The 122492-nt window shown below is 41.1% G+C and overlaps 2 protein-coding genes across 2 annotated transcripts; both read right to left on the bottom strand.

The window, feature by feature from the left end:
• Positions 1-17463: 17463 nt before the first annotated feature.
• kiaa1109 (KIAA1109 ortholog) lies at positions 17464-99417 on the bottom strand. The gene is made up of 90 exons (XM_062397240.1): positions 99307-99417; positions 96568-96703; positions 95052-95168; positions 94092-94170; positions 93931-93995; positions 93089-93263; positions 92549-92630; positions 92194-92387; positions 90567-90646; positions 90228-90378; positions 89757-89913; positions 89175-89253; positions 87765-87856; positions 87490-87607; positions 86508-86663; positions 85112-85209; positions 84664-84848; positions 82789-82895; positions 82422-82651; positions 80726-80944; positions 80228-80365; positions 79402-79578; positions 78884-79012; positions 77943-78062; positions 77488-77813; positions 76273-76523; positions 75765-76005; positions 75069-75560; positions 73321-73594; positions 73054-73191; positions 72857-72927; positions 72539-72712; positions 71476-71596; positions 71144-71293; positions 70281-70408; positions 69730-69938; positions 69385-69585; positions 69056-69267; positions 67799-67950; positions 67069-67219; positions 65797-65949; positions 65309-65549; positions 64952-65100; positions 64029-64260; positions 63227-63388; positions 61304-61479; positions 60376-60551; positions 59633-60224; positions 56523-56721; positions 55132-55395; positions 54724-54817; positions 52785-52991; positions 51747-51982; positions 50437-50681; positions 50248-50353; positions 49524-49621; positions 48496-48684; positions 48186-48354; positions 47086-47297; positions 46274-46357; positions 44597-44795; positions 44220-44279; positions 43829-44055; positions 42886-43062; positions 42211-42338; positions 41951-42074; positions 41698-41810; positions 41156-41246; positions 40267-40332; positions 37935-38203; positions 37546-37761; positions 37071-37251; positions 36799-36988; positions 36279-36440; positions 36049-36188; positions 34866-35061; positions 34150-34350; positions 33580-33756; positions 32018-32155; positions 30924-31166; positions 30613-30766; positions 27474-27631; positions 25882-26071; positions 25120-25337; positions 24501-24752; positions 24089-24292; positions 23251-23445; positions 22321-22455; positions 20453-20630; positions 17464-18626 (listed from the first exon to the last, which is right to left on the bottom strand). Exons 2-90 carry the CDS (start codon positions 96671-96673, stop codon positions 18410-18412), a joined length of 15528 nt encoding a protein of 5175 aa, XP_062253224.1. The 5' UTR covers positions 96674-96703; positions 99307-99417; the 3' UTR covers positions 17464-18409.
• Positions 99418-102063: 2646 nt separating this feature from the next.
• On the bottom strand, positions 102064-114466 carry c9orf72 (C9orf72-SMCR8 complex subunit). The gene is made up of 10 exons (XM_062397239.1): positions 114308-114466; positions 112964-113461; positions 111588-111683; positions 110965-111029; positions 110321-110393; positions 109225-109341; positions 108095-108330; positions 107925-107982; positions 107186-107295; positions 102064-103353 (listed from the first exon to the last, which is right to left on the bottom strand). The coding sequence occupies exons 2-10, from the start codon at positions 113408-113410 to the stop codon at positions 103167-103169; spliced, it is 1389 nt and encodes a 462-aa protein (XP_062253223.1). The 5' UTR covers positions 113411-113461; positions 114308-114466; the 3' UTR covers positions 102064-103166.
• Positions 114467-122492: the final 8026 nt, after the last annotated feature.

Raw genomic sequence — 122492 nt, 5'->3', positions numbered from 1 at the left:
TGACAGTGACAGGAGTCTGCCACTGAATACGCTCCTCTGTCCTATGAGAGTTCTGGGAAGTGGGTGGTGCTCATTGTCCAAGATAGTCCGCAACCTACTCAGTGGAATTCTCACTTGTGTATAGTTAAGTTAATAATACGTCCAATGTTAATAGAATGGGAATAAGGATCTTGCAGTCAGAAGGGGTGGAGCAGCGTGGCTTAACAGGCATGCAGTCGGCAGACATGTCTTCTTCTTTGTCCTCAGATAACCTACAGGGTTTTCATGTCCATAATGAGAAATGAGCACAATCAGATAACCTACAGAGACAGAGTGTCCCTCTGTCACTAAAATCAAATTCTAAGTTTGCCTGACTAACTCATACAGCTGGTGTATTCCAGAAATGAGAATACATTATGCATTATCATGTGTTTTTTGTTACGGATCATTAGTGCACAGCTCTCAGTTTATTATTTTAGCAGTGGAGCACAAATGCGTCCTGGGCCACATGTGAAGGACCTCCTACTCAGCTGACATCCATTGACTTTCACTATGGACTGAACCCATTTAAACTCTTATCTGTGCCTGCTGATAATATCGCCAAAATCAACACTGACCACGACGTCAAGACAGATGCTTTTCTGTAAGTGGTGAAATCTTTTTTCCACTAGAGCTGCACAAGATTCATTCAGCGCCTCCTGACTCCTCTCTCTCTTATGCCGACACACACACAGACAGTAACATTGGACAAATCTTTGGAGTCAGAGTGTGTCAAAACAACATAATAAGGTATTAACTAACACAAATGAAATACGTGTTAATTTGCATTTAGAGCAGAGAAGTGACATCTAATCAAAAGTGGTCCCCGGAGACACATTCAGGACATTTTAATATCAGGTGTGTATGGGGTCTCTGTGACTCCTATATCTCATCCTTTGCACAAAATGGCTTCACAATTGTGTTAAGAGCTCAGGAAAGTGCAGTGTTAAATTTGATGGGATTTAGACATGTGATGTATTCAATATTAATAAAACAGGCAGTCAGCGCCCGGTAGCAGCAGTTTGTTGATCCAAACAACAACACGTTCACAACAATATTAGTGTTCATGACGAGGCAATGAAAACCGATTCTGTAGTTCGGGTTCCGTGTTCTGAGTTAAGTGTTGTGCAATAGTGCTTAAAAAGTGATACCATCGAATGGTGTGCCTTTAGGCACTCAATAAATTTGGTAATCAAAATACATTTTTAAACATAATATTTAAAATATTAATATTAAATTCTAACTTTAATTGGTTAAAGTTCTCGCGGGGCACCACCCTTCAAAGAAGGGAAAAGATAGCCAATTTATTGATTAAGATCCGTCTCATTTAGATCTAGTTCAATTAGAAATCTCAATATGTACTATTAAAGATTATATAATGAACAGTGAAGGTTATGGAATTCTTAACAGTGTAACGTTTGGCAAAGTTCACTTATGCAACATTAATGACAGAACATTTGTGAAAGAAAAAATTATTATGAACATAATAAAGTATAAAAACACAAATTACTAAACAAACATACTAACTAACAAGGATCTTAATGTAAGTGTGTGTATGCAAATTAGGGGCTCTCAAAATGTTGGTTGACCAGGAGAGTAAAGGCCGGTGCATGCTCCTGCAACTGCGTATGTAGATTTTCACGCCGCTGTGGTGCAGGACTCATTGTCATTCATGCTTCCCCAGCCGTTGCGTGTGTTCACCGCCAGAACACTAGGTGGAGTAACGTGTTTTGTCGAAGACGACTTCTTTCTTCTTCGTCGACTGTTTATTTCCATCGCCACTGCGGCTCCTCATAGCCTTTTTCTGGCGGACAAATCCGCCAGTCAGTGACGGGTTATACAAGTGGTCATACTTTCGGATCTCTTCTGCCAACCGGTCTTCTATTTGGTCCATATTCGTTCTTCTAAATCTTCCATTGTTTCTGCCGCTATTATGGGGCATGAAACCGGAAATGCGACTCCGAAAGGATGTAGTCAGCAGACAAATCACAGACTTGCGGGCTGGCGGAGGCTTGCGGAGCTTTGTCTATAGTTGGGCGACGCACGTAAGCACATAAGAAGGGATACATAAGCACGTAAGGGGCCCGGAAGGGCTCTTGCGCTTAGGGGCCTGTGAAAACGCAGAAGCATGCACCGGCCTTAACACCTTCCTGTGGGCTTTTAAGATGCCCCCTAAGATAGCAGCCCCCCCTCCTTCCTCTGAAGTGGGGAAGGAGATAAGTAAGGTGAAAACTATGTGTGTCTGTGTGGATGTTAAATCAGAGAATGCAAGAGTCAGAGAGACCTAACTACAAAAGGAAGCCTGTGAAGGGCCTATCTAACATTAGCTTTCATTTAACTTGTTGCCACAATATCACACCACATATCAAACTTATAAACACACACAGAATCAAATAAACAGTCTTGCTTAGCATGTATAATTATTAAGCCCAGATTGTTACCAGTCCGAGGGAAAAAGGAAAGAAGTTGCTGTTCAGTTTGTAGTTCTGTGACGTCTCCGGTGGGTCGAATGGTCTTTGGCTAACGTTACAGTGGAGCTCTGTGCTCAGATGCTGGTTCGAAGTCCTTACCTGCAGGACAATGAGTCGCTGCTAGGAAGTTGTAGAGCTAGAAGGGCGAGGAGATTTCCTTGAGAAGATGAGTTGGAGAGCTGCACCTCTGACCTCCGGTTGTTGGTGGGAGGAGAACATGTGCTGGAGCAGTCAGGTTTCTCCCTCTCGCCGATGCAGGAGGAGAAGCCGGCAGCCTCACTCCTTGAAGAGTTGTGGGAAGAGCTGGAGCAGCCTTCCGCCCTCACAGGAATTGGAGAAAGAGAGATCATTAGGGGGGAGCCTCGGCTTATATTGGCCCGGTGGCCCCCAGGTCATGAGACCTGAGTGACCAATTGGAGTTGACTTTTGTGGCTTTTCACACCTATGTGTGAAGTCCACCAGAAGAGATGGAACCTGTTGCCCCCTGGGAGCCTGAGTTCCTCGACTGTCTCAGAACAATGAAACCTGTGGCATCTTGGGGGATTGAGTTCGCTCCTGCACATGCTTTCTCAAGAACATGTGGCCGAACTTTGGTTTCACGAAAACCATGGCCCAACATAAGCTTAACAAACTTTGAATAAACTGGTGAAAGCTCAGCAGTGGCATTGCTTCAGGGCTCTATGGACTGAGTCCAGCAGCCAGTCTTTACTTGCCAATTACTGCAGGTCAATTTCACAGTTTCAGAGAGAAAGCTGCAGACAGTCTTACCCCAGGCCAAGAAACAGCTTATTCCAAACAGGCTGGTTTAAAATGACCACTGCACTACTGTATATAACTTTACCTTTATATTATTTTTTGCTCAGCATTAAAGATTTGTGTGTATCTGGGTGAGCTACATTGATGGCCCTCTACAAAGCACTGTATCATGGCACACAACTACGATCAGAGGAATAGAAAAGGAGTGATTATTAGGAAAGCCTCTTAAGAATCAGAATCAGAAAGTATTTACACTTCAATGACTGAAGACCACTCATGACGTCATATTTTTTCGTTGCAAAAGGTTGTGAGATTATGTTTTAGCACTGGTTATGGATTTCAGCTGAATTTATTCTCCAACTTTTTGTAGGCTACTTCAAACAGAGACGGCCTTGTGGAATTTAGTATGCAGCCTTGAATTTTAGCTAAGCCAATATTCTTTTACAGGCAGAGCAGAGCTGTAGAAAAAAAAAAACGCTTTAATGTATGAAAGAGTTTGAAAGTCTGAGCAAAAAAAAATAAAAAATTTTCATGCCATACTCATGGAATCCATAAATAGAGCAGCTACCTTTATAGTTATTCTCTATAATGGGAAAGTAAACTGCAGCATTAATTCTCACAAGCAACAAGGCCTTTTCAACCGTCTGAGGCGAGGCTACTTTATGAAATACTAGCAGTAGTGACACCACTGCTGTATACGGCCACCAAGAACAACTGCTATGTTAACACGCTCAGTTTCTGTATCAACAGAACCACAAAGCTCCACAAATCACTGAGACAAAGTGGACCAGCAAAGCCCTGACAGCTGAAAATTCAAAGTCAAACGTTTTCTCTAAGTCTTCACAACCTGGTCCCCTTGCAGAAAAACAGCCCCAAAGCATGATGTTTCCACCCCCATGCTTCACAGTAGGTATGGTGTTCTTTGGATGTAACTCGGCATTCTTTCTCCTCTAAACATGACGGGTTGAGTTTTTACCAAAGAGTTATATTTTGGTTTTATCTGACATTCTCCCAATCCTGTTCTGGATCATCCAAATGCTCTCTAGCAAACTTCAGACGGACCTGGACAAGTACTGGCTTAAGCAGGGGGACACGTCTGGCACTTAAGGATTTAAGTCCCTGGCGGCGTAGAGTGTTACTGATGGTAGCCTGTTACTTTGGTCCGGGCTCTCTGCAGGTCATTCACTAGGTCCCCCTGTGTGGTGCTGGGATTTTTGTGATCATTTTGACCCCTGCGGGTGAGATCTTGCGTGGAGCCCCAGATCACCCCAGATCGAGGGAGATCAGTGGTCTTGTATGTCTTCCATTTTCTAATAATTGCTCCCACAGTTGATTTCTTCACACCAAGCTGCTTACCTATTGCAGAATCAGTCTTCCCAGCCTGGTGCAGGTCTACAGTTTTGTTTCTGGTGTCCTTTGACAGCTCTTTGGTCTCGGCCATAGTGGAGTTTGGAGTGTGACTGTTTGAGGTTGTGGACAGGTATCTTTTATACTGATAACCAGTTCAAGCAGGTGCCACTAATACAGGTAACGAGTGGAGGACAGAGGAGCCTCTTAGAGAAGAAGTTACAGGTCTGTGAGAGCCAGAAATCTTGCTTGTTTGTAGGTGACCAAATACTTATTTTACCGAGGAATTTAACAATTAATTCATTAAAAATCCTACAATTTCCTGGATTCTTTCGCCCCGTTCTGTGTCTCATAGTTGAAGTGTACCTATGATGAAAATTACAGGCTACTCTCATCTTTTTAAGTGGGAGAACTTGCACAATTGGTGGATTTTTTTGCCCCACTGTAACTGCCCAGTAGCTACATACTCAGAATAGCAATGTATGCTTCTTCACATCCTCCCACTATCCGTAGACAAAGCTAAATATCCTGGATATGAACGCTGCCATTTTGCGATAATGACATAATTTGGAGCCAGAATCCGAGCAATATCAATCCTGATGTGGAGCTGGGGTAGTGAGGTCCCGCCGAAACTCCCCCTTGACCAATCCCGGGTCAGTTGCAACTGTCTATCATGACATTTCACTCTGTTTTCAAATTCATGCATATATTTTTTACTTTTTAGTTTGGTCCATGTCTCATCTGCTTACATGTAGGGGGCACGGTTTGTGTCTTATGCTACAGCCAGCCACCAGGGGGCAATGAAGACCCTTTGGCTTCACTTTTGGAATCCGTCATGTTGTGCAGTCCATGGCGACATTACGAACTGTATTGTAACAGGCAAGCTAGTTTACTTTCACTTAACCAAATTCACCCACAGTGACAGATGTTTTACACTTTGCATTTGAACAAATTAAACAATACAGATTAACATGTAGTGAAACTAAAGTGATCTGTAAAAGTGAAATGGATAATATTATATGAATTTAGGAGCAGTTACAGCTTATAACCTTTTAGTTTGAAATAATTTTTTTATTTTAAACCAAGCCATCATGATGGAAAATAGCATCTGGTCTCAATGTGTATGAAAGAAAAACATCAGTATGTCCGGCCATCTATCAGTTATTTAGTCGTGCAGGCCCCCCCCGCTCAGCTGCAAGCGTGTTGCTCTATATCTTTCTCTTGCATCTTTAACGTCTGTGGGGCTTTGAAAACCTTGAGCCAAAGCTTCAAAGTGACGGTCTTTCTACGATATAATCTGAATATTTTTCACTTTTATGAGGTTGTGTTGCACGTGTAATACTTCTTTTCTAGCCCAAAACCTGGTGTTAAAAATGATACTCCACAGAAAATATTTAGAACTACAGATCATTATCTTATTCATGAATCATGGCTGTTGGGAACGTTCTGCTGGATTTTGCCATACTGACCTTTATTTGACACTGCGATTGCAGCTAATGAGGCACAGGTTCCTTGGTATAGTTTTTATTTTTCCAGTCAATTCTGGAACTGGTGTTTGTGAGGAGCAGGAGCCAAATTTAAACCTTTAAACTTTTAATCTTCTCCTCCCGAGGAAGCAGGTGCGGAGAACTTGTGATTTTGATGAGTAATGCATTTCTGAAACCTTTCTGTTTGGGTTCTGAACAATACCCAGAATTGGGGGCTGCCCCGGTGTATTAATGTAAGTGAATCTAGGTGAAGCTCCTGTTTTAATCCTTCCGTTTCTTTGCACAGCCTTTGTGTGGCTGAATTCTTTGCTTGGCATTAAGGAAGCTGCTCTAAATTGGTTCAGCTTCTTTCTTTCTTGTACTCTACAACCTTTTTTGTTCAGATTGGAAACTCATCAGACAGTAATCCTCTGCAGACAGTGATATGGGCAGGGTTCCTAAAAGTTCGGTCTGAGGTCTTATACTTGCTTAAATTCTATAAGTCTCCCTCTCAATTTCGCGTATTTTGTTGTCATATTAAGTCAGATCTGAAGGTGGACGCCAGGCATGTGCACAGACATTTTGGGGGGCAGGTGCTCAAAATTATTTATGAAATAAAAAATAATAATCAGAATAAATAAATAATGGCTCCCCTGGACCAGGTAGGGTTACTGATTCTCCCTCATGTGTTTTACTAGTTGATGGCCTGATCCAAGATAAAAGAGAGCTGCTACCCTGAGCTGCTTGCTGGAGTTCCCTGTGCTTCTGTTTTTGGAGTCTCTCTTTTCTTGGCATTATGCTGTAAGATTTGTAAATGAGATGTTGTGCATAATAATCAAGAGTGACTCAAATATCTATATAAAGCTGACAACACAGTACACAAAATGTTTGACTGTTTTCTGACAGAGTTGAAGCATAAGCAGCATTACACTAATAATATACCACAATATACCTCACCAGAATGTCATGTAGCTCAACTTACGACCTACCTTTCATTTCAATAATTAAGATTTTAAATCGTGGGCTTGTGAGCGCAACGGAGCATTTCGGGGCGATATTCTCACAAGAACTCAAATAAATGCCCCGTCAGATATCAAAACACATTTGGGGGGAATTGATGACAGAGAGAGTAATTTTTATTCTTAAACATTGATGACTGAAGAAAAAATTGGGCTCCAGCAGAAGGGGCACTTTTTTCATCCGGGGGACAAAAGGGTGTTTGAGCACCACTAGGGGTCTATCTGTGCACGTGCCTGGTGGACACACAGTCCACTTACCCAGATTTCTTCTTTCTTTGAGAAATACAAACCTGCTGTGAAATGCTCTAAGTGCATCATCTTGCTCTACCAAGCCCTGTTTTTTAGAGGCACAAGGGGATTGGGTGCATCGGTAAATGATCATTTCAGTCCAGTTTCACAAGAGTGCACTGGAGAGGTGCTTAAAAGGTAAACGCTTAAAAGTGCGATGTAAGTTGCTCACATTGACACTGACCTGGGGAGGCAGCAAAAATACTATAATAATTGTTACTTCAACGTCATGACTAACAGCTGAGACTCGCAGTTTGGTGAGTGTGCTTATCAGCGAGCCTTGAAATCGTGGCTCCTCAACACGATCACTGCTGCACAGGCTCTAGCTCCAAATGACGTCACAAGCACCAGTATGAGGGAGATTTTGGTACATGTGAAGATTTGGCGACACAGCGTCCATCTTTATACAAAGCCTAGCTAGTCATCGTGGAGTGGAGTGGAGCCACTGTGTTGATCCCTATGATACGTATGTTCACCAACCCTGATTCAGTCGTAGCTGTCAATAGTGACGTTTTCATAAAAAAATGTGGCATATGCTTTGACTATATGCCATTTATTAGAATTTAGGAAAAGCAAAAAACTAAAAGAAAAAAGAAAAGCTTAATTAAGTGAAGATTATGTAAAACCAGTGTTCAGTTAATATATTATTTTGGTATTCTGTATTTTTTTGTGAGGAAACAGCCCTAAGAGACACCCAATGAAAGAATTAAAACGATTCTGTGTTACGGACTGAAAACTTAAAATCCTTTACTCAGCTTCGATGCATCTCAAGTAAATGCGCTTAGTCTTTGTAGGGAAGCATTTAAATTAAAAATCAACTGAATGTTTCACTGTTCAGGGACAACTGGAACTCCCTATCTTCATCATCTGGCAGCTGACAGGGCTTTATCTGACGTTAACAGCAGAAATCATCTCTCTGTTTGCCTTTTAGTTTCATTATTGATAGGTGTTTGTCAGCACAGATGGATTTAATGGCCTGCCGCTGAGCTAAAACGCAATCTTGAAGTCATGTTGCTCTCAATTTAGATCTGCCTTGGGATCCTTGTCTTGTGCAATACCCCCTCTCTGTCCTTACATTTCTCCCTTCAACCTAAACTGTTGAGTTACACACACACACACACACACACACACACACACACACACACACACACACACACACACACACACACACACACACACACACACACACACACACACACACACACACACACACACACACACACACACACACACACACACACACACACACACACACACACACACACACACACACACACACACACAACACACACACACACACACACACACACACACACACACACACACACACACACAAACTGTATTAGCAAATATCTCTTGTTACTTACCTCACTGGCACTGATATGCTGGCACAACCCTGAGCAGCAACTTTTCAAAAGTTTTAAATTTAGACGAAAGTGTACAAGATTTTCCGTACCCTGCCACATAATGTTTGAATTCATTCCAAAAGAAGCTCTCTATGGATTTTATATAATGAATGACTTCCGTGTTTTGCCCCCTTTTCCCTGTGTTATGTTTTCTATATCTTTTGTCAAGACGTTTGTTTTACCCTGTTTTTCTAAGTGCTGTCTCAATAAAGCTGTGTCCTACAAATAATGTATTACCTCTGGGATACAAAGCCGTGTTGTTCCAGTAAAGTTGAATGAACATCAGGCCAAGGAAATGTTTTCAAAAAGTCTAATAAAATGTGTCTGTCATTGTTTTGGGACTGAATGAACTGGAATGTGAGGCAGAGAACACAGAGCCTGAAAAAGGGCTGAACTCCATCACATCTTGGCCTGATTGTGAACCGGATCGGGAGCAGTGGCGGAGCAGGGGTTTGACAGAGAGCAGGTCAGGCAAGCAGTTTTCCAAGAGGTAAATCCAAAGGCAGGGAGACCAAGACCTGGCTGTATGTGGCAGATTATCGTTGAGGGTGAACCGGGAGCACAGGTAAAGCAGAATTTGGTCGGAGCAGTAAACATCTGTAAACAGGCAAGTTTGCTGTTATTTCTTCACATTACGAACAAGACTTTACAAACCTTTGCGTAATCCTGTGTACGGACAAAAAGAGAAACAGCACTGAAAGAATGCACATAGTCAAGCACATCCCCCAAGGCCCCTTAAATTCAATCAAGCTGCACCAGAATACACACTGTTTGGATAACAGTTTGAATGTTTTTCTCCTAAGATCTCTACATTATTTTTTAAAGAAGTTCCCAACAATTTGGAAAACAGGTTATAGTTTACCATGTTTAGATAAATCTTAATATAATCTGCTGGGTTCTTCCTCGGCCAATGCAACATCCTTCCACCAAGTTTCTCTGAAACCTGTTCAGTAGTTCTTACGTCATCCTACTAACAGACAGACAAAAAAGGACAGGGACACGTCATAGGACCCATTATGGACAAGTGGACATAAACATCAGTTCCTAGCAAACATACTGTAGCTGTGGTAATAAATTGTTCCTCTACTCTGAGAGTCTTCTCAGGATAGTTTCTGTGCCAGGCGGTATGGCACAAAACCACATTGCTACACATGACCTTTAAATCCCCAATTAAAAGTAAACTAAAAAGGTCAAAACTAAAGGTCAAAATGACCTAATTTTTTTTCTTAGTTGGTTTTTAAGTCAGCCAGTAGCTGCTATTCCTATATTTTTACAGTTTAGATAAATTCTTTTTATCTGTGCATGGAGACATATACACTTTTGTTTAATCATGGGAGCCTGTATGGTATTGGGGACAAACGGACGGGGACAAGACCTGGATTTTAGCTCTGTGGGATTATTCCAGCTGTGTGTGGGGATGAATAGAAAAATGGGACCTGAGACAGCAGAGTCTCAGGTCCCAGATACACACCTTGGCGCTTAAGTGAGCCGATTAAAGTTTTATGATCAACTGGCGAGTGCTGCGGTGAGGTCTAAAACAATTAAGTTAAGGAGTCATCTCCATGTTGCATTCTTTTATTCTTTGTTTTGGTAGGCAGGGACAGTCTGTGAGCTCTCAGGTGGTTGGAAAATCATAGAAGAATTTTCTCACAACTCTTTCTAAATGCCTGTGAGCTCATGTGGACATGATGGCTGTACTTAGGGCCATTATTTAAGTTCTCAGCTAGATCGTGAATCAAACAAACACTGTGTTCATGTACATTTGATATTGATCCTGATTCCTGGCCGAGAACTGCTTGACTGGAAGCTGGAGCTGATATGGAAGCAGCCAAAAGAGTGAACATCGCTATCTTAATGCAAATAGTTGTGGGATAAAACAACTCCTGTCCTTGTTTACATGCATCTGAATTACGTCAGGGTCGGTGAACAAGCTGTGAGATAGCAGACGTATCTGAAGTTCACATGATGCCTGGAGAAAAGTTTATCTGTAACACTGGTCTGGATGAATTAATCAAGAAAACAAGAGGAAAAAAGGCTTGAGGAGGTTATAACAACAGCTAATGTGTGAAGATGTGAACTTCATGTTTTCACTTCAGTACTGCTTGATTAATGATACACAGAAAATAACAGAACTGACCCTGCATATCACATTTCTCAATATGGCTATGGCAGACCACATTGTGCAGGGTGTGTGTATCTGTTTACACAGTCACATTATGAGGACTTGACATCCTTATGGGGGAGAAAAAAAAGTCCCGTCGTGTAAATCATTTACTATTAAGGTGAAAACCTTTTTTGGAGGTTAGTTTAAGTAGTTATTATGGTTAAGGTTAGAGTAAGTCTCCAGGCAATCAATGTAAGGTCCTCTGAAGTCACGAAGGCACGAATATGTGTGTGTGTGTGTGTGTGCACATGTGTGCGTGTCTGTGTGCGTGTCTGTGTGGTTTGTTTGTGTGAGCCAACACACATTTAATCTCTCGCTGCCAGAGATAAGACTGACCATTGCCAACGGAGAGAGCGGTCAGTGGTGTGGCGCTGTCTGGTCTGGAAGACATGGAATTTTGTCAAAGGCCTGACTGGTTTGAAACAGGTTGTTTCAATCCCGAGTGTGGGCATGTGCAGAATGATGGGACTCTGTTTAACAGAAACTCAATTAGATTTGGTTTGGCATCAATCTCTTCTGTTGTCAGCTGTTTCACAGTGTTATATCGACTGTTGGATAACTAGCTTCACAGACAGTGCTTTGGTTCTGGACAGGTACCGTACAGTATCCAACACCAGACATTCAGTAGAGTCCCCTCAAGAAACAACATCTTAATTTGCTAAACATGGATTTTCTTTTGGATCTGTGCCAAATTCCACACACTCATCAAAATGAGTCCCATCGTCAAGAGCCATGAAGTAATCTGTGAAAAAGTCAAGGAAGAAAAGCCCCATCTAGCAATGTTAAGGAAAGTGAAAAGAAATATGGAGGGGGGGGGGGGGTGAAGCCTGAGTGAGAGCTCTAGCTCGAGCACACTACAAACCCCCTCACACCCCCCCACACCTCAGCCTTTAGCCATTAGATGATACATACATATTACACTGTCAATCACACGGTGTCCATGCCCGAATGCACACAGTGCTTTTGGACTCGAAATAGGACCGTAATTCATAAAGTGAACATCATTTTGAATTGAAGAAGACTTTAAATTAGTGATCTCAATTAGAAATTCGATATCAGGTCTTTTTTCTCATAAAAACTCGCGCAGCACACTCAAGCTGTGCTGCTCATGTCATGTGACACACATCATGTGACCTACAACAATCTCCACAATCATCTATAATATATACGCACCTTATTAGGCGGTCTATTTAAGCAGAGAAAACTTCCGATTACTCCCTTTGCTCGCCTCCACTGCTGCGTAAGTGTTGCTACCAGTTGCTTCAGCCCCTCCACCACCCCAGCATCCAACTGTAGGCTCGGACTGGGGGGGTTATAAATATTTGCTCATCATCACTCCTATCACATCTATGTAATCATATTTGGGGGGGTGATTAAGTCGGAGCCTAGACTCTAAAAAACACTAAACCTGTTCTACTGTTGCAATAAACGTTTGAACGTGCGTTGTCTGACTGAACTACATTAGCATTTATTTTGAGTCCTCAGGGAAGAATCTGCATCTTTAGCTGCTTGTTAACGTTGTTCGACTGTCTGTTCCTGCAGGGCATGAAGAGTACAGTTGCCTCATCAGTTTGTCATTAAATCAGCTCCTGGCTATTGATGAGAGGTTAGAGACTCAACTAAAATAGAAAATTCCATGATGACACATTGTTCTAAAAAAAAAAAAAAAAAACTAAATAAAAGGTTACCAGAAACACAAATCAAGAAAAAAAAAATGTGTGTGACAGTGAAACTTTGCTTAGTCGTCCCACAGGGAGATGACCTTCTACCTTGGCATTAGTACTGAAGCACCATACTCTAGGACAGGGGTTTTCAACAGGGGGTCCGCGGCCCCCTGGTGGTCCGCGACAGCATTGCAGGGGGGCGAAATTCGGTTATATTTCAACACATTTCCAGATTACTCTTGAATATCGTGAAAAATATCTAAAACAAGAAAAATATGTCTAAAATAATATAAAGGTGATGAGGGGAACCTTGAAACCGGCTTGGGACTAGAAACTGCCAGTAGTTTACCCCTGTGCATGTGTGTTAAGGTTAGATGTAGAAGAGCAGTTGAGCTAGGTAGAACAACTCTCAGGAGGGTCTTTGAGATGTAGTTTGTATGATGGGAATTTTTATTTTACCAAAAACAAGGCCCATAAGGGCAGAAATAATAATGAAAATAATAAATAAAACAAAAGAGCGAAAAACAAATACTTTGTAATAAGAAAAAATAATTTGCCATAATAGCCAAAACAATTAATTGAAATAACAGTCAACTTTATCACGTTCGCTGGTTGAGAAACAATTTCTTAGGAGAGCTCTAACACTTTGTGACATATTCAGCATTACTTTGTCATCTTCCCTCTTCAGTTGTAGCCCCAGTTTATGTTGATTGTTATTGATCACCGTTACTTTAATGTTCTCTCAACATGTCAGCTACATGTCTGTACATTTAAGTCATGAATGTTATATATTGATGTACATATGGTTCTGAGATGCAGTACAACTACTTACTACACAGACATATCTAGATTTGCTTGAGGTTTTTAAATAAAACCAACATGGAAAACCTAATGTTAAAACTTCCTTCTATCCACATGCATGCACACACACACACACACACACACACACACACACACACACACACACACACACACACACACACACACACACACACACACACACACACACACACACACACACACACACACACACACACACACACACACACACACACACACACACACACACACACACACACACACACACGTAGGCACACGCGCGCTTAGGCACATCAGTGGGCTGCGCATTACTTTGTAGTCAGAATGGTGGTCCCTGGGACAAAACCAGTTGACCCCTGCTCTACGATAAATAAGAGAGCTGCGGCAGATGTTCAGGAGCTTTAAAAAACGTGGCTGTCAGGGAGGTCTCCTCCAAGTGAGAACAGCCTCTCGTCTATTCTGTGTGGTGGCGATTCACGGCTCGGCCAGCGGATCACTAACCAAGTGTTTGAGACCCAGCCACATTCAGACCATGACACTAGGCAGCAGCTTCTCGTTTCAAAACTCCAGCCATATTGTTACACTCCATTATTAAATCGAGGTAAAGCTGATGAAGTGGAACAAGCAATTAGAAACTCAATCAAAAAGTGGCTCAGATCTCAGCCTGCTCATTTTGTATTAAGACAGTTTAGTTGCTGTACGTCATAATGGCACTCTGTGGGGTTTAATTGTATGCAGATCGGTAGTTATCCCACACGGGCACATTGGTTCTGCAGGGCAAGATGTGGGAGACGGCTCTGGAGAGCGTTCAAACACTAATAGAGGTGTGTGTCTCTGCTCTATCCATCATTAGGCCAATGAGGACATTCAGAACAGGCTGATCATTAAAAAAACAAGATGAGAAAAGATTGCTCCTGAAAAGAAAAAGAAATTAAAAACTTGAAATCATCTGGTTGTTACGATAATAGTTTTTATAGAAACACAATCACAATTTTTTTTTTTTATGTCTAGATTAAATAAAGTAAAGTAGGTAAAGTCATTAATCATGATACTGATTACAATGAGTGATTTAAACTATTGTATTTCTTCAATATGTATTTTTCTGCATGTAGTACTATCCCTTCCGTATTATGCTTTTATCTCAGTCCAGTTTCAGCTGTAATCCTATGTTCAAATTCTAACAGAGAAACTGGTCCAAACTGAAAAGCTTTACTAATTTGAATAAACAACTTTAGATCGTGTCATATTCCTACTCAAGGCTTTGCTTACAACAAAGATGATAGAAAGGTTCAATAAGAAAAGTGACACCAGCTCCAAATCTATACAGAAATAATTTAAAGTTTGTTACAACTTGTCAATTTAACTAATTCTGAGGTCAGACTTAATGGTTCATGTATTTATGCTAAGCCTATATCTCCTATAACCATAACTTATTATTTAATGTACTGAACATTAGAGGGGTATTGATTCTGTCATGTAACTTTAAAAAATGAATTGTTTTTTTAAATACTTCCCAATTTCTTCAAAAATGTATCTTTAACCTCATTACATTTACGTTTCTGTTCAAAATCCATATTACTGATTAATTAAGCTGGAAATGGTTCTCTTTAAAGATACATACACAGTTAGCAAATGTTTTTAACCACTGACAACACAAAAAACAATTCTGGAAAGAGATATGTATTTTTTCTAAAACTGCAAAAATTAGCTATAGATATGATTCTGCTAACGCTACATAGTCAACACTAACATTAACAGCTGTTTAACCACCAAACTAGCAGAGGCTTTATGAGTCACATTCATATCTTAGTATTGGAAAACAAGTTACGGATGTTAGCATGCTAACACCTAGCCCCGAATCGGTGAGTGGGTCGTTGTAGTGATGGACAGAGAAGTGGCTGCTCCGCTTGTCTTGTAAAAGAACCGATGGCCGGAGATGTTAGCCGGCGAATCTCAGCATCTGCTCCAGGAAGGATCCCACGTTTGGCGGCAGAATGTTTTTGTTTTTTTACATAAAAGCCCTTTAAAAGCCCTGTATGTTTTAAACCTACACATTCTGCAGATACAGTATTCACACATATATTTCAGCAGGATCTTTAGACGGTTTGAACATCTCACACATTGCAACTATGTTTTCCCAATGTTTAACAATCTGAGCCCAGAACTAATGATACTTCATGCTGTCTGTTAGTTTTCCTCAACTGGACAGAACATTCTTCCCTGTGCCCATGTCCCACGACAGGAAACTGTCCAGTTTGATTCCAGGCCAGCACGACAGGCAATTCAACACATTCAACATGACCGTCACCAGTTTGGATGTGTTCCCTCCTGTTTCCTTTTTGTAATTCAGCAGCAGGACGGTAAAGAACTGTCTCATTAGGCAGGGGTTCAGTTTGTGGGACCTTTGACTCAATCTACTGGTCACTCGCTTCGCTCTCGTGTTAAAGTGTGTTTACTGTGACAGAACGAAAATACCACACAGAGATATAAAAAAATAAAATAGAACATCAAAGGCACTTGTGTGCAGCAGGCGGAATACAAATGTCCGGCCCAGGCGAGCGAGAGCAGAGAGCGTGGCGCGCTCTCACACTGAGCGGTCTGGATTTCCTCAGGTGACACGTCGGTAATCTCAAAGCAGACCTCACAGAGGGAACCCGCAGTTCATTTCCTCTCCACTGGGCCACTGCGCTCCCCCTTCACCCGCCAACGCACCATCAAAAATGCAGACCCGTGGCGCGGAACCAAAAGTTGAGCATGGCTCGTGGTACGGGGGGATATCACAGAGGCAGAGATTAGCGGCGGTGGTGAGGCGGGGGTCTTACAGTGAGAGTTCTGTATTAACTAAACTCGGCAGTGTGTGCAGGCAGTGTACACCAATGCATTTACCTAAAAGCCCAGATCCCAAAAGAATTCTGCCAGAGGGAAAAAAAAGATATTACTGTCGTTGCCATTACAGCTTTGATTCTAACAATATGAAGCATATAGAAAAGAAAAAAAAACTATTCTCACTGTTCCGTTTGAAATTCTTCACACCTAGCACACAAAGTAATGGATTTCACGGATTAGATAATGAGCAGCACAAGCCCCCATGGCTCTTAGATGACAGATAGTGTTACTGCATTTGGTTGGATGTCTCAGAACAGGGGATTTACAGAACAAACGGTCCAATGGTCTGTTTCTGTTCCCGAGTAATGATATTAAATCCTGATAAGATCATTTCAGTATTTCATCCATCACACATTTGTGTTAATCAATGGATCTGGTGGAATTTAAGATGCACGGAGAAAGAATTAATCTACTTCCTGTTAGCAGAGGCTTTTGGTACGAACAGACTGAGCGAAGGAATCAAACAAAGCAAATATCTCAGACAGTTTAAAAAAGATGCACCAAGACATCTTTTATGAGAGGTACAGTAAACAAGAGGAGGAATGGAAAACATGTTCCTGATGTACCAGCTTCACGAGAATAGGATAGAAGGACATCTCGACATGGAGGCAATAAAATAGCTTAAATCAAGGAAACTTCATTTAATTTAAGCCGATCAGTAAAGATTTAAAATTGCATTTCGAAAGTGTCACAAGAAATCATAAAAAGAACCGTCGGAATCGAGCAGAGGCCGGGACATCAGGATTTTTAGGAACTGGTTAGAGTCTGGCTCCCAACCCCACGATACGACCTATTACACGTCTTACAAACTCCATGCATCCAGTTGGTAACATCAACTTCCTGTGCCAGCGGAAGCCAAGATAACCCTGACGACGTCACAGTGACATCATTAGTTTTCCTTTTTCACAAAGGTCAAAAAAAATTACTGTGAAGATGACTTTAAAGTTTGGTCGAAGGTCGAAAACATGTGTGGAGCAGCAGACCAACACCAACCCTTATTTAGCGGTGAATGTAACCGTGACCAGTGACCAGGACAATGGTCCCAGTGGACACTGAAAGCAGAAAATAAGGTCAACCCTTTAGAGTGGACCTTAAACAGAAGTTTTACATCACTTTAAAAATGGAAGTTACATCCAACTGAACATCTCAGAATCATCGATTAAAATTGAATGGCAATATTTTAATTAAGTTAGGAAATCAACACATTTAAGAAATTCATTTATATACACTGGTTCTACTGTATGGATTTTAAAAAAAGAGACAAAAATATGCTTGACACACCAAGCAACATGTTATAGACTTTGCAATTCACAGACCCATAAATAAAATAATCATTGTTCAAATCATAATAACAAGTTCATGATATTAGCACTATCTCAAACCTCCCCGTATTCATTTGTTCACCTCAAAAAAAAAAAAAAAAGATTTAGTGACATCTAGTGGTGAAGCAACTAAATCCCCCTCCCCTTCCTAGCGTTCAGGTGAACTGATGGAGCCAGAGTTTGTTTTGTCTCTTCTAGGCTACCGTAGAAACATAGGAGACTCTGTAGATATAAAGTGTTCGCTCTGAGGTAATAAAAACACAGATGAAAATATAATTATGAAAATTAGATAAAATTTCTGCTGATAGATCCCCCTAAATCCAACACACTGGAACTTAACTGTGGCAAAACTAAAAATACATAAAGCTTATCTACCATGTGTTCCATGGGAAACAAAGAAAAGGCAATGGTTTAAGAAATCATTTCTCATGAAATATCGGTAAGCCTTAAGATAAACTTTCAAGCGATTTCAGTAAGGTCATTTACAACAGGGAAAAGAGGCAGGGTTTCACCATTAAAGCAGTCAAATAAAACTAACATTTGCTACTTTGTTCAAAATATACAGAGAATAACCGCTGAAAAGTGCTTCAGTTGGAGCTGCTAGTGGCACGCACCACAGTAAACAACAATGCAGAATTTTACAGGGTTTAGCAGGTAGAACGGGCATGTTTGTTTGTTTGTTGTACAGTAGTCACCACTGCCGTACAGTAATCCAGTGTTTGTTACCTGTAGAGAATGTTCAGTTTGCACAGCTTTCGTAACGGTGGTTCCACTGAGCCTTCCTCAGTGCTCCTCTTTGTCGCGGCCTTTCTTCTCCTTCTCGTCCTGCAGAGCCGTGCCCAGCTTCTTGATGAGCACCGACAGCACCTTGTCCAGCGGGTCCATCACGCCCCTCTGCAGCCACTTGGGAATTGTAGTCCTGGCGTGGTGGAAGCCAAGTTTCTGCAGGATGTAGTCCACACCCACCGGGTCAATCTTACGTCCCGTCCAGGAGATGAGCCTGGAGAGTGAGAGAGAGAGAGACACACAGAGGAGATGTGCAGTTTGGTCAGGACCAAATGTTTACAGGCAGCAGATGTTAATAATCACAGGATCAATTCAACAGAGATTGGTCTTTCAAACTATTTGGCCATATGTTCTCACTCACAGTAGCTAAGCACATACACTCAAGTGCATCAGGAGAGTATTAAAGTTATTTTTACTCAAGATCTTCTGTTCTCTGTGACTTTTTACTCTACCCCACTACATTGTTTCATTTTTGTTGATAACATACAAAACAATGACTTATAAAATATAGCGCTTCAACTAATCGGTATTAAAATCTTGATAAATCTCAATCAGTTGTATCATAAGATGTAGGTTACACAGTCCTGCTACTTGATTAGGGGTGCTCTGATTGAGACGGCTCACATGTCATTTTTTCTTCATAAAACACTTTTGTATTCCAGCTTAGGAAGATATTTAAGGACTACTTTTTAGTTTTTTGTCTCAGAGCTGATGGTTGGAATAGATAACTAGTAATCAGTAGCAAGGCATCCTAGGCCACATTGAATGATCATATACACATAATGTAAGTACACGTGAAACACGTTGACTGATCACCATTTGCTTCACTGTGATGCAAATTACGTGTTTGTCCTCCTGTTGAAGCAGCCGATGATTGTTTGCGTTCCATAATATCACCAGAATCGTGCACTTTTGAGAGTTTCTGAGAGAAGAGAAACTTTATAAACTTTGTGAGACGCTGCCTACAACTTATTCGTAATTATTTGAGCCTTCTTGTAAATTTGGCAAACGTAATAAATTAACTTATTTCCTTCTTTCTATCAGGTATGATCTGTCTGATCGGTTTGTATAACTTCCTCTACTCTGGACCAGTGTGTGTGTGTGACTCCCGGGTGAGAGCCAGTCACAGCCCGACACTCCTCTCTCTGGTATTAATGCCTTTCTTTGTCATCTCTCTGTGATGTGAAACAGGGAAAACACCCGTGATCTTGATGTTTTGGAGAGAAAATACAAATACAGTATTTTTTAAATGTGATATTGCTGCTATTACATGTTCTACATAACAAATATATATATATGCATAGCCAAATGTATATATATCTTTATATATTGATTGGATAGAGATAGATAGACATAGATAGTAAATATTGTTTATTTCAATGCACTGCTTTTTCGCTTCTTAGCCCAATTGGTAACGTTTACAACACACAGAACCAGTTTCTATTGTACAATACAATTCGGAGCACCCGCCTCTATTATTGAAGTATTTTAGACATTTCTTTGGACAATTCTTTGACGCATTTGTTCAATTGTTTGTCGTCCTCGTCCATGGCTGTACGTCTATTTCTATGTAAATACACTAGAAGTGAATTTAACTGATTCAAATTCTTATGTGGCCAATAAAGCTGATACCGAGAGGAAATAATTGTATGAATAATTCCTACACCTCTTTTCATAACAGACCCAACAAATGTAACAAAATCAGCCCGAAATAGAGTTTGACTTTGTCCTTTACATGCCTCGGTTTTCCTCCAAATAGAAATGACAAGATATCAAGTCACTCTAAAAGGGACAGTGTAAATTCCAGATTGCTCGTCTTACTTTCCTTCTCTCTAAACCCACTGCCAATTTACAATGACAGCCTTGTTTATCCGGATCTGCATGTTTGCTCTATGCATCATTATAAAAATCTGACGTGAGTGTCTTCTCCTGTTGGTTTGGAACGAGTGCCCGGCCTGATTTTGATATCGTCATAATAAAGGGCGCGGGCCTGCTGAGAAAACACCAAACATTTCTGCTGTGCGGTGAAGTGACGCTGACCTGAGAGTCGGCTCCAGGTGCCAAGTGTTGCACATGAACTCCCTCCAGTCCACGGTGGTGTAGTTAATGCTGTCGTCCTTGTCCGTGTCCTTGTCTCCGGAGCTTGAGCTCTCGTCGTGCAGGGCTGTTGGGCTCTTCTGCCCCGGCCGAGCCGCAAACATCCGGGGGGCAAAAAGCGCTGAGAACACAAACGATAAGACTGTCTCATCAAACCCTCCACTAGAGTGGAGCCCTGCCCCGGGTTGGTACCCACCATGAGAAGCATTGTGGGATGGGAAAAACATTTAATAAATGTAGCAGTTGAGAGCTGGAAAAATGATGAATTGCAGCTCATCTAAAGCTAAAGCAGCTCATATGAAACCTAGTCAGATACATTTTATTGTAAAAGCCTATGACATCACCTTTGACCACTTTACTTCCACGCAAGCTAGAACATTAAAACAGATCATTAGGAGGGAAATAGCCAGGGGTGAACTCAGTGACTTTGCCACAACGTATTAGCTTCTGATAGCAGCGAGCTGAGGAAACATGTTGACTGATGCATGTGCTGCGACATGTCACAGAAGCTTTTCCAAGAACACACCTCATCCAGGTGACAGGTCGTACGTCTACAGTTCCGAGTGGATCTGGATTTCTACTTGGAGATAATAGTGGGTATTGGGTCGGGCCCAGTGCAGGACTCTGGTCTCACATTTTTCTCTAACAAGACAAATATATTCTTCAACCACATGCAGAGGTAAATCACAATGGGTATTCATTATTATCCCTGAAAGTACAACCCTGATAGTTTGGACTCGAGGTCTTTGCACACCATTGTCCAATGTAAAAAAAGAAATACCTCACGTTGTGTCAACCAAATTCATGCTCAGACTCTTGTCCATCCAAAAAGCTGTTCAGGATCAATAGGATCAGAGAAACGGTTCTTGTCATGTGGCCCTAAGTGCTGGTAGCGTAGCAAACTGCACAACTGACTTCCTGAACTAGATTTGGAAGCGATCATGCAAATTTCCCAGCTCCTTGATCAAAAGATGAAACCCAAAATACTTGTTCCTGACTAATCTCAGGATTTGATGAACCCAATGTTTTTTATGAAAGGTCCACAAAATGCCTGCTCAAGTCAATTTTATCTTCAACTGAATCTTTTTTTTTTTAATTACATAATGGAGTCAGTGTGCAAGGTTTCTGTGTGTCATTTTTTTTATTTCACTGATCAGAAATAAATCCAACAGGAACTTTTTCAGCATTTGCCTCTTTTCTCGGTCTGCTCACACCATCAACAGCACAAAGTGGTGGCTCTATTTTAATTGTCATGAAGAATGCATGGACGCTGGCATTAGGAGTGGTAAATTGTTCCTCTGTGACAAGATGAAAGCCATTAAAATGCTGCGCACGTCGGACTCCTTGACCTCCCCACTGTGTGTGAAAATAACATTCAGCTGCCTACTTTTCATGCTGCTCTATAATGTGTCCGGGTGCGCACAAGCAACTCTGCAGGTCCAGAAGACAGACAAATGTGCTGCATTTATTTAGTTATTATTCTAGTTATTTATTATCTTCTTTGGATCGTTCAATGAGTCATGTTCTTTTTATTTTAATATGTTAATGTATTTTTGGGGCTTTTTACCCCCTTTTTTGATGGATAGGATGGAGTAAACTTGTGAAGGAGAGACGGCGAGAGAGTGGGTGATGACATGCATACATGGTCACGTTTCGGAATCAACCCCGGGCCTCTGCCCCCCCCCCCCCATGAGTCATGTTCTTAACGAGCAGGACAATTTCACTGCCACACCTGTGTTCGGTGACCCATGACTTTGTGTGCACAGTCAGAAGCAACTGGGTGAAAGGAGGATTTCGGTAAAGACACGAACCTTTCTCCTTCTCCTTCAGGTAGGCTGAGACCAGGTCGTGCAGGAACATGATGAGCTCGGCGTCCATGGTGACGCAGATGTGGTCGGTGAATTCTGTAACAACGCTGCACTCCACCTTGGGTTTGCTGTCGGAGTCTGGATAGAAAAAAATGTATCAGGACCATAACTAGTCATTGCTTCTTTAATCAACAAAATTTGCTTTGTATATGTGTCTTTTAAATCTGATTTATACAAGTATTAATCAAATGAAAATCGAACATAAACTTTGTGTTTAAGGTTGTTCGTTAAATTTAAAGAGTTTCTATTTCAAAGTCAACGTCGAGGCTTCATTACCAACTGGCTGAACATGCCCGGGGCTGTTGTTTAAGAATCAGACATGATGTGAATATAAGCAGTTTATATGACAATTTACACATTAGGTAAACCAGATACAATTGATAATTTTACTTTTAAGAAAAAGGACAAACTGTCTTTGTACAAATACAACAACTTTTTGTGTGAAAGTGGGGTAAGCGATTTTAATCTAATATAATATTAGGCAAATTCTGCTTATATCTCCTCACAGTCTGGTAGCTAAATGTTCTGTGGGTGTGCTGAAGAAAAATCTGGTTTAAATACACATCTCTGGTTCTGTATCTGGGAAACAAAGAAAGCTGGACGACCCGAACCACGGTTCTAGCCAATCAGCAGCAATGATCTCAGTGCTGGGAAGGCATGAACAGTAAATGCTGACGGTAAGCAAATCCTTTTTCTTGAAACATTTTCTATCAAAACATACAGCGTGAACATCTCTGAGGCAGAGACCAGCAGGGGTTGCTTCCACACGGTGCTGCAGGCCACAGTCACCATGCACCAGTCCATAGATGGTGTATTTTGTCTTCAGATAAGTTGAGATCAGTGGTTCATCGTAGCAATGTCCTGTTACTGTACCTGATAGAGAAGGCTCCTCTGGGTCCTGGACATGGATGGACTTGAAGTCCAGCTGCATTCTGGGCAGAGCAAATATCGTCTCTGTCTCGTGGTTGTAGCTGGAGGAGCTGCGGAAGCTGCTCAGCAGACTGGAGCTTTTGGCAGCTACTCCGCTCTCTTGGTTGTTGGCTTCCACGTTCCTGAGCAGGTTCAGCTCTGAAGCGGGAGATAAGTGAAAAGACTTTAGAGTTTAAGGCCATGTTCACACTCCTCTGCTTCGCTAAATACTATCTGCACCTATTTTACATTTGAGATAACAGGCGGCTGCGAGGCAGACAGAGGCGCTCTTCTGAAAAGAAAAGTTTTTTGTCAGAGCTGTCTGAAGAGGAGAAAATTCTGAGAGACTAAAACCAACCTTTTACACCAAGCTGTCAGTTTATTAGGTACGTCTCACAAACTAATGCAATCAAATACAACAGCCCTGCACTTTTCATATGAAATAGTGAAAGTAGAGAAACACATGCAAGTTTAATAATTACTCAGCAATCAGTGCCCAAAGAAAAAATATATCTAAGTCTCACGACAGCTGAGCTTTTTTCATTATCCATTCCTCCACTTTTTAAAATGTTAGTGAGGAAACTTATTTTCTTTTTACTTTGTTTTGACAGTCTAGACATTGCACCTACTCTGGCGCAACTTTCTGATGCTAACCCCTAAAATGATCCCATTGACTCCAGGCGGCGAAGTTATTTCATATTTGGGAGTATTGAAATACATATTGTGTATTCATGTGTGTAACGACATTAGGATGGAATATAGAGACATTGACATATATGTAAAGTTAATTAATAATTGTTACCTTCGTTCCTCATGGCAGTAACATAGTTGAACCATTCTTTGACTGTAGCGACACCATGTGGAGGGTTTTCATGCCGCCGTCGGGTTATTTTGGTTATGGTGGCCATCGGGCTCTCGAGTGCACCACATGGTTTTGTGACCATGGTGTTGTGACCAAGATGGAAATCCAGTGTTTGAACGATGTACGTAGAAACATCTATGGAGCCTGGACAAATCAAAAACAAATGTTAGATATTAAGAACAGATTAAAAAATAAACGTATAAGTTCATATCTACACTACTAATTCCAACAGGAACTAATAAGGATTTTCTCCATCTTGTTTATTCAGTGGCTATTTCTTCAAAGGATTATCTAGTCTGATTAATACCGCTAGGACGATGTTAAGTCCCTGAAATGAACATTGCCTCCTCACCGTCCTCCCAGATCTTCTGAGCCTCAGTCCAGAAGGCGATGTTGGGCTCTTCCAGGTGGAACAGAGCCCAAGACTTGGAGCGGAAGTTGGGCCCGTGGAAGCAGGCCAGGGTCATGTGATTGCCGTGGAGGCTCATTGAACCTCCAAGCTGCACTGCGTCCTCGGGCAGGGGCATCTGGAAGAGGGAGATGTGGCAGCCCGCGATTACCTTCAGCACCCCGGGCCAGTGGCGGTGATGGGCTGCGTCCATGTCTGTATGACAAAAACAATAAGGAGATGCGAAATGAGAAGACAAATAATCTCTCTGAGTGGAATAATAAGGTGTCTTGCTGAAACTAACAAAATCAGATTTGATATATTATAGAGTTTTTATCCTCATATAACCTACTATCTTTTTTGAATCTCTGCTGCTTTGTTTTTAATTATCGCAGAAGCATGTTTGATTACTTTGTTTAACAACTGAAAAAGTGGTATACAAATTAAGCTTATTAGAATTTCAAATCATTTTGCTTCCTACAACCAGCAGGACTGCCTCAGACACATGCTGCGCATATCTTATTATGCCAGAGTCTGCATTAAATATTTCACACAGCAGTATAGAAGAAGAATGCAGGCTTACAGAGCTCAGCAGCTCCTTTCTCTAGGTTGATGACGGGGGTTTTGGGGGGCAGGTAGGGCCCAGGGCCCCAGGTGGAAAGGGCGCGTTTGCTGGTGTCGAACTGCTGAGTGAAAAACTCCTGCAGCTTCATGCCGATCTTGATGAGGTCCGGTGTGGTGGAGCGTGAAATGATCACCTGGAAAATGTCCCACTGCAAGTCTCCGTGGACAAAGATCTCACTGGAAGGAACAGAGGAGAGAATATGGGGAGGGAAACAGATGACTGCGATTAAAACGGTAGGAAACGCAGGGAGGAAAATAAAGCAGCTAGAACTATTATGCAAAATATTAAACAAAACTGCATCATGAATGACTTTTTGCTCCAAACATAATGTGTTCGAAACATTGATGTTATGGTTTCTATTCCCACTCCTTTGTCATGTAATTCTGCCCATATGCAGACATGAGGAGATAATGTATCATCTTTCTGACGGTAATAATTTAACTTGACTAAATGAGGAAATACACAGTTTAAATAAATAGGACTAAACATTGTCTCATGTGAAATGGCCCTTTATGAACATCCAGAACAGAAGAACACTCAGCACATCTATTTCTTGATCAAACAAACCTGCCCACTGTTAATTGCAACGTTTCGGTGCTCGACCTTCATCAAACAAAGCTGCTCCTTTATTAGAATCCTCCAAACACTTCACTAAGGCACTAATACAGTAAAGACAAGTGTCGCTGTGCTGCCGAAGCCTCAACTGACATCATTTCATACCTTTTCTCTGATAGGCTGGTGTCAACAGAGCACAGGTTGACCTTCCACTCGTCCTGCAGCTGCAGGTCAGCGTTACTGAACACTCCCATCAGGATGCTGGAGCCCATATAGTCCACCCGAGCCTCCGTGGAGCCCATGGTGATCTGGATCTTATGGCTGGGCTGCTGGTTTGGGTGTTCAGAGATGTGGGCTAGAAAACAAGACGGTCAGTTTTTAGCACTGTGGCACCAAGTAGCTGCTTGAACAGTGAAATGAAAATCAACGTGATGAAGAAAGTATTGAGACAAAAGGTAATAGGATTTTATTTAAAATCTATGTTTAGGATCAGAGCGTTCAACGGATTGCAAACTATTAAAACCTGTCAGTTCTGTTAGACATTTTTTTTTTGTAGCCAATTCTTGAAGTATGCTTATTGTTGTATTGATGTTTGGTAAATTACGTTAATGTCGCTGATGCTATGTCAGTTGCGCAGCTAAGGCCACAGACGGTATTCACTATAGCAACATGTAGTCTGTAGTTGTGTCTCAAATTCAAGGAGGCTGCATTTGAAAACGCTTCAGAGACGTATCGTTTTTTCAAAATGGTAATGGTGCTGGCAAGAGACCACAAAGATGTCCAATGCTTGGGTATCAAGCCTTAAATCAACAGTTCAAGCTACACATGTTAAATAGGGGCATTAAATACTTTCTAGTCATGTCCAAGTTCACAAGCTTGTGTTTGAATTAGTCTTGCAGTGCAATCTGTCTTTTGTAGGTGTTTTTTTAAATAGGTCTTTAATCAAGTTTTGAAACAAAATCTCGTCTTTTTGCTGACTTCAGATTCCCTCAAGGGACTATTTTGTTGTATTGCTGCCACTACACAGATTTATTGTCACAGACAGAAATAATGTCACATTTAAATGACATTAAATGTCTGCAGAATGTTGTTACGATACTAAATTGAAATGCAAACAACATTAACAAAGAAAACACTCAAATTACTCCCTGAATTCCACTTCTTTTCTGTGTATTATAAACTGGAGGTTGCATCCTAAAATCAGTAGGAAAAAATTCTTCACACTCACTTCTTTCTCTCAAAAAGAGGAGCCAAATTTAAATGCGACAGTTGTTGTAAAATGAAGTCGTTTTGCTTCCTTTATTTTAATTTAATAAACCTAACTGTGCAGCTATGGTTTACTTGTCTAACTCATGGGCAAAAATTGAAATATTTCAGAGTGCTGTTTGCTACATAAAACTAACTTGAATGAAGGAGCATTATCTGATGCAAAGCTGCAGAAAGAGAAATATGTTAAAATAAAGGTTCATATCCACATGTCGGAATAAATATCTTTAAATATATTTGATTTACAACTGTGTGCGACTTATAAAAATGCATTATAATAGATTACTTAAAAACTGCATGCAAAAGTGAGAGTAAAATGTGGAAGTGTTTCTACCCCTTTATTTTATTACTGTTCTGCTCCAAGTGCAATGTCAGAGCTCTGCACTAAACTCTGGCTCAACCTACAGTTCATGCTTCTGGGAGACATAGAGTCACTAACGAGTTGAAGAAAAACAGCAGATTTCTGAAAAGTCAATGCTTTGTTTACTCACAGACCATCTCCAGGGTGTTCACGTCTATGTTGCCACCCACCACCCCGCCCTTGGAGTCGAGCTTGGAGCGGCCAAGGCCCACAGACATGCTGATCTCTCGGTCTCTGTTACTGCCGACAGACAGACGGCCCTGACTCTTCAGCCCGCTGGTGGTCCAGCTGCGGGAGCAAACACAACAGTGAGCACATCCTGAAACGCTGCTGAATAATGCAGAGGGGATCTTTATGAAACATGAATGACTTGCCCGGGAATAAACACATAACTGAAAAGGAAAAGAGCTCGACCTCAAGTGCTGGCTCTGACTGACAAATCATTAGGTCATTATATGAATGTCTGTATGCCATTATCTCATTATCTCAATTGTGTCAATTCAAGGTGTGTCAAGTTAGCCTGGATGCCAGACGAATTTAGCCCCGCCCACAACATTTTTGGTCGGGCAGTTCGGTCTGGAGTCGCTCCGTTGGGAAAAAATTATGCCCGACCGGGCCAATCAGATTGTCAGGGCGGGCTTTATACGATGATGGACAGGTGATCAACGGTAACGTCATCAACCACGTCATCAAAGTGCCCTTGGGTTGAATTCGTTTTCAACAAACATGCCTGCTGCTGGAGAGCTGAGATGTGTAGATGCTGCCATTGAGTCTGTTTTAGAAGACATCGACAGCGCATTCATTTTGAAAGAGGAACACAGAACGTGGAGGCGACGCCAGGGCACCGCGCTAATCCCTATCGCCCCGGCGCTTGGCTGTTCACAACGGACACTGAAGCGACGCTGAACCGCCGGGCAGCGCTAATAATATCACCCGTTGATCCAGTAGATCGCTGCACGGCTTTGTGCCGGTCACACCGGAGGCTGAAGCACCGCGCTGCGCCAAGGCTGCCTCGCGGTGCTTCAGCCTCCGGTGTGACCGGCACAAAGTTTTAACATTGGAGCGGATGGGAGCCAGCTGTTATTTAAGGCTTGGCGCTGCATACTACGTTGCTCTGATTGGTTGTAGGTCTATCCAATTGAGCGAAGAGGAATTTTACTTCCTGGTCAGTTGAAACACGCCCCATAATCACAGCCCAAAGGAGCGGGATCAGACTCACATTCTGACTAGAATTGTGAGTCTGACAACGTCAGGCTAGTGTCAAGTAGGATTACAATATTAATTAGTGGTACACCTTTGTGGTTCGATACAAGTATTTCTTTAATTAAAAATATTTGTTCATCTTGTAGGGAAATTTGATGGTGGTTTGTGTGTGTTGTGTGTGGTCCAGGCAGCATTCATGCTTCTGCGACTGCGTCTGCGTCTTTTCACGCCGCTGTGGCGCAAGACTCGTTTTCTTTCATGCTTCCCCAACCGTTGCGCGTCTTACAAAGCAATTCCGCGCCAGAACACTAGGCGGAGTAATGCTTTTTGTCGAAGACGACCTTAGAGACGCCTTCTTTCTTCTTCGTCGGTTGTTTATTTACATAGCCACTGCGGCTCCTCGTAGCCTTTTTCTGGCGGACAAATCCGCCAGTCAGTGACAGGTTATACAAGTGATCATACTATCGGATATCTTCTGCCAAGTGCTCTTCTATTTGGTCCATATTCGTTCTTCTAAATCTTCCGTGATTTCTGCCGGTATTATGGGGCATGAAACCGGAAATGCTCCAGAAGGGATGTAGTGCAGACCAATCACAGCCTTGCGGGCTGAGTGAGCTTGCGGAGCTTTGCCGTAAATTTTAGAAAAGGGGGTCGACACGTAAGGAGGGATACATAAGCACGTAAGGGACCCGGAAGGGCTCTTGCCCTTACGGGCCCGTGAAAACGCAGAAGCATGTTTCAGGCTTAAATCATTATGGTTACTTAACAAAATGATTCATTAAAGTTTATGGGGTAAAGACATGTTTTGAGGTTAAGTTTAAATTAAAGTTAGTTTAAGGTTAATGTAAGGTTTAAGTTAAGGTTAATCTTAGGTTTAGGTTTAGGTAAGGTTAGGTAAGATGAGTATCCTCACTAAGATAGAAGTAAAAGGCAGTGTGTGTGTTTGAGTGTATAAGTTATGAACTGAGCGAAAGAGGCTCAGAATATCACATGAGGGACGGATGTGTCTTGGTCAGTAAAAGTAAAAAATGCAGCAAAAAGGGATTCCAGGTTATTTTTTACAGCTTTCCTGAGTGACTTGGATCCCTCCTCGACTAGTTTGCCACAATTTTTACTTCCACATTTAAGTTTGAGGCCAATTTGAAGCAACAGCCACAGGACTTAGCTATACAAGACCTGAGGGTGGAAATAATACGGATGCCGGTTTATGTATAAATATTTATCAATTGTTGCATCCTCTCTCTGTGTTCGCACAGAAGGTACTGCATGAGGGCTATATCTTATTTTCACAGTTTCTCTTCCTCGGAAATATTAAATTATATAAATATTATAACTTAATTAAATAAACTAAAATATTTGGAAAATTGAGCAACAAAGCATTAATTCAATCATTTAATAAGAATACAAGAATAATATTTTTTGTTTTCATTTACATGATGAAAAAAAAAAACGGCAATAGTTTGACCTCGTGGAAAATAGGTACTTTCAATGACAATATAAAAAGGAACTCATTTTGCTGGAACCACAGTTCTTGGGAAAAAAAGGTATTTTCTCAAGGGTGGAAATTTACTGACCCGTCTCAACCGGATTGGTATTGCAGCATTTTTTTTAACAGCCACCATTTTTTCTATTTTACTTCATTGCTTCGATATAATGAGGCCACAGAAAAAAAACTTACAACAGGTGGGCGGAAGTCAAAGTCCTGATAATCTGATTCTCGTTCATGTTTACTGTTGTGGTATCTTCATTGTTATACTGTCTATTGCATTACCGCCACCTGGTGGACTTCTTGTTGTAGTCGGTGTTTGTTCATAAGTCAGAAGCATAATTTGTCTTCCCTGGTGGAAACGCAGGCAATCAATGTTCTGCAGGAACTTTTTAGTCCCTGGAAGAAGGTTCCTGGGACTAATGTTCAAGTTGCAGCTTTAGATGAAAAGACTGATGCCACTTATGTCTAAATAAAACTACAGCTGTTTTGAGTCTCTATGCAAAGCCAAGCTAACCATCTCCTCAAGCTAATAGAGGAAAAATAATCCACATGACATAGTTCTGAAACTGCTACTTACGTGTTGTTTCCCATTACGTTGCTCATATTCATTTGGACGGTGAGCTGCTTCAGGTTGATGGCGAACACCACCAATGTCTCCCACGGCGCCCCCTGCTGACCCGCAGCTTTACCATTTTTACTGGCGGAGGGAGTGGATGTCTTTGTGACTGACTCTGTAGGAAAATTAATAATTAATAATTTCTATTGGTTGGGGACTTTGCTCATAAACATCTGAGATGTGCTTCTGCATTAAGATTCACTAACTTTATAGTATAATCCATTTCTACATCTCATTCTGTATGCAGGAAACACAGGAATGTCGGTAATCACCTCTCCGAGGAGCAGAAGAATCAGACACACTCCTGGTGCGAGCGGGTGCAGGGGACTTGAGGTGACCCAGGCCGCCTGGGGACATGTTGCTTCCAGTGGAGTGCTCTGAAAAGACGTTGGGAGACTGGGGAATGTGTGTCCCGGTGCTGCCGTCCCATGTCCTCCAGTAAGCTTTCCGGCTGGACTCTGGGGACAGATGTTGCGTGACGTTTTCAGCCGAGTCTGGGGTGGCGGGGCCGGAGGCTGAAGCAAAGTAAATGTTGAGAGGTGTTAGTAAAGGACAGTCTTGGAAATGTCAATGGGAAACAGTAGGAGGAAATGTTGGCTGAGGGAAGGTCAGCATGATGAGATATTAAAAATTAAAACTAGCTAAACCTGCAGTGGATGAAGACAATCTTAAGCTAAGATTTGAAAAATCATGAATTTAGTTGCACAGTTCTGCATTCAACAATGAATGAATATATATGAATTAGAATTAATATTTACCCTGTTTTATTTTAACCACTACTTACAAACTGAAGTCAACTACGAAGAGGGCCGGAAGTTTCAACAAAAAAAAAAGTGAGTTTTGTAAGAGGCATAAAGAAGCTCTTTGTTCATCGAGATTCTGGATGCAACTTACTGTACAACCCTAAATTTGGTCACACAAGTTAAGGTTGGCATGATGTCGGATAAACGGTGAGAGACGGTGGTCTAGTGGCAGATACTTGGACTATGGCAAGAAAAGGTCTCTGGTTCGACTCCACGGAGAGACAATAAAAGACGAACCTGGATTGATCTGCCCAAAAATCCAAGAGGATTCTCCCTATCCTGTCTAGTGCCCCTGAGCAAGGCACCTTACTCCCCCAACATCTGCTACCCGGGCGCCCGTACATGGTCGCTAACTGCTCTGTGTGTCCTGCACCAGATGGGTCAGAAGCAGAGGCTAAATTTCCCTACCTGCATGAGTGTGCCTTTGCATGTCTGTGCATGTGTTTGGGACTAATAAATGCCTCTTAATCTTAAAGTTCGAAAGATTTTTCACAAAAAAGATAGTGATAGATATTAAGTATACTATTAGCCTACCAACAAACACAGAACTGTCAAAAAGTCACCTGGCAGGTTAATTGTCTGGTCTCCGAGGAAGAGGCGCCTGGCGATGCTCCGGCGGTACCAGGCTCTGGGGAAGGCCAGGATTTCACTCAGTCGTCTCATGTCGTACTTGAAGGAAGCTGAACCGATGTCACACACAGCTAAGAGGAGAAGAATATCTTGTTCATATACGACACATTCCTGTAAAATGTGCGAACAAATGTACCTCATGACAAATCTATAAGGGAGAAATGATCACCCTATCATCAACCGTCTTTTCTACAAAATATGCTCAAGCATTTACTGAAGGATAAATCATTATTGTGTTGGACTATTATGTTACTTAAAAGGTTTTTCACATTCCTCAAAGATTCTACACTCAAATTATATTTGATTCTGTTTTTGTACTTGACTCTACTGCTGCAAAACATAAGACTATGTCAGTCCCAGACTAAAAAATACTAAAAATAAAGAACTGTTACACTTCATCAGCAGATATAAGCTTCCCTTGAACAGTTGTTGACACATTTCTATATATTTCCTTAAAAAGACCCTGGGAGCAGCATTAAACCTGTGGCATCACCTAACTGAAAAGTGTGTGGTGATAAACATACTACTATAATCATTAGTGAATTTATATAATTCCCTGTTCATGCCTGGTATTAATCTACACTGCCTTCCGCCCATGCTCTTCATGCAAATAAAAACCTAAGTTATTGTGTTCGCTAAGCCCAGCACTGAGATAACAGATGTGTCCGATATCACTGTGTGGAGAGAGAGAGAGAGAGAGAGAGAGAGAGAGAGAGAGAGAGAGAGAGAGAGAGAGAGAGAGAGAGAGAGAGAGAGAGAGAGAGAGAGAGAGAGAGAGAGAGAGAGAGAGAGAGAGAGAGAGAGAGAGAGAGAGAGAGAGAGAGAGAGAGAGAGAGAGAGAGAGAGAGAGAGACGTATGGAGAGGCTAAGTGAAGCTCATCTGTATAGAGAGATTTTTACAAATCTAAGAAAATTATCAATCATCAGTGTTGATAATTTGGAGGTGGCTACAAACAAATCAATGGATGTATATTGAGTGTTAAAGGCGTTAAAGGTTCAGTGTGTAGAATTAAGTGATATCTATTGGTGAAGTTTCATGTTACAGCTTAACCTTTGAAAGCATACAAATAGGTTTACTTAATTTATAAAAATGTAAAGGGCAGAGGATTACAGCTGAGTGGGAGGTCCTCCATATATGGCCCGGGACACAAATGTGGTAACACAATCAAAACAAATGTCGCCACATGTGTCTAATCACTTAGACCACCTCTGATTAAGGTCTGAGTGATTAAATCTCCGGACGCATTTGGGTGCGTTCCGACATGACCTATGTGATCAGATCACTCAAGACAGATGTTAATACTAGATCTGAAGAGGGTCTGTTATTCTACTCTTGTGGAGTGAGATTTATTTAATCACCTTAGCGAATCTGTCTAACATATTCATTTTTCATACTATTGAATTATAACTGAGTGTCCATGATGAGTAAGAAAATGAATGGAGAAGACAAATAATCGAATGCACAGGGCTGCCTTCACCGGGGCTGACGATGTACCTGAGATGTTGATGAGGGTGGTGTCCATTTTGCCGCCTTTGGCAGGAATGAAGCTTTCGATGAATGTGGGGCATCCTGTTCTCCTCATCCTGGATAAACTGACCTTCACAAACTCCAGGTTGATACTCAGAGAGTCTTTCCTCCCTGTTACAGAGGACGGCTCCTCGTCTACTGTACCTTAAGGAAAAGAGGAGATAATAATGATGCTCTTTAAACTTTAAACAGTTTATATGGTTATTCTAATTCATTCTAGACTTATATATTAATATTTGCACATTTTTATTTTAAATGTTTTTTTACACAACTCCAATGAACAGGGCAACGTCTCAGTCAAACCTCTTTTACAGCAAAATTAGCAGGTTGGCACAGTTTTTTATAAACATGGGTAAAACCTCTAAAAAAGGCGATTGACTCCTTTCCCACTAAAGTAGTTAGTGAGTTTTTTGACCAGTGGAATAGAGGCTTAAGTCTTTTTCAGCCATAATATTAGACACCGATTTTTGTGAAAACCTGTGTCACTGTTTCATAAGCACACAACAACATTACAGCAGTTTTTCACTCTCCTCGTACCTAATGGCCCCGGGCCCGGAGGTAACCCAGTGACAGCAGATTTCTGCTTTCCGGCCCCGTAGGGGTGGAAGACGTAGAGGGAGAAGTCAGACATGCAGGCGGTGAAGCTGAGGCCCGAGGAGTTACTTGGGGGGCCGGTGAGGTCCGACTGACTGCTGCTGTGGCGGCTCCTGCCTAGAGGGCTCCCCAATAACGGAGACGCTGGAGGGAGGTGGAGTAGAGAGGATGTAAGACTGAGCAGGAACACATAAAGTAAAAAATGACAGCCAACAGTGGTTGTTTTTTTGACACAAATGATAAAAAAGAAAAAATCTGATAAGAGGAAGCTAAACAGATCACACGTCTAAATGAACTGCCTGTTGCACACTACTTCATATTCATAGTATTCTGTAATATTAATTCACATCCAGTTCCCTTTGGACTTCCGAGCAAACTGTATATTTCCTTCACATGTGACTGGACTAAATAAAAAATAAGATGCAGCAGAGTAATGAATGCAGGAGAACAGGCTGTGAGCAACACTAAATCACACAGGGCCCAGACATAGCATGGAGTGACTGCTAATAGATCAGCTCACAATGTGTAACAGACTGAGTGAAAGAACAGTAAAGAGGACCAAACGTGTGTGAGCTGGATCTCACACCCTTCATTCTGCATAACCTTTGCAAACATTAACCATTATTATATTGAAACTGAATGCAGAGTCATTTTCACACCTTTGCTTGGTGGTGGTTTAGGGATATGTTGCCCCGGTGGGGTGGAGGAGGGCTGGTGTGGTCCGTCGGTTGGGTGGCCTCCTGTTGGGGTCTCCAGTTCCCCACGATTGGAGGAGAAGACCAGGTCTAAAGATGGCAGTTTGAGCATACACTCCACCCTGGACATGGGCAGGCAGCTGAAGCGGATCTGAGAGGGCTGGACACAAATGAAAACCAAAGATATGAATTCAAAACTACAAATACATCTGCTTTTTTTTCACATTTTAGTTAGACAAATTTTGACACTTGATGTGCACTGGTGTAACCTCAAAATTAAAAGTAAGCAATTACACAAACATGAAATACATAGGTAAGAGAATGATGTAGATCACTGGGAAATGTCATAAAATAACTGCATCTCTGCAAATTCTCTGAAAACAATACAATTGTAAGTTGGTATTTCGCAATATCCTCATCAAAAAGCTAGTATTAGTCCTAATTAGTATTTCTACCCTGTGTGCTGATTATGATACATCTTGGAATTGACAAAGACCACAAAAAAACTAAATCAAACAGACTAATAAAACTGATCTGTTTTGTCTCTGATCTCCTCCGGCTCTAATTCAATATCAGTGGGGCACCTACACACAAACGGCACATTCAGAGTTGTCTGTATGTGTGCATGAGTTTATCTTGACTAGGAAATATTTTATGCAGGAAATGAAGACATGGTACTATAACAGGGCAAATATTTGTTCTAATTATCTAATTCAATGGTACTTCTATGAGAATGAGCAGTAAATATAACCACTCAAATATAAACAATATAAAGTATAGTGCCCACGACACTTAGATAAATTAGATTTTATAAAAAGGAATTTTTGTATTCGTTTTTTATTTAATTTAATAATATTAATTATTTTCAAAGTGTTCTGTTTGATATACTATTTACCTCATTTTATTTCTTTTGATTAAGGATTTTTGAGAAGTATGACCCGAGGAGAAACAGGAAAAACTTACCAAATTGACAACATATGAGTAAAGCAAAAACAAATGTACTCATCAACAGGATAAGATGAACGATGTAAAATGCGTGAACAAGTTACCCAAACTAGTTTTATTTGTTAAGGTTATTTTTTTGCCGTAAATGTTTGTGAAAAAAATAGTGAGCGAGCTGTGAGAACTGCAGTCAGGTTGTTCGTACCTGGACTCTGACATAGACGACCACGTCCACAGGGAAAGAGGAGTAGGCTGAAGTGGAGGAGGAAACCAGGGAGGTGGTGGATTCCTCCAGCTGTTCCACAGGGTCAAACTGACCCATGTCCTCCTCTTGGGACGCTACAGCTGAGAGAGGAACACCAACACTAGTAAAGACGTCCTTCATACACATGCACAATAAGTATCCTTAAAGATCAGTTGGTGCAATGAGACAACCTGCGTAGCTCCGCTCCACTGGAGTGATAGGAATGGTCTCCAGGGCTTTTTCCAGGAAGTCCAGCAGACAGGGGCTGATGACCATTTCCTCTGGCAGAGTCTGGAGGGCCACCCAGGCATACAGCTTGGCTGCCTTAACCCCTCCACTGCCTTTACCTTTGGCTGCAGACACATGAGAGCTAGAGTCACGGCTAAGGTCTAGACCAAACGTCTGCAACACTTCTGGCAGTTCATTTCGTAAACTTTAAATTAGGCGGAATCGCTTTAAAGTAGTTTCTGTCTTTCTCTCTGTCTTTGGTGTAATTCCCTATGTGGTGCACATCAATATGCATGAGCCACTCTGATCAAAGGTGCCCTCTCGATTCATGCCCTAAAAATAAAGGATGTAATCACATGCATTTGATTCGGTGGGTCTGCGTGTGGATGTAAATCATCACATCGGAGCGACGTGGCACTCTTAAGTTCGCTGATTACGGATGGTGCTCGGGCATGCAATTAAAAATGAGGGAATGCTCAGTACCTGATGGGATAGGTGGGGGCGGGGGAGGTAGGAGCGAGTTAGTCTTGCTTTGGACAGCATTGGGAGGGTTGGGAGTGCCGATATCTTTCATACCATACAGCTTTGACTCTTTGGAGAGCGTGCGGGGGAGAGACGATCCACGTGAGGCATTGGGAGACTCCGTCTTCAGGGTCTTGGAGTTGTAGTGCAACTGCAGGGAAAACGTTACAAAATAAATAAACAGAGCGCAGTAGAAACTGGTGGATAACTTGGATACTGAGGGAAAAACTGACCTTGACGTCTACTCCTGGAATGTAGAAGACTGTTGTCTCCATGTCATTAGATTTGGTCTGCAGAGAGGAGGGACATTTCTTTCCAGCTAACAGATGGGTTGTGGAGGTGTAGGTGGGCTGCAGCTTCTTCTTTTTGGGGGGAGATTCTTGGTCCAGACTCCTCAGGCTGCGCTCGCAGCTCCTATAGACCCCGCAGGGATAGAAGCTTGTCACATGTAGAAGGAAGGTTTGCTTATGCCTTATTCTGTTTGGTTAGCTGAATATAGAAAGTTGTACTTCTTGTTTCCACTGAGAACAGCCTGTCACCTCTGTCTCAGGTACAGCATTAAAACTTTATTTGGCAAACCATTCCTGTGGACTTTATAGCGTAGAGTTTGATTTGGTTTTTAAGCAACATTATTTCAAAAAAGAATTGGTACAGACCTCAAGTTAAATTCTGTAGTTTTCAGAATGAATAACATGAATTTCATCGTACCTCCTTAAGGCAATGTCCTCGTGCTCAGGCTGCTGAGTAGTGGGGTGAAGGACACACTTCCCGCTGTCAATCTCAACACGGACATCCAGCTCAAAGTCAATGTTTCTCTCAGTTGCTGGGCCACCGAAGCTGCGGTTGGCAGGCGTGCTAGGCCAGCGCTCGCTGAAGAGCTGACTCACGGCAGAAAAGCCAGAGGACTTTTTGTGCGATGCTTGGCTGTGAACAAACAAATAAGAGGATTGTTTATTGGTTTTTAAAAACTGCAGAGCTGTATTCACGGTTGAAAACATTAATCATAAAAGCAAAGCTTTCACACTATGAGATTAACGGCGCTTTCCTTAAAATGTTATCACAGTTATGCTTGAGTGGACAAAAACAAGACAACTCACACAGGCCTTCGGAAGCTCTGTGGTTTCTCACGCTCAAACTCGTCTTCCTTCTCGGAGTCTTCGGAGGAGGAAGAGGAAAGGTCGTCGCGCCGCATGTCGTCATGCTGGAAGGGAAGTATGGGTGAGAATACAGCTGGTGTGCCAGGGGCACTGAAAACTGAGTGATGGCCCTCCCCAGTTGATGGAGAATGAAGATGAGGGTGATGATGAGGATGAGATGGCTCATCAATGGAGACTGACAACAGGTCCACCTCTGTCTCCTCAGGGAACTTCAAAGAAGGGCAGAAAGTCAAACTCACACAAAGGGAAAGTTTATACATCTGTATAAACATCTTCCTATTTAAAGGCATCAATGAAGAATTTTGCTGATGTACTTGATGACTTAAGTAGGAAGGTAGCCAAGAGATTGTAACTTTGAAGGAGATAGTGTTTTGTACCATGAGGATCCCAAGTTTTTTCTTGTCTTTATTTATAGCCATTCAGTGTTTGTTTCAGCTTTATTGCTCCATGTTACAAAACACTACCAACATGCCGCTGATCAGAGGAGGTGAGAGGTCAGATACTTTCAGTGGAAAGAAATTAAACAAAGAGTGTAACAAACAGGAAGATGACCAAAGACATGACACCACCACAGGAGCAACGGAAAGACACACTTTCAAGAGGATGACCATGGCAGAACACTGGAGTCTGCGACCAGAATGTCCTTAATAGCAGCAGGAGAAGAAGCCCAGCTGTCCGAAACAACCACAGATGCCCGGGAAAGGTTTGGAAAGAGGCTGACTGCTGCTGGACACTGATAAATGTGTGAAGAATGAAAATGTTTGACGAAAGCAAACAACATCTGAGACTAATACAGATTTGTGACCAGTCTGAGGATCAGCTCAACAACATGATTGTCCTGACTTTTTTTAAATCCAAGAAACACCAATCATGTTATTAATGTAAGTTTGTTCCTTAATGATCGACCAAAGGAAGTAGGTGGTTAAGATGACAGAATGAAGGACAGAAGTGAAACAGACTTGGTATGCTGCCTTTACCAGATTCAGTCTGGGTCTGTCTTCATTAAAGAACGATTGAAAGAAGCCAGATGATTTAATTATTTAAACCAGGCAGGGAAATACGACTAAAGCTAGATTCGGTGTTCAGTCTAGGTTCATGGGAAATAAAAACTTTCTTTTAAATTTACATTTTCATCTTCATGATGGCTTCTGTCTAGTAAAATTATTAGGGTAGAACCTATTTCTCAAAGTCTTATATTAAGGGTAAAGCTAATATTTTGTTGACAGTCAGATACAGATCAGTCAAAAGTTCAAGAGTTTTCTCTTTCATAAAGTAGAAAGGTCTTAATTTTCATATAGCTAAGACTGTAATCTGTGACAATGCTTTCTATAATATGTGCCCCAAAATGCACCTTGGTGGGAAACCTGGTAAGTGTTATAAGTTTTTTACAGTACAAAAACAGGAAGGTAACGGTAACAGAAGGTTTAAAGCTTCAGCCTTTCACAGAGTGAATCATACTTTTTTTCCATTACGAATATTTTAGTTATATAAACTATTCATCATTTCTGATGTTGGACAATTACGGCTATTAAACAACATAATTTTATAGCAGAATCAGTGGATAAATAAAACAAACAATAATAATACTGTATCAGCGCAAGGCTTTTCTCAGGTGGACAGGTTGTGTCAATTGACAGCTGACAGAATGTGGTTCAGAGGCCACCCATGCATCGCTGTTAGAGATCAGGCCATTTGTTAAGGTTGAAGATAAGTTAATTAGGATGTTTTTATGCAGTTTCAAGAAAGGATGAAAATATTAACCCTCCATAATTCATTGAGCAGCATATCGACCATAACCTTGCATCTATAGGGGAAGCCTTATATTTTACGAGCAAACTAATATCTGAAAGCACACTTGGGTTTCAGTCATCCAAATATAGTCAGGGATGGGCTGCTATCTCATATATCTCTGGGGCAGATGAAGCATCAGTGTTTCTTTGTCAACAGAGGAATAATAAAGAGTTTGGAACTTTAATATTTCTTTTAATACCAGCTTTAAATATAAATCCAGGTGATCTCAGTGCACCAGGAATGAATTATAATATAACTAGGGACACAAAGTGCAGGGTAACAGTGTGTTATTATGCAAATTAGCACACTCTTGTATATCTATACACCAGAAGATAATATCCCATCATCCTGTCTTGATTTTGCATAATATAATCCTGTCAGCACCGTAAAGGGAATCACAGTAGAGAGGAGGAAACAGAAGTAGTATTTATTGGTTAGGATTTTTAATTTGTTAAATTTAATTTTTTTGAACCATATATACCTTGAATATCTCCCCTGGACTGACTGGTGAATTTGCAGAGGCCAAGGCCAATGCCTGATTATTAATCTTCAATCAAACAAAACAGTTATTAAAAAAAGTGTTAAAAATGAAAACAAATCCTCAAAGCACAACGGTGTCTCCCTTTGAACCACCGCAAAACTGAGGATCCTATGACATCATATGAGTTACAGCATCATGCAAATATCATGGAGCTTGGCGATCAACTACAGTGCGAAACAAACACAAATGAAGGGTGAGATGATAACATTCAAACTGTCAATATAAAATGGCACAAAACTATCACTCATCTTAAAGGAGATACTATGCTCATATCATTGTAATTTGTCTCATATGTTCAGACTGTCCATTGCTGCAGCTCCTCTTTTCAGCCTCTGTCTGAAATACTTGGCTTTAGCTCTTGTCTCTTTAGAACCCCCTTTCGATAAAGCCCAGTCTGATCTGATTGGCTATCTAGCCTACTCTGGTTTGATTGGTCAACTGCTTCCAGTGCATGATGGAAATATCAGCCTCTGCTCTCGTTTTGCCTGGCTTTGGTAGGGGTGTAGCAGAGCAACTGCTAGATGTGTCCTATGTTATTTCAGGGCATCGTGATGCCAAATGAGGGATTAACAAATAAACAATTGGCTGAGTAGTGTTTTCTGTAGGGCCATGAAGCTCCCTTACATTGAACTTTGTTTCGTAAACTTTTTAACAGATCTTTTGCATACACAAAAAAAATATCATATACTAAAGAAAAATAGAAAAAACAACTTATGTCTCCTTTTAATATTGGTTCAGTTTGAATGATGTTGAATCAGTAAAACAATCATAATGTGTTATATCTTTCTGTTAGTAAAATGGTGCTGAAAATGTTAAAATTAAGTTTTACCGTGTCCTGGATGTTGAAGGTGACTCGGGGTCCGGGAGATGAAGCATCCATTCTGATATCTGGCAAATCATCTACATCTCCTATTCTGGAACTACAGACACAGGAAGTGGCACGAGATACAAATATATAAACATGTCAAGTTTTTAAGTGATATTAGGTTGCTCTTAGTAGGTTTGAGCCAAGACTTTTTTCCTTGTTGTTCATCATGTTTAGTTCCAGTTGTTTTGATTTATGAATTTTACTCTAGATTTAATTAGATTAATCTATACAGGTTCTGCAGCGTGTAAACTGCTTTAAAGAAATAAACTTTGAGATCTCTGTGTTTCTATAACAAATGGGGCAAACACTTTCTCTCCTCAACAGAATGTGCTGATTTGTGAGTCACCACATCCTCTCTGCGAGAGCGTTAATGGTAAATGGGTTGCAGAGGTCACAGACAGCGGTTATGTGGTCTTGTTTGTTTACAGTAAATGCTAGTTGAAGCACCTTTAATAGTATAATTTCTCTGATTATACAGTGCCAGGCCTGCAATCGTTTGTTACCTTTGTCTGTCCATCCTTTTTAGAGGTGGCCTGCCTGCGGCTGCAGAGATGCTTTTGGAGCGGTTGTAGCTTGGTTTGTAGCCAAGACCCCACTTATCCTTAAGAGAGGCCGCCTACAGAGCAAAGAACACAAAAACAGGTCCCGTACAAATATATGGCACCCATACTGTCACTATTTTGTATAATTTCAAGTGGATAGAGCCTGAGGTATAAAAGCAATACAACTCCAACTTGGGAGGAGATGATTGTTTACCCTCATGCTGGAGCGTCGCAGTTTCTTCCTGACATCTCTCCTGATGTCGTTGACGGCCACAGACTCCAGCTGCTGATAGCGCTGGATCTCCTGGTTGATGGTGCCTTCACTGGCCCCAAGCTTCCTGCACTCATCAAGAGGATGACAGTTTTAACAAGATAGCAGTGGAGCAGAAGAATTTTCTTCATCAGTGTAAGCTTTTAAAATGATCGATATCAGATCAGGAGGAAAGAAGTTAAAGTTGGTAAAACAAATCTTACTTGAGGTCGTCGATGACCTTGGCCTGTTCGTTCAGCTCTCTGATGTCCACCACCCTCTTGGTGACCTTCCTGCCTCTAGGGTCAATCACGTTCCCCATCACCATTTGCCTCCTGGGGTCAATTGTCTCCTGTTGGGTCACAGCATTGATACACACCAAAACACAATTATCTGATAAAAGTCATGACAAAGCTGCAGATCAAACAAACAATTTTTGTCTCAAAGATTTCTGCCAGGCAGGTGCTGTAAGTAAGAAGACATCATTCCCAAACCTGTGATTAAAGGTTTATTTCATTGCTATGATTCGGTTAAAAATGTTATGTCTAATTGACACCACAGTTGACATCAAAATATCACAAAACAGAAGACACCACCACCACCTTCACCATTCCACTCAAAGTGAAAGAGGAAAAAATACAGCTACGATGCCAGAGGAATTATGTAACACCAATTAATTATTTTCACCCGGCACTGAAGCTCAATGAGGAGGGCAGTGAAAGTAAATGCTAAGCGACACTAGACTCTATTAACATGAGATTTAGCTAAAGCGTAACACAGCATTGCTTAGCATTAAGGAATCCACAACCTTGATCTGTTAATGGCAGGTGACTGAGATTTGACGCCACCTTGCCAGTGATTTATTCAGCCCAGAGAGAACACTGTGTGATGCTACATACACAGGACCAGGAGAGAGGTCTTTGGGCCCTGTCACAGCTCGCTTGCGGGCGAGGCGATGCACAATTTGAGTGGTCGGGTGACACAGACACACTCTGAGGCCTGGGGCTGAGGCCCAGGATGTGGTTTACCAGACGCTTCCTTAAGGTCAGCCGAGGGCTGAACTGGCACTCTGGATTCTGTAAACAACGGCAGGGACAGATGGATGGACAGTTGGAAGAATGAACGACTTAACCCTCTGAAACTTTGAGGGAAGCCAGGTAGGATTTCTTTACATGTATTGATGAAATATTAAAAAAGGTGTCATTCAAATGTCAGGATATACACCTATTCAATTTCTTACTGTGAATCAATATTATTCTAATGTCTGTACAGTCAATATGAAGGGAGCTAACATGAGCAGCCGGTTAGCTTAGCTTAGCTTAGCTCAAAGACTGGAAACCGGTGGTTACGCCCAGCTCTGTTCAAATGTTGCGAAATCTAACCTTTCTATTCAAGAAAATGTATCCCATTTGAGTAATCAACACAAAAACTAAAGAGTGAAACCAACAAAGAGGATCATGTGAGGGAGTATTTCCTGGTCAGGGAGTGACTTCATGCTGTCTTGATGTCACTGTCAGGTAACCAGGGAGCCAACTGTACCTTGACAGACAGACCGTAAAACCACAAACTGTCACTTTGGATGTGCTAGTAGGTGCTTTTTAAAGATTTTCCCTTTCTGCTAAGCTAAGCTAACAGGTTTCTGGCTGTAACATGATATTTAACAGTAGAATTGATATCAAAATATAATATTATCTAACAGCTGACAAATAAATATTAATCCTAAAATCATATTAACAGTTTAATACCATAAGGATTGGTTAAATAAGTCGAAAAAGTAAGTCAAAACTCAAGTCCCTACGACCACAAAATAAATGCAAACGAATGCAGCCTCTATTGACTGACCATGTGAATCGTGGGTGACATGGTGTCAGCCTCGTCCTCATCTGAAAGGTCTGCCATGTTGACAGAGTTCAGGTCGGCGATGTCGTCAGTGTCCTCCTCGCCCGTGAGTGATGTCAGCGTGTTGCCTAGAGCATTCAGGCGCTTACCGATGTTGGGATCCATGTGCACGTCAATGCCGCACATTTTCCAAAGCACGTTGAGAGTCCAGGTACCAGCACTATTGCTCTCTGTTTAGAGGAGGACAATACCAAGAGGGAGAGAAGAGCACAGCAGAGGATGTGTATGAAATTAATGCAAAAATTAAAATTTCAAACAGTTGTCTCATGCTTATTGTGGAGCTGGAGGGCGTGATCCATATTTTATGGCCTATGGCTTAGTTAAAAGAACTTGCCTGCGGACGGTTGCCCTGTAGTCCTGGAACATACTTCATATGTACCATCAGGGACTACACCTGCACACAGACCACATACAGAAAAAAGCCAGTCAATATTTCTGAGATGCTGAATGGAAAGACACAATTCTGCTTCTACCAACTGACGCCAGGTTAACAACCACACAATAACAGGAACATTAAGGATACAGTTAGAAATTGAAGTAATAATTCGGAAGTAGCTCAGGAGCATCAACACAAGATAAAGGGAACAGCCCATTCCACCTAAATTAATTATTGATCAAGTATGGGTGTTAAAAAAGGCTAATTGTAAAATTGAAAACAAAATTAACCATCTCAGTAACACTTTTCCAACTTGCATATAATCGGTCACTCACAAGCATTCATGACCATATCTGCTCGGAGTTCAGGCTTCCAATCATCCCAGGAGGTCTCAAAGCCCTCTGCAAAGCGGATGCAGAAATTCTTGAATTGGCCTTTGCTCACCAGGGACTCGGAGGAGCAGGCAGTGATTAGCGTGCTCTCGATGGTTAGAACCAGCGCTGAGCCGGCATCAAAATCAATGTTGTGGTTGGCCTGGCGGAGGGGCAGGCAGAGGGAGGTTACACAGGACAAGGGAAAATGGGGAAAAAGAATCCACTTCCATGTGTTCGGGAAAAAGGCATATTTACAGTAGATGGTAACATTTCATTCTGCTGTTCTGTATTACCACTCGATGAATCAAATTAATTAATCATAAATGTAGTTACTTTCATGTGCATTTTAATACTTTGCAGGATTAACTCGAATCAAAACATGCTAGTTTTGCAAAACAATTATGCCATATGCAAAAACATGCACATGAATGACTATAAACAAGGACGTGATCATACAGCTACAGGTGAAATGTTACCAAGCTTTGCGGTTTGTTAGATTATGTTTTTGTCCAGGATTTGAAGTTATTTGTCCATATTACCTGAATTTCTGGATATACTCTGCATTGATACTAAAACAGGAGTCTGATCATTACCTCAGTCATAACTGGAGGCAGAGGGAGGACAATCAACTAGTGAGGAGAGCTCTCGGTTTTGGGAACAGTTGTGGTGAAGAGGGAAATGAGTCGCAAGGCAAAGCTTTTGATTCATCAGTCAATCTTTGTTCCAACCCTCATCTATGGCCACAAGCTCCGGGTAGAATGAGATCCAGAATACAAGCACCCAACAAGGGTTTTCTCCGTTGGGTGTCTGAGCTCAGCTTCACAGATAAAGTGAGGAGTTCAGACATCCGGGGTGAGCTTGGAGTAGAACCGCTGCACCTTCAAGTCAAGAGGGGACAGTTGAGGTGGTTTGGGCATCTGACCGGATATCTCCTGGACGCTTTGCTTTGGATTTTTACTGGGGATGCCCAATTGCAAGCAGACCCACCCAGAACTCCCTGGAGGGACTAAATACTCCCAGGGAACTGAGACCACCTCAGGATCCCACAGGATGAGCTGGAGAGCATGGCAAGGGATGTCTGGGATACGCTGCTTAGACAGCACCCTCAAGCCCGGATAAGCAGAAGACAATGGATTGTTAACTTAGGAGGGTAAATGTGTGTCCACCGTCTGGCCCTCCAAATAGAGATTTATTATTACGACTTTGATCGAGATCAGACCATAGTTTTTGGGCAGTTACCACAGGAATCCAGGTAAATTAATACCCACATACCTTCCCTTACAAAGCCTGCCATGTGAATCACTGCACTGTTGTCCTTTTTTAAGTGTCAGGTATAACACTTCATACAACTGCATGGTTGTCCCTGAAAATTATTTTAGCAAGACATCAGCAACAATCTGGACATCACCTGGCATTGTCTCTATTCTGTAATTGCACACCCCAAACACATCAGACACCAGGTCAAGCTTATGCTCAAGCTCATTAGTTGTTTTGCCAGGTTTTAACAGAGTAGTGTGACCTGCTATTGTTAAACAGAGGAGAACTTGAATCGTGTTGTATTTATGGAAGAGAATTGATCATAGTAAGTCATTGTCCCACAACAAGCCATCACAAGAGATGTAAGAAACTGTCGGTTACTTTTCTTGCATTTTTATGGCGGCCTACAGATGTGCTGGCCCCAGCTTCAGAGTTGATGCCCTCAGTAGCTGGTGCTTGTCCTCTCTATGGAAATAAGTGTGACATGACAGCTGGTATATCTCGTCACTATGGACGTAAGAATAACAAGACAACTGATATGGACCATTCATTAATATCCAGTGTTTCCCCTAATGTAATTCTATAAAGGCTAATGCAGCAGAAAGTGGAGGGATGAACCAATCATAAATCAAAGATGTATTGTGGTGTAGCAGATTAGTGGATAGGTTTGTACGTTAAGTTAGAAGCCTTTCTACCTTCTTCACACCTACTGTAACCTACTGTAGGGGAAACACTGATATCACAGCTGATAACAAAATAACTGCTCTTTTTAGGAACAAAGAACATCGAAGCAATTATCCTTCTCAAGGCTACTGATAAAAACAAAATGGTCATCAAAGTACCAGAGGAGATGAAAAAAACTTGTGAGACTAATCTGGAATGAGATTCAAAATAATAGCAAGCTGCAGAAAATGGTTTATCTTAACAAAAACTTGCTTGAAGCAAACCATAACCTTCTCATCTATGTGGAATAATGAAAGAAACTGCTTAACACTAAGGAAGATGACAGAACTTTGCTCAAGATATAGCCCTGCATTTATATGTAACATCAAAATGTGTATGTTACTACTATTGTTTTCTGAATCAGAAATGAATATAGGTATACAAGTATCGTATATTAAGTTCAACATCTACAGCCGCAAGTTTAATTGTAAAAAGAAAAAAAAATGAAAAAACAATCGTAGCTGGTATACCTGTGTTGAGCTGGTGATCGGCAGGCAGATGCCAAGGTCGTTGACGGTCAGTTGCAGGAACAGCGTGCTGAAAGCCTGAGCTGATGTTTGCTGGATGCCTGGCAGCTTGTCCACCACCTCTTTAGTGGCCATGTGGATGTCCTTGTTGAGGGCCAAGCGCTGCTCGTTCCAGTTGTCATAGGCTGCCTTGTAATTCAGCCAGAAGAGCACAGCTGCAGGAGGGAAACGGGAAGGGTTGAACGGACATGTAATTGGAACATGAATGTCATGTGAAGCCCGTTGTTGTATTTTTGTTGAATGTGAGATACAGGAGTCAGATGCAACCAGTGTTGAAATGGGTTATACTTGAGAGCTATATTTAGTCCCAAAATACCAAAACATGCGAGTTGAAACTGTTTGTTCATTGTCAACTTGGATGTTTTGGTATTTTGTACCAAACAAGTTTAAAGGGGACATGGCCATGACTCTCTTCCCACACAACAAAAATAACTCAATTTGAGACGTTGGTACCCCTAAGATGATATATCAGTGGAGTAAAGACGAAAAACTGCTGAAATGTGTATTTCCATGTCCCCTCTTCTGCCTCTCTCTGGAGCTGCAGACAGAACCGTCTGTTTTTGCCTGTCTCTTGAGCCCCTCCTCTGATTGGCTGACTACACTTTGAGTGATACGCGACCAGGCCTATCACCGGTGTCATTCTGGCGCATTTGACGATCTCTGGCTGTAAACACAGCTGAAACTCACATTATGCTTGGATACTGCTATAGAAGACCAGCCACATATTTACAGTCGGTTACAACAGGATGTTTCTGAACAGTAAGTTACACCTTCATCATGTTTGTTCAAGTTTTGTCAATGTATGAGTAACACACAATATAGAAGTATCATCCTGAGTTTCACAAAGGAGTTTTAATGTTACTCTGTACTGAGCACAGCGACACGGCACATCAGAAGAAATAAAGCGTACTGACCCCTTTAAAGTTATTACGTATAGTAAAAGCCCAGCAAATGTATTTGACACAATATGGGCCCTTTAAGGCACATAAGTTCAGTTTTAACATTTGATATTAGATGTGATATAGACAATATGTAAATGGCACCTCTGTCAAATGCCACAGGCTGAGCGAAAACAATCGGCCTGTTAAGTGTGATGAGGACGGCCTCCTTGTCTGAGGAGCTACTGATCTCCTCCTGCAGGGCATTCCGAAGACCAATCCGTGTTCTGAAGTACGCCACCTGGTGGAAGTCTGAGCCAGCTTCTTCATACACCTGTACAGTGAAAGGAGAAATGGGATCAGGGAGCAACATAGGATAAGTTCAAGAGGAACACAACCTGGTAAAAAGCATCTGTTTCTGCATCTGCCCAAACAGATTTCGCCACATGTAAACCAGGGTGAGGCTGATTTGTACCTGGTGCTTGACTATCTGTCCCAGGGCCAGGTTGAGATCCACTTGACATTTGCCAAACAGTTTGAGGTAACTGCTGCTGCCGCCTGGCTGAGCTTTGCACTGGATCCTGTTGGACAACTCCAGCTCGATCAGGCCCGTCTCGAAGCGCACTGCTCGCATGGAGGGAGTGGTTGCTGTCATCTGGATTCCCTGTAATCAAGACGGCAACATTCAGAAAATTCCTCCCAGACTCAAAACACACATGGATGCCCTTAAGTTCACTTCGATTCATAATTACAGACGCTTTAACTCAGAAAGTCCCACCGATGTGCCAAGCATCTTTCAGTCAACTATGTTGAATGCTGCGCTGAGATCCAGTAACAACAATACAATAATGTTGATGCGTCACTGTTCATATAAAGACCATTTAAAGCTTGAATAAGTTCAAGCTTGGTCCAAATTCAGACAAAGCATTGTCCTTCAACAACAAAGAACTGTTCAATGATCTTTACTAAAACCAATTTAAGTTTGATTTAAGCCTATAGTTATTTATAAGTGCAAGTCCTGTCCAGATTTGAGCTTTTATTTGACAGAAAGAAAAGGACAATTGACTGTGTCTGGAGTTCATTTCATGCTCAGTAGTTAAAAGCAACTTTAAAAGAAGCTTGTAGGCCGAGTATCAAGGCAGCAGATAGGCGGCCTTAGGTGTTTCAATTTCTGTCAAGGCTGCATAATCTAGTGGGAGTAAGTATAACAAAGTGGTGGCAACGGGAACCCAGTCACCTTTCCTGAGATGGTTATCGATTGACTTAGAATTGTATCAGCTAAAAAACAATGCAAAGTCATTGCATGACATGGTGAATAACATTTGATATAAATGATTGTTTTCTCTGTGTGAATGCAAAGGGCCCTTGGGCCAGATATGAGGGGCCGCCTACTCAGCTGATGCGCTCTGACCTGCTACAGTTTCACCGTGAATCAAAAGTATTTTTTTTAAGCCATTCCTGACTGATGTGCTGTTTCTTGATGACAGGAGGATAATGAAATACCTTGAACATGAGGCTGAGTGAATACAGCAGGATTTTTGGCTTGTCTGCATCAGTTGAGGTGTCATGCTCGTTCCACAGTGGGATTGGTTGTTCTCCTCCTGCACGCATAGAAAAGAAACAGGTCAACCTCACCTGCTCTCGTAGACTCTTGAGAAATACTCGATAACATGATATAGTGGGACTCTATCGTCCGTGTATGTCTGAAAATGTGCGAGGTGTAATATCTGATGAAGTGTCCCATTACAACTAGATTTTAAGACTTCTCCTTGATGAGAATACTTGCCATAATCTCGGCTGAAGGCTATACCATTACTCTTTCCGCTAAAATGGCATAAAACTTCCAGTTCTCCCTCTGTTGGGCAATTACATCGATCAAGCTTAGCGAGTTAGACAAATTACTATCAATATCGTTGTGGAAATGAACACCACTGGATTTGTGCCAGTGCCTTGAGCATTGTTCTGTGTGGAAAACCGATTTCTTTGAGAGAATTAAGCAGCAGCTGTAGGCTACAGGATACTGCGGGGAGCAGTCAGATGTTTAAGATTAGATTAACTTTATTGATCTGAATGGAAACCTGGGCCGTTACAACAGCAGGAGAAGTGAAAAGGATAGTTCGCACAGGCTCCATAGATATTAGTTGGTTTGTGTCAAATCCTTTTCCCACAGCAACTCACCTCAGTTACAACATGTATGTAAAAAGTATGTGGGTCTGAGTGAAAGTACCTGACACCTTCTGAATAACCTCATTGACCTCCTTCATGAAGACCTTCTGAAGAAAGACCAGGTGGTTGAGCAGATCTGTGGTCAGGTTGTGTTCAAATGAACCAATCTGCACATCAGGGAAGAAAGTGTTTGATTCCTCTTGATCAGTTTTTACTTATTGTCTGGAATATTGCATCAGGATCGTCTTACCTCAGCCACACAACGCAGGTAGTTGCCTTGAAGGTAGTTTCCTTGCTTGGCTGGGAAGTCGTCTGGTGCCCAGCCCAGATCTGAGTGGCTCTCGTGGTCCTCCATGATGTATTCTCCTGACATGGTGACTGGAGGCAGGGTGAGGCTCGCTGATGGTGGCATGGTGGACATGTCCACTGGAGACACTTTTGACTGGAAGCAAAGCTTGTGGTTTGGCAACTCAAAAGTGAAACTAGTTTGTGCTCCTAGATGGGAGACAAGTAAGAAAGGTTTTAATATTTTAACATTTTACCTCAAGATTGACATTAAAGGTGATACTGTGGACTTAAAACATATTGAGTCGTTTGTTGCTGTGCTGTATATTTTAATAAATTCACTAAGAGAGAAATAACAAAGACAAGTTCCTGGTATGTGACTAACTCTGACAGAAGGCAAATATTTAGCCATAAATTTAGACTTTAGGGTTGGGCTGAAGGACGATGCCATCATTCATCACTGGAGGCTGATGGTGATCTCCTTGGAGATTCGCCAATACGAGTTCAATAACATTTTCAAATTCTGCTCAATGTTGTTTTAACAACTTGTAGCTAATTACTTAACAGCTGTGTTATTTCAATGTGTGTATCTCACACACAGGATACTGAAGGTCATGGTTTGAGAAAATAAATCGGAAAACTACAATATTGATATTATTATGCAGAAACACCATGTTCACTCTTAGTTGTTCAGTATTGTTAGAGGGAGGTGGTTTCTGTATTATCTTTGACAAGCAAAACATTGACAGCAGCCATGTTCAATTTATATTTAAATTTTTATCAAATTAACCTGTGACAGCTGATGACAAAGCAGCACCCATTCAACTAGTGATGGTCGGCAATAGGTAAGAATGAGAAATGGCAGCTTGATGTTTACTAGACAGGCACTACTAATACTGATGATTTTTGCTAATGACTATTAGCGTCCTGGCCTATTGGACCTGTTATACCACAGCTCAGTAAACATTACCAAACCCCACAGAGTATAGTGCTTCACATATGTATGTTGCTGCAAAGAAGCAACAGGCTCAACAATATGAAGGCTCCACACACCTGATGTGGTGGGATGTAATGAAGTAATATTAATCTGTACTTAAATACATTTTTGTACTTAACTTAAGTAGTTTTATTCCCAGGTATTTCTAATTTATTCTTGTGGCCAGTCAAAAGAAAGCTTCTGTGACATTCCTGAGATATCGTGACAATTGGACATACAGAAAGCGTCTCCTCGTTTTTAAACATGGAAGTCCATGTCAAGCGTTTTTTCGCACACACCTGTCATGCCATGGCTCTTCACTCGCCCCATTTTGTACTCTGCCTTCAGTGAGGGCAGGAGGGCAGCTCCGATGGTGATGCCATCCATCATGGCGCTGAACTTAAGGACAATGGGCTTCTTCTCCAGGCCTTCAGGAAGCTGCGGGAATTCATTGGCCTCCACGGGGGTCTGATTGATACTGGATGCTTTGTCCGTGGGCTGTGGGGTGGGGGTGTCTTCTCTGTTCGGAGGCTGACTGTGAGGGAAGACAAAAAAACAATCTTTCAGTCAGGAACAGCAGTGACTTTGCATTAATGAAGTGTAGTGTCCACACATTGTCACTATGTTAACAGTTGGACGAAAATGTATCCAAACCAAAATCTAGCGATGCCCAGTTTATCCAGGAACATAAATATGAGTCCAGCAGGTGTTTTATAAAGATCAGTTCTACGTGTGAGTGATTAGAAGAGAGCAATTTAGCTGTCTCTCGTTCACCAGCCCCGAGTGAAGCGTCTCAGTGCATTAATCTTTATCGAGAGAAAAGATTGAAACAATCTGAATATTGATTTGAAGTCATATCACCCAGTCCTTGCATCAAGTATCTCAACTTTTCCGTCACATCAATCCAAAACTTTTCACTTGTTAAACTGGGAACTGAAAAACTGTATATAACTGCTTGGATTTAGTTAAGAGTGTATTATGCAGAGCTTCAGAGATTCTGCCTTCAAATCCTGTAAATGTCAAAGAATAGAACGTTGTTTTAGTTCCTAAGCACATCTCAAGCTCTATAAATATATTAACACAATTCAGTATTGCCATGGAAATAGTCTACAGACAGGCTTTGCAGGCAACAGTGAGGGTGTGCTGTCGTAACCTGTCACTAACGTGTTGCATGACTATCGATTGGCATTAGGTGGTGCATGACAGGTATGATTCCGTCAGGTAACGGTTGCCATTTTTAAAATCAAGGATTTTAAAAATGGTGTCAAGTGTAAAACATTCATTTGTTTTCATGCCATGAATGACATTAAAAGATGTATATAAAAAAGCAGACATACATGTTGGAAGGTTGGCGAATGAGGTCAGAGATCTGCTTTGAGAGCTGGTGCGAGCTGCGGACCATCATGCTGTGTAAAGTAGCCGGGTGCTGGGGAATGTTGATCATGATGGCGCCCACTTTGAAGACAGCTGCATTGTTTGTCTTAAGTCCTCGCTGGGCGCTGTACAAGGCCTGGGACTTAGCGATGTTGCATTTGACCACAGTTCTGAAACACAAGAGGAACCGGGAATGAGCAATAGCACTTACAATTATCTTCCCCTTTCCAGTTGACATAAACATATAGATGAATGTGCAACTGAGGTGAAATTACTGCGAGGATGTCAAACAGTGAAACACCATGCAGTTTGAGGGGAGAGGTCAGCTTTCTGGGCACAGGTAGAATGAGAAGTCATGACACTGACACACAGGTTTTGATTGACTGATGGATGAGGACTCTGGATGGTATTGGGGTATAATATAGTAACATACAGAAACTCTTGTTTAGCTGTGCTGGTGGGAGATGTTGGGAAATCCTCCAGTCTATGCAAGCAGTTGGAAGAGAGAGCCAAGGAAAGTAAATAAATGAGGAAAAAGAGCATTAAAAAAGGTGGGAAACAGTTCTGATGGGGTGAGAACACAGTTTCCCATGAGCCAAACACTGAGGAGGAACATCAGCTCTGAGGCTTGAGCTCCATTTTAATTGGTTTGAACACTTTTAGATAGGTTTTGGATTAGTGCAGTATTTAAAAAGCCAGGGGTTTCCAAACATTTCTGTCTTTGCCCCCGAAATAGATTTACCAGAAACTTGCGAACCCCAGTTTCACTGGAGTTGGTTAAAGAGTAGAAATAATCACCATCATGCATATTTTTCTGTGTTTTCAGTGGTGCTGCAAATTATCCCACTGCAATGGATGATGATGCCAATCTTTTGGTTTAACAACACTTAAATTTCTGTAATGATTATGGTTCATTCCTGTTTCTAATTCATCCTTAATTTGACTTAATTATGGAAATCATCTTCCTCAGGGGTCCCAACCCCTAATTTGGTAAGTTGTAATTTAAGTATATCTGGAATACTGTTCTAAAAAGAAAATGTTGACAACCTGCTAATATTTATCACCATTGCTTTGGTTTTGATCCCACTACTTCTGTTGTCGGTTAGAGCCTAATGTATCCCCTTATGCATGCTGGGTTCATTAGAATCAAAGAAAGAAAAATAGGTGGGAGCCACTGCCAACACTCCGACTTATATCAGAATTTTTGGGCAACTCTACACATCAGTAACGACTACAAAATGCACAGGCAACGTTTGGAGCTTTCTGTATGAAAACAGGATTAACTTTCAGTTATATTTTCACAGTGGGAGCATCTGTTAAATAAAATGAGATGAGAAAAACCCCTCTGAGATGTTCTAAACTGAATCAAAGTGGTGTGGAGATACATCAAACCCTCTTGATGCATGACTACAGAATCTTTTAACCTGATAAGGGTGGTTATGTTTTAAGGAAATTGCTTTGCATTAAAAACAAGAACTGCTGTTTAAATTACCTGGCAGGAAAAAGTTGTTGAATCACAACGCTTAGTTAAAAGTACAGCACCCACTTTTCTCTCACATCTCAGGCATTTTCAAACACAGCTGTGCCCTCGACATGTAAGCATCAATGCTGCAGTGTTCTAATGCAAGTTCTTTGCATTTGCAACAACAGGTACATTCAAATGGTATTTTTTTAGATTCATAAAAGAGATTCATATTAAATTCAATGATCAAAAGTGATTATAAACCTGATATTAAAAGGCACATAAGATTAGTGCTAATTAGAGAAAAATTCACTGTTGATTATGAAATGTTTGGTGAGGTTGCAAAGTATAATTAAAACACTTTCTTTTACTAGGAGATATAACAACCTTCATATTAAAAATGTGTAAACTTGCTGAAGTGAAGAAGAAGGTGTACATACTGGATGTCAGGAGTTATACCCTCCAGGAGGACAATGTTTACCCCCCCTATATGAGCCGACGCACATGTCTCAGTCATTTTCTGGTGCAGGATATCTGTGAAGAGAAAAAAAAGAAAGAAAAGATTACATCATACAGAACTAATCGGTTAATATTTTGTGATATCAACCACAAATTATAAAAAATGTTATGTATTCAACATTTTTGAAATATTAGGCTGAATCTGGGAGAGGAAGTTCCAGGGCTGAAAATGTTATAATTAAAAACAGAAAGGCTCTGATGCTTGACTCATTTCAGACTTATCTTTTTTTCCATTACGAATTAGGGAAATTAAAGTCGGTGCAAAGAAAATATAAAAATAAATAAAGTAAATAGCTTAAACATATTCGCCGTTCAAGAACCATCCTCACCTTTCATCTTCTCCTTCAGAGTAAAACTTCCATGGATCTTCTTAAGCTCGGCCTCCATGGTCAGCCCACCGATGTCCGCCTCCAGGTGGGTGCGGTTCACCATGCCGATGCCGAACACTATGAGGGTGACATGCTGGGGCTCGGAGCTCACCAGGCTGCGCCGCCGCCCGCTGGCACCCGGGGGCTTGTTGGGCGTGTTGGGGTCCTGCTGCTCGTTCTCGAAAATGACTTTGCAGAACGGCTCCGAGGGCCGATGTCCACCTTCTGTAGAAAATGCACATGTAGAAGAGCTGATGTGACGTGATATAGATTTACACAAACACACTTTTACCTGTTTCTAAGCTGCTTTTCTGTAAGGACAAAAAAATATTTGTGGAGAATGAAATAAAAATGGCGTGTTTGAATGACCTAAATTCGTCTTGTGATAACAACTATGTGAGGCATCCATTCCCTCACTGAAACAAGGTGGGTTCGGTTGAGGCATTGTCCCAACACTTACGCAGGAATCAGACACGTGAGTTGGAAGGCTTCAATGGAAACACTGCTTATTCAGTTTAAATGGGGTGATATCATAAGTGGCCATACTGCATTGAAGTTCCATTTGCAGTCGAAGCTGCTGAGCTCAACTTTTCAAGCAGCAACACAGGAACCAGCCAATCAAATTGCGTTCAAAGAAAAAACGCAAACTCAGATGCTAGCCAAATCCCATAAATGCAAATACAGATCCTGTTCCTGTCAGACATATAACGTCAAAATGAACCTGGAGAGAGAAGGGGGAGGCAGCTCATGAACCTGATGCGAGCTCATCTTCAGTGTACTTCTCTGTAGCATTGTATCAACAGCTGGCATGGTACTTCAGCACCAACGACAGCTATGTGGGAAAACAACGTATACATCGGAGTCCTGATTAAAAGCTCCTCTCCTCGGGGGAGTTGGCTGAAAACGGCAGGAGAAGCTAATAAAGGGATAAATTGACCCTTTTCTGCTGATAAAATGTCAGCAGAAAATGTGCTTTGTAGGAGATAAATATGAATAAAGATCAACAAATGTTAAATGGATATTTAAATGTGAACATTTTAACTGTGAGAAAAGTGTTAAGATCAAAAGCTGTGTTATTCAGGTCAGAAGAGAAGAAAGGTAGATAGGAAAAAAGCTAAGAAATGAAGTGTCAGAAAACAATGTGGGATGTAAGGCTTGTAAGAAGCGGAGAAAAAAGGACTGCAAGGAAGATGGAAAAATGGAAATTGCGAAGAATGGAAGAGAAAAAAAGTGTACATCAAGGTCTTGGGAAAATAATGCGTGGAAAAAAACATAAAAGTGAAGCAGAGATTTAAGTTCAGGCGTATGAAAAGAGGACAAAAATACAATATTGACTGACGGCTGATTCCCACCTGACAGGCAGTTCTCAGGGGAGCTTTTCTCCAGGATGCCAGTGGGATCGGAGATGAGGGAGTAGAAGTTGAGCAGCTTATACATGTTCTGCCAACATTCTGCTGATGGCTCGCTCTGCTCCGACACTGTGATGGAGTCAGAGTCATCCATCTGGATAGCCATGTGATCTGCAACGTCACGGGAGCCCTTCCTCGACACCTGAAAAAAAGTTATGCAATATTGGGAATTATGAAACATATATTAAGGCTGCAATATTTATTATGGACCTGAAGGCTAAATAAGCAGCTTGGCTGAATTGATTTTATTACCCCACTGTGTACTGTAGCAGTTTAGCTATGAGGCTGTCAGCCTGAAAGTCAGATGAAACAATGCAGTGCCCTTCCTAAACCTGGGGCCTCATTTATAAAATAGTGACTAGGATTCATGCTAAAAGTGTATGTGCACACAAACAAAAAATCGGATTTGTAAAACCGTGCACACGCACACCTGAACGCAATGCTCCCTTTATATATCACAGTCCACCTGGAGACGTTCGTACTTTGATTCGCCTTAAAAGTCCACCCTCTACACGACCACATTTAACTGTAAATGGTCATTACAAAGCACATCATGAAATTCACTGATACACAGCTGCTCCTGCTTCTGCTAATACAGTGAGTGACAAGGAGTACAATAGAAAGAACAAGCATGAAATCCCCAAAAATGTAATTCAAAGGTCGAGGCAAAAAATAATCACTGTACCCTGTCAGAATGTGGTGGAAGTTGTTATATCTCCTGGACTTATTTTAATCATCCCAAACTCCAGGATTATTCAATTCAGAGCAGTTGTCATGTCCCTAATCTATAGAATTTAACAGAATTACTATTATTACATGCTTGTGTTGGTACTGGGATGGTTCGGTTGTGTCGGTCACTCTGTGTGATACTGGACTTAGTTCAGCACAAAGATCACAGATCTAGAGAATCTTTATCAGCTGATCAGTCATTATCATGGGACAAAAAATCGTTGCGATTGCTGATCCCTCATTTCCTCCTCATCCTTCCATTTGTGTGCAGCATCAAGCAGCAGTGTCACTGCAGTATTTATGTATTTAGAGCAATTGGACCGATTACTTCACACATCAGTGGATCCTATCCTCCACTCTGGGATATTATTTGGAAATAGAAGTTTCAAAGTGAATAGATTTTCTGTAAGTGATCTCCAGTCTCTGTCACTGCAGGGACTCATCCTTGATGAAACATGCACAGTGTTAGAAGATATTATTAAAAAATATTAATGACTCGGCTCTGTACTTCAGCGGTTTAATGGAAGCTGAACCTAATTTGCTGTAAGTTGTTTTATATATTTTTCAATTGAAGGTTCCTATGGCAGATTTTGTCATGCAAGCTAAAATAAAGCTGTTGGATTCAATGTTAATGATGAAATGGATCAATAATCTGCTTCAGTTCACCACCTCATTTCTGCATCGCCATTTTCTCCTCTCTAAGATGTTTGTAAGCATGGGTCACATTCTCCCGTCGAGTTTGTTTTTATCAATCCCAACGTTTGCGTCAGTATTGGCGTACTCGGGTTTCAGCTTACGCAACGGCTATAAGTGAGGCCCCTGGTCTGATTTGAATGGGCTGTTTTCTTGTCCTGTGTTAATGCTCTGGATCTATTCAGAATTATTTCCTAAAACAGTTCTACAATATACAGTCACATTTAATTGTTTGTGTGCTGGACATTGTGTGCAGAGCTTTTTATAAACAGTCTATGGTGTAGAGCAGAAGTCTTCAACAGGGGGCGGAGGTACTGCAGGGGGGCAAGAATTCTTTGGTTGATTAGACAATTTCTTTTTAATTTTTAATTTATTTCCGAACCAATTTTTTTCCCACAAATTTAAATGTCTTTAAATACACATTACACATGATTTGACCCTCTGCCTGACAACATAAGAGACTGAGTTTCCATAAGAGACCTGTGGAAGGTGATGATGGTCATGAGTCCCTCTGATACATTTTCCACTTTAATAAAAACCTCTTCTCTTCACAACGCTCAGAGCCTTTCAGAGTTGAAAGCCGATGTTCCCCCTGCTGAGGAAAAGTCATATTTCTTAGCATAACTACCCAATGAGACTCTAGAAAGATTCAAGCTAATTCTCCAGTATTTTGTGTCTCAGTGGATGGTGCCTGAGCTGAAAGACTTTTGTAATCTGCAGGCTCCCTCTAGAGTTTATAAGAAGGAAAGGAATCCATCTTGTGATTTTTTATCTATATTTAAAAGGTCTGGGCAAGTGTGACCACATATTGGACACTTTTTTCACATATTTTTTTTTTTTTTACACTTTTACACTTGAGAAACTGAAGTCACAACTGACACACAGAGCTGAGCCTCCTGCTGGAACCCGGTCATCATGAAGACGACAATGACCTAACTTATTTAATTATTTTCTTTCGCTCTGTGCAACACTATTGTGTTTATGATTTTATCCAGACATGCAATGTTTTTTCTATTTACTTACAACCTCTTCTCCATGTCTGTTATTATTTGATCATTCCCATGTTTTATTTGGTTTTAAATGTGCTCAATAAATTAAGATTAACTGAAGTCCCAAAGAGGGGACCAGCTGTTCTATGTCGTAGAATAATAAAATGCTGCTCTAAAGTCAACATATGGACTTTGAAATGACCGGCCGTGGTTCCTGAGTCTGACAAATCGACTGACCTTTTCAAATGAAAAAAACATAAACTTTCGGAATTGATTCCAAGGTTATTTCCAGTTCAGTGTTTGCCAATATAAATAACTGCCAGTGTATATCTTTTGGATTATTTTTCTACTTTATGTACACAGTACAAATGACCAGATGAAATGTCAGAGTGTTAATGTGTCTGTCCATTTTAATGTGTTCTTTGTCATCTTGTTTTCTTATTGCCTGTGCCCCAATTTGGCAATGTGGCTGTTGACATTATGCCCTCAACCGGTTATTTTTGTCTTTTTAAAAAGAGATCCCTCAGTTATAGTTTTCTTTCACAACAACACTGGGGAATATAAAACCCCCTGAACCCCCTAAGTGAAGCATCTTAGTCACCCAAGTTCTCTGAAAGAACCGAAAGTTATCATCACCATTACCTTGGAGGTGCGTCGCTCTGAACGTCCGAGGGAGGTGCGTCCTCTGGGCTCCCTCCTCCCCAACGTGTCCATGCCAGATGGAGGTCCATTAGGCGGTAAAGCCCCAGAGACCCCTGCACCTCCTCCACCTGCTCCACCCCCAGCTCTCTTGCTCTTCAGGGTTTGGGTCCCGCTGCGGCCCGCCCCGTTCAGGCTGCCCCGGGAGCTGCGGCTGAAGTCGGATGACCTGAAGTGGCGATAGGGCCGGGCCTTGAAGGTGGGCGTCGGCGAGGCAGAGCCGGCAGTGTAGCGGCTCAGCTTGATGTCCGTCTGCGTGGCCTTGATGTCATCAATCATTGTGCTGAACTGGTGGATGAGGCGCACCAGGGCCATGTCGACGCGCTGGCTGATGGCCTGGCAGGCTGTGGTGAAGTCACAGTGGAATGTGTTATAGTGGCGGCGGTTGAGGTCATGGAAGGAGAGCGGGGCTGCGCTGGGTCCCTGCGGAGCACTGGTCGACTTCTCCATCACCACTGCGTTCAGGCTGAATGTCTCAATCAGCAGTGCTGGCTTGAACTCCAGAGGAGGGCGGTTCACCAAACCTTGTCTATAGCTAGAGAGAGGCACAGACAAATGCTTAAGTATGCAGTTAACAGACATTAAAAAAGGTTTGTTTTGTGAATATGCAACACAAAAAACCCGTCAATCAATAATCACCTTTAAATATTGTTATAATGGTATATTATGGCTAAGAATTATTTTACCTCTTGGATCTTTTGTTTTTGCGTTCCTTAGAGGTATCAGAGTCGACAATGTCTGCTCTTAGACACTCAAGGTTGCCAGAGAAAGACAGATGTTCTCCAAAATACATCTTGTAACTAAGAGGAGTGGTGTCTTGAGCCTGGATCCCTGTGTAGCTCAGCAAAGGCTTGAAAACAACCTGAGGGGAGAAAACAGAAAATCAAAGCACGACATGACAGGGGAAGTCTTTATACTCAATAATATAACACAGGCCCCAAAAATAGTTTCTTGTACTGTTTAATCTACAATTCAGAAACTCCAAGGAATGTGACAATTGATAAATCAATCTTTAATCAGTGAGCTGCTGACATTTTATCTACTTGGATGATCTCTATTTGGGGAAAGTCCGGACTCAATTGTGACATTATCCAGAGATCAGAGATGTCTTTCACAAAAGAGCACAGCAGGAGATTCTCTGCTCAGTATTCACAACAACCCAAAAAAGATTTAAAGTAAAGGGGGGTGCAGAAGGCAGAGGCAGGATGCAAGGTATAAATTCCACTGCAGATATCACATGTTTTTATTTATTGCTCTTCAACACACCGGTGTCAGCTCTCATTTCCAAAAGCTTTGTCTGTGGCTTCTAGGTGTATAGTACTGTTTTTTTTTTGTCCTCGGATATTTTTATTCTCTGTATTTTTCAGTTTTTCATATGTCGTGTGCTAGAAAAATGCCATCAATGTGTCGACTCGCTTATGGTGAATCCTCCAGATAATATCCCCTTGTATTCAATTGAGCATATTTGGACTTTTTCTGGAATTTTTACTATAGGAGAAACTCTAGAGCAGGTTATCCGGAGTTCAGTGCACGTCTGAAAGCAGCTAATTATCTGCCCGATGACAGTTTAGACCAAAACTAAGAAAGAAATACAGACAGATGCAGTGACGGTACCTGAGCATCGGCCAGTTGAACAGCAGCCGGACACTGGTTGCCCTCCTCGATGTCCGCAATGTCGTCCTGGCTGGTGCTGTGCTGGGAGTGGGTTCCGTCCAGGGTATTCTGGTCACTTGACAGCACCGTGTTGAAGTCAGACGCAGAGGGGATTGTGGGCAGGTTACACGTCCCACCTAAGGGTGGCGATAAAGAGGTTTAGGGATACATGCGCTGTGAGGTCATACGGATCCTGGGGGCCGGTGTTGCAGACTCTCCATTGAAAAATGTTCTCAGCAGAGCATGTGAGCAACAGCAGTGTGTGCAATGACGTTAGAGGGAATTAGGCTGAAGGGAACAATCACATTACGGGGAGTGTTAAGATGAACTTTATGGTCATTTTATGCACAGTTAAGACATTTAAACAGCCTCATCACTTTCTTTAATTTGTTTGTGCAGAGATGCTCAGGCTAATTTGCTGTGTTGTATTTGACTGACACCTGGGTAACTGGATAATGACAAAGCTAACGGTTTATCCAGTCTTCAAACACACAGTTAAAAGTAGCCACACAGGCTGAAGTGCTCTGCTAAGTTTTGAAAATAAGAGATATATCTTGTTCAGTGATCCATGAGGTAGATTATTCTGAATGAGGATGAAATAAATGCAGATCGAGGCTGTCTTTAACTCAGAGGACGAGTGGGAGTACAGAGGAACCGAGGGGGGGAGCAGTGCTGTGACGGAGGAAAGACATTTCAGGTCATTAACTCTGCTAACACTCTTTGGTTTTTCAGGGTTGAGCAGGAGGGGATGAGTGAGGAAACAACTGTGGCACAGTTACACGGGAGTACAGGCGGTCTAACAGAGTCGAGCTAAATCTAAGGAAAGCAAACACCATTTATATCCTTCAGCTAATTTTTAACAATCTGCGCAGGCGGTTGTACTAGATGACCGCAAATAACCAATAAGGTTTGTCAGATAAAAAAAAAGTGATGAAAGACAAATTACTTAAAAGAGCTCAACAGAGATGTACCGGAAGACAAGTCTAAGTTTTCTGAAAAGAGATTTTGATCATTCACCGTAATATTTTATCCAGCCAAGGAAGATTTAACAGAAGCTACAAGATTTTTAAACAATGTAATATGCTCCTGTTGAAGCTACAAGTTTGTAAGAAATCAACTGCAATCAATTTGTTCGCGAAACATGCAGTAGCAGAATGTCAGGTAGTAAACTACCCACAATCCTCAGGTGTAATAACGACATCTCTGATCGGTGAAGCTCGGCGTTACCACGACTGTGAAAATCACGTAGGCAACCATCAGATCATTCACCGTTGCATTGCGTTTACCGCAGAGGAACAATGATTTCCCAAAGTGGTGAATATCACAAGTCAGGTCATGTGCGGGAGGATGGTAGTGACAAGACATCCAGACAACAAAATATTCTGTTGTCTAAATTCACCCCAAATAAATGAAGGCTAAGATCTAACGTTTTCCACCGACAGTAGCTAGAGTGGCAGAGCTCTACATGTAGGTGACTAATAAACTAACACAGGAGACAAACTGTTTCACTCAGCACACTAATAAGTTCACCAGCAACACCAGCACAACACTAAGTATCTACCCCTGACCTCCTTTTGGACTAGATGTTGCCAGTGGTTGATACTGGTAGTGGTGGACAGGAGAATCCAGTGGGTCTATTGAAACAACATTACATTGACATTTTGAACTAAACACAACAGCTGTTGCAGCCACTGCGAGAATGGAAATGTTAGTAATGAGTATGTATTTTAATATCATTATTACAAAGAAAAAGCTAAGACAAACAAAAAAAACATTATTTTGTACCAAAGGTTCCAAAAAATAAAATTATCTCAACAAAAAGGTTTTTATGACTTATTATCCTTTAAAACCGCCCTCCACACCACTGAGTGCTCCCTTTCTGACCTGTCTGAAGGCTGTTGTGCTGGGTGCGATTGACCAGGGACTCCTGGTTTCCAGCTCCGGTCCTGTTGCCCACAGCGTTGGACATCCAGTTGTAAAAACTGACGGGGGAGGGCTCCGACAGCAGCGGGTGCTCCGTCAGCACGTCGGTCCCTAGGCTGTTTCCTGAGGCCAAGAGGAAAGAGATTGAGAGTAAATTTCATCATGATGCCAATCTGACATCAGAGATGATTATTTTCAACTTGCATCACAGACACACATTTGGTTAAAGTGATTAACATTGTCAAAGGTTACAAAGGTTGTGTCAGGGACAGGGTTTGTATTGGTTTCCAGCTCTAACATTAAATACACTCACACACATTAATCTTTGAATTCAGCTAAAAAAAAAAAAAGTAGGTATTTTTCTTTTCACTTTACTTTTTGTTTCCCTCTATTGCTCTCCCACTCCTTTGTGTTTGGTGAAAAACAGTCAGTGTTGCATTAAAATCTTAAATGGAGTATCCCAGAGATAATTAAGTCAGGTGATAGCAGCAGGGGTCGCTAAATGTTAGGGCGACAAAGTAAATAGCTCATGGCAAACTGACTCTGCATATTTGTTCACAGTGGGCATGGGCCCGAGGACGGCCCAATCTGCGAGTCTATTTTGGTTTGCCATTATTCACAGCACTGATCGGTAGAGGTCAGCGTTGCAGCAGAAATGAAAAGTCGACGGCTACGAGTTGTAGTTAGAATCTAGTTCACTCCTGTAATCATCGGCTGCCAGAGGCTTCCACACACTAAACAACAGAGGTTCAGGTGTTAGTACCTGTGCGGGTAAGGGAGCTGCTCTTGGTGGCCGCGGCGGCAGACGGTTCGTTCCTCTGGGGCGTGCCCTCCAGCAGGTTGTGCAGGCTGCGAAAGCTGCCCGTCAGGTTGCTCAGGAGACTCTCCTTCCTGGGGCTGTCCTTGGCTGGCAGCCCTGCGCGGCATACATGAGCGGGTGAGTCAGCTGCTGTGTCACCGCTGGTGTAGCTCAGCGACTGGTATGGATGGGAGCCCTGGGTATGACAATTGTACAGATTACTGAGAGGAGGCCATGTTCTGTGTGTCACTTCTCACGAGCTGCCAGTGCCCTTTCACCCCCCATTATTAATAAAACCAGTGGGATGCATTGTGTCGGGCACCGTTATGTAAATAGTCCAAAGTTGAAGCGACCCTCAACAGATCATAAAATGGTATCAACACATCAGAATTTAATCAGGCAGAGAGAAGATCTCTGCACTCAGCTCTTATCCATCCTGGCGTTCCAGCAGTGAGATCATCTTCATGCCACAGTCATTTTCTTAATGAATCCTAAATAAAACATTCACTTCATTTTTTTAATTATTTTTTTTAAAGCAACTAATGGGTAATTCCATCACACAGTGCTTTTCTTTTGGACATATCTGCAGATTGGTTTTCTTTATTTAAACACATACTTTCTTAATGAAGAGAGAATCACAAAAAAAAGCAAGAAAAATGTCAAATCTGAGGTGAATCAATTATGTGTTATACCTCCTCACTGTGCTTACACAATGCTTAAGCATGATAACCATATATAATTGACTTATTATATTGCTATCGATAAAAACATTGCAAGAATTATTGATGTTTTATTGGCCAACCCCAGCATGCTTGTGTATTAATTACATTTATTAGATGACAGAACAAAACTGAGAAGCACAGTTGAACTGATTCACAAAGTGGTACCTTAATCCTGAGTGCAGACTCGCTGTGTGTGTGGGACTTGGACAGTTTCCTCATGATCTCCACTCCACTGACGGGACCAGAGTTGGCTTCTTTAGGTGGGGGGCGACTGCATGCTCCCTCCAGCAGCATGGTGTGTTCACTCACTGTGGCTTCAAAATAATTAAATAAAATAAAACTCCAGGCCGATGAATCTAAAGCATTATTAAAGCGTTATCTTTGCCAAGGAGGTTATGTTTTAATAAAAACTAATGGAAAGATTGCCACAAAAACACAGAATCTTCTTCATGTGGGTTTATCAGTCCTTCTGTGGTAATGATATAATATTACAACAAGATATAGAAAGCTGCAAGTTCCCACCTGCGTCAAACTCAAATTCAGCTCCATCAGCGCTGGTGTCACTCTGCAGTGCAGCTCCGTTGTCGAGGCCCATGATGGTCTCCACCAGGTTCTGCTGAGGCTCCTTGGGTTTGGTGAGTTGATTGGGCCTCATCAGACCTATAGCTTTGAAGCCCTGAGTTACCACGATGAATTTCATCCATTGTCGAGCCAAAGCTACCAAACCTTTCTTTAGAGTGACAAGAGCTGGAACTCCATCATTCTGTGGGGAGAGGAGGAGAAGAGAGATCTGGATCACTGCTACTGTTTCTAACTGGTAAAAGATTAATCAAATTTGTTATTTACGATAACTGCCAGCTGTTTTTTTATCTTTATGTGCATGTGGATCCAAGTGAGACCATATCACTTCATTTTATGAGTGATCTAACTATACAGTACATGGCCAAGTTGAAGAGCTTTGTTGCAAAGACATTATGATAAAGTGTGATATTCAGACGCTTTGCACAAACCATGGTCGCCTCCTCAATGACAGCGTAGTCCGCCTGTTGAAGGTAGCGGTGCAGGATATTACAAAGCATACAGGAGGGATTCTCATGCAGGTAGCGAGCTCGTTTGGTCTCACGGTTGTACTTGCTCCGGATCGGGATGTGGATGCTCTTTTTCTGTTGGGGGACGCATACAAGACACAAACAACTAGGACATTACAGAGAGTTTTGAACTTATAAACTTATTGAAATCTTTATTTAAATTGTGGTCATGAGCGACATGTTAACATATGCACTAGTATCCCAGTAATTATGCTGTTTAGGATATATATATATATTTATATAATCCTGGTTCTATGCAGTGGCAGTAGCAGTGACAGCAGGACACCAGTGGAGAGCTTTAAAGGGATAGTTCATAAAAAAATGAAATTCACTCATTATCTACTCACTACTATGCCAATGGCAGGTAGGGTGAAGAGTTTGAGTCCACAAAGCAATTCTGGAGTCTCAGGGGTAAAAAGTGTTGCGGCGAAATCCAAATTTTATTTGAAGTAAAAGGGGCCCCTTCTTCAGATACAAAAAAACAACAGAAAAAACAACATGCCTCCATACTGCTCCTTTGAGGTCATCGATTGTCTGTCAGCCCCGACATTCATATCCTGTGACAGCCTCCTCCGAGGCACATTCATGTACCCTCGGACACACGGAACACTGCACACACTTGGGGTTCGTGTTAATGTGGCTCAGTCCGCTAGCATCGCCACATCCGGTAGTTGACTTTTTGGCTTAAAACATGGTCAGTGAGCTGGCAGACACTTGGATGACGTATGATGTATTTCGTTGAAACACTGTTTACCCCTGAGACTTTGTGTACCCAAACACGTTCATCCATCGGCATAGTGGTGAGTAGATAATTGGTGAATTTTCAGTGAACTATCCCTTTAATATTTGACGTTGCTTCGTCTCGCTGTGCTGCCAATAAGGTGGATCAAGCAAATCCTTGACATGATGCTAAGCTCACAATAAGGCAAAGCGATTTCGTTAGCCACCATACAGGTAGAAACAATTATCAGTACAGTGCTGTTGTAACCATGGTAACATAAAAAAAAAACACACGGCACACAGTTATATGTAACCTGGATACATAAATTTCTCATGTCCACGGGAATATGAATAACCAGATTTCACAATGTTCCTTGTAAACACCAAATATCAAACAGGTCATAACCAGGATTCTAGTGCGCATGTAAAGGCAGTCATAGAGTAGTTCTCTGTGTCTACAGATGTATTGCTGACCTCAAGAGCTTCGGTCATGATGCAGCCCATAACAGCACACACGCGCAGTGTGCCCTCCATGTCCAGCTTCCGTAGAGAAGATTTGAGCTGGTCAATGGGAACCAACCAGGCTCCGATTGCAGGCGTGGCTGTGCTGAGCAGATTTAACTGCCTGTAAACACAAGAGTCAGAGGATGTTTAATCACCTTATAATCTTATAACTGTTAATTGATACTGTTTATTCTGAAACACATTTGCCTTATTTTTCTCATGTTGTAGATACAATGCTTGGATGTAAAGGAAAGATTTTCTTTCTCTCACAGTGGTTGAGATTTTAACCCCTCGTGCTCAGCTCCAGGTACATGGCGAACTTGGTTAATTGAGTTGAGCTTTAATAAAACTCAAACGCACAGTACAAATCTCAGAATGTACCTGCTGGTGGGCGCTTGCAGTTTGACGACCTGTGAAGCTGACACATCTGACAACCGTTGCCAGGGGCACACAAGAGAGAAGGTTTTTCATGAAATCCTCCCCCAACTGATAATATTGTACTTATGATCCTATACCGATGCACCAACAGTGACGCTAGAAGGAAACTGCTATCGAGCTTACTGTGCATCAGCCAGAAGACATCTTGTGGATGACAGAATGAGGTTTCCTATCCTTGTAGTTTAGACACAGTTGACTGATATTCTGTAATGATGCGAAGGACTTAATGTGAGACGGTGCATATACGTCAGTACAGTCGTACCTGGATATGGCCTGTGAAGGTGAATGCACATTAGTTGGTGCGGCAAAACTGAACCAGATTTCTCTGATGGTCAGCTTCATGCTGCTGGAGTCAGGTGGTGGCGGCATGAGGGGGAGGTCTTTCTTCAGGTCGTCCGACTCCACTCCTTCGTCCTGCAGAGCAGTAGAAAACTGGATCATGAATTGGGTTTAAAAGGGGTCTAGTTACGGCTTAAGTAAAAATACGAGGTTAAAACACGCCTAGCCCACCCCAAACACATATACGACCAACTGCTTGCTAAAACTAGGTCGTCTAGGTTGTCTAGCCATGACCTACGACTCCAGAAGCAGCACACACACTTTTCGTAGTATTAGTAAGAGGTTTACTGATGGCCAAGACCATGGCTGTCCATAACTTGAACCGCTGGTGCGTGTGTGTGAGAGAGGCAACTGAGGTTTAGTTTCTGCATGGATTTGAAAATGAGCACAGCTTTCCAGACTTCAACTAAGAGTTAGTCACTAGTGATGTAGAGACATCTCAATCAGCTGACTCAAAGTTACATAACATGTCAAAGCCATAAATAAAAATATAAAAAAGAATTGGGATAAATGTATTAAAACCAGCACTGATGTCGTTTTTTTCAAATAACAGCCATATCATTTGGTTTACAGCTCGAAAAACACATTTAAGTGTGCGGTATCACCTTAATGTCTTTCTTCTCTCTATGAAGCAGTCTATAGAAGTGTATTAATTTAGTGTGAAGACAATAATGACTTCAATCAGACTCAAACAGCGGCTATAGGCAGTGACATTTGTATGTTCAGGCAAGATGGAAGAAAATCTGATGAATATTTCAGGATTTACGGCCTTTTGTTTCTAATTTGATTCAACACACAAATCCAGCTGCACTTTATGTGACATTTATGGGCTGGTTAGCTTACCTTGGATTCATTTTTATGCAGTTAGCTAATGGTAGCAAACACTGGCTATAAATTTGGTTCTCCCATTAGGGAAATGCTGAGACAAAGGACAACTTTGTCATGACTGCCATCACTTTCAGAAAGATATACATGGGTTGACCTTATGAAAAACTGATAAAGGAACATTTTCACTGGGTTGTAGCAATCAAACACCATGGTTAAATATGGACATTCATTGAGTTGGAGCACATGAAAAACAGCAGGAGTTTCAGTTCTGGATTGAAATGAAAAATAACTGATGTGTTTTGTAAAGAAAGTATTAAAAACATAAAAAAAAGCATTTTCAAAAAAATCTTACTTGGTCGTCTGAGTCTGAGTTTTCATTGACATCAGAAGCAGGGCTCATAGGATCATGTGCCAGGTTGTCATCTGAGACATCAGTGCTGTAACCACTTCCTGTTTGAGATCCCGTCGACCCATTGGACTTGGGCATTCCAGTCTTCCCTCCAGTGTCCGATTGTCCCATCACACCAAAGGCATTGTATAGAATGGCTCCTGACTGACGGCCCCCTGTAAAAAGTAGTGTAATAAATTAAATTTCACATCTTTCTTGATGAGAGTCATCTTTAAATCTTTCAGGACAATAAGCAGCAATAACTGCTGCTCATAGAGTTCAGCATGTTTTACCTTTGACCGTGAGGTTCTCGATGCCACATTCAAACATGATCCAGCCCCATTTCTCAGGAGATGTGGTGAAACGGCCCTGATCGCCTGAGATGCCCTGGGCATCCGTCTCATCTACCAGTGAAAACTCCTCCATCTCCTCCAGGCCAAACAGCACTTTGGACTTCTCAAAGGGGATGGCTGTGATGGCACAAGTGCCGATATCTAGGGAAGGAAAATTAATTTATAGAATGTACATTTCCCAAATGTCACAACAAATGTACACAAGTCAAAATAAGGCACATTGTTTAAAGGAAAGTCCAGTTGCACAGAGGCTCGGGACAAAAGGGAGGTTTTATCTGAACCAACCTGTCAAGGTCGAGTCAAGGCCCCGCAGCTGACTGTGGATACGGTGGACGTTGAGCCTGGCAGCGATCTCTTTGCCTTTCTCGATGCCAGCGTTGGAGCGCAGCGAGCCAGAGGACTGAGGCTGCATCTTCGTGGCAGAGGCGTATTTCTCCAGCATGACAGAGGGTCGGCCGTGTTCGGTCGTGTTGGGAGTCTCTTCTACGATTCCCCTGAAAGAAGCAGAAAGAAAATGTGTGATTGTTTCCCAGCTTGACAGCAACAGACACAAGTTTTTGATTATTTTTATCTGATTTGTATTACTGCGCTTGGATCACTACTTATATTCATCTTTCACCCCTACTGGATCTGATGTCAATAGATGAATAGGAGCATATGACAACAAAACAGCAAAAACTGAATCTCTCTGCAGGCAGTTTAAAGCATTTAATAAATCGCAATTTACATCAAGTCTAATCTCTCCGTGGACATGACCCAAAAAGCTTAGTCTGTGTAAACACACATACACAAACAAAACAGACATAGAATGACATGAAGAGTAGTGTAGGCATTACCTGTTCATCCTGAACTGGGTGGCGATCCTGTCGAAGCACAGTGCCACCAGTGACACATGGGTAACACTCTTACTGGAGCAGGACGGTGACCCCTCCTCTACAGAGGCCTGGAGGAGGCAGAGGTTCACCTGCAAGGAAACACAACAAAACAAACAGACAGCTGAACCAAGCTGAAATAAACACCACTGTGCTGTGTTGTATTCTTTTTTTAAATATGTTTTGGTCTACAGCATATGAAGAATTACAAGTAGTGTTGTCAAAATTTTACATATCTTTGATAATAAGATATATTTTTATGTAGCACCCAATACAAAGTTATAAAGTGATTCATACAAAATAATAAATAAAAAAAAAACACACCATTTGATTAAATAGAAAACTAGAACAGGTTTATTATTGTAAGTTTAAGTGTAATTTATTTAATGTTTATTATTCTAATAATATGTGTCTTAAATTGTGTTAATATTCTGTTAAATGTTTGTCTTTGACAATGAATTGGAACATTTATAAAAATTTATCGTTGGGTTGATGTCAATCAACGTTAGATCAAGGTCCTAATGTTATTAAGCTTTTTTACCAGAAGTCCACTACACTTGAGTCATTGCGAGTCCTTTGATGGTTAAGACATATTATATTAAACTGTGGCATCATTAATAATAAACAGTATATTCACATTTTTACCTGTTGTGTTTTAAATAACTTTGAACAATTTAAAAAATATGGCTTTATAAGACAACCCTACACACTGCAGTGAGCGTGTATTAACCATCAGAATGTAAAGTGATGTACAGCTACGCTCATGCCGCTGTTGAAAGTCTCTCGGTCAGAGTTGGCCTCTCATTATTCAGGGTCATGGCTCTCACCTTGGGGATGGAGACGTTGGCTTGAAGGCCCTTGATTTTCACATTATCTGGTTTGACGGACAAGTCAGTCTGCCCGTTGGGGAGGTTGATGGAGCCGGGGGTCGTGCCCTCTGTCTTGGACACCTTGTGCTCCTGCTTGCCTGTTTGGCTCTGATTGGAAACAGATCCAAAACAGTGAGACATCAGTAAAGGCGCAGAAAAGTGTGTGTTTATGAAACCATTTTTGCGCTATCTCACAACATGTAAAAACACTAATTTCACACTGTAGAAAACAAAGAGGAGAATGTTTTTCCATTGTTCATGTCTGGTTTGGATTAAATAATTTTACTCACAGACTCAGTGACTGTGGACTTGCTGATCTGATAGGCTTCATTGAGGACATTCCCGTGCAGGTCGTCCAGAATTGTAGCCGGATGTCGAATACTGACAAAGTGAACCATGGACTCAATGTACCTGAAACAAAGAAATGACCCAGACATCATTTGTTTTACCTGGCTGATGATTTAACACTTCAAGGGCTTTTGAAATATATACCACCTGTCCTCTTCTGCCTGCTCTATCCACCAGCCCCCACCTGAATTTCCATTAGATTTTCCAGAACACATCTCACTCAAACAATCTCCTGCTGCATTGTTCATATGTGAAGGCAGACACCGAAAAACGCTGAATGTTCCAATTCTCATTTTTGAAAGCAGCTTATGTAACCACTTGAATTCTTGCCAGTCTTTAACCTCCTACCTACAGTTAAACCATCGAGCAGGAGCTCCATGTACATACTTTGTTTTATTGTTAACTAGGGATGGGTATCGTTTGGTTTTTATCCGATACCGGTGCTTAACCGTTACTTTTAAAACGATACCGGTGCCTTGCGAGGAGAGGTCTCGCGAGGAGATCCTCCCGCACCTGCACGGAAGCCCTGACACACGCAGAGAGTTTGTCCACCAGCAGACACGCCCGACTCATGCAGGGCCCGACGGGAGGCGCCCCTTCCCCATGAAGGAAGGAGTGGAAGTGTGAGGAGGCGGGAGGAACGACGACCTCAGTATTCAATTTGCTCAGGCACCGAAATGAAGCACCGAAATCGGAGTTGCATTTCGGTCCGGGTAGGTACCGGTTGTATTGGAACCGGTTCTCGGTACACAACCTTATTGTTAACCCAGAAGTGTTGGCATTTGGAAGCACAGTCAGCAACATTTTAGAGCCTAGCTGCAGTGTGCATGGGGATTAAAAAGACTTTAGGTCAAAAAGCAGCACCAGACTAAAAATAACTTATTATGTGAGTAAGACTGGGAAAGACATTTTCATATTTATAATCAGGATTTTTAAACTGAGATACTGATATTTTATGAGAGCTGAAAGAACACACAGAAAAACAATATGAGGCCTGGTGGTTACCTGTCCAGTGATTCAGCCACAAGGGGCGTAAGAACCACATTGACGGCCCCCTTCACCTCCACAATGGCAGTGGTCCTAGTCTGAGCTAAAGGCTGCTCCAGAGTCCAGTCGTCTGTTGTTGTGTCCTCGTCTGTGGTCTCCATGGCTCTCTTATCCAGGGGGGTGTATGGTGTGCTGTGGACAAGCAAAGACAACACTTCTGATTCTGCAGCACATTTAAAGGATCAGTCACAGCTGCTTGAAAGAAGCAATTCATCATTCAGATGCACCTTTAAGTGGTTTTATTGTAAATTTAAAAAAAGAGGTAATTTTAAATACCTGTTATTCTCTCCCATGAGCTGAATTCCTCTGTCCAGTAGAGAACTGGCTGACAGGCCCTGCTTTATTACCTGACATGCAGAACAAAGATAATGTATTTAAGATAGCATGCTTTTAACAGCTATTACCAACACACAATTCTAAAGTTTATAAAAACTGTATACATGAAATACCAACTTTCATCATTAGTCACAGACCTTAAAACTGGGTACGGAAAGCTGGTCAAAGGAGGCGGAGCTCTCTTCACTGGTGGGCGTGTCCAGATCTAAGGGACGGTGAAGAGAAGACTTGGAGGTCCTTTTATTGGTGGGTTGCTTGACCGACCAATTTGTGACCTGGCAGAGCCGGGAAAAAAGTCAATGAAGTGACAGTTTACCGGCTGTATGTGTGTTTAATAGAAAAACAAAAAAACAACAAATGTTCATTAAAGATGAGGATATGGACCAGAAGTCGAAACAATCTACCTGGTAGTGGGCCAAGTAGTTCTGGTAGCACGCCATGACGTGTGGCTGTCGGGTGACTAGACCGGGTTCAGACGTCTTCTCCGCCTCCACCGAGCTCTCCTCCTCCATGGCCAGGGCTGAGACAAAAGAGGCCTGCGACGTGTGGCTTGGCAGGGGCTGGGGCGGGAGCGGCGGAAGCATTGGGGGCATCGGCAGCGGGCGTGGCTCAGTGATCAACTCTCCATTGAGAACATATGTGAGGGGACCCTCAACGCTGTGGTAGATGGAGCTCCGGCTGGGGGAGGTCAGAACACTTATCAGTTAAATATGTCAATATAATTGTACTGTTGAGTAAAGTTGTTATACAGTCCCACCTCGGCACAATGAATCAGAGATGATTTAATGAGAGCATTTCTTTCCGCAGCATTACAGCCAATATTAAATTCAGACACCTCTTCTGTGTTTAAGCTCTTTGTTTCACAAGCTTGTGGCAGCAGAAACGTTTCATAAGGCTGAATGGATTATTTGTGTTTGTGCGGAGGCCGTATCAATCAAAAGGGGTGTTGAAATCAACACAAGGACATTTAGGGGTAATATTCAAAATGACAAGGTAGCTGCGTAACAACACTGAGATCCAATTTGGGAAAAGCACCAGCAGTAAGTGGCTGCCCAAGGATCAAACATCTAATTTGCTTCCACCCTTCTGCATCACACTCATGATCAAATTAAAGCAATGAATGAAAACTGCAGCGTGTTTCACTTGGGGCAAGTGGCTCTACGCGATAAAAATGTAAAACTTGTTGGGTATTAAACGTAAAAATCTCATGACACCGTTAATGTATTCATGTATAATGTGTCATCAAGACATTTTTACAGTCAATGCAAAGTTATTAGCCTGAATCATCAAAAGTTAATTGACCCTGGTGTTTACTGCTTGTCAGGAATGTTCCATGTTTGTGACTGTATTTTATTTTACTTACAATATTTTCATTCATTTATTTATTTAAACTATATTTGTACTTTGATTGTAAACCTTTGTCCTTCGATAATGTAGGCTTTAATTTATTACTTAGCCATTTATTTATTTTCAAGTGATATTTGTATTATTTATTGTTATTTTATATACTGCCATATTTTCAGTTTGGGGGAAGGTTTATTTATGCATGTTAATTGATTTAAATGTATTAAACCAGTAAATATATCTTTAGAAAAAAAAAGATAGCTTGACATTTCTCAGCAGAAGCCCTAAATTTGAACAGAAAAACTAAAAAAAAAGTAAAAATGTGTGCACTCATCACAATCTTAAAATGTAAATCATGCAGGGCCCTTCAGAATGGCCCTTTAACATTATTCATATAGGGTAACGCTAAAGCAGCCTGGCATTAAATCATCTGCTGTTACACAGACAAAGTAGGAAACTCTCTGATGTAACTGTGAACTATGTCACCTCATCTACATATATTACTTGTTCTTGCAAGGTGTTAAAGTTTCACTGTATATACCATGGTAAGAAAATGGATGCTTATCATACCATGTAAATGTGTTTATTATGGAATTATGGAAAAATGCTAAAGAAAAACTGTAGCTGATCAATCACATTTCAGGTGTGGACACTGTTCCCCTGGCCCCCGCACCTGGATTCCACCCTTTAAATGATCTGAGAATCATTGGCAGATTTGTCCACAATCAAAATAATCATCGGTTCTATTGTAATACACAATAATTTAAAAGAGCTGGAGGAGAAATTTATCCTATACGTATCAGCTGACCTGTAGTTCTCCATGTGATACGGGGGCTGCTGTGGCTGCTGCATCTGCTGCCTCCTCTTCTTCTTGCGGCCTGGGTATGTCCCTGGACCCTCATCAGCGCTGCTGATTGGCTCGAAGTCCTCAGCGGCAGAGAAGTAGGCCTCGCTGTCGGCCACGGACATGCTACTGTCAGCAGAGCGGTACTGATGGAAAGTGTTGGAGTCTGCTGAGGGCGTGAAGGGAAAGGAGCCGTAGCTTCTGCGCTGCCGGGGTGAATCCAGGACGTTCTCATCACTGCGTGAAACCTCGCTGCTGAACTGGACGCCTCCAGACAGCACTGGAGGGGGCTTGTCGGTGAAGACGGCAGCTGAGAGGCTCTTGGTGCTGCCCAGCCGACTGGAGTGTACAGAGGACTGACGCTTGAGAGGAGAGCAGAGGGGAGAGCGAATGGAGGAGCGGTCCTGGGAGCTGTTGGGGGAGACTGGTGAGGCTTCTCGTACTTCCCCTAGGGTGCTGCAATATAACAGGAGAAAGAATTTAGAAAAAAAACGTTTAGAAAAAAATTACTGAAATGAAAAATCAATGATTAGGTAAAAAAAAAAATAACCTGCCTTTGATGCCATACAGTGGCTCCAATATTCTCTCCCGACTAACAATTACATTTTTAAACTCATTACATCACAGAAAAAAAACAATGAGTAATTCTATGTTACTCACTCAGCAGGGCTTCTGCCGTTCATGGGCAACATGCGCTCCTCTGTGCTCGGTGAGGGTGTTTCCCTCTCCCCGGCCAGCAGGGGCAACGCAGCACTGGATGAACTGTTTTCTTCAGATGAGGAGGCGGAGCTGTGGCAGCGTTGAGGTACCTGGAGACTGAGGTGCTGCTGACCACGCCTCTCAGGCAGCTCAGGAGGCAGGCGTGGCGAGTGTGTGTCCGTTTTCAGTCCAACAACTCTCCCTGAGAAAACATGCAGAGAGCACTCTTTAGATAAATGCTATCAGATGTTAAATTTAGAGAGTAAAACAAAAATAAAAAGTAAGTGTAATAATGCACTTATTTCAAATATTCTCATGTAATAAACCCCCAGGAAGAAAAGAATAAATTGTTTTAATATCAAACTAAACCATTGTGGATCTTAAGTTATCATCGTTTCCCACAAGAAACCCCCACAGCAACTCCAGGAGGAGAACCATTACTCGGTAGGAAATCACAGCGGAACTGTACCGTCCACTTTGGGTGTTTCCTTTGTAATGATCCACTCCCCAGGCTGTAGCAAGGACTGGCCATAACACATGTCTGATTCAGAGCTGGAGGAGTAGAAGGCAGAGGAGGATGATGGCGTCAGCTCCTCCAGCCTGAAGAAGTCCAGGCCCATGTTGGTGCCTCCGAAGAACCTGCAGCCTCCGAGGCAGCCGCAGCGGTTCCTGCTGCGCTTGATGCGGATGCCGGCCTCTTCTGGCCACAGGAACCAGAGTCTGAGGATGGGAGGGGAGGGGAGGAAACAAAAGGAAGAAAGAGACCAAAGAATAAATAGGGCTGAAACAATTAATCAATTAAGCTATCGGTTATTAACTACTTAATTTATTGCCAATTATTTGAAAATCAAATATTCAGTTTGAGTTGTATTTTAACAGCATCGTCAAAATGTAAATATTTACTGGTTTCTTTGCTCCTAATGAAAGTAAAGTGAATATCTTTGGTTTGTGGACAGAAGAATACAATTGAGGATCTTGGGGTTTGGGTAACAGATCGGCAGATGTAGTGGAGGTTCTGTGAGGGACTGGATCTCTGTTCTAGTAGTCTCTCTGAAAGTTTGAACAACTTACTATATTTTATCTGTCAAATGACTGGTATGTTTGTGTTAGTATCCCTGTCTTGGTTAACATCTAATAATAATATCAGTTAATATGTTTGTGGAGATGCTCAGTTATCCAGGCCTTGAGATATCTAAGTGCTAAAAAACTGGTCAACTGGACTTAAAGGGTTAATTCACAGAAAAAGGAAAATGCACTCAGGGGTTAGCAGTGTTGCAGCCAGATTTCAATACAATTGAAGTGAATGAGACCTTTTTTTCAGTCATAAAAAACAATGGAAAACTGCATCATTTAAATCATGTTTTAAGCCTAAATGACTGAGGTGCTGCTGACCATAAACTGCACACAAGCTCTGGCCCCAGGGCACGTGTGGGATGCGCGCTCACATTGCAACGTCCGCTAGAAAACATGTTGACTTATAATTATGATGTGAACATCAGAATGGCAATTGGTGACTCATTCTACAGAGGTCCACTGAAACAAATACAAAAAGGAAATAAAGATGAACAAAAGTGACCGATGAGCTAAAAAATACCACAATGCTGCAAAGATGCTCTGGGGTAGTTCACATCATGTGAGGGGAATTTGGAAAAGAAAAAAACAGGTGATGTTGTGAGCTTTTTACCTTTTGGAATGAGCATCATGTAGTTCCAGAAAATGCCTCTGGACTTCACATTTAGCTGGGTGGTCAGCGGCCAAGGCAATGTCTGCCGTGATGAGGTTCAGGTTGACTGAACCTGCCTCTAACCAGACAGAGCGTCGCAACAAAGGGGGCTGACCGAGACCTAGCGGTTGACCCGGACCCTGTCCGGCCAGCTGCAGCCTGGTCGCCTCACTGTGCGGCTGCTGCTCGATGTACTGCCGGATGTTGACGTCCTGCACCACAGCACTGATGCCCTCTCCGACTGCCTGGTTGTGCAGGTTGCAGTTGGCCAAGCGAATAATACCCGTCTAGGGAGGAGGAGAGAAAGGAACATTTAAAGATCTGAACACATGCCAAAAATTAAACACATTTTTTAATGGACATTAAGTTAAACAATATATCAACTTTAAAAAACAAAACTAGTGGGTCACAATTACTTTAACACTGGCAGCACAGCCGTGTTCAACAATGAAGAGATCAACTCCGTCCACAGCCAGTCGTGTCATGGTGTACTTGAGGTCCTCTGATGTGCGACAGTGACCTGGCAGGCTGCTCAGCTGAAAGACAAAAGACAACCACTGTTAGAGGAAGTAACTTTTCTGTTCTTCCAAAGACGGCTTCACCAATTTATTCTGACTTACTTTTACGCTACATACCCTTCAGCCACAGCTGCTCAGCTGTCGCAAACTAATGAGAGCTGTATGGCAGGTTTGTTAAAATATCCTTGTTGGGGTTCACATACAAACAAGACATTTTGTGACTTGTTTTCTCTCAACTCCATTCCATACATCGTGGTGTGGTCTGTTATGTTGCGTTGTGTATGGCTGCTGTGAGTAGATCAATAGTTTTGTGCTCCAGGCTGTTGTTCCATTTCTTCCACTGTATAAAAATTGGCGTTCTGAGTCATGCATCATTAGAGAAAGGTTCACGGTGGTTTATTATCTGAATTCATTTGCACATATAAATTTCACACTGGACACTTCTGACTGAGATTTAATTATGATGTTAAAAAAGCATTTCAGCCATAATGGGCTAATTTACTAGTCTGACTAGGCTGTCCAATTTCCAATGCTCCCAAAAATGTTACCGACAGATGTGTCCTCAAGATTTTCAAGAGGTAATGTCGTCACCAAGCTTCAACTTAACAGAAGGGCTAATGGCACAAGTGATAAAACCAATGGGCATTAAAACTTTCTCCTTGTGCCCAACTGCAGCTTTGTTGCTAAGCAACAGCAATAGGGATGGGACAAGCTGGTGATGCTGATCAAGAAAATCCTCTGTACCATCTCAATTCGGTTCAGCCTTTGTCTGCATCCTGTAGACAGTGTCCTCTGAAGGAGGCGGATCCTGAATTGGGACACAGCTTGTGTGTTTGTACCTTGGCATCACAGATGCGACGGTCAGCTCCATGCTGGCAGATGACTGAGGGTTTGGGTTGTTCCAACTGGAACTCTCGGGACACCACGTGGAAAACAAAGGTTTCACCCCACTCTACTATACTGGCCAGCTAATAATCATAATGAAAAAAAAGAGAGAAAAACGTAAAAACAATAAAAAAATTAATAAAATTATAACATTTCTTCTGAACACAATTAAGTGAAAAAAATTGCATTTGTAGCTGGATGTTTCTTTGAAAGAATTACATTGTACAGGTGATTCATAAAAGAAGTTGTCTTGTGACCTAAAGGTTCATTGATATAGTCGTACTAAAAGGCTGCACGTACATACATTCGATTTCACACACACACACACACACACACACACACACACACACACACACACACACACACACACACACACACACACACACACACACACACACACACACACACACACACACACACACACACACACACACACACACACACACACACACACACACACACACACACACACCTGTGGAATAGTGACCCTTCCGGTGAGCCCCCCAGCCTGCATGTCAATGAGCCAGGCATACTCCAACGTGTCACTGCCCGGAGGAATGCCCTGAGCAGAGAACATGGCATGGGCCCTCATCTGCAGTCCAGACAGACTTAGGTGGCCGTCCCTCAGGACACCGTCTGCTGTGGGACGCTGTGGGCAAGAGAGCATTTCATCAAACACTCCCAGTTTTAGTTTAAACTGGTGCCTTGTAAGGTGTGGGCAAAATGGCAAAAACTGAACAAAAAGGTCATCTGCAGTGGCTGAAATCAATCTTTGATCTTTAAATATGATATTTTATTTCCATAATTATTCTCCACGTGGCATAAATGGAGATTGTTATCCCACTAGAGGAAAGAGATGAGGGCAATGGGTTATTTGACAGGGATTAGAGGAAACAGGATCCAGAGCTTCCCCTAGGATTGGTTTTATCAGCAGGCCATCTGATTCTGTGAGGTTATAAAATGTGCAGCTGCTTATGCAAAGGTGGCTGGTGCAAGTATGGTTCACATAATGCAACACAGGTTTATTCAGGGTGTTTTCCAAGGACAGAGTCACCCTTTCAGTTAACAGATAGAAGAGTAGCCGTTTGCACGATAATTCTTTAGTCTATTAATACTTCAAAAGGTCTCCATACTACTGTTTGACACTGTCTTGTCTTATGTGTTCCTGAACTGCTGTCAGAAAGCTAAGATTGACATTTAGTTCTACACTTATATAACATTTAATAGTTGAACCATGTCTCCACCCTATTGGAGCAAAAACCAGCACCATCAGGCAGCTGTGTAGTTGTCTTTCATACCTGGTAGTTGTCACTGATGAATATGTGAATGGGAGACAGGAGCAACTGAAGCATTGTCTCCTTGTAACCCTTCTTCATCTCAAAACACAGCCGCTCCAAGAAGCCCGATGGACCTTCAGGACCCTCGCTGCTGCAGTGCTGGAGGCAACCGAGAATGTTAACAAACACATAGAGTCGTGCATCCAATGATTTTCATAAGCATAAATTTACATTGATACAAACATTACTTGTAGGTTTAAAGCCAGGTGAAAAGCAGCGACTAGATATCTTTCATCTATTTATGTATATCAAATTCATACTATACAAAGTAACTTTGTGTCTATGTAGCAACAGGTTTTTTGGCATCAACACAGTGCACATATCCATATTTTTGATTTCACACTGCAGTGATAGAACCGTTTCATTATATGTGACAGAACCCTAATATGCTGTGCCTCTACACTGATCTCTCTGACTCTGCCAACCCATTAACTGAACATTGGGAGTCATCCGTCTTACAATTGGAAGTCGGCCATGGACTTTGTAGAGGTTGATGAGCACAGTGATGTCCCAGGGTCGCAGGTCCAGGGGGTGGAGGTCTGAGGTGTCTTTCCGTTCGCCGTCCTCCATGCCCAGGGGAGACCAGCCGAGGCCCGAGGAGGTTGAGGTGGATAACACAGGGCTGGAAACCGCCTCCTCAAAGTCTGTGTACATGTCATCCTCACCAAAATAGTTCTCCTGTGGGAACAGCAGGGGAGGTTTGAAGGCTCTTTGATGGATTATTGGAAACACCATGAAATTTCAATTTACTCGAGTGGATTATTACTACACTAGTAGGACTCTCTGAAAGTGTGTACCTCAGCAAGGCTAATGCCATACTTCACCAAGGCCATGTCCAAGCAGTGTTTCCCGTTAAATATCTTAGCTGTGACGGTCCACCATCTTCTAATTTGTCCTGCCACAGTTTCATACTAAACCAAGAAATATTTTACACTTATCATAATAACATCAATATCTCTTACTTGGTGATGCAGTTTGCATGCAATGCAGTTCACATTATCTCACAAGATCACTCTTTCACTCTGTAGTCAAGGTGTGTGTCACTCATAATCTGTTGCACCTAATAGCAATGGGCATCATTCAGCGACCTTTCTTAAGAATTTTTTTTTTTCTTAAAAACACACTTAAGCAGTTTTAATAAGATTCTGACATTCGCCAATGTTTCTTATCCGGGATTTATTCTTATGTAAGAGCAGAATCGACACACACTGAAGAGCAATCTTGCGCACACTTTACTACTGAAAAACTTATGTTAAACAAATCATCAGTTATTGTTTTTTTTTACTTTAATTCTACAGATTTAAATACATAATATTTTATAATACATAATATTACAAAAGAAAACACATTTCAGTGCAAATTATAATGCAAAAATAGTCAGCCATCTTAAGGGTTTTAAACACCCTTGCGTAATATGAAGTAGTTTTACGACAAGCCCTTTCAATGTACACACACATAGCATTCATCAATATAAGCAAACAGATGTGAAACCATTTAGTCTAAGAATACAACATGAATCTTAGAGTTTTCGTAGAAAACATTTAACAAACATAAGAAATTTCTTAGAATGATATTGGTGAATGAGGCTTAATTTTTGTGCATGTCATAAGCTTCCCTGTTCAAGCCATAGATTGAATAAATTCTGAAGGAATTGTTGCGGAGTGACTGCAAAGTGAAACACAACTATTAGATTCTGCCCATTTATTTGGATCTGCACAAACATGTTGTGGTTATCTTTCCACTCCAAGTTTCATGGTAATCAATGCAGGAGTTTTTGCGCAATTGCATATCCTGCTTACTAAAGCAGTTTTCAGACATGACCTGTGGGTAAAATCTGGAGAATTCGCTACTACCCGCAGTTTGCACAATGCAGCGGGCTGGTCTCTGCAAAGACGTGTTCAATCAAGTGGTGGATCCTTGCTGTGTTCTCACATTGAATTCTCCAGGATTTCTATGGACATTACAGCAGGAGGTTCAGAGAAAGTCCGGAGAAAGTCTGGAGAAACTTCAAACCGTCTAACTCTGACATTTGTGTTCACACATGCACCTCCTCCGGAGTGAAGTTCAGTGCTTGTCTAAAAACCGCTTAACACACAGACAAACAAAATGAGAATATAAGCTTGGTTGGTAGGTAATAATTCAAGTATTTCTTTACCTTGATGGAAACCAGTGCTCGGAGCAAAGGTCCGTAGAGGATGATTTGAGAATCTGGAGAGATTTCCATCTCCACATGAAGTCTGTCAGGGGGAAGCTCGCATGGGTCAGCGGGCAACCGGCTGTGAGCAGCTGAGGAAGTTGTTGCGAAGCGTGGCGGGACTTTGTGGGGTATGGATGTTTGCTCTGGGGGACGCATAGCTGACAGCATGGACTCTTCCATCTCAGACACTAGATTAACAAAGCAAGCAAGTAGTGGATAAGATTATGAAAAACACTGATATATTGAAGATTTTACAGACATTTAAAACTACTATTCTTTGATTAAAAACAACAGTAGAAAACTGATACGAAAGCAGTGCACGTACGTGACTGTTTGAGTTGCTCATCAGCCTTCTGGGGATAGATGGGGTGCCAGGTGTAGTCAATGATGAGCAAGAAGTTGGGTACACTCCAGCAATCCACCCAGCCAGCTCTGGAGTAGGGAAGAAAAAAAAACATATGCACTCAGTACACCGTCAACGTGGGGAATTTCTCATCATTTCAAATAGATTTTCCGGTTCATCATTTGCTTTATGAACCGTTCAGCTCGTAGACCTACAGTAGAGGCAACAGAAACTAAATGGGCTGCAGCGGCAGAGTGAGCTGGCCCACACAGTGTTCGATCGTAAACTCCCAGGAGGGTAAGCAGGTCTCTTGCGGCGTTATATCAGTATGGTCTGTCTCTGGCCTATACATAATAAATGATCTGGATGTTGAGTTATCATTTACAGACTAGTGCACAGAGTATGCATCTGCAGCATCTGTGAACTCTCACTGAACTTTAGGGTGGTGCTGACAAAGTGGCACAAGGTTGTCCAAAATGGTTGCAGACTAAGATGGATGTTAATTACTTTCTACTCCAATGCAATTATAAAAAAAACAAAAAACATGTTCACCTTGTTTTATTTCAATTTTTTTAAAGAAATCAATAACGCAAGGGGAATTGGTCCCTTGATCCAATCAAACCAGGCAGGTAACATTAGCACTCTGCCTCCTTCAAAAGGGGGCAGAGTGCAACCGCAACAGCAGCATCACGGGCGCAAATACAGCTTTATGGATTCAGACATCTCACTGCAGAGACTCTGCCATAATACCGTGTTTCCAGTTAATCATCTAGAATGTGGTGGCCCATTATATTCTAATTGACCCATCATAATGACCAACTCTCAAAATAATAAGAGATTGCTAACTTGGTGTGTGCAGCGCTATTTGCTATGTGTTCACTCTCGGTGATGCACTACCACGAGCTACCGCATGCTCTTGCTATTGTCCATATCATTTTGACAGTCCACCAAGACAGTCAGAGCTCCCAGTTACAGCTGCAGTTATGTCATGCAATGCAGGTCTTGAGTCTCACTTGAGAACTTATCTTTCACTCTTTAGTCTGTGTACCTGTCACCTGGAATCTATTGCACACAAGAGTGACATTGGTGCATGTGCACACCCATTACCGCCACAGATTTAATTAATTCTGTGGGAATGATGTAGTTGACCTTTGCATTAGGGCAGGTCTAAAAATAGTGTGATTATCCTGTCACACTAACACAGTTAGTTGGACGTTGAATTGTCCCAGGAAATCTTGTGATGGATGATATTATTCTCATTATTATGAAACCATTTTATGCCGCTGATAATGCAATATCATAAACATGCAAGCAGGCTACACCCTTTCAAAGTGCAATTGACTTAATTCTTGAGTATACCTTTTTTTTGTATTTAGGAATTTGCCTAGCAGCCAGATCAAGCAATCTTGCAGGTCGTATGAGGCCCGGAGGTTCTCCAATCCTGCATTAGGGTTTACACTACACTCTGCAATTACCTTGACTTTAAATACTTTAAAATGAAATATTTAAAAGAAATAACTTAATTCCTATTATCCAGGTACACAAGTTAATATGGTACTTTTACCTGAATTCATGTCAATTTATTTGAACTTTTACTTGAGCAAAATTGAAGTACTTCCTCCACCACAGCATCTAACTCAAAACCAGCAGACAGCAGCTACTGAACCAACCAAAGCAAGAAAGGTGAAGGTCAGTGGTGCATTTTCTTGAAATTAACACCTAATACCTTTGGAACATTTCCTTCCTACCTAAGCGCTGATGTGAGCCAGTGTTGCGATGGTGAGTCACCCTGCTCTTTGCTAACATGCTCCCTTCTGGTCCCCAACTAGAAAGACATGGTTTGTAGGTTAAACTCACTCTGCGTGGGTGATGTTCCTCCAGCGAGACTTGTTGAGTTTAGGAGGAGGAGCACTGTGTATCTCCCCTGGCATGAACATGTCTGGGGGCAGCTTCATGTTCTGGTAGTCTTTGGCCAGGGTGAGGAGGGGGTAGCGGCTTGGGTGGCACTCGGGCAACGACAGTCGCATGTCTGTGTCCTCAGCCTGAGGTGGACAAAGCGCGTACACATTTAAACACCCACATATATTCAGAGTTGGAGTCAGTTTTAACATCATTGGGCGTGTGGCAAAATCACTGAAGTAAAAATAAATCAGCATTTAACCAATATGAAAATATACAGTCTGCCGTGATCTGTAGAAATATTTTCCAAACTGGAAAAGACATAGCAATTACACTCAATTGAAACATTGACATTTGACAGACATCTATTTTTGGACAAATCTTTTTCATTTCAGGAATGATTTACCTTCAGGATGAAGCGGGTATGGCAGGTGGTTGGGACAAATTCATTGAAAGGCAAAGTGAAGTCTATAATGAGCGTCTCACCGCACGCTGCCAGGTACACTGTAAGAGAACAATCACGCCACTAATTAGTCTGCTCCGCTCTGGGATTCTGTGAAGTAAATACTGTACAACACATCCTGACAGGTGAAGAGGAACAGAGTCACAGAGTCCTGTCGAGGGCTTCAGCATTCAGTGATTGAGATGCATTATGACTGCCTTCATGGCTGGTTTGGAAGTTTGTGTTTCGTTGGGGGTTTAGTTTTGTTTAGCTAATGCTACACTAAATGCTCAACAGTAACCGCATACTATGTCACACTGCAAAACTACTGTATTACTCAATTACATTATTACAAAGGATGTTTACATCAGTTATTCAAATTTACCAATACAAATTATTTCTTAATAAAACTAAATTGGGTGCCTTAAAAATCTATAATAAAGGTGGCTTGTTCGGGGAAAAAATGCTGTAAATGTAAGATGCGTCTCTTTTTGTACTTTACTCTTATATATCCATTAGTTAAACGTTGCATTTCTAGGGCTTTAACACAGGACACATCTGCTTTACACATTAACCAAAGTTAAAGATATCTACCTACTAATGCCGTTAACATATTTTGAACACAAATCGCACAAACGGTTCATCTTATCAGCCTCGCACTTGGCATGTGTATTCTTAAAATTCCAGGGAAGTGCAGTGTCACATTCACTTTGAATTGGACACGTGAAACGTCCAATTATTGCAAGCAGTTAATTAACAGACAGTGCTGTGTAGTGTGGGGAAGACAGCTGGTCTTCAGTCTGCAGACTGAGTTAACATCCCGTCTACATCCTTGGATAAACAGCAGCAGTCAGCAACTCGCAGCCGGCTGCCAATAATATCTGTCTGCCTGATTATTTTGATAATCTTATTCAACACTCATCTCAAATAGCAGTAAATAAGTTATATCTTACAATCTTACATAAACACCACACAGGTGAACTGTAACATAGCAAATTCAATTTCATTCTAGGCAAAATATAGACTATAAAATCTTCACCAAGATATACCAAGTAGGATGAACACAATCTTTTCGAATTTCCTTATGCATTATAGACATTACATAAAAAGCTCTGAACACAATGACCAACAAAAGTGGCAGTACATTCTAAAACTGTTTGTGGAGAACTCACTATTGACAAATACAAATTCTAAAGAAGGGCAGTTTAAAACAGGCAAAGCACTAGTTATTTTATTCCTTTTTAACTATGTGTGCGATTTTGGAAAAATATCTTAAATATCTTGATCTTCACAAAAAATATGGATCTTTTCTTCAATGCACAGTAGAAAGTAACTGCATCTAAAGGGGCCTCATTTTTACCATTCTCTTGCTGCTTGGTGGAACAGTCAATCCAGTTTTGCTGGTTTGCCGCCCAGATCATCTCAAACTGGTGGAAAAGGACCTTGAATTTCCAGGAATAGGGCACAAAGGAGTAGATGTCTGGGGCGCTGTCACTCGCCCAGTCCTGGATCAAATCTAAAAAGAAAACGGGATCAGTGAACAACTTTAAGTTAAATGCCTGAACTTACAATTCAACAAACTATCTGTCTTTTTCTTTTTGTCCGAATGCATTCCTTGAGAACAATTCATCTAATTAACTTCATACTTGGAATGAGTATTCTTAGTGGTCATGGGTAGAGCAATCTTGGCCACGCGATACGTTCAATATGAATTAGTAGTAGTTGATGATCGTGAGTTAGGTAGGGTGGGGACACACAGTTTCTAACTTCACTTCAATGACCTAACACACAACGTCCAGCACACAAGAAGAAAAAAGAAAGGGACAGTATATTGTTGAACTGTTTGAGGAGGACTCGCTCGCTGCATCACCGCCTGGTATGGCAGCTGCACCACCCTGACCTGTAAGTCTCTACAGAGGGTGGTGAAGTCTGACCCCCATCACCCCAGAAATAAACTGCTTTGCCTGCGGCCATCTGGATGACAGTACAGCAGCATCCGGGTTCGCATGGCCAGGCTCAGAGACAGCTTCCTCCCCTTCCTAATATATATTTTTTTTCTCTGTGTAATATTTTTGAGTATGTCTAGAAGGGAGCCTGAGACCCAAGCAATTCAATGCCAGTGACTGCTGTGTGCGATTGTTGTGCACATGATAAATAAAGTCTTGAATCTTCAATCTAATGACAAGGAATAATTCTGAAGTAGCTCCAGAGCAGTAACCCAGGCCAAGCAGACAGTCCATTCTAAACAGACAGGTTTGTAACAGGTGCTCCACTAGTTCCACTATTAAAATGTTACAGGCCAAATGCTGTCATGTGTCCCGTATGTTTGCTGGAGGACTCACCTGTGAAGAAGTTTTTCTGTGCATAAATGAAGTGGTATGTTGCCTTGTACACCTCGATCTCACACTGCCACGACTGAGGCATGTTCCACACCCGAGGGTAACTTGCTATCACATGGAACTGAATTGAAAGCAGAGACAGGTCTTGATTTCACAACTGGCAAAGAGATTTCCATGTGAATACAGCAAGTTTGTTTTGCACCTGCACTTGCACTTTGGCAATAGTTTCAAATGTTAAAGAAAATAATAAAAAAATATATATACTGCCTGCTACTTACAGCTAACATCTCAGCTTCCAGCAGAGTCCTGTACTCCATGCTGCTGGTGGTGTCCACGTGAAGCAGCTGACCTTTGATAGTGGGAGAGTAGCCTGACCACAGAAGCAGAAAAGCAGAGATCAATTTTCAGGAAATGTGACAGAATTCTTGAAAATAGTGTAAATTACCGGCAACACCTCAAAGGCTGCTTATGAAAACTACATTTCTGGGGATAGAGGAGAGCGTTGATTGATGTCTTATCAAATATGATCTGCTCTATATGATAAATTATTACACATATCTCAACATCAGAGGTAAGAATCAGCTGTGTTCAGCTGTGCTATTATGGATATGGATTCAAATGTAATGATGTTTCCGGTGATGTTATGTGATCTTTGGTGTAGAACACTGTACAATACTTAAATATTAATTTCAATTTCACTTGACCCACCCACAATAATCTCATAGAGTAAATTTTTTGTTAGGTTTCCACTACCTTTAAAAAGTGCATGATGGTTTTACAACAATGTCAAAGAAAGACATTTCCTCTGAAATGTCCAGTTTGGTTTTATCTTGGATTTGTTTCAGTCTCTTCCCAGTTATCCCTCAAACTTACCTAAGCCTCCACAAAAACTCAGTGTTCTCAATGTCATTTTTAAACATTCAATAATGACCCCGTATAAATAATTAATTGATTTATAATTTACTTTTGTGTCACCCCACGAAAATGGTCCACTGTACATGGGATTACATGAGACACAATAATGTGAAAAAACGAGTCTAAATGTTGGAAGCTCCTGGATCATAGGAAAATAAAATGTAAATGTGTTGATGTGTTTGGGATAAAATAAGTGGATCCACCCAACCACCCCTCTATGGTGATGGTCGCCTGCAAAGAGCTTTAGCATTTGTTGCATTTAATTGAAAAGAAGTTACAATACTTGTTCAAGATGTTCAACCCCGAATGGACCCTCATAGAAAAATAGGCTGCCAATAGATGCACTGTATGAATGTTTGTGTGAATGGCAAAATTTACAGTAGTGCTTTTTGAGTGTTCATCAAGACTAGAAAACGCTATATAAATACAGACCATATACCATTTAAAGTGACTTACTATATTAAATTGACAATTAACTTGAGGATAGTAGGAGAGAAAGAAAAAAAGAAGGGATAGAAGAGAGATGATAAAATTGGCTATGTAGCAAAAGAAAGATGTACTCTTAGACCCCTTAAAAGGAGATTTCAGCACATTTCCATCTAAATTGTAATAATTCATTGATTTCATTTTAAATACTGAGCTTGGGTCCTTAAAGTATTATAATTATCATTATTGTTATTATCATTATAATAAGCTGATGTGTGCTTCTACCTGAAAAGGATTTGTTCTGGAGCGAGTGATCTCATTTCTGTGAAACATACACTTACACGTACCATTCTCTCCTACAGTCATGGGAATGTTTACTTCCAAGTAGGAGCCGGCACCTACATTCACATGGATGGCATTGGTCTCCTAGTAACAGAGATGAAGACAGAGCAGGGGGGGAGAGAGAGAGCAAACAGATAAATCATAGATGCTGTCAGATTATAAGAGAGGGTGGTTTACTGACTTAAATATCAAAGAAAGGCCCCTAATCGGAACAAAACAAGGTTCAAAAGAGTTTATAAAATGACTCGCCTTCGCTGACTCTACCTATTTTATGTTTTTATTGAAAATGTATTTGTGTTGTTATTCAGTATGCACTCCACATACTTAGCTTTGTGGAAATCCCTACACTGCTACGGGGTAAAAATATGAAAAAGCATAAAACATGAACCAATATCAATAGCTAAAAACACAGTGAGGCATAAAGACTAAGACATGGGGGAAGCAGGGAGAGATCAATGAGAGAGACAAGAAAGAGAGTTAGAGAGGGAGAGGAAGGGGGAGGGAGAGAGAGAGAGAGAGAGAGAGAGAGAGAGAGAGAGAGAGAGAGAGAGAGAGAGAGAGAGAGAGACAGAGACAGAAAGATTCACCCTATTTTTGGTGAAAAGCAGATCGATGGTGGCGTCAGCGATGATGTTCATGCGTAGCTCGAAGGCCTGGATCTGCCTGGGTTTTCCTGGCTGGGCGACTTCTGTCACTTTCATGTCCTGATAATCAGCCGGAATGAAGAACTTCCACAGCGAGTCCCTGAGGAAAGAAGATACAGTGTGTGGAGGTAACTCTAAGGCTGTGTTTGTAAAGGCCAAATCCAAAGTGTGAGCTATTACCTTTCAAAAACAAAAAGTCAAATGGAAAAAACATTATTAACCAATTGTGCTAAAATACATACAAAAGACTGTGCAATGTTTCCCTTTTCATGGTTGACTTTGATTGATCAAATTACAAAACTTTTTGTTTTAATATTTTGTTGAATGATTTCGACACACATTATTGTCAGTTAATGCTGTGTATAATGCTGAGATTGACTAATACATTTTGAATTGGTGTCTTTCTCTACACACCTCTGACGATCGGCCCAAGGTCCGTAGTTGAAGTCAGTTCCTTTTCCGCAGACGATATCCAGACCCCAACACGGAGGCAAATCCTGGAGCTTATCCTCCTCGCTGCATGTTTCCACCTCCTCCCCACTCTCCTGCTCCACAGGGACCAGACCTGCAAATATACACGTACAGAAACACAGACACAAGCAGATGTCAAAGCCTTGCTAACAAACCTAAAACAAAAGAATTAGTGTCAGCTACATTCAGTATAAATTTTGCCATCATCAAACAGTCACTGCCAATATGTCACATTCATTTTCTTTTAATTGTGTGTGATTTTGTGTGTGTGTGTGTGTATACCTGGTTCATCTTGGTAGTAATAAATGTCAACATCATTAGACTGCAGCACCACAAACCCTTCCCCCATCAGTCTGGGAGGTCTACAAAACAAATTCAGAGTCAAACATCACAGCCATAATCTAATGAAATTTAATTTCATTAAAAATAAAAACGTTCATAAATTTAGAAAAAGCAATCATGTCTGTAGCCTAATCTTAATAATTACATTAATGTTGACCAAGCAGCTCCACAGGCAGCTACTTTTTTATTCATTATACTATTGAAACTTCCGATCATATTGATCCTGGCATGAAGAGGCTTAATTAGATTTTTATGAAGCACACCAACTTTATTCTAACATATTTTACTGGGCAATTCAATAAAGCCTCAAGAGATGTCAGGGACTGCTGGAGGTTTAAATCACTGATGGCTTCTTAAAGAGGCAACAAGGTTTTATAGAGTGGCAAACTTAAATCCAGTTTTAATTTCAAAGTCATTCAATTTTAAGTGGGGTTAACCGTTAACAACTTATGACTTCCCCTCCAGTGTTTTACTTGGGGCGGCTGAGGCTAAGGGGGTATAGCGAGTTTTTTCTTCTAACCAGTGGCGGTTTGATCCCTGTCTTCCCCATATGCATGCCGAAGTGCCCTTGGGCAAGATACTGACCCCCAATTTCCCCTCATAGAAAAAATCCCATAGAAGCACTATAGGAATGTGTGTGTGAATGACTGAATGCCAATAAACGGTACTGTAAAGACTAGAAAAAGCGCTATATTAAATACAGACCATTTACCTAATACAGTTAAATTGGCCAGTTGCCAAATTATGCCAGAAAATCTTTGGCACTAAAATTGCCCAGTTCAGGTTCATCAACCCAAACTGCTATTCTATATCCAATAGCCTTAAGCTTTAAGAGGGCAGCAGCTGCTACACTCAGCAACGTAAAAGCAGTTCAGTTAACTGTCGCAGTTGCCCCATAAGATAACATTGTAGCCAATGCTGCTGTGTGACAGTTGCCAGCATAAACATCTACAGCATCTACCAGACCAATTCCAAAATTGTTTGTAATTATCATTCATTTACACACCCACATTTATTAACACAGGGCTTGGGTTGAAAAATATTTGAATTCATTACACATTCACATCGATTATTTGAGCTTTAACATCTTATAAATGTGCCATAAAAATGTTGTACAATCTAGCAGTGAAAGAGAAAGTGAGTGCTGTGCCTGAGTGTGTTTAAGATTCACACCATACTATTCATATAACATTGTAATTGGGAAAAACAAAGAGAGAGAGCAGGGCCAACAGTTATCCATTTTAAATTGAATATTGAGCTCATTTACTGTAGTTACTATGTCACACATGAAACATGACCGGCAAAGCATATTTTGAAGTTCACATTCTTCAGCCAAGAGCTTTAGCAATAAAAGCGTTTTGGAGGAAACAAAAAAACATAATTTGAGAAATGATTTATGGTTCCATGTTGCAAAAACTGCTTTGAATAAATAAAAAGTAAATACTGTGTAATAATGTGTTACATTATATGATTAATGTAATTGGTATTACTTTTGCATGAACTCCATTCTCGTTTTATCAAAACTATCAGTCTTTGAAATTAGGTGATTTCACGGAGTTGTGCTTACTCGTCATTCTGCATGCCCAAGTAGCGAGGACTAGGAACCAGCATGACACGCACATTTTCCAGCGAGCCTTTGACAATGTGCATGTACTGGTCCAGGTGGCTGGATGGAGGCTTGGTGGTGTACGTCAGGAAGGCGTCCTCAAAGTTCACACACAGAGTCTGTGGGAGGTAGTGGTTCCCGAACGCCAAGCGACCCTACAGGAAAGAAAACACCCATGCGGTAGAATAATTAAATCTAATTGCTTTCTTACCCAAACAGTGTCCATAAGCATTTTCAATAATTGGAATCATTGGGTCCTTTCTAAGACCCCTGACCAAGGTCCATGCAATTTTTGTCAAATTTCTGAGGTACTCACAGTGCTGATGTTAACTTTGATGACAGGGATGAGGGAGCGCCATGACGACGTTGAGTCTGGAGTCTCTGCTTTGATGTTCACGCTGCACGAGGAAGGCGAGTATGTGCATTCAGATTATTCAGATAGCTTGTTATCAAATCTCCACACTCCAATCTAGTCTGATGGAAGGCTGCTGATTCTGGGTTTTTTTTCAGCATCTTTTCAACCACATCTTTTAATATGAAGTTTAACAGACATAATTGTGCAGGTGAAGTGATGTCAACCAATTAAGAGAGAAAAAAAGTATCACGCTTATACCAAGTTATATAAACGTCAAAAAATAAATCAACGTTAATCAACCTCTAGTTTTGTGTACTGCTCAGATTGTGGATTACTAATCTGAAACAGGCGATTCATCCAGAAACTTTTGTAGCACGCTAAAGTGAGACAGAACATTTGTCAATTACATTCATTTAAATGTTATGTTAAATGTTAGCGACACCTGATTTAACAAACAAGCCAAAAACTTAATACAGTTTAAATCTGAAGGCTTGCTGGTACCTTTCCAGGGTCTTGTCTCTTTCTTCTCGTCCCCTCTCCTCATCTTTTTTAGGTGTTAAGAGCGTGGGTTCAAGTCCAAAGGTCTCCTGCAGGCGGGCGTAGAGGTCGGTGCGGTTGTAGACGTGAAACTCGAAACCGTTAACTGTCACGTATAGCCTGGTCTCTGCCTTCGGGTCTGATGACAAAGGACAAGAAAGAAACCTCAAAACTTCTCAATCGCACATATCCATCATTCTGTTAATTTTTGTTAATGAAACTGTTCTCTTTTAAAGGATTGGGGATATTTTGAAATATGAATTTGTATCAACAGACCTAAATTGAATCTACTAAACATTTACATTGGGACTACAGCTAAGAATCATTGTCATAACCTGATGGTTACTTTCTTGATTAAAATGTTTCATTGTTTGATCTTTGTGTGAGAAAATAAAGAGGAATGCTTTACAATATCTCAAAGCCCACAGTGATATTATCTTACTTTGTCTAAACATATTCATGTTATTATCTTAGAAGCAGCATATATCCAGCAATTATTTGTCTGTGGCAAACTGTCACCACCGCTTTTAAACATCCTGAAAAACGAATGACCAAAAGAGCTGCAGATCTAAGTTACACAATTTTCTGTAGGTGACTGATAAAATAATTGAATGATCCACAGACAAAAACACACATTATCTAAGAAAAGATCATTAAGGCTTTTCCTAAATTGCAGGATAATTACAAACTCATCAGTTGACTTCATCAGCAACAAATTATATAACAATCTGTAGGAATCTAATAACAACACAACATTTTATTACAGATTTCCTTTATTGTGCAAAGGATAATCACAGACTGCTCACCGTGCTGTTTCTGTTTCGGGTTATACATTTTCCACCAGCGAAAGATAAGAAAGCCATCCTGTATCCTATTACACAGACAAAAAAAAGTATTCTGTCACACTGCGAGATTATTGGACAGAGAAAGAAAGAAGGAGCAAACACTGCAGCTCAGGTCAGGTTACCTGATTGACATGTCCTGGTTGATGAAGTAGACGTCTCGGAACATGACTTTTCCCGACAGCACGGAAAAGGAGAAGGAGCCTGTGGAGAATATGTCAGATAATGTCATCATTAAAAATATATAGTAGTGTTCGTCATACTGACTGAAAAAATACAATATAAAAAATGTTATGTTTGAACCGGTATAAACTTGATCATCCTCACAAGTCAGCTAATTTCAATGTTAGATTAAAGATGGAAATAGATGGTTGTGTAAGTAAGACCCTGGCGGTAATAAAAACTCTGCGTGTTGCTGGGATCTTCTCACATCATTTAGGAAAAAAGATCTTAATTAGCATCTAATTGTACAACAAGTAGGTCACAGACGGTCGCTGAGAAAGAGCAGAAACACATGATTTCCTTTTGTGAAGAGAACCAGTCTCTCCCTGATTTAATTATTTCAGGTCAAATGAATGACGACGCCTGAGTGATTCGAAACGAATCACCTCAGCTAACACTTCCTCCTGTTCGTGGTTTTATTGACCTGTCTGCTGTCAGACTAAAGACAGGATATGTAACTCGGCCTAAGCCAATCTCGTGAGAGAAGCTTGTTTTGTTTTATGTTTAGTGCTTCCTATGTAAATCTATGCAAGAATTATTTTACTCAGTTCTGGCCTAGACAATAAAAAGACAGAGGTTAAAGCATAAACACATTAAATCTGTAAAGTGATTCAGAACTTTGCTATTTGGGCTGAAGGTTTGTATCATCACACATTTTCCACATTCCTCCGCTGAATTCATGGCCTCAAGGTGCTTTACAAATTAATTCCTTTGTCATTTGTGTAGAGAAATTCAATATGCTGTTGGTTGTAGTGTGTTGTGCAGGTCGGGCTCTGTGGAGATAATCACTGAGAGAACCTGGCTCATTATTAAATATTCAGCAGTCTGAGTTAACTGTGTGATGGCGCTCCTGATGAACACACCGATGTGAATGTAGCCATCCTTGTAGAGCCGGTTTATGATGAGTGTGAGGATGAGGCCAATGTTGCGGGAGTTGTAATAAGTTAGATAGATGATCCATCCACAGGACAGAATGGTGGCTGAAAAAGAAGGGAAAAAAACACGGTCACTATCAGTTAAACATGATTAATCCTCACAATAACTGAAACAAAAAGTTTTCATTATGTTCCTGCCATCACTCTCAGATGACTACAGGAGATAAAGCTAGGGTTGGTAATCCTCGGAAAGCTTAAAAGAGCAGGCTACACTTTGAAACATGCGATAGATACAGATATAGCATAACACATGAACAGGAATGAACCTGCACTGCCTGACAACTGCTCGAAACTGACTTTTCCATGATTCCCTTGCTAACTTCTAGCCATCTTCTTATATTCCATGTGAATGACTTATATATTAATACTGTTAAAAAACAAACTGTAAGCAGTCCTTCGAATGCAGAGTGTTGCATGTTATTTTTAAAGACCCATGTACACAGAGGAATTCCAACTAATAACATTATTATCTTATCATTGTAAACTGATTCTTTCATATCTGTGCAAACAGCTGGGTTTCAATGTCACACCCAATGTTGTTAAGACTCACTCCTGTGAGCTATGCAGTGTCATTGTCCTACTGAGAGCAGCACCTGGATTATAGCAATAACTGGAAGATATAATTTATCATTTTTCAATTGAAAGATACTGGCAGGATAACTTGAAACATATATACATGAAAATCTTTCTGAGAGGACATCTCAAAAACATTAGGGAATATTAATATTTTTATCATATCAACAACCTACATCTTAATACAACAATCTTCAAATATTTTTAAAGAACCCATTTTAAAATGATATAGAATAATCTTTTATGTTTGACTCAATAAATTTGAAGGCTACTGAAGGGTAGCACACTCAAAGCTGATTTCACATGTAAAAGCAGCACAACATCCCTTTGGTATGAACCTGAAGAGAAAACATGTTGGAGCCATTCTTCCTCTTCATCTTCTCTCTATTTACTGGAGGATCATAAACGCCTTTGGCTTTATACCACATGGATGTTGTGCTGTTGCTTCCAACAATTTTTTATATTATAATACATTTTTCCAGTTTTACTTATCTACAATTTAATTAAAATTATTCATTATTCACGTCCAGGTTTAAACTCAATTTAAGGTATCTTAGATTGGAGTGAATTAAAGGTATTTTGAATTTGGATTATGATTCCTAAGTAAATTGTTAATATCTAAATCAGAAATTATCATAATTAATTTGCAGATCTTTAATATGCAAAAAGAAAACAGTATTGTATAAATAAAACTAAGTAGCTTTTCGAATAAACTGCTGGAAAGGGTCAAATGCAGCTTTTGTCGAATAGATTAATCGAAAAGAGAATAGACAGATTAATAGATTATCAAAATAATCGCAATTGCAGCCCTTGGCAGATTATTTGAAGTCTCATTAAAACATCCATTTCTTATCAAGTGCAGATTTCTTACCAACAAGGAGCCAGATGAAGTTGGAGTTGTGCTTGGTTAGAAAGTCATCCAGGTCCCCCAAGGTGGGGAAGGTGCTTTCATTGTTTTTGGCAACATACCCATCCATGGCTACAGGCTCTCCGTCGGATGTCTACAACTAAAACAGACAAATGTCAGACTGCGTCAAAGGGCACAGGAAGAAAATGGAGTAGAAAACAAAAACACAAAAAGAACAAGTGCAAAAGAGCAAAGAAATACAAGCAGGGAAAGTTTCACAAGGAAATGTCTTTCATTGCTTCAGCTTTATTTCCAGGAAATAAATCTAACTGAGACTTAAGTCTTACAAAATGGTGACAGATTGAACAACAAGAAATATAAATATAAATAAATCCACATATAATACAATTAAACTGTTTCAATATCACATAAATATAAAAGAAATCCCTGAAAACCAATGAGGGCGCTTTCATCTACTGATATTCACATAATATCTTAACACAGTTAATTTGTAAAGTACTCGCATACCTGAGCAGTGGGACCTTAAGCTACAATGTCTGCTATGTGTAACACATGACCCCAACCAGCTCCAGTGAATATCTGCAGCTACTTTACGTGTCATGAGGACATGCATTAAGTGAACTTTGCTTCTATGGAAAGGATTATTTCATTTTATCTGTGTATGTTGGGGGCTGTTGAAAGTAGCGTGTGTGTGTGTGTGTGTGTGTGTGTGTGTGTGTGTGTGTGTGTGTGTGTGTGTGTGTTTGTGTGTGTGTGTGTGTGTGTGTGTTTGTGTGTTTGTGTGTTTGTGTGTTTGTGTGTGTGTGCAGCTGCATGCTCATGCTCAGGAGTCGAAACAAGCTTGAATAGCGTTTACGACACCGACTAACGCACACTAACACAAATCCTCATCTAATCCACTGTAAACAACGTTGGCAGTAAAACCTCAGATGGAAACACAGCTTGCTCTCTCTCGCGCTTACAAGAAAAACAAACAACAAAAAGTTCAAATGTTCTGTTTTTAAAGTTAAGACTTTACATAAAAAAATGATTATCTATAAAAATTCAGTAACTTAACACATGATCTGTGTCTCACATGGACTTAACACCAGCTCCTAATCCAATTCTGTTTACACACTGATTCGCTCCGTCTGAATGAGTAACAATAAAGATCCTGCTTTCAAACTCAGCTTTTAAGTGATACCTGTCTGACATTAGTCATGAGAGCACAGATTATGCTGCCATCCCAGAATGATCACCACTGTCAGTGACTCAGACAACACCTGTCGTCAAACTAACATGAGGACAGTTTGGAGAAGTTATAAAAGTATAATAACTACAAACTGCACTAATGTATTATAACTACAGACACTAGACAACTAGTACAGACACTAGATAATAACTATAGGCAATACACTAAGATATGATAACTACAGACACTGCACTGATGTTTAATAACTACAGACACTCGATAATTACTACAGACACTAGATAATAACTACAGACACCACACTAATGTATAATAACTACAAACACTAGACAACTAGTAAAGACACTAGATAATAACTATAGGCAATACACTAAGATATGATAACTACAGACACTACACTGACGTATAATAACTACAGACATTAGATAATTAATACAGAAACGAGATAATAACTACAGACACTACACTGATGTATAATAACTACAGACACGAGACAACTAGTACAGACACGAGATAATAACTATAGGCAATACACTAAGATATGATAACTACAGACACTACACTGATGTATAATAACTACAGACACTAGATATAACCAAGAGACACTTCACTGATGTATAATAACTACAGAAACCAGTTATAATATACTAGTATGTCTCAATAGTCTTAAATCTACTGAATATGCATTTGGGAGTTTTGCAGCCACTTGATGGGCATAGTCATTTCATAAGTGCACAAGCTACTATTACGACTGCACTGCTTTAGCTGGTGTTGTGAGTGCATCCGTGTTAAAGACAACAAAGCAGAAGTAAGTGTATGTACTAGAAAGGAGTACTGGTCTGAAGCAAGCACAGATCTGCCTCTGCTCACCTGCACTGAACATCTGCGAACTAACTTGCTCATAAGCTAAATATGGCTCTAAATGACCTGAACCCTTACCCGAATGACTGGAGCCGTGTTCTAAGAACAGAGGTGATACACAAAGCACCAGCTTGAACATTGAATCCAGAACACAAGTGTCATTGCTGTTTGACCGATGAGGACGACAAGAGAAGAGAGGGCTGGAGTCTCACTTGACAGTATCTGGCTTTGTTTACATGCTGAACCGGCACAGCCATCCTCGCCTCACGTCTCTTTTCTTGAACAAGCTAAACTTCCACATGTCCAGTTATACATGTTGAGCTAAATAAATAATTCACTGGTCTTCAGATTTGATCTGGAAGCCTCAGCTACACCTGAGTCTTACCACACACCTAGCTAATCCCAGGTCTTGAGTAATTTCCTGAGCATTATCCTCAGCACCACTCACAAAGGCTTATTGTTGCCTGTCATGCTTCATTTCTTCGGTATTTGATTCGTTACAGCACGCTGCTGCTGACCCGTCCACTGGCTAGTGACGCTTTAGCTTGTGGATAATGCGGTTATTAAGCTAGCCGCTAACAATCATAACGTTAGCACTGTGCTTAGCTAGCAAGCTAATGACAACAGGCCGCACCCTTTAACTTCTCCAGATCCAAACAGTGAAAACAAGTCTCTGTCCGACTGTGAAATACCTCAGTGTCCTCGATAAGGATAGTGGTTTCATCTTTGCCTCGGTTCTTCAGGAGTTGTCGTCCCGTTGTCGTGTCGGACGTGAGCCCAGCTAGCATCCTCTGCAATATTTACCTGGCAGACGGCCAGTTCTCATCTCTTCCTGTTCTGGTGAGAGCGTTCATAAAACGACCAATGGGGACAACGGAATGGCGGAGACTGACCAATCAGACGAGAGCGTAAGGGAGGCCCCGCACACAAACTGACAGGCAGTGACAACCAATCAACACAACACGTTTTACAGCAGTGGCTCTTACTTCATTGTTAGGTGCTGAGTGGGTGCACTGGACCAGGCTGGGATCCATTTAGAAAGACTGACATGTCTCAGGATCATACTTGTTGCCAAGCACGATTAAACATACAAGGGAATGTGCATTGTTTGCATATTAAATTAAAGTAAATTAAGGAGCACACGCTTTGAGGAACAGGAGAAAGAGAAAGACAGGGGCTTAAGAACAAGAGCAGAATCACGAGTAAAATCTTAACAATAAATATAAAATGTATATATAATATTTCATTTGTATTATATATTTATTAATGTGCAATATGAAGATATGTATAATAGGTCAAGAGATCAATACTAAGCTAGATGGGTTTCATCTTCAGAGCGGGCCATATTTTTCAAGGGTTACATGCTAAGTAAATAAAGTAACAGAAGGGCTATTTACATCATTGTCCGTCTCAAGAAAGCAAGGCCTTTGGTCAGTGGGTTCATTAAGACAACAGCATGCGTTTCTGTAGCAGTGAAATGTGGTGCTGGAAGGACTAGCCCATGCATACATATTAAAATAGAGCCCATATCCTGGTAACTATGGTGGGTAAATATTGTCAAAATTTCAATTGTTTAAATGAGATCTTCTTGTTCTTTAATACTGTAACTGAAACTGCGATATGCAAGCAGGTCATGCTCTGTTGTAGATTAAGATTTTTGTTAAAGCAAGACTAAAAGTGCACAATGCTAATACACATTAGTGTTTTGAGCTTAATGCTAATGCTAGAAAGGAAACATGCTCATAAATAGGGTTATTCACCACAGGGATCAAGAATCCACTGAGCACCTCAGTTACAGAACTGCTTCATTCATAATCCTGAGTATTTGGATACGTGCTTAATATTTATTTTTGTTTATTACCATTAGAAGCTGATTGCTGAAGCGCCTGATTACCAGGTGAGGCCAAAAAATACATCCTAAGAATAAAAGCTGACAGAAAACATTTAAAATTGATAGGACAGTGCTAACATCCTCATGTTCAGTTGCAATGTTTCATATATTAACATTACACAATTTGTCCTATTATCAAAGCACAGGAGGCTTATGGGATTATTTTGTCAGGCATTGTACTGTACTGTATTAAACACACATTTTGACCTGATCATGGCGCTAAATGCAAGGTAGAGGACCACAATGATCACAATTTGTACTGAAAGGAGCAAGAATGTCTGCATCACGACCTGTGATACCTTTCCCTCAGATACTCCAGTCTGTCGCTGAAGGAGCTGCCCAGTGCTGTGATGGTGTCCTGATGGGGATAGGTCTGGTTGTCCATCAGTTAAGACAGCTTCGACCACATCGTCCTCTGTCTCACCACCTGCACTGGGTCAAGCGGGTATCCCAGGACCGAGCTAGTCTTCTTAATCAATTTATCAAGTCTCTTCCTGTCAGCAGTTGAAATGCTTGCTATTCCAAAGAAAATTGCAGAGGTTCTTTCCACTCATGTTTTAAATATGCAGCAGTTCAGGGCCCTCTAGAGGATACCTTATTATATATTTCTTGCTCAAGGCAATTAAAGACTGATACAAACTCTAAGCTATCTTTTTCACTGTGTTGTTTACAGAAGGCAGTTTTTTCTAGGGTTAGGGTTACCATTTGTGGGTGGCCACATCTCAGAAAATACCATTCTGGTGATGAAGGACTTCATAGTTCTAAAACTGCTGCAGTGAAGTTTCTTATCATTTCCACCTCACTTATCAAATTACTGCTTTGATTTATCGAATTCTTTAAATCAAGACATAGATAAACACTTAAAACACTTTCTGTGGTAAAATAAAAAAAGATATTTGGCACACTCAGCTCCATTAACCTTGTCAAGTGCTGCTGTGGGTCAGCCAAAACTGAGCTTGCCAGAAATCTGAGTGTGTTTGAGTAAGATTTCCCTTTTTATCGGCAGTGCTGTTAAATCTAGTGTTGAGTCATAGGGCCCATCAAAGTACAGTTCGATTAACGTGCTAGCAGCTGTAGCATGTCAGTGTTTTAATCTGAGTGCTAATGACACTGCTCACATGCAAATGTGAAGTAGGTATTGTTGAGGATACTCCATTCCATCTCTAAGCCTACGGTGTACCCGAGGTCAGGTTATAGATAAAGGACCAACCAACAGTACATTGTAGGGTCTACGTTGAGGGACTTTCACATTTAACTCAGATGCCCAGACAGAGGGAGAGTCAATGGATCTCCACAATCATTAAGATTCATCCTGTCTCATGTATGTATCTCATATTTACCACACAGAGTTTCCCTTCCTGGAAAGATCTCAAAGCTTTAAGTTAAAAAGATGAGCTTCAAATCTGAAAGGGACCAAATCCATGGTGCTTGCTGTTTACGAAGTCAAAATGAAACTGTTGTGTCAGTTTTTTGCAATTCTATTCTTACTTCAATCATATGCTTCCTCATTCCAAATGTGTCGGTCTGTGTTTACTGACTAAAGAAACTGAAGGCAGTGTCAAAGATGTACCGTTTGTTAGGGCAGTTTTTTTATTATTGGTTGCCCCATCTGAACACGAAGACAAAAGTTCACTGTTACAACAAAGTGAATGAGTCTATTAAGTAAAAATAAAGGGAGCAGATAAAGCAATAAACTTGTTCTGCTAAACATATACAAGTGGGAAAAAGTCTCCAGATTTAAAATTGTACATACATGCGGTATAATTGTAATCTAATTATCGACTCAGCGTATATCAAATTCAAATGATGAGCATTTTTGGAAGCATATTTTAAAAGCAAATAAACCATCAAACAGATTTACTTTAAGGTACAAATGTCCTTACAATCCTGACAGTAAAGTTGGGTTGCTGTGGGAGGAACATAAACCAGTGCAGATCCATTTACTGGACAACTATGAAAAGTCATTTATATAGACACTACATACAGAAAGAGATCTGCTTTATAAGGAGAGTTGTGGTAAGAGTTCATTAACACACCCTCTGTGTTTTTTTCCTAATGCTAAAATTAGTCACAACCTTTTTTTAATGTCAGCACACAGTCATAATTAGATTCTTTCCAACAGGCAATCCACAAGTCCAACAGGCAATCAACAAGTTCAAAGGCCAATCAAGGTTGTTGTATAACACAGGCTTTGGCAAAAAAAATAACTTGCTTTCATTAATATAATTTAATTTAAATTGCAAGTGTCCTGCTGGGCACCTCAGCCAATTTTAACACCATCAATTAATACACAGCCTTTGTTAGCGGAAGGCAAAGAACATTTGAATAATTCATTCAGCAGAGAATAATTTATGTCGTCTTAAAATATTAAACTCACATTACGCTTACAGTTGATCATGGCAATATATCAAAACATTAATTATAATGGCTCATAACAGCAGCAACAATCAATCTTGTGTTGATCGACACACAAAAGGAAGGCAAAATGTTCTTTTCATTCCAGCAAAGCAGAGACAAATATTCAGGCTCTAGTGTTTATCTCACAAATCAACATCTGCATGCTTAAATGTAACACTGATACAAATAAACATAAAAAAACAATATCACAAAACATGTTTTCGTTAACTCTCAAATAAATAAAGTGCACATGAAGAATATGAGTCACAAGGTCATGAGTACATCTCGCTCCTGCATGCTGGTGTAGAACGGCTTCCCAAACACAAACGAGTGCAGCCCCGCCCTCAGCTTCTCAGCGAGGGCCATTATGATGCTCAGGTCTCCCTCCACCGTCAGATCCAGGTCCGTCTTTAAATTGCGCAAGGATCTAAACGGCTTCTTCCCCTTTTGCCTGGGAAGAAAGGTGAGGAAATATTTATACTGTGGTGTAAGCGTTAACCTAAAATACTCAGGGTCAGAGGATTTGCATTAGCATCTAGTTGGGTTGCAGCTGTGGACAGGAATGCCATGCCACTTTGAATTATGTATGCCGCTACAGCATGGCAAGTGAGCATAAACAATCTTGTCGAGACACCTGGAAGATTGCATGCCCTTAGACATTAGATTGTTACCAACACCATAAACAAGACCGCTTATATGCTTTCACCCGGGCACAAGAATAATGGTTTTGATTGTGTGGTTAGTGTTTTCTCAACAGTGAGGTATGTTCATGTTTTTACTTTCTATGGAAACATCTCAGTTGGAACCACTGTAAGGATAAAGGAAAACAAATCTAATCGGTAATGCTTTGTGGCCAAATTTTTTGTAATATTTAGTTTAACAAAATATCTGATTTCTGTTTAATTATATCTAAATAAACCCAAAATATAACATAGGATCTCCACAGATGTGTTGGTTCTAAGCAACAACTGCATTGCACTGGTTGTCCATTCTCCTTTTCCTCCTGAGTTTCTACTTACAGAGAAATCTCTCTTTGAGAACTTCAAACTGTGCTTCAACTCTTGAGGCTCAACCACCGTTGTTGAGCCTTCCTGTAAAAATCGGAGCTTCACAGGCACTGATCCTAGAAATGTGAATGTCTTAAATGTAGGATGCAAAGAGAAATTTGGAGCAATGAATGGGAAGTATTGAAAGTAGAGGGTACAAAATCAGATTATTTTCTTGATTGTGTGTTTGTGTGTATGCGTGCACCTAGATTTGTGTTTCTACATAACTAAGAAATTAATTTAGAGTGCATATAATGTGTAAGATAATCTTTGGTTGGGGTTCTTAGAGCCAGGGTGTTAGGACACTGACAAATGAACACTAACATTTAAATAAGGCAATATTTTTTTTAAGTTACAGTAAGTAGAATAATATTCTGAAACTTTATAGCTGATTATAAGAAATATAAGCCTGGGTAAGGAGGTTACAGATAGTCAAGGCTGACTAAATACTACTGTAGCATAAATAAACACTTGCTGAAAAATACTTTAAACCTCTCTCACACACAAGAGCAAAGCAGGATGTTTAAAACTAGATTAAATATGGTGTGACTGCTGTCCTAAAAGGAGCGGAAAGGTCAGTGCATTGATGGCGAGCACGCAAGGATGTGTCTGGCCCAGATGGAGCCTTGCCCAAGTCACCACAGGGAGGATGGCATGAAAAAATGCAGAGATGCTAATGACATGGTGGACTGCAAAGACTCAGATGAATTGTCTGGAATAAGGAAGATGCTTCTGGAGCGGAGCCAGAAGGTGGTTACTGTAACCTTAAAAGGGACCAGAGCATGAATCAAAGACTCAATTATTCCTATTTCTTTTACAAGGTACTGAACGGGGTCTCCAGAGAGCAGCTACAGTCGATTTGATTTAGTTGAGTGTAAAGCTAAACCAGCAGTTTTTAAACTTGTTTTATCACAGAGTGAACATGCTAGGAACTGACTGAATTAATGGGGAATTAATGTAAAATGTGGTGTGAGGCCATCAAAAGCCACCAGGTCACCTTACAACCTGGCATAGTCTCCATTTGTGTGCCTGCGGGGGGTAGAGAAATGATAATTTCTTGTCAGTGATTAAAATGATGATCATAAAAGCATCATTTGGTGTTTTCATGATGATGATGATGTTGTCAAGACTGGCTCCACTCCAGAGTCTCTCAGGGTTGTGTGGCTGTGAAGCAATGGCATGTCCTTTACATCATTATGACTCAACACACTATTCGCTCCATTCGGCACATAAAAGGGGAATCATTCTCAGGTGATGCTGAGGATTCATCGTCCTGTGTTGCTAGACAACCAGCCACGTCTTCCTAGTTTCTTTCCAACATGAATAATTCGCCCTTTTCCTACATACCAGTGCTGTCCTGTGATGTCCGCTCAGCTGTTTATTTTGAATTTATTGTGTATAAAATTACAGAATCTGCCAGACGTAGTTTGCCACAGCTCAAAGTATTGTCTTCCAGATTCTTTGCAGACAGTATTTGCTATAGAATTAGATTATATCTGTAGCACCTGCAACTGCAGGGGGCAGCTAAGGTCAGGCCAAGAGGCCAATTATTGGCAAAACATGCAGAATCCTCTCATGTGCACTGTGTACCATAAACAGAGAGTGCCGGTGTTCTGCCGAGTTCTGCCTGCCTGCTGAGAACTACATTCCCATTTAGCTGGTGCTTAACTCAAGGACAGACGTTTTATACTCCTCTCTACATACATGTTCATCATTTGGATTATCCCTTTTGAAAGACAAACGCTGAAGTAGGGAAATACGAAAATTATTCAAATGACAAATGACTCAAGTGCCCTTTCCTTTTTTTAACCAGACTGAAAATTTCAAACGTTTCACGATGTGATGTTGGGTATTTTTTTGATAAAGCCCAGCAGGTTTCTTTTAGTGAGAACATGTCTGCTATTCTTACAGAGAACCACAAAGTCAGATCATGAATATAGATAATAGCGATCAGGTCTGATAAAGGGTTAAAGGAGAGATGAGGGTAGATGCCTTCCCCCTTAAACCAGAATGATCAAAAAACTGTCCCTCCATCCCTCTGTGTGAGAGAGATGTGTGTGCAGATTGAGTATTTGCAGGAGAAAAGCTAGTGCTGTTATCAAAACCGTTTAGTTCTGCAACTCAGTTAAGTATATCATTTACAGTTTTAAAACCGCCTGCTCATGCTATAATTTCGTGGGCGGGACCTGGAGCAAATAGTAGATCAGAGCAGAGACATGGTCAGAAGGACTCAGTAAATACCGGTCAGAAAGGCATCCAAAGAACAGGAGGTCAGTGCTTTGTTCCTCTCCATCCCTCGCTGTGCAGATTGAATCAGCAGCACTGGGAGAAGTCCTACCCACAATGGTGGTCGTTAAAGCGTGTGTGTGTGTGTGTGTGTGTGTGTATATATTTATATATATGGAGGGAAAAAGAAGAAACTTTTGCTACACATCACGACTACACACTAAGCCGAAGCTGAGCGATGACTCATCTGATCATGAGTTGCCTCTTCTGTTTAGCATAAAGGTGCCTGTGTTCTTTGCACCTCCCCTGAATAGTAACTTTATCATGTGCTCCTTTTTCTTTGATTATGACGTACTGCTATTCAACTTCATCTGTTCATCAAGTGTCTGTTATACACCTCCGGTAAACTGAATCACTATAACTTCACCATGTTCACATGCATTTCTAAGCAATACACAGCTATTACCAATAAAGTCACACCCCTCTACCCACTCTGAGCTCTGAGATTGTGTTCCTCTCCTCTATTTACCTAATGGTGTTTGAGATTTGGTTCAGCTGGGTCCTCACCCAGGACTAACAGCTGTTCCACAGCTGGAGTCAGTGTAGTCTGGTCCCTTTCACCATGTATTCTGTAATTTGTCACTAGGGGGTTGCCATATCCTCACCCCTGTACAGCCAAACCTCCCGGATAAGATGAACAGATGCAGAAAAAAATCACTGACCTGACTATTTTGACTCTAAGCTTCAGAACAGTACGTGTGTTACATCAGGCAACAGATGACAGGGCTTAAAGTTATTTCTGGCCGTGTGTCCTGTGGGGGGCCAGCGGTGATCAGTGATGATATTTCTGTCTAAGCAAGGTTAATGGCTGGAGTGCAGTGTGGTAAAAAAAAAGACAGAGAGCAATTTAACTATTAGATCTGTTATTTCGATTTGTCTGTGCCATGTCTATAGCCACATGTTAATCCCTTTCGTTACTTGAATTGTAGTTGCATTAGTGAGAACTCTTACGTTTCGTCCTCGATGTACTTGAGCAGTGTGAGGGATTTCCTGTGGAGCAGCAGCAGGAACTGGGCCAGATAGGTGCTCCGCAGGGACAGGCCCGGCTTGAGCATGAACACCTGGGTACAACACAGGATGTCAATTTGAAGTCTCGGCTTCAAAAGAAAAAAATTATAATCTTACACCCCACCCCGCCTCCTTCTTTGTGCTAACCTTGAGATAAAAACTATTGCTGCTGTCATGAGAACAAACGTGTAAGCACAACTCTGGGGACACCTTCATGGAAAGATGATGGGTTGCAAACCTTGGGAATAAATTCTTATGCTTAGAACCGTAAGCTCTAAATATTGCGTCAGTGTTATGGAGGCTCAAGTTTCAAGTATGAACTGCAGCCAGAAATAAACTTTGAGGCTACTTCAAACAATACCGTGATGTAATATAATATATAATAGTTCTTATTTGTACTTATAACACTTATACACTTACAATAAGTAAACCAGAACTACTGCAGGTGTATGCCTCTAACCTACAGTTTCTGTGTAAATATTCCTTTATCACATTCACAGTGGTCAAAGGTCATAGTGACCTTATATGAATCTGGAATTTTTTCTTTTTTGGTGTGTTTGGCAGAGGCATACCACCGCAGTGCGCTAATTCAATTTTTCTCCCCATGACTCAATTAAGATGACTTACTTTCCCTTTTTAGAGGGACAATTAAAAAAATAATAAAATGTTGCTATAGACTCACCTCATCGATAAATGACTTCACCAAAGTGTCATTATGCATTACGTCCTGAAATATATTCCTAAGAATAAAGACATAGAAGTTACGATGTTAATTTGAGCAGGAGAAAAGTACACCTAGTGTAAAAAAGTGCAAATTTAAATTGAATATCAATGGATATGTTTAGGTCTTACAAGTCAGGTGTGAAGGATTCATCGGTGTGAATGACTGTGTCTGGCGGTATGTCCTCCTCACTGTCGGTCTTCCAGAGCGTGCTCAGCTCTGACCGCATGTAGCGCCGCTGGTTGTACATGTGCTCATGGCACGGTGGCATCTGCTTTACAGTGTTGATGTCGACGTCGATGTGAGTGGTTGGGTACGGTGAGTAGAGCACCTGGCGGAAGGGCAGGACAAAGCTGCCCGTGGAGTCCTGGGAATAAAAAAATAAATAAAAGGTTATGATACCTGTATCGACAAACTGCCAACTTTGGAATAATCTTACAACCTGCAATGAACATTTTTTAATGTGATGTGTGATAAACCGCTATTATTATTCATGTCCTGACCCAATTTAAAGAGCACAGGACACACTGTATTTATAAAAGAAGAAACAATAATAGGGAGAAAGGCAAAAAGGATGCAGATTCTTATAGAAATGCCAAACAAAAAAAGGGTGAATATCAGAGTAGCTTTTCAAAAACTTTCTATATCTATGTCACATATGTGTGAAGAAGCTTTAATGAATAATTTCACATTCTGCAAGTAAGGAGATTCCAACATCCTTTTCTGTTGTTTCTCCCCAGGCTCCCAATTCTTTTTGTCTCACAATGTATTTTACATGGAAATTAAAAATAAGATTCACAGCCAGCATGTACTATGCTGACTGTGTTGATGGAACAAACAACTCTTCTGAGCTTTCTGCTCATTGTTTTGCTGCTCTAATTCCTGTTGACTTCCTATAAAATGTGATACCCTATAGCGTAAATAGTGTGAAACCACAAACTAACTGAACCAGAACAAACATAAATGGCACATCTATTCTAAAAATAAGAATAGATATGCCATTATCTTACTTTGCCTATTGCAGTTGCCCTAGTAAAACTTAAAACCTTAAGGAGACCACATTGAAAAAGCTCAGATGAAACAGATCTGAATCTTGTGCAGTGTTGTAACAAAGAATATCTTAATGCAACTATTTCAGGTTCTGAAGAAACAGCAAACCAGTCAGAAAGCAGACTGGGCGAGATCACACAAGCAGGCAAAAGAAAGCACCATGGCTCTAATAGAAACCACATTATACTAATGAGAGGGAACTGGTGACTACCTTGAGCAGACCCTGTACAAACAGGCCTGTGTCATATTTAAAGGAAGAATCCGCCTTGCAGAGGCGAGAGCACTTCCTCTCGGCCGGGGTGAGGAAGACACAGAGCGTTCGCACAATCTGCAAGAAAACACGGTTACATTTGAATAGAGGAACAGCTTTGGTCATTTCAGAACAAAACAGAACTGGAATGAAACTGTTTGACATCATAGGGGTTGTGTAAGGTTATGCAATCATGTTGTATTTAGGATTATTATTCCAAACAAGGTCAGAAAATAAACAGCCTTTTAATGACTGTTTGATTAAAACAAAGGAGAATTGCTGCAAAATCTGCACAGAAATTACTGAAGAAGCTTAATTTTGCTTTCAGAGCTTAATCTGTCCTGAGGCTACCTGGTAGATACAAATAAAGATCTTGTTTTAATTAGTGCTCGGTTCAGGCCTCAAGCCAAATAAACTAAAGTTAAGACTGTGCAGGCTTTTGATGTTCATTGGGCAAACTAATGCTGTTGCTGGTTGCAACTTGTTTTGTTTTTAAATTGTATGTGTGATCAACATCTTGCACGTTGTTTGTTTACATATGGTTGCATTGTTCTTACAGATAGATTGTTCCTTGTGGTTGTTTGATATTATTTTGATGTTGGAGCTACATTCTTGTTTTTATTAATGATAAATATATTATTTAAATATAAAGCTTATGTAAATAATTTGTTTATTTGTACTATTTGAAAATTTCCAGCACATTTAAGATAACCTGATAGCACTGATACCGTGATGATAATCTGGTTCACTATAATCGTAATACAACATTTTGGTATTGTTTAACCTCAAACTGTTCATAGCTTCTACTGAAGACGTCTGTGAAAACTGTATAGTGTTCATGTTCAAATTTCCCTCTAATTTATTGTGCCCAATGTGTCTTGTTTTAATTCAGAAATCCTGTCTTTAAAAATTTCTGTTGCAGCAGTAAATTTTTTTCCGATCCCAGACTGAGATTCAAAATACTGCGAAAATCCCTGAACAGCACAAAACAACGTTTGGAACCGTGCAGATGGATTCCAAATGTTGTCTGTGTGCAGCACTAATCCAGTGAACTTACCTTATTTACTTTCTCTGGGTTGCTTCCAACTACGATTGAACAGCCGCAAGTCTGCAGATGAGAGCTGATGGCCCTGAACCAAAGAGAACCAAAACATGCAAATTAGAACCAATTCACTTCATTAGCGCAACTGTAATTCTTAATGACAGCTTTTAGGAACGATCACTTCGACAGAGGAACTAACCCCTGAAAAAAGGGTTTACAAGGAAGAATTAAAAAAGCAACTGGCTCCGGGTTCACAGCTAGTTATATTAATAATTGTGTTTTAAAAAAAGTGTACATATTTACTTGTGAAGTTTGCTTGAGATTCTGTTCTTTTGATAATATTTCAACCAACGTTTTTTCCAATTAAATATCTTAATAAATCAGATACAAATAAGTTTTAGATCCAGGTAAACACGTTCCAGTTTCCAGATACTTTATCATGTCCACAGGATGTAGAACACATCCTGTGCAGCTCCGAGCAATCAGCAGTGTCATTGTAAGAATGGACTCTCACTGCTTTACTGCAATTTAGCTTTCATTCTTTCTCTGGAGGAAACTTGGGTAAAGGGGAGAGTCATTACTCATCATTGGTAGGTTGATGGGTGTTAAATGGGAACCGTTCATCTTCTGTATCCATTTGCATGTACCAGAGTGCTTACTTGTGGAGGAAATCCTCGTGGCAGCTGTCCCCGATGTCATCATCATTTAGCACCGTGTCTTTTATCTGTTCAGCAGGAGCAAAAAACAAATGAGTCAATTATAAAAGGAGAATCAGTCTCAACAAAAACAAAAGTGCTGATGGGCACATTTGCTGGAAGAATAATGACAATAAGAAACACCAAAACATAAAAACAACAGCGGGGGAAGGATTGTGGGGAGCTTCTTTGTGCTGATTTTTTGGTTGCATTACGGGAACAAATGTTGAATCACACCGGGTGGTAAGCTAGTCTGGTAACCTGGATAATTCAAGCCTCTTGGAAATAGAGGCCATTTAAACAAGTGCAAGAATGAAACTGTGGAAATTTGCCAAAATTAGAGAGAAATGATTTTGTTCAGGATTTCATGCGAGTGTGTTTCAACATGGGACCAAGCTCCTTTCAGTTCCTGTCACCACGATGTTCACATCATAAACTCTTAAGTCCCCCTTCACTTTAAAACATTTAGGTGCCAAGATTTTTGAAGGCCTTTGGATTCAATAATGAATGTTAACAATGTCAGCCATCCTTAGTTTATTTTACATTCATTAAAGGGGTTTGTGTGCGTGCCTGCGTGTGTTGCTCACATCTATATCCTCTGGCACACTGTGGGACTTCATGGAGGCCAACAACTCCATGATAGGGACAATCTCCAAGCTCAACACTGAGATGATGTTGTAGCCCTGAAGTTGAAGGAAACAGTAAACGTAAACTCTGCACAAATACTGAAACCACAGTGTAGTGACTCTTTTTTATCATTCTGGATTTCATAACTAATCTGTGCACCTGCTCAGGATACTGCTTGACAGTTGGATGCATCCTTCTCAAAATAAGGAAAAAAACACAGATAAAAAAATAAAATACATCATTAATAGACTGATAAAGCAGCCTGGTCAATTTTACACAGTGTGTCCTCAAAAGAGCAATGATCTGTTTATTTTCTCACTGTAAATTTTCACACTGTTCATTAATTTAGCGCAAATTTAAGCAAAAGAAAAAATAAAGGGCTTCATAGCTACATGAAGCAGATATTAATATATAAAATGAATTAATTTATCTTGTACTTCAGCTCTTATGTAAATTATTAATTATCATTGCAACTTCAAACACACCTCAAAATGTGTGTTATATTTGGTTAAAGGACAATCAGGGTTGGATACTGTTAGAACACTTTTGTATAAATACATTATATGACTGATGTTGCACTTAAACTAGTATCAAAACGATAACAATCTTTCTGTTATAATATTAAATGTAAAACAGCAAATGCCCTTGTTTATTTAAGAGAAGTCCAGCTCCTCAGCCATTAAAACAAGCAGCAGTACCAGAACGGACTTTTAGTTTCAGTTTAGTGACTGTGCAAAAAAAGAACTGAGAATGGATACATTTGCTAGCTATAAGAGCCCTGGAAATCGGGACTATGATTTATATAGTTTCTCAACGTGACTCAACAAAACTAACAGAGCAGTAAACAGGCCAAACTGTAGGTGCATCGGGCAAAATAAAGCCCTGCTGCAATATTTATGTGGGGAGGAGCAGTCTGACAAGAGGGACGCAGTAAAACTAACAATAGTGATAAACATGCACAACACAGGAGATTGATAAATAGGCCTGTACAGCAGTATCTGCAGTGGTGATGTATTTTGAAGCGGTGTCTCAGGATGGTTTGTCTGCCCTTATTATGACCTACTCACTTGCTGTCTCTTGCAGGAGCTCTCAGAACTAATTAGCTAACTTACTCCTTTCTGTTGGGAGACAGAAAGTTTATTATTCTGCCAATGTTGCAGTCCCAAACGGATGACACAGCTGATAGATTTCTTAATAACCCTTTAAAATAGGAAAGTAAGGTTGGATATGAATGATGATAGGTATATTTTACAAGCACAAAGTGTAAATCTTTGTTAGTTATTGTGTGAATATTAAGCTTATGTCCAGGAGTGAGCGGTAAAAGGATCAGTGGTACCTTCTGCATCCAAATGCGGCCCTTGCGGATGGCGTGTTTTAGCCTCTCCACGCAGATGGTGTGCAGAGGCAGGTAGAAGGCCAGCTCTGTCTGCGGCAGGATGATGGACAAGGCACATGTGTTCTTGTCCCCCTTCAGTTCGCCGTCAAAGATGAGGGACACAATGATGACGCCCTTTTCCGCCAGGACAAAGAACTTCACATCCACGGCGCCACACTCAGCACTGCGGAGAATCTCCCCATTAAGAGTGTGATTGGCCAGAAAGGTGACCTCTCCATCACTGAGGTACATCAGCTGGTCGCCCTTCGGTGACCAGATGTGTCGCACCCGCGGGCCCAGGATGTTGTCCCAGTAGGCAAAGGTGGCAGCCTGCAACGGACATTCTCCCTCTACTGCAACTTCAGACTTTGCCACAGCAGGTGACTGGGGAGGACAGCCGGAAGACATTGGAGATGTTTGAGGCGTCACTGTTTTCTGTAAGTCCTAATGATATTCCACCTACGGCAACACAAGAAACCACATTGACACCATCGTCATCATATTTAAGTTTAGATTGTGGGAAAACAGTTTGGGTCGCTGAATCGCACAATGATCAGAACTAAATGCTTGAAATACATGCAGGGAAATCTAATCACACTTCTCTGTGGAAATGAAAGTGATTAGTTTTGCTACTATAAGACCCACAACTTCTCTTATCTCTAACAATGTCTAATTTTCGGACGAAGTGAAAACCAGAGCATGAATAGATGAAAGCAAGTTTTCTGTAAGGTTAGTTAGACCAGACTCCGGGCAGTATAAAATGTAATTTAATTTCAATAAAATGAACAAAGAGTTAGTTACTCAACAAATAGCCTATGCTTACCAGTCAGGTCTTCTTTTGAATTCGGGACATTTTTTTTTTTTTAAACATCGTTATTATTATCTATAAATTATTTAGATTTATTTTTCACCTTTCTATCCATGTCCTTAATTAGATAGTATAGTTTTGCCGGGATACTCTGACAGATCAGGCGTAGCAGACATATACAGAAGGACGATAAATAAGGTGATAAACTGCTGTTTGACTGAACACTTGTTTTCATTAGGGATGAAAGATTTGTAGTTTTGTTGTCATCAGGTAGCTACGTATATCCACAGCGAGCAATGCAGCTTTGTTTTAACAGTTTGCGAATATTCTATGACGTATTAACACCAATAAGACAACAGGTAAATAGGTGACGGCCCCACACTAACGTTCTGAAGCTGTTTGACCAGTTGATATTCCGTAGTAGTGCTAACTCAGGGCTAGCTTACTAGCTAGCGTTAGCAGAGCAGTGACAGTGGATTTACATCGCTATAAATTACCTGTTCGGGTTTTTCAGCGCCACACGAAGTTTTTTCCAAAGTGTCACTGCACGGCCATCATCTCATTTCTGTTTATTCCACACATCGTGACACTTTAACGCTCATTAGCCAACTGTATGTGTTGTTTTCTCTCATCCACTTCCCTAAACGTCACTCCTACGCAGCACGCACGTCACCAGCTGAGACGAGTGCACAGCCCCCTCTGGCGAACGGGACGCGGCATGACCAGGGAGTCAATGATGTCATTTTTTTTAGTCCAGGCAACCACCTGCAGAAACACGAGATATTTGAATTCATTTACACGGAGCCTGCACATCTGAATGGTTCTATCTGCAGGGAGAAACCTTTGTGTTTGCCTTTACATGCCACACTTCTCAGGTTTCTGTGATAATGGCACCGTACTTCAGTCCTGGAACCTGAAACCGCTGTCTCTCTCTTTATTTCCCCCTAGGTCCCACGTCTGTAAGTGGCAATCACGACATCTCCCAGGGGCATCATGGCTGCACGTCTCTATAGGGGAAGCCTCACGTGTCAACAGATGCTAACGTGAATGTGCTTTTTCCTTTAGGACATACCTGACATTGTCCGAAATGTGTGAGAAAATCAAACAACTCTATGGCTGAGGCTTAGAGCAACTTTGCAGTTGTCAGGTGAGCATCGCCTCAAACCCAAATAAGGGTGAAGCAATACGAGGACAAATACCTTCACAATTATTCTCTGTATATTCGTCGACATACTGTACACACACCTAATTTGCAGTGTTGGACCCACTGGCCTCAGCAGGACACTAATGAGACGGCCGCCGCGCTCTGGGCTCTAAATGGCTCGTCAGCAATTAAGAGGCTGAGCTGCTTGTGTAAACAGCGAGTCTTCATTTTATATCACAATTACATCTTGTTGGTGAAAAATGTGCCCTCAGCTGTGCGACCTGTCTTCAGTGTTGTGCATGTCTCAGTCCCGAACCTTTTCTATACTTTGTCCTGCAGCTGGTGTCTCATCAGTCCGTCTTTGGCTGCTGTTTTCAATTTCTTCTGGAGCCCCTTGTGGCCTGTTGCAATCCAGGACTGCAATTCTCACTGAGTAAACTATAGTGGGGGGGGGGGTACAAATACCATGCAGCTGTTCTCCACAGGGTTTGTAGCCTCTTCTTTCTTAGTTTCCAGCTCAATTCCAATGATAAACCTCCTCTAGATTAAAATAACACAAAGACTTTTACACTGCACCAGATAAAATATGTTAATCAGTGAACATTAGAATGAATGAATCAATCATGCTTTATCTTTGCAAGACTTTTCATACAAATGTAATGTAACACAAAGTGCTTTACTTAACCAACCCCCCCAACGCACACATGCATACACACACACACACACACGCACACACACACACACACTATTGAATAAAGAAAATATAAAAGATCAAAATATTAGACACATTTTTTGTTTATAATAGTAACATGGAAGCGAACAGATACAGATAAATGAAAAAGGATGAATGATTGAATTCTTAAGGAATGTATCAAAGTGAGTGAAATATAAGATAACATATTAAATATTAAAAGCAGAAGTAATAAAATAGTAATAAAATGAGTTCATCTAAAAGGATTCACAGACTCAAATATAAATAATTAGAATTGGTAGTGGGCCGATTGTGTCACCTTGAACCGAGCTGCTCCAGTCTTTATGCTAAGCTAACAGGCTGTATGTTCTAGCTTTAAATGTCATGAGAAAACATACCTCGTCAAACAGGGCTAATTTTACATCCAGAAGAGAGCAGTTGTGATGTTGCCGTCTCTGAGCATAAATGACAATATATAAAACATTCCCTCATACAGCTCTCCTTTCACACTATATTGCCGCTGACATTATTTATTCTTGAGCAGTTCTGTGACTTTCCTTGCCCGTGTCCTGTGAGAGTGGCTGCCCCTGTGCCACATGAACAACGAGCCACTGAAAGTAGCTGAGTTTTTTAAGTTTGTTTGTTCTACGGAGCTCAGCAGCAGCGAACTTGAACTCTACGTGTGGACGGCCAGCAGCGAGCCAGTGTGCTGATAGAAGTTGGCTGAATTTTTCAAGGTCACTGACTGTCAACAGTCATTCCCAACAAACTGTGTAGCTGCTGGCCACCGCGCTGATGTGACTGCACTGTGAGAACAGCCTTGCTGCTGCAACAGAGGCGAGGGGCTGACTTCAGTGGAGTCTACCCGCCTCTCTGAAAGACAAAAAAGCCATAATTTGCAAATATTTCAAGGAGAACATTTGTCGAGCTATTTAAATATGAATGCAACATGTTATTTTGATGATTCTCTAATCTTGTGAATTGTCTATTCATGGAACCACCTCTTATTTATGCATCTCCGTATCCCTGCCCCGATGAAGAGCCTGCAACGTAGAAATAGGTCTTTATTTTTAACTACAATAATACCACACTAAAAGGGCATCATTATACCTCATCACCTCGCTTTACATAAAAATGCCTCAAGATCTATTCCCCTTCTCTTATAATTCTTTTCATCTTCAAAGGCACCTTAAGATTCCTGGATCATAAACCTTAAGAATAGCATTGAGCACTTGGCTTTTGTGTCCCCTTCGAATCCTCACGTATGACGTTTCGAGAACGATTAACTTCATTATTTGGGTTAAGAACAAGTTTACAATACATTTTATACGCTCTGTCTATTTGAGATTTATGCTTCCATAATAGCCCTTGCTAGACAACCACTGTGTGTTGGAATAATGATGTAACATGATGATCTGGTAGCGAAAAATACACTAAGTAGATTAGAAGCTTCCAGCTGCAGAGTACCTGAAAAGACCACGCCGAAGATGCAATCAGATTGTAGACTAACCACCAACAGACAGAACAGGCTCCCACGATAACCAGTTTAATGGCTCTGTTACAGGCCTGTAATAGTATTACCTGCTGCTTGCAGGTTTTCTTTGCACCACGGCCAATGGGCTTGGACAATCTTGTACGTCAGCACATTATTCTTGTGTCTCTAAGAACCAAGTCGGTGAAGAGGAATTTTAAACAAGCCGGTTGCCTATGTACAGTAGAAACCCCTGAAAAGTACCTTTTTTTTAAGAGTTCTGTTACTTCTTAGTATTAAAACATAGACTGCGGAATTTGCAAAATGTCAGCTCCCGAAAAGTGAAGCCAAAGCATCTTGTAATCCTCCTGGTGGCGGGGTGCAGTATAGGTCAAAAACAGAATGGAACACCATGATTGACTGCTGAGACCGACACGCAATTGGTCGATCGCATGTATCTGTTGGAGCTCGTTACCGCAGCTCCATAAACATGGATCTTTATCATCATTGTTCCGCCCGCTATTTTGTTCAATACTGAAGATAATTTCTCTCCAAATGTGTTTTTGCTGTCCTTCAGATTTAAAGGTTGAGAAATTTTCCATTTATATACTTGTTTTTATTCATATCTCAATTTCTTTAACCCATTCAAAAACCAAAACAACATATTTTGACAAAACGTAGCTGTAGCTGTTTTTCCTGTTTCATGTATTTATGTTAGGCTAAGATAACTGTCTCCAGGCTGTAGCTGCTGTCCAAACATAAATCTAATATGACTTTCACAAGCAGATTGAATCCATGGTGTTTCTCAGAACATTTATAGGTTTTGCATTTTAATAAAACTGAAATATATAATAGTATTTATTAGCATCAGCCAATATTTCTTGCAGTAATACATAGTCTTAATAGTTTATATAAATATTTTATTTATATATTTTGATTATCAATCTTTAATTAGACTCATTTGTCACTGTGTTATTATAGTGTATAATATTTATTTAACATAATATTAACATACAAGACGCAAATAACCTCCTGTGTTTACTCTTTGTCTGAAAGTCTACATTTCCCCAACTTCCTCTTCTTCTCAGCATTTGGTTTTATCAAACAAAATGTGTCTTGCCAATGACAACTCTGCTGGTTTTGACAGCATAAAGGTCATTTTTTCAAATTTTCCCGAGTTAGCTTTCGCCCCGGCTCATCATTCAACATGGTGAGCAGGTGTTTTGTGCAGCAGCACTCGTTGTCTTCAGTTGTCGTTTTAGCAACGTCTCCTAATGAGTGGGTGGAAAATGTGTCTGAGCTGTCTCTTTTACCATAGCTTCCTGTTATGAGTGTGAAAAATTACTGGTCATTTATTAAACGGTGACTAGCCCTGCTCCTTATTCGTCACTTTTTGATCTGAATATCTTCTCATTTCATGAAGCTTTTTTCCCCCTCACAGTTTCACACATTATTCCCCAGTTGCAAATTGTCTGACCTGCATGCTAATGACAGTAAGAAGCTTGTTTCAGCCTGCAGATCACTTTCTTGTTACGCGGGCACCATGACCCTCTCAATCGTTATGTCTGTCTCTGTGTCTGGATGTCTAGACTGAAATATCTCAACAACTCAAACCCTTATTTGTACTGACATTCATGATCCCCCGAGGATGAAGCCCAGTGATTTTGGTGATCCCATGACATTTCCGCCAGCACCACCATAAGGTTCCTATTTTTGGTTTGGACTGAAACACGTCAACACATTTTGGATATATCTCCATGAAATGGGATTGATTGATTTGCCTCAAGAGTACTTCACCTTCACTGATATTCATCAACACGGTAAATAGCGCAAAACGTTATACCTGCTAGACAGAAGCATGTACGTCTTTTAGACAACTGTGTAGAAAGGTGGTTGATTAATTTCCTTTAACCAGTAGAGGAGCTTGCCTCTCTTTTTCCACCTGTGCGTCATGCTCGACGTCACAAATGCTCCGAAAACTGAGGACTGCTCTCACCTCACTGTCCTGACAAATTAGCCCTTTCACCTGGGTGTCACGTCTACATCACTGCAGATCGTAGCTTGAGGCGATAAAAGACGGTTTCCACGGCAGAGTCATTTGACCCCGGAGTGAATGCCGATTGCATCTATTTCCATTGCAGTTAAAAGCGAGATGTGAGTGTGTGTTGGTTGGTTTATGACCAGTGGAAAAGGGGCTTTAACACATTGGCTTGACCCTGTGCCTCAAGTTGTTAACATGGCAGTAGACGTTGAGGGCAAAATGTTAAAGTTGTAATTTTTCAAATGATTACCGCTCATCTCTCTTTTTCTCTTAATCAGAAACAAGGCACTAATGGTAATTATGTGACATCTCTTTAACTCGCACCCTGCTTTTTTCTTTTCACTTCAAGGCCTTGTCATAGTGTTGTAAATTCATTGTCATTAATCATTTTTAAATTGAAATAAATTACATCTCATTATTGTCAACTGAGCTTTAAGGTAATACTGTTAATTGTCTTGCCTTGATGAGGACATTCTGGTCTAGTCACTCAAGAGCATCTCAGTAACTTAGTTCAAATGAATCTGAGATGTGTTGGCACAGTCAACACCTTATGAACTGCTAATACAATTAATTGGGGATTTTAGGTAAAAAGAGCCAAATTGGATGAGTAAGCCGTGGTCTCTACTTCGGTCTGAGGTTATGGACTCTGTGGCTGTGTCTCCGCATCTTTGGCTCACTTCATTAGTGGCATTTCACCTTGGCTTAGGGAAATGTGATTGAGAGTTGTGACAGCACATCATCTTTTTTCATCTGGCATCAGACAGGCAGACGGGCTCCTGTTTCCGCCCGGGCGGCTGCAGCCTGATGCCTACCGCCAGCATCTATTAGGATCGGTTTAACTTCAGTCCATTCCCCTCTAACCTACATGACCACGAGAAATGGGGCAAAACCGCCCTCGCAGCAGCCTCCGGGGCCTCAAAGAATCCCGGCTTCCCTCATTCTGCCACCCGACTCTCTTTGTGCTCTCTTAACCCTTGTGTTTCCTTAGACCTGAAAATATCAAACAGCCTTGCGGTATCGCTATTGACATGAATGCGCTTTGCAAATGGAGTGGCAAGAAGTATAAAATATGATACAGATGAATCATACAAGAATGAGCACAAAGATCCCAAGGACGTCACCTATCGTGGTCAGACTCGGCAAAGGCTGATCCTGCCAATTCCAATTACTCTTCAATTTTTAAAATTGGCAAAGTGTGGCTACTGGGCCCGATCCCGTTGTGTGCCTTCAAAGCCCGCTCCAGGTTTGAAACGTGGCACAACAACAACGATCTGCGATGCCATTCAAAAGAGGCAACTTCAAAGAACATTTTCTCCTGCCCAGCTGCACTGTGGCTCGCTGCCACGGGCCAATCATTATAATGAGTTTATAAAAATATTACTTTGGAATAGAGGTCTCACACGGCAAGCAACTGTATAGAATGATTCAAATTCCCTTTCTAAGACTGATCATCAGACGTTATGATCAACGAGAGGAGCTTTCATGTACTCGCTGTCTGACGAGCGATACTTGTAGCTTTCACTGAGCGTTTATTGGTCAAGAGATTATAATACAAAGCTAGCTGGCTGTCAGTAGAGCACACAGCTCCACCAAAGCCCATCAGTCCTCTAATGAAACCACATGTAAATCCACAGATATCCATAGATTTGGATTTTTATTTCGATCCGCACCAAATTGGACACACTCATCAAGGATCCATTGATTATTTTGAGAAATCAACAAAGAATGTTGGAAAATTCAAAGAAAGTGAAAAATATTTCCTGGATGCGCCCCCTTATCCGCATGCGCACCACAATTTGATGGGTTCTTTCCAGAAACACAATGTGTCCTTCCACCAAGGTTTGTGGTAGTCGATGCTCTCCCTCCAACTTATGGTCACTGGATCAGAGTGGTCATGTTGTCATGTTCTGTCAGTTTAGTTTGTGTATTTCTGCCTCTGTGTTTTCTGTTTCCTGTTTTATTTTGTAGTCTCTGATCCTTGCGGGTTGTTTCTGTCTTCACTTCATGTCTTGGTGATTTTCTTTCTATCTCCTCATGTGTTGCACCTGTGGCCAATTACCCAAGCCTTCCCTGTGTGTATTTAAGTCTCTGTCCTTCCCCGCTGACGGGTTGTCTGTTTTTCCTGCTGTGTTCCATGTTGCTGTTCTCGCTGTGCTGCTTGTGTTGCTGTGTTGCTGTTCTCGCTGTGCTGCTTGTGTTGCTGTTCTTGTTCTTGTTCCTCTTGTCATTCTTGTCAATGTTCCATGGTGTGGTCCTTTCCTGCGTTCCTTCCCTGTCCTGAACTCCTGAGCCTCTTGTAAGTTTCCTTGTGTTTTTGTCCTCTTGTTCTTGTTCATGTCTTTTCAGTGTTTCAACTCCTTTAGTGTTTTGTGTTTGTGTAGTTAAAGCCTCTTTTTATATTAAATACTCTTTTGTTCAACTACATCTGCTCCTGGGTCCATCTAACTTCATACAACCCTGACACATGTTTCATAGCCATCTAGGGGGATGGACAGAAACTTGACCTAACTGTCCTCTGTACAAGTTGTACTTATTATTTTGTATATATTTGCTGTCCTTGCTCCTGAATGTTAAGACAGCAGAAAGTCTATACATCTTCCACTGCAAACTCTGTAGTTTGGCTTTCTTGAGGAAATTGTACTTGCTTGATTCTTGTTGTTCTGGGTTTTTACCCTCATGGTTGCACTTATTGTAAGTCGCTTTGGATAAAGTGTCAGCTAAATGAAATGTAGTGTAATGCAAGTAAGTTGTGGTAATCCGTCAAGTAATGTTTCCTTCTAACAACGGGGCCATGAATCCTGGAATTCAGCACACAGTGTTAGGATGCATAATAAATGCACCTACTTATATCTGATGATTAAATTTTATATTGAATGAACACAAATAATCTCCAGACGCTGTGAATTCCTGAAAATCTGCAAAAATCCATAGTTTGTCCTGCTAAATACAAATTACCTGGGTTTTTCTAAAATCAATAACTGCTCAACAGACCTTCCCCAACACAATTTGAGAGCAGAAATGAAAACGCCTCTCCTCTGCCCTGACAATTCGTATAGGTAAAACACATTTCACCTTGAACAAGCCTTGATCAGGGTGACAAGCTTTGACAACACTGTAGCTTGGACCCTCTTTGATTTTTAATGCATCACTTCAGGTTTGATCAGTCTCCACTTCACATGCTCAAAGAGATCTTACACACACCTCTGACTGAGAGGGGCGCTACACTGATGTTCAACATAATTTTCCGTCTTTATATGTTGCACGGGATCATGTCTTTTTTTATGAGAGCATTTGTTGTAGTGGTCATGAATCGAGTGAGTGTGCGTTACTGGCTC

Source organism: Platichthys flesus, chromosome 10, assembly GCF_949316205.1.
Source record: "Platichthys flesus chromosome 10, fPlaFle2.1, whole genome shotgun sequence".
Taxonomy (NCBI): Eukaryota; Metazoa; Chordata; class Actinopteri; order Pleuronectiformes; family Pleuronectidae; genus Platichthys; species Platichthys flesus.
Note: the sequence above shows the minus strand (reverse complement) of the source record. Positions and strands in the feature narration are given on the sequence as shown.

Excerpts from the sequence above, each read along its gene's own strand:
- kiaa1109 (XM_062397240.1), bottom strand. The coding sequence starts at position 96,673 with ATGGATGGGTATGTTGCCAAAAACAATGAAAGCACCTTCCCCACCTTG. Across the intron at positions 89,914-90,227 it reads CCTTGGGCCGATCGTCAGAG|GGACTCGCTGTGGAAGTTCT; the intron begins GTGTGTAGAGAA and ends TTCTTTCCTCAG. Across the intron at positions 73,192-73,320 it reads ACTACTTGGCCCACTACCAG|GTCACAAATTGGTCGGTCAA; the intron begins GTAGATTGTTTC and ends CGGCTCTGCCAG.
- c9orf72 (XM_062397239.1), bottom strand. The coding sequence starts at position 113,410 with ATGTCTTCCGGCTGTCCTCCCCAGTCACCTGCTGTGGCAAAGTCTGAA. Across the intron at positions 111,030-111,587 it reads GTGTGCCAGAGGATATAGAT|ATAAAAGACACGGTGCTAAA; the intron begins GTGAGCAACACA and ends CCTGCTGAACAG. Across the intron at positions 103,354-107,185 it reads AAGTACATCGAGGACGAAAC|GCAAAAGGGGAAGAAGCCGT; the intron begins GTAAGAGTTCTC and ends CTTTCTTCCCAG.